Consider the following 103237-nt stretch of genomic DNA (forward strand, 5'->3'; position numbering starts at 1 on the left):
AGTATTGACTATAGAGTGAAATGTGTCACCCCACACTCAGATGTTGAAACCTAACCCCAGTAGGATGGCGTTAGGAGGGGCCTCTGGGAGTGATGAGGTTATGGGGGTGGGGCCCTCATAAAAGATCCCACAGAGCTCCTCACCCTTTCTCCAGGTGAGGGTACCATCATGATCCAGGAAGGGGCTCTCGTCAGACACCAAGCCTGCCAGCACCTTGATCTCGTACTTCCAGCTTCCAAACTGTGAGAACTCAGGGGTGGTTGTTTAAGGCCCCAAGTCTGTGGTATTGTTTGTTACAGCATCCTGAACAAACTAAGACAAAGACAGTATTATATGTACTTGATTTAAAGAGAAAATTACCAGACCCTCTTCTATGCTCACCCCCAAGTTCGGCAGCCACTTTATTTTTTAACTTATTTTGGCTGCACTGGGTCTTCAGTGCTGGGCGCGGGCTTTCTCTAGTTGTGGCGAGCAGGGGCCACTCTTGGTCCTGGTGTGCAGGCTTCTTATTTTGGTGGCTTCTCTTGTTGCGGAGCACAGGCCTAGTTGCCCCGTGGTGGGACCTTCCCAGGCCAGGGATGGAAGGGAAACTGTGTCCCCTGCACTGGACTGCCAGGGGAGTCCAAAGGCAGCCACTCTGACATCTGTTATTTTCCTCCCTGTTACTCTTCTTCTCTAATTAATGGGCTGTTTCGGCTGCACTGGGTCTTCACTGCTGCATGTTCTCTAGTTGCGTCTGGCGAGGGCCGCTCTCTAGTTGGCGGCGCACAGGCTTCTCGTTGCAGTGGCATCTCTTGCGAAGCACGGGCCCTAGAGTGCCAGCTCAGTAGTTGAGGCACATGGGCTTAGTTGCCCCGTGGCACGTGGGATCTTCTTGGACCAGCAATTGAACACGCATCCCCTGCATTGACAGACAGATTCTCAACCACAGGGAAGCCCCTTCCTCCATGTTTCTAAACACCCTACTTGTTTCCCTCTTTCTTTTTCTTCTTCCTTTATTATCATTTTCGATGGTATCTTTTGATTGTCACCAAGCAGAAATGAGGAATTGTTTTCTATCCCCACCACAATCCATCCTCCCCAATACAGGTAATGTTCTCAGTGTTATGATCGTGTGAACCATGCACAGTTGAACACATGGGTATAAGTGCCTGACTGTGCATTTGTGTAGTGGGGAACCTGGAACAAACAAGCCCCCTGAAAGAGGGCTGGGCATAGACCTCAGGCTGACACCATCAGCCCCTGCTCTTCTGAACAGTCAGCCTTCAAGCATGTAGAAGATAAGCTCATCACAGGACCTCTATTTCTGGGGCTTTTTGTAAACTAGATGTGGGTTAATGCCTGTTCTGCCATAGTGGGAGTGATAAACCAAAGGACAGAAGCTTTTACAGATGGTCACGTGTTCTGATTTGCTCCATTAAAATGTGTTTCATGGAGATGTGGTAGGTGCCTTGACATCTCAGGGAGTCAGCCTGAAGTGTCAGTTGCAGGACAAGAACAGAGCCTGGAGCTTTTCTCACAGTCTTCCTCAGACTTCCTGTCTTATTTCAAAGCATTTTTTTGATGTAAAATATGTAACATAAAATTTGCCTTCTTAACCTTTTCCTTTTAAAAAAAAAATTTGGTTGCGCTGGGTCTTGGTTGCAACATGTGGGATCTAGTTCCCTGACCAGGGATTGAACCCAAGTCCCCTGCCTTGAGAGCACAGAGTCTTACCCCTGGACCCACCAGGAAAGTCCTTAACCATTTTCAAGTGTGCAGTTCAGTGGCAGTAAGTGTACTGACATCCATGTGCAGTCATCCCCAGGTCCATCTCCAGAACTTTTTCCTCTTCCCAAACTGAGACTCTATGCTCAATAAACACTGGATGTGAATCTCCTCCTCCAGCCCCTGGCAGCTACTCTTTTACTCTCTGTGTCTGAATTTGTCTGCACCAGGGACCCATGTAAGTGGAATCCTGTGTCTGGCTTATTTCACTGCGCATAATGTCCTCAAGGTTCATCCATGTTGTAGCAGATGCCAGAATTTCCCTGCTTTTTAAGGCTGAGTAATATTCCATTGTATGGATGGACCACATGTTGCTTATCCACTCATCTGTTGTGGGTATTTGTGTTGCTTCCAACCCTTGGCTGTTGGCGAGTAACACTGCTGTGAACGTGGGTGTCCACTGTCTCTTATTAAAGTTCCTCTTATTTGGTTCTTTGGGGTACACACCCAGAGGTAGAGTTTCTGAGTCATGCGGCAGTTCCGTGTTTAATTTTCTGAGGAACCTCCAGTTTTTTTCCACGCTGCTGCACCATGTTACCTCCCCACCAAAGTCCCCAGCTTCCATTTCCTGTGTCCTCACTGACACTTTTTCTTTTCCTTCCTTTTTTGCTCAGACTCCCTAACGGCCGTGAGGTAAAGTCGTGTCTCCTTGTGGTTTTGATGTGCTTTCCCAGATTTCCTTTCATTTGCAGTGATTTCTCAGTGTTGCTAAGAGAGCGCATGGTATGGCGTTGCTCAAACATTAGTGTGAGTACCAGTCACCCAGGGAGCGTGTTGAAATGCTGATTCTGAGTCAGGAGGTCTGGAAGACTGCCTGTGTAGCCAGTGTCCCGGGTGTTGAGGGCAGAAGCTTGCTGGTCGAGGGCCACACCATGAGTAACAAAGAGCCCAGGACACACAGGGGCTCTGCAGTCAGACCAGCCCGGTGTGTACATAACTTTCCAAGCCACAGAGAAGTGTTTCCACAGCAGAGCAATGCTCCCTCCAGGGGCTTAATGGACAGGAGGTGACTTGAAAAGATGATGTGTCGAGTTTTCTTTATTGCCCTTTCATTTTCATCAGTCCACCCTGGAGACCCTCAGCAGCGAGGCTTTTTTTGGAATCTGGGGGTGAAACACCACAGAGCGTGGCAGTGAGAGAAAGGGAGGGAGTCTTCTGGGAGATTACTGTGGGGGCGGGGGTCGTCTGACACTTCCAGAAGAAGTGGTGCGAAGGTGCAGGCAGATTCCACCCTGCGGTAACACCGGTGGTGCCCACAGCATGGGCTGCGGCGAGTGTGTGAGAGGAGTCGGCAGTGGGGGCTGAGGTGGCCGGGGCACCAAGGCGTGACACAAGCGGGGCGGTGTGCCAGCGGAAGGTGGGAGGGACGTTCTGGCAGCGGAGGCAGCGGGGAGCGGACTGAACAGGAGTGCGCCATCCCTCCAGGAGGAAGTCCATCTCTTCCTCAGGCTGAGCCGGGAGCCAGCAGGCAGCCAAACCCTCCTGTGCACTGGTTGGGAGCGCCTGTTCAGAGTGAGAAGGGCCCAGAGCCCCAGACTTCACCCCCACCTCATTTCTTGTTGTCCTTCTCATCATCTCCTGAACTCCTCAGGACTTAGTGTCTTGCCCTTGGAGATTAAGGCCTTGAACTTGGTGATCTCTAAAGACCCAGGCCTTGTACTCTGCGCCTGCACAGCAGGCAGGTCTCCATGGGTTGTGACAGAGACACGGAGGCATGACACTCATAGACTATTTTCTGGCCACAAAATCTTTTGATTTTTTGGTACTTCTTTTTTTTAACAGAATTTTTTGAAATTTCCATTGTAATCATTTTTAAGTGTACAGTTCAGAGGCTTTAGGAGCATTCACGTTGTGGTATGGCCATCACTTCCGTCTGCTTCCAGAACTCCCTCACCTTCTCAAGCTGAGACTCTCTTCCCACTAAGCCCCTCCCTCCCCCCCCTCCTTCCCCAGCCCCCCACAGCCGCCATCTACTTGCTGTCTCTGTGACTGTGACTCCTTTAGGTCCCTGTGTCAGTGGAACCGCACAGCACATGCCTTTTTGTGTCTGGTTTATGTCGCTGAGCATCACGTCCTCAGGGGACACCCCCGTGTGGTGTGTGTCACGATTTCCTCCCTTTTTATTGCTAAGGGGTGTCCCTTTGTACGGATGGGCCATGCTTTATTCATCCGCCTGCTGACCACTGTGAATAATGCTGCTGTGTCTTCTGCTTTTTTTGGGCACATCCATCCTCAGCTCATGGGCTGTCCAGAAGTTGGTGGGAAGGGCTGGGTTTGGCTTCTGGGCCATGGTTCACTGACCCTGCTTGCAAACATAATCGTCCCCAGTCATGTTCTGTGCTCAGCTTTGAGTCTTTCTGTGAGTCCTGGGGGACATTCCCATCCAGAGGAAAGGCTCTGGGTGGAGCGGCCCAGAGCCAAGGGCTGACAGGGTCTACCGGGAGCCCCCGCTGTGCGCACGGTACTGCGGGCCGCTTCCCTGCATCCCCTTTAGCCCCATGCCCGCTGTGAGCATACCACAGTCACCTGCCTCAGGATCTTTTCAAGCTCTTCTATGGACCCATCACCCTCTGTAATTACAAAGTGTTCCTGTGGGTTAGGACTTCCCTGTAGCTCACACGGTAAAGAATCTGCCTGCGATGCAGGAAACCAGGGTTGGATCCCTGGATCAGGAAAAGCCTCTGGAGAAGAGAATGGCCATCCACTCCGGTGTTCTTGCCTGGAATATTCCATGGACAGAGAAGCCTAGTGGGCTATAGTTCATGGGGCTGAAAAGAGTCAGATACGACTGAGCGACTAACACACACACACACACACACACACACACACACACACACAGGGACCCATCACTCCGACCTCCCTCTCCTCTTTTTCCTCGGCCTCTCTGTCTTGTTTCCCAAACTCTGGTCAGCTCTGAGTGGCTTCCTTCCGGCCTGCTTCCATCTGCAAGCCCTTCCTCCTCCCCCGGCCAGGCATGAGGGTCCCTTCCCACTTGGCTTCCAGAGCTCCCCTCCCTGAACATCCGCCCAGCCCCTTCTGACCATCTCACCCCATGCCGTGGCCCTGGGTTAAAAACAGTGTCTGCCACTCTGATCTAGTGCCTTATTTCTGATTTCCAAGTAAAAAGAAATTCAAAATTGCTTACTGGGCAGCGGTGTGGTTTAGGAGCCAGGACCCTGGAGCGGGAAATCCCAGCTCTGCCACAGGCCCACTGTGGGACTCCGGGCAAGCTGCTTCAGGTTCTCTGTGCCAGCATCCTCCCTTACAGGGGACAAAAACACAAGAGAGGTCACGTCAGTGCCCTGCCCCGTGCATCTGCAGTAACTGCCGGTCACTCTTCGTCCCCAAAGGAGCTCTCATGTAAGTGCAGTCGCACTTCAGAAAACCTGTTCATTTGGTTAAATCATGAGTAAGTTACATGGAGTCCATCGCTTCCAGCTCTCCCAAGCAAGAGCTCCAGACATGGCATCACGTACTGTATGCACAAGGTGGGGAGGCCTGGCCAGCCGGGACAGGCAGTGGCGTCTGCCCACACTCCCGCCTCCCCGCCTGAGCCACTGACTGTGGAAACTATTGCCCTCATCAAGGGACACATGCGCCCAGCTCACCTGCTTGCAGACACCTGCACGTGTGGTCCAGCACCCCAGCCGCCCCTGTAAATAGATCTGGGGCTTGATTCCTGTGGCCTGGATAACCCAGGAGACTGCTTTGCAGGCCTCCTGGGGCTAATGATGGTTATTCCATTTGTGCTAAAGAGAGCAGACCCCTCTCCAAGGCTGGGAAAAGCCCCAATAGCTGGATTAAAAGGGGAGGAGAGTCTGGTTACGTCGAGGTCGCCTTGTTCCGTTTATTCCCTCCTCTTGATGGTTGTCAGGTGTCTGTCCAGGATCTGGTAGAGGTCAGGCATGGATATACAGGCTGCCACCCTGCAGCGGAGGTCATGGGGGAGAATGGCTTCATATGTGCTGCCGAGGATGTCGGGCTTGAACTCAAGGCTGCAGGACAGACAACCTGTCTGAGGTTGGAGCAGCGCTGGGTGAGCGGGTGGTGGAGCTGCACCAGCATGCAGGGTGAAGGCGGGATGGAAGATGGACCTGGGGTTCGGGAAGATTCTTCCGCTGTCAGCCTGAGAAATTGCGAGAATGTGGACTGTGGTGAAGGCTATGAGGGTCGAGGTGAAGATGCTGGTCTGAGAAAGGCTTGGGAGGTGGAACTGGGTGACTGTGGGGTCAGGAAGGTGAATACAGGGGTGAGGAAGTCACATGGCCTCAGAGTTGTTCCCAGAGTCAGTGATTAAAGCAGAAAGCATCTAGGCAGAGTCACCCCCATGTGACCAGCCAATGTCTCCCCTGGAACGATGGGCCCACTGCCCAGCTCCTCCCCGGGCTGCCCACTTGCTGCTCCAGCCCCGAGAGCTCACGTTCACATGCCAGGATCACACAAGGGACAGGGGTTCCCACGCTGTGCGTCTCAGGGACTCTCACACCCTCACAGACGATTGAGGACCCCAAAGAATGAGTATGGAGGGGGGGCTCCCATTTATTTTTACCTGCTTCAGAAGTTAAATGTGCTAAGTTTCTTAAAGATTTTGTTCATTAAGTTCATTAAAAATAATCATAATAAACCCATCACACCTTAACATTTTGTGAACAATAGCTATTTTCTGAGACAAAGCTGTAGTGAGGAGAGTGGCGGTGTTTGGCGTTTTTGCACGTCTTCGCATTTGGCCCCATGAACATCCTCCTTGTAACACTTTGCCTGATGGGTGGGCTGCACTGTAACCGCTTTTAGACAACACAGCTCTGGTTGGAAAGGACGAGACTTCCTCTGGGTGCACTCTGATCCTGGCGCTGGGCAGTGAGCTCGCCGTGCTCTGCTGGTCTGTCTGCTGCTTTGTCTTTGGCGCAGGCAGGGCTTTGTGGCATCTACACTGCTCATTTGGAAAACACTGCTTCACTGACTAAGCAGAGCTTCCAAATGCCGACGAGCTTCACTTTATAGCGTCAAAAGCTCTCATCCGAAAAGTCTTTAAACTTGGGAAACTGCCAAGCTTTTAGGGAAGACAGCCGTTTCCAAAATTGCCATTTTTTTCTCGAAAGCACAAATGCTTGTCACTGGCAAGTGTAGTTCTTCACTCAGAAGCTCAGAGGGACCAGGACTTGGGGACAGAAGATGTCCTGAAGCTGATGTGCTTTGTGTGGGTAGGTGCTGGTGAACTGTGGTGCCCTGGTGTGTGTGGAGCCTCTGGCAGTGTGGCCCCCCAGTTTCTGCACTGTCCACGGGGATGGTGACTGTAACCAGCCTCCCTCAGTGCAGCCCCTGGTCTGCTGACCACCTGAAGAACTGCTGGTGTAGGAGTGTGGGTTAGGTTCTGCAAGAGAAGGAGGTAGATGACCCCTGAGGTGACCAGAGCTGAGCGGCCGGCTGGCTGGCCGTGCCTCCCCAATGCCCAGCAGGGTCACCTGACCGTCCTCAGTCTCGGGCTCTTTCTGACTGGTCCCAAGCCACTACATCTCAGAGGCTGCCCTGCAGCGCTCACAGAAGAGCCCCTGGGCTCCGTGACCCGCCTTCCCGCAGCCTCCCATTTCTGAAGCGCAGGTGTGACTGTGTTCTGGGCCCCAGGCCTGTTCCCAAGGGGAGGACAGGGGGCAGGTGTTTGAGCTGCAAGCAACAACTGAAGTGATTCTGCATCTTCCTGAGCACCAGTTCCAGGCCATCCTTATGGGGAACAGAAGAGCTGCCCTGAGGGGCGGAGGCATGGGAGGGGTCAGCCTGGGGAGAGCAGGCTGTGAAACGCAGTCGGAGGCTCTGACTGACCCACGGGAGGACCGTTGTCTATTCTACATTGTACCCAAGGATGGACCCTGGTGGGCGCCCCCTCCACTCTTGCCCTCTGCCCTCCTGTCCTCCAGCTCTGCCCAGCGCTCTGTGGGCACCTAGGGATGGAGGCTTGGGCAGCTGCCAGACCATCTCTCCAGCGGCTCAGTGGGCCGGGCGGAGGCAGCTGGGAGGAGAGGTGCACTGGAGCTGAAACTTGGTGGCCAAGAATGGACACAGCATCTGGGAGAGGTTAAGGGTGGAGGGTCTCCCTAGAATGACCAATTGTGTTGCATTTTCGGCGTCTCGTGTCTCCTTGGCTGCCATGTCTCCCTGGCCCCTCCTGAGTTCTGCAGCAGAGGCTCCCCTACTTTCTCACAGACACTGAGGCGTCGCAGTAGAGTGAAGCCCAGCAGAGCCCCGAGGCTGGAGCCAGCACGCCTCACTGCTCACCTGGGCAAGGAGTCTGCATTTGCCGGCAGAGGCCCACAGACCCCCGACTCAGGGAGGGGGTGCCGCCCGCCACGCCCAGGTCCCAGCCTCTCCCTAGCCCCTCTCGGTCTTGGCTGCGGTGGTGCTCTCCCTGGAATGCTCCACCATCTGCAAGGTGATGGAGGCTGGAAACTTTTGTTCCACTGAACTTTGCCAGGGAGCTATACTTAGCCACCAAGTGGAAGCCAGGAGTGGGCTCTCTGAGTATAGATAGTAACCAGTGGGCTATTTTCAAACTTCCAGAGAACCCCCGGAATATTCTGGGCCAACCCAATATTTATGGAAGCCTCTGGGCTCCCTAGTGCATCTGCAGATTCAGGAGAGAGGTCTTAACAGGGAATGGGGGGCAGCTGGGCCCCCAGGAGGCCGGGCATCCCTCCCACACCTGTCCTGGGACCTGAGCCATGAGCCAGGCACTAGCGTCCCAGTTAGAAGGCAGCCCCAGGGGTTTTTTGTCTGCCACCCCTCACACGCCTCCCGAGAGCACTTTTCATACGGTGCAGATGCCGCCCCCTACCCCAATTCTCTTGTCCAGAATCCTGCAGATTTCTTAGGCTCCTGCTTTTGCCCAGACTTAGCCCACTGCCTCCAAAACACCTGCTTCCTATTCCTCAGGTCCTTGGGCTCCTGTCCCCCGACCCAGTCTCACGCCCTGGAGAGAGGCACTGACAGCATGCGTGGAGCAGTGTGATCAAAAGGCCTTCCGAAGGGAGAAAAGAGAAAGTGTGATACATAAAAGTCTGGGTAGAGAAAAGAAGGCCTATAGGTGGGGAGCAGGAGACCCAGATAGCAGTGCCCCACCTCACGTGGGGTCAAGTGTGAGTGAGGGTTGGACCCCTTCCTGATCCCCACCCGTGGGTATTGGGAGTGGGCCCCAGAAACCCGAACACTAAGCGAGTGTCCTAGGTCAGTGCTGCTGCTGACCAGGCAGAACCACGAGGAACAGAGCGGTGGGAAGCTGTGAGGCCTGAGTGGCCAGAGGGGATGTGGCCCCGTGGCAGGGACGCGGTGTGCTGACTGCAGCCGCCCTGCTCGGAGGGGAACGTCTCCCCCATTCATTCCGCGTTGGCTCCCTGGCAGGTGCCCGGGCCTGTCTTCACCCTGCCTGCCAACCCACCCTCTGCCAGCCCAGATATAAATATAAGAGCATTTTCCACGGGCCAGCACAGAAGGGCAAACATGGGACTTTATTTTAGGCTTGTGAAATTCCCTTCCTCCATCCCCAACAGGTGCATCGGCTTCATTTAGATATTGGTGCTCAGAAATAGAACACAATTTACAATATAGCTTCCTTCAGGCATCTGGATGCCATTTTAAAAAAAGCCGTCCAGTGCGGTGGTCGGACACAAACACCAGTGCAGTTGGAGCTCAGCCTTTGCCAGGAACCAGCAGAGGCTCTCGAGCCCTGGGCTGCCCACCCCGCCACCCCTCCCCCCCACCCAGCAGCGGCCCGGGCACTTCAGGAGACGGTGCGGGGTGGTGGGGGGCATCCCTGTAGGCCAGAGGCCCCTTCTCACCCGCAGTGGGGCCCTGACCAGGACAGTGGAGAGGAGGTGGGGTCAGGCACCAGCAAACTCCAGAGGGGGCCGCAGGGGTGGGCTCATGCCACTTTTGGTGGGGTGTTTCTAGCAAGTTGGCTGTGAGATGGCTGCCGCCTCGACCCTTTGTGCCTGAGGGGAACAGGGACCCACCAGGCATCTCTGGGCAAATGGGTGTTGTCGTCAGCTGTTACAGGGTGAACAGTGCCCCCCATTCATACGCTGAGGTCCTGACCCCAAGGAACCTCAGAATGCGGCCTCATTTGGAAACCGGGTCTTTGCGGATGTTGTCAAGAGGAGGTCATCAGCGTGGGTCCTCGCCCAGTCTGTTGGGTGTCCTTATAAAAAGGGGAGATCTGGATACAGAGACAGACACACACACGTGGGAAGACGGAGGCAGAGGTGGGGGTGATGCTTCCATGAGCCACAGAATGTCAGAGGAGCCAGCAAAACAGGAGCTAAGAGAGGCCTGGGGCCCCAGAAGGGACCAGCCTGGCTGGCACCTCAGCCTCAGACTTCCGGCCTCCAGGCCTGTGGGGGAGTCATTCTCTGTGGTCTGAGGGCCCCGCTCTGTGGGTTTGTAACAGCCACCCCAGCAAAGGACATGTTTCCTTCAAGGGAAACATCCGATTCCTGCCATCTGCCCCTCGAGGGAGGCTGATTCCTGTGAGGGGAGCAGCGGGCCTGGGAGCATGAGTGTGGCTTCCTCCTCAGGGCCTGTATTTTGTCGGCGGACGCAGTCTGGCTCAGGCTGGAGCAGGGGGCTCTCCTGGGTGGTTAGCTTCGTCAGGGTCACCCTTGGTCCAAAGAAGCCCAAGGTCCAGTTTCCTCTGGCATGTCCCCAGGTCCCTTCTGATGGCCGTCATCAAACCAGCCACCCAGGGCCTGTTCGCCCCCTGACGTGTCCCTCGGGGTCTGTGTTTGCAGAGCCGGGGGCGGTGCGGTCCTGTCACACAGGACACAGGAAGGGGCTCAGCAGGTCCGGTGGCTCAAGGCTGAGAGCGGAAGCCTCTGCCACTTGCCGTGTGACTTCACTCTGGGAGCAGGACTGAGGTGCCTAACTCTGTCCCTTGGCCGGGACCAGCCCTCTTGCAGAGAGGAACAGGCGTCCCCTCCTGGTGTCAAGGACTCAACCCATCTCCACCAGACTCAGGCTTCCTTCCCGGTTCCTGAACGCCACCCTGCAGGGTCCGACGCAGACGACTCAGACACACTGCCAAGAAGCCGGGCCAGCCCAGCAGGTGACTGCCCATGACAAGGAAATGGGGTCTCAGCGTCTGAGTCAGTTTGGGAAGCTGTGTGTCTGGGTGGGATCAAAGATGGGCTGTTCGCTGGTTTGAGGGTGCTGCAGCCTCAGGAGGGCGCGTGCAGGAAGGAGGCTGGACACTGAGTGACGGGCTTGGGCCGCGGGCAGGGGGCTACAGTGAAGCTGTGTCTGTGGTGGTCAGTAGAGACGCTGCAGGCACAGCATGGACTGTCCTCTGAGTTAGGCTTTGAGGAGATAAACGCCCACCGCAGACAGGCGGCCTCGGGTGCTCTCTCACACCCTCACCCCGTCCTTCGTCTGCGCTGAACTGTCCCCACGTCCTTCCAAGGGAAGGCGTCCTGCTCACCTGGGGCTGCCAGCCCAGAAGTACCACACAGCTCTAGGCCCTTGCCCCTCAGTTTCCCCTACTCTGGCCAGAAGCCCGGCTCATCCAGCTGCAGCAGCTTGTCAGAGTTCAGCCTCCTCCGCGGACCTGGGGGACTGGGCGAGCCTCAGAGGCCGGCGCATCGGGAGTGCAGGCTCTTTATTGCCCCGAATCCACCCACCTCAGGGCCTCCTGCTGCTCCCTCCTCAGGACAGCCTAGTGAGGAGGAGGCAGGGGGATGCGTGTCGTGAGTGTGCACCTGTGCACACGTGACATGAGACAGCTTGGCCCAGCCCCAGGCAGGTGGAGGTGAGCCTCGAGGTAGCTCTGCCGGCAGGCGGCCCCCAGGGATGTGCTTGGCCCAGGTCAACCTGTCAGTCAGGAGCGGAGCGCACCCAGGGCAGCCCCGGCCTTGTCAGCCTCGCTTGGGGGTCGCCTGTGCTGGCTGAGCACGGAGGTTCTCGTCAGGATGAGCGTCTTCCCTGGAGAGAAGCCCCTCACCTGGGCAGGGGAGGGCACCGGGCTCCTTGAGGACACCCCTCCCCTCTCAGGGGGTGCAGCAGCCAGCCTCCTCATGCCGCGCCAGGAGCGCCATGCGGGAGAAGGTCTTGGCGCAGCGTTTACACCGATACTTCTTGGTGTCCGAGTGTGTCTGTAGGTGGGCCCGCAGGTTGGAGCGGTCGGCGAAGGCCCTGCTGCAGTGAGGGCAGGTGTAGGGCTTCTCACCTAGGGGAACGAAGAGGACACCGGTGAGGGACCCACTTGCAGCAGTCAGAACACTGAGGGGGCAGCCCCCACCTTGTGAGTGAATAACCTGTGCCCCGTCCAGAGGCTCGCTCAGCCCCACTACAGGGACTCCAACGCCTTCCTCCCCGTCGCCCCCTCCCTCTGGATAACTGATGGCGGGTCCTCTCCACGCCTGCCCTCGGCCGAGGGGTCACGTGCCCAGTAAAGATCTCAGCAGCTAAAACACAGACTTTGGCAAGATGGCTGTTCTGCTGGAGCTCCCCGGGGCCCCTGCCACCAGCCCTGGACGGGAGAGGTGCTGCAAGCCTTCTGGCAGCTGTGCCCACCCCCACCACCCACCAAGCCGTGAGGGTGGCTGTGCGCGGGCGGCTCGCAGGCCCTGGAGCGCGCCCATGTCCTCCAGGCCGCCTCCAGTCAGGGCGAGCGGGGATTTGGACAGAGTCCTGCTGGGACCTTCTGTTAGGCTGACCCAACAGGTGTAAAAGGAAGGTCAGTGAGAGTCCTCTGTTCAGCTCTGCCTGTGTGGAGAGTCCGCGGGGCCCAGAGCATCATGTTCCCGCTGCCCGGCCCTTGTGTTCCCAGATCAGGGCGCTGACCCCTGATGGTATGATGGGGAGCCCCGAGGGGGACATCCTCAGTGAGTGGTCGGGGAAAACCAGATGGATTTCCAGCATGACAAAAGGCTCCTATGAAACCCTCCTTCCCGTCCCTCACTCAGTACGACTCACAGGGCTGTGACCGAGGGTAAGGGAGGGTCCAGTTATGGAAAGTGTGTGTTGTAAGGCCCGGAGCTGCCTCTCCGTGCCTGTCTCTCAATCACCGAGTGCTTCACAAAGCCCAGGACTCGAGATGACGAGTCCCCGGGGGCAGGGCAAGGCCGGGCCCTTGCACTGTTTGTGGGCTGTTTAGTTTATAATTGACAGAGTGAAGCCGCGGCTCCATGCCCCACGTTCCCCTCCCATCTGCCCCTCTTCTGCAGCACTTGGCACTCTGCGGCCACCCTCTCACCCAACGATGGGTTTGCTCCAGAGTAACTCCCAGCCCCCGTCTCTGTCCCTCAGACAGACTGTGTGACCCCCTGGGGTCCTCCCGCCCAAGCCAGGCCCTTCTGGCTCCTCTCCTTTCCTTCTCCTCCAGAATCTGGAAAGTTCATGGAATGTGAGAAGTCAGGCCCTGCAGACACCCTGTGCATCCCACCAGGTGTGTGAGTTGATACTGGAGACAGGAATGCCCCCTAAATGATGCCTGTGTGTCCTAAACCCGGTGCCTGTGAGTCCGGGGGTGTGGGCCTTAGCACCACAGCCTCAGGACACCAGGAAGTAGAAGCACTGTGTGCGCATCTGCTCTTGCTCATGAAACCACCCCTCTCCCCCGCACCTCCCGCTTTGAGAGCCAGGCCTCACCCCGCCCCCACTGGTTCCTTGGGGGCCCGCGTCTACCTGTGTGGGTCCGGAGGTGGCCCTGGAGCAGCCAGGGCCTGGAGAAGGCCTTGCCGCAGACGGCGCAGAGGCAGGGCAGCGTGTGCGTGCGGATGTGCATCTTGAGGGCGCCCAGGCTGCCGTACTCCTTGTCACAGAACTTGCAGGTAAAGCAGCGCTGGGCCTGCAGGTGGCAGTGCAGCTGCTGATGCCCAGCCAGGGCGGCCGGCGCGTGGAAGGGCTTGTGGCAGGGGAAGCCCCCCAGGGTGCAGGGGGCCCGCTCGGCCCGAGGCAGGCAGCAGCCCGGAGCCTGGGCCCCATCTGCGTTCAGGATCGAGGGCCAGTGCGTGGGCAGAGCCAGCAGCGGAGGAAGGTTGAGGTGGTTCACACTGTCTCTGAGAGGTGTGCTGGGGGCCCGGCCAGCCCGAGGGTCCTCCAGGCTGACTTCCAGGGGGCCTGGCCCCGAGGCCCTGCCAGCTTCCTCATTACACAGGAACGTGGGGAGGGGCAGGGAGACATGGGCAACGACGGAGGTGAAGTCCCAGGGCTGGGGAGAGTCGCCAGATGTGGACGGGGCCACCTTGTCTGGGAGGATGAAGGGCACCACCAGCCCTCCACAGGCTGAACAGGCACCACTGGTATCTAGAAGCAGGGCGGGGAGACAGGGCACGGTGAAGTCTGAGTCCCAGTGCTTAGAGTTCTACCCGCCTTCCTGGCCCAATCCCACAACCAGGCCTTCGGGAGCCCTGTGCAAAGGAGGTCCTCACCAGACAGAAGTGTGGGCCACTGGGTCAGAGCAGGAATCTCAGTGCCTCTTTAAAAACAAGGACAGAGAAACATCTCACAGGGTCCCAGAGCAGCCCTCAGGGGCCAATGGAAGCCCCCTGGACAGGACAGACCCTGCCTCTGAGCCTTTACCCCAGCTCAGGGCCAGCTTGGAGCTCCGTCCTGTGGGCTCCCACACAGCATCAATTCACAGCACTTGGCAGCAGGCTGACGTGTGTAAAATAGCTAATTGGCCTCCAGTCACCTCTGACCCCCCCCTTGCCCATCGCAACACTGGTGCACACAGCCTCCTGCAGATGCTCCCGGGTCAAAACAGGTTGTTCCAGCTGGTGTCCACTGCCTCCTGGGTCGGCCTGTCCTCAGGCTGTGGGCCAGTGTGCCTCATGCTTGACCCAGGGGCAGAAGCCCCCAGAGTAAACAAGTAGGCAAGTAAGAGTTCAGTTCTGCAGTTCCCCAACGATCAAAGCTCCAAACAGCTCTCAGTCTATTTCTTATTTCATGTGTCGAGATAAATCTCTGGCCCCATTTCTGCGTCCGCACTATTGCTCTGGGTTGAGAAAGACAGACCATAGAATGGGGAAAATATTTGCAAATCAGATTTCTGATAAGGAATTAGAGTTGAGAATATATAGGGAAACTGCACTCAACAGTGAAACAATGAATAATCCAATTTTTAAATGGGTAAAGAATGTGAATAGACATTTCTCCAAGGAAGACATACACGTGGCCAGTAAGCACCGGAAAAGATGCTCAGTATCCTTAGCCTGCAGGGAGGTGCAGGGTAAAGCCATAGTGAGGTGCCACACCATACCCGCTAGGATGGCTAGAATTAGAAATAGGCAACTAGACGTGTTGACAAGGATGCGGAGAAATGGATAAGTGAGGGAAGTTTGCCCCCCGCCACTCTCTCCTGACTTCACCATTTTCCACTGCAGTCCTCCCAGTGATAACATCAACACACCAGTCTCCTGTCCTTCCAGAAATGGAGGCTGGACAGTGACCAGCTAAGAGATGAAGTCCAAGGAATTTCTGGAGACAGCACTGGGGTGCCCGGAGAGTCTAAGGGCCCTTGCATAGGAAAAGAGTCACCTTAAGTCTCTGAGGCTCAGCCACTGCCCAGGCCCCAGGTGCCACCATGAAGCCAAACCCTATCTGGGGGCCAGTGTCGGCCCTAGTGGGAGGGCAGGGGAGAGGCAGCCATCTGCTGGGTGCTTGTGACTGCATGCTTCTGTGAATACTTTTCTTTTTAGTTAATTAATTACTTTGGCTGTGCTGGGTCTTAGTTGCGGCATGTGGGATCCAGTTCCCTGACCAGGGGTTGAATCCAGGCCCCATGCATTGGGAGCAGAGAGTCTTGCCCACTGGACCACAGAGGGGTACCTCTGCTAACACTTTAAATGTATCCCCATCCGTCCTGGGTTAGCTAGATTGTTTCATTCATCCTGTAGCTCAGATTCCTGGGAGAATAGACTTTTAAATTCCCTTCAGGCTTCAGGGGTTCCCTGCTGCTGCTGCTGCTAAGTTGCTTCAGTCGTGTCCAACTCTGTGTGACCCCACAGACGGCAGCCCTCCCTGGGGAGGCCTAAAAGGGCACTTATTGAAAAGTGAAGAATGGGGGACCCCAAATCCAGGACCCCATAACCTAGCAGGTCTATGCTAGGTTAACTGCCTGACAGAAAGAGGGTCACCACAGCCACTTGGCCTCAGGAAGCTGGTGCTCAAGGATGAGGGAGAGGGGGAGGGAGCAGAACACTGGTGGCCCCGAGGCTGCTCCCTGGCCGTCAGTCACTGGGCCTTGGGCGGCTGCAGGGCTGCACAGATGTAAAGTGGGGCGCCCGTGACGCTGGACTCTAGACAGCGGTCTTTCAGCCTTTAAAGCCATGACCTATGTGGACTATGTATTCCGTCACGCATGTGTTTCCAAAAGAAGCTTCCTTTACCGTCTGCATTGCACTCTGATGGTTTCTGTTCTTTTTTATTTTATAAAATTGCTGGTGGTGACTCCACTGGATTTCTAAATGTGAAGTTGAGCCTCCCAGTCCTAGACTCTGCCCACTGGTGGCAGCACCCGCCCCCCACCCTCGAGCCTGGACTGTCTCCCTGCTGCCAGTCCTGAGTGGGCACTGACTGTGTGCTCTAGTCTCCACAATGTCCCTCCTCCCCCCTCAGACAGCAGTACCCCAGAGAGGTCAACCCAAGCAGCTGTGGAGCTGGAGGCAGCTCTAACCACTCTAGAGAGGCCTTTGCCCTGGGACCTCCACGTGTCCTGACCCTAAAGGGAGTGGGGATGAGTACACAGGCCTGGTTGCTGGACACCCGTTTCCCTAGCTGGGTGAGGACTGTCCTCCCTTAGTCCAACCTACCCTGGGCAACCTTCTCTAGGGTGAGGTGGGGTGGGAAGGAAGGAGACCCCAAGGAGGGGTGAGAAGGCATTGGGGGAGCCCAGCAGACTACTGGGTGAGCTGGGCCTTGGCACCACGGGCCCCCTGGGTCACTCTTCCCATTCTCTCTGCTCACCACCCAAGCCAGGATGCTCTGGGGGCCCTTGGAGAGCAGCCTGGGGTCACATCATCTCTCTCCGCAATATCTGTGGGGCTGTCTCAAATATCCTGTCCAAGGAAGATGGCCCTGGGGTCCCTTTGCTAGGATGAACATGCCAGGCCATAGCAAAGAGCCTGAGTGACTAGGGGCCTGGAAACTTATCTAACTGGACAGAGAATCCTCACCCACTCTGCCTGACGTGAGGCCGAGGTCCCTGAAGTGCACAAGGCGCCCGCGGGACACCTTCCTACCTTCAGCCCTGTGGTCCCCCCTCCCACCTGGGACAGGTGTCCCGGCTCCCGGGGGGCGCGGGGGGTGGGGGTGGCGGAGGCGTTTCCCCTCTTGCCCCGCGGGAGTCGAGCCCTGGGCTGGGCAGGGAAACGCGCAGCCCCTACCTCTCTGCGTCTCCAGCTGCCCGTAGTTGGGGACTCTGTGGCTGGAGTGCGTCTTCACGAGGAAGGAGCGCGGCATGGTGCCCTCGCGCGGGTGCCGCCGAGCGTCCGCCGGTGCCCGCGGGCTGCGCGGCCCGCAGGTGCCTGGAGGGTCAGGTTATTAGCATAGCGCGCCGCCTCGGCCAACCAGCGCGCGGCGCGGCAGGGCCGGGGCGGAGGCGCGGGGCGGGGCCGCGGGCCACGCCCAGGACAGGTGCGCGGGCCGCGGGGGAGGGAGCGCGTGGCTGCGTGTCCAGCCCACGGGACTTCCCTGGCGCGCGCCATGAGTCATGCCGACCCCGAGACCTGGCGCGCCCACTCGCCGTGGACTGAAGGGCGGAGGTCAGGGCTGGGCAAAAGCCGAGCTGGGCTCAGTCCACCCTGTGGTTCGAGCTTAAACAGAGTCCAGCTTCAGAGAACCTGCTCCAGCCAGTTACAAGCCCGCTCCACCTCCTGCGCAAACCCGCAAAGGTAGGTTTGATGAGCGCCAGCCCTGAACTCCAGAGCTGACCCTGCTGACCCGCTAGAATGGTGACCAGGGGCTCGACCGGCCTCGGGGAGAGCGGCCCTCTCCCACTGGGAGGGGACCCAAAAGAGACAGTACTTTGGCAGTTGGCTCCAGAAAGCTCATTTGGTGGGAGAAAGGACACCACCTGACATTCCGGAGTTCCGAGGGTTCAGACAGGCAGTTGTGGGAAGTGGAGTGAGAGGGCAGTGCCTGCACCCGCTTCCGCAGCCTAGTCTGTGAGACCCAGACAGCCTCAACTTCTGTGTCTTTTGGAGTTTTCAGTGCCACCAAAAGACGGCCATGCCTGCATGTCTGGTACCTTCTGATGTGGACATTTTATGAGTTCAAGTGTCCCTCTCTGGCGGGGGTGGAGGAACACACTGCCAGGCCCGTGAGAACCGCTAGGCCCTTCCCTGGCTGTGCAGCAGGCCTGCCTTGAGAGGCGCAGGCACCATGTGCAGCCGGGTGCTTTGCCAGCCGGGAGCCTGGGGGTGAGTGGAGGTGGTGAAGAGCCCACAGAGGAGCCTCAGAGAGACGTGGGGAGGGAGGCCTGAGTCACGCCGGGTCTTATATGCCTTCAGTTTTGCAGAAAAGAAAATGTGCTGAAGTAGGCGGCAGGGGGACCGGGACCGGGCTGGCACTTCCAGCCTCATTCAGGGTGTCTGTTGCTTGGTTGAACAGACAGGTGGGGCACAGATGGGAGAAGATGCCTGTCTCTCCCATCACCTGGCTTACCACTGGTTGCCACTCACATGCATTTCGGAGAACATGTGGCTGCCTTCTGCTTGTGTGTTTCTCCTGTGGCCTCAAGCTTTCCCTGTGTACCTTCCCTTCCTTTCCGTCTTCCCAGACGTAGATAACACTTGCAGATCCCCAAGCCAGCCCTGCACTCACACTGTCCTTCCTTGCCCAGTAAACTACTGTGTGGCTGCCCCAGGTTGACCTTGGTCCCCAGAGGGACTGGCGCACGCCCATGGAGAACCAGCTGATCTCACCCAGGAAACACCCCAGGGATTTTGAGGACCCTAGATCACCTCTGGGGTGGGGTGCTCCTTTCCGAGGGCTGCCATGAGCAGTGACCCAAAGGGAAGTTTGAGGTCCCTGCTTACTGCTCAGAACTGCCCTCCTGTGGTCACACAGACTCCCTGTTCGGCTGTGACTCACAGGGTTGTGTCTGGGCCAGGCTGGAGTAGGACTCACAGAGGAAAACCCACGTGTCCGCCCCGCTCACAACCATGCAGCCCTGGGAGGTCGGTGGCAGTGCCCCCTCACCCTGCTCTGTGTCGTCTGTCTTCAGTATGACTACCTTGCCTTGCAGCTAGGCCCCATGCTGCGCTGTCGGAAGCCCACTCCCCCTAGCCTCCTGGAATGGTGCTTCCCGTCAGAGCAGGACCTGCAGGAACCCCAGGGTCTGCCCTTGACGCTTGGTGATGTCTGCTTGTGGCCACACACCTGCTTACCTCTATCAGACACTGAGCCAGCAGAGCCCAGGTAAGATTGTTACAATTCCTCCTACATTGGTGTTCTCTTTCTTTTACAGGTATGTTTTGTTCTTTTCTGTGCTTTACAATGTGGTTCTGGGCTTGTGCACCTGTATTCTGTTAAGCTGGATTTTCTACTAACTGGGGTTCCTGGCCCAATGTTTAAAGCCCATCCCTGTTAGACGCAGCCAAGGGCTGGAGAGGTGGGACGCTCTCGCCCTCCCCCACAGCGCCTGGGCGAGGTTGGGTCTGTGGTTGGGGGTTAGCAGTACCTGTCAGATTAGATGGAAAAGTGTCAGGTGTGGTCCAGGCATGCCCGTCCCCGGGGACACTGGGGTGAAGGGACCTGGCCCCGAAGTGGGCCTGGCTCTGGGGCTCAGAATGGCACTCAGAACCTGGCCTTGCAGCTGGGGCTCGGCTATCCCAGGACTCGGGGCACTTGCCCTGGTGGCGTGGCCCCTGTGTCGGTGTGTGGTGTCTTTGTCATGAGGGCGTGGCTGTGACAGCCTGCCTTGGAGCATCCTTGTGGCTGGCCAAAGTCACGGACCCAGTGCTCTGGCTCAGGCTGGTGGCCAGTGTGTGTGTGGTCACCCCCAGAAGGGGCTCACAGCTGCTGACAGCTGCAGGACCCCTCTAGAGGGCTGGTTCTTAAGTGGGGGGAGGGGCTCACATGCTGTGTGACACGGGGTTTCTGGGAGGGGAACCTGGCCTTCACCCACAGCTGTGACCCCCAGCGGGTGTGTCACCAGGCACTGAGCCTCGCAGGTGATGCGGGGCTGAGGAGGGCTGCACACGTGTGCATGCAGTGCTCAGGTGTGTGCAGGCCTGCACTCTGGCGTGCACACGAGTGATGCTACAGGAGCTGTGCCGGGTGTCACTGCGGTCAGGCTTCTGCAGGTGGGCCGGGGTTTGCAGGGGAGTGTCTGCTGGTGCACAGCCGAATTCCCAACTCTGGGCCCCACGGCACCCTCTCAGAGCCCCTTCCCTGTCTGGGCCCTCGTTCCCGGCAGCTTGTGGTAGAGGCCTGAGGGCCACGGGGCGCGGCTCTCTTCTCTGTGATTGTGAGGGCTGCTCCTCCTGGTGGGATCCCAGCCCTGGCAGCTGGCTGGGCCAGAGAACAGGGCTCAGCATGGGTTCTGGGCGCCAAAGGTTGCTGCCGGCTGGTGCTGATCACACGCTGCTGGGGATGTGTTCTCAGGCCCACCGTGTGGAGGTGTCTTTGGGCCTGTCAGTCTGCGCTGCTTTATCGAGAGGGAGTTCAAGGCTCCTTCCAGGGAGTATGTTTCGTGGGCAGACGCGCGGTGCTCGGGTATGTCAGAGAGTCTAGAAGGAGGCGCTGCAGCCTGGGCGTCACCCCTGGGGACTGCCAGCCTGCGGTGGCCGGGAGCCCTTGGTCATGTGCTGACATGGTGGGTGCTGAGGCCTCTACAGGGCGAGACTCGGGGACAGACACCCGGGTGTTGCCTCCTCGAGGGCACTGTGAGGTCAGGACCTGTGGCTGACCAGCCTGGCTGTGTCCAGGAGGGGAGAACGTAGTTGCTGCCAGCCCTGCTCCCAGGGCTGGAGGCTGAACTGGGGCTGGGACATGGGCCCAATGACCCCAGAACCACACATGTCCTGGATACGACGTGCTGGCAGCTCTGGGGTGGTGGGGGGGAGGAAGCGAAGGCCCTAGATGGGGGCAGGGTGGCCAGCCCCGGAGGGGTCAGGATTGACGACTGCCGGGGGCAGGGGAGGGTCGTGGCGGAGTGAGGCGCTGGGCTGGTGCGGGGAGGACACGGGGCAGCGTCTGCACCTGGCTTCTGGAGCCGGGTGGTCCTCGAGCTGCCCCCGCTGGCTCCAGGCCCCGGGGGACTGGCCAGGGCCACCCTGAGGCTCCCCTACTGCGCACGGGGGCCTGAATCCCAGCCCCTCAGTCTCCTGTAGGAGGGGCACTTCAGCCACACGCTTCCTTTCCCGCCAGCCCTGGGGAAGCTGAGGCTGGGCCTGGGTGGCCCCGGGATCACGTCACGGCCTCATCTGGAAGGCAGCAGGAAGGACAGGCTGGCAGGTGGCGTCTGTGGCCAGTGGGGTCAGAGGGTGGTCGGTGGGGGGCGGGGTGCTGGTGGCTCCTGAGGAAGGCTTTCTATAGGCTGGCTGTGCCCCAGGCAGGACGCTCCTCTCATGGAGGCCTCTGCTTGTCTGCCCTGCCACGGTCAGCGGGAGCCTCACCTTCTCCTGAGGGGCAGGGTCCAGGGCACAGCTAGGGGAGGCAGGCAGGGACAGCTCGGCAGCGCACCAGGACCCTGACCACACGGGGTGCTCACGGTGTTTTAAAGGCCCGTGGTGACTTGGAAACAGCAGGGGGGTCCTGGTATTCATGTTGGCCTGAGACCACTGTCCCTGGATGGATGTCTGAGAGGAGGGCTGGCTCCTGGGCTGCAGTGAGGGCGCATGCTGAGGGCACAGCCTGGCAGGCTGCCTGGGGAGGCTGTGGGAGTCTCAGAGGTGGAACTCCTTGGGGAAGGACACACGACCACAGGCCTGCAGCAGAGGACGGCCTCCTGACCCCACTCCAGCCCTCTGCTGTTAATATTTGCTGAAAGAAATGCACTGGTCAGGCCACTTGAGATGCTTTGAAACGTTTTATTTAAATTTTTTTTTTTTTTAAGACAGCAATAATTTACGCTAGGAACCAAACGAAGGTGCCAGTGAGCCATTTTCTGGCCTGACCAGCCACTGCCCCGGCCCCTGCCTTCTGCCACCCTTGGGGGTGGCCCTGCCTGGGTCAGGAGGCTGTCAGCTTCAGAACAGTGACAGCGGGGCTGAGGCCAGGACCCAGGCGGGAGGCCAGGAGCAGACCCGGCTGCCTCCACAAGTGGCCAGACATTGGGATTTCTTCCGGCTGATCACAGGGGGCCTGGGGAAAGGCGAGGTGGCCTGGGGATGTGGTCACCTTGGTCCCCACACACAGCCATTGTCCCGTCTCTCCCTTCCTTCCCCCACCTATCCCACAACCGTTCATTTTTGATTGTTTTTTTTTAAAAATATAATTTTGTAAATGTTCCATAAAAATACTATTGTTCCTAGTCAAACACAGATATTGCAATATGAAGGGTAACTGCTTTGTCTTTGCTCTAGAAAACGTGAAAAGGTCATCACACCGGATAATATAGAAAAGTGCGGAACCTCTAGGTATCACAAAAGCCAGTACCGAGCGCGCGAGGGGGAAGCGTTGCTAGGTGCTGGGCCGGGCCCCTGCGCATCCCTGCTGGGTGGCGGGGCCTGAAGGGTCCTCTCTGCAGGGAGGACAGCATGGCTTTGAGACACGGACAGGGGCCGCACTCGCCACCCCGCGAGGCCACGTGCTCAGCCCGAGCACCGAGGAGCCAGCGGCGCTCAGCAGGAGCGCAGGTGGTGGGGACGCGTCCTCTCCTCTGGCAGCGATGAGGTTCTGCCCAGCCCTCGAGGCGCCTTCCCAGGCGGGTCTGGGCGCAGGAGCTGGCGGGCTCTGTCCTTGGAGGCGGGAAGGCTCAGCCGGTGGTGGCACCGTCAGTTCTCGGAGAGAGACAGGGCCAGGGCGGCCTGGAAGGCAGCCTCCTCGTCAATGCTGTAGTCCTGGAAGACGGGGCGGAGCTGGGCGGGGCGCCGTGGCCTCTCAGGGCCACCCCTGCTCGGCCACCCCAGCAGACCCGCATGCAGCCCCCTGCCCTGCCGCCGTTCAGCCTCACAGTCATGGGTCCTGGGCACCTCGTGGCAACTAGTGGGGGATGGTCTGGCTGCCCTGAGGACACCGCGCCCAGTGACGGAGGGCTGGACAGACTGTGTGCGGTGGATGCGAGGAATAAGAGCTGTCCTTCCCCCCCCAGATTCAAGGACGGCGGAGTGGGGGAAGCCAGCACTCCTGTGTTTCTACCATCAGGACCAGGTGCGGGCGGAGCGGAGGCGGGAGCCTACAAGGCCGGGTGCCTGCAGGCTGGCAGGGGACGGAACGAGCAGGCCTGGGGGCGCACCAGGAGGCGAGCGTCTGCAGGCGGGATGTGGCTCTTTCCCAGTGGGCACTGGAGGGGCCCGTCCCCAAGGAAGGTCTGTCCCCAGGCCTCAGTGCAAAACCGGGGAGACGGTACCCCTGGGATGGCACCTCCCCCAGAGGCGCCCCGAGTGAGGAGAGCTGGTTGGCCTGTGGGTGAGGGGCCCACTGCACAGCCCAGACCCCCCGGGCCTCTGGTGGCCTGCAAACCCGCCCACCACCAGCACCGGCGGCGGGGCAGGGCCAGGCGGGTCACCCACCACGAAAGTGTCGTAGGAGAACTTGTGCCTGTGGAGCAGGTGCTGCAGGAAGTTGGCGCTCTTGTAGCTGGGGTCGCCCCAGGGCATGGCCGAGCAGATGGGGCATACCTGGGACAGAGCAGGGGGGGTGAGCCCACGGGGCCTGGGAGGCCGTGCGCGTGGGGAGCAGGGTCCCGGGGGTGGGCAGGCTTACCACGCGGTTGGGGTCGCTGCGGTGGTTGTCCACGCAGTGCTTCACCAGCTCCTGCTGGTCCAGGTTGCGGGCGCCACAGTAAGGGCAAGCGAAGGTGGACCTGTTGGGGACGGCGCTGGGGCGGGGGCGGGGGGTGAGTGGCGCTGCCCCCCTTCCTATGGCCCAGCCGGCTCGCCCTCCCCCGCACTGTGGGCCCTGCTGTCGTGGAGCCTCTGCCCTCTGCACGTTCCACCAGGACCTCCCAGTCTCTCCTTCCTCGACGTGGCTGCCCGCCCAGAGTGGTGTCTGTCTGGCCCCAGCCTAAGGACTGCGTTCCCACTGGGGGGTGACAGGTGGGCCGCGCCGGGCCCTCCTGGGTCCCCACCTGCAGGGGTTGAGGCCCTTCACAGCTCCTCAGGGTGGAGCCACACTGCCCACCCTGTGACGTAGGCCAGAAACTGCCCCAGAGGATGACCTGCATGGGGCCTACCTGGGGATGGGCTGGGACGTGGGCACCACAGGGACAAACTTGGGACAATTGGCCATCTGCTCCTGGACCTTCACGCAGGAGGACACGTGCACTCTCATCTTGGCCAGCGTCACCTGGGAAGACAGAGGGCAGGGTCAGGGGGCGGGGGCTGAGCCCCTGGCTCCTGACACCCCGGCCAGCACCCTGGCTGGAGAAGGAGGCCGATGCACCCAGGGCTGCAGAGCCACACCCAGAAGCAGGCGCTCACAGCTCACACTGTGGTCATGCAGGGGGCAGGGGGCCTCCGGGGGGGCCCTGACGGGGCCCCTGGGGAGCTGGGGGACATGGGAGGGTTGTTTGTTTAACTGATTGATTGATTTGGCTGCTCTGGGTCTTAGTTGCCCCACTTGGGATCTTTAGCTGAGCCTTGTCAGATCTAGTTTCCTGACCAGGGGCCGAACCCGGGCCCCCTGCGTTGGGAGCGTGGAGTCTTAGCCACTGGACCACCAGGGAAGTCCCAGGGGAGGGTGTTTGTGAAAAGTCACCCCTCTTAATGGGAGCCAGCAGACAAAATTCTAGGCAGTCAGATGTGCTGAGAACTCGTTACTAAGAAACAGAAAAACTAACGTGACACAGCCTTCGTGATTACCAGGTTGCCCGCTCCGGCCAGAGGCAGAACCAGCTCAACAGGGCAGGGCAGGAGCGCACTGGCTGCCCGGGGCAGGCAGGAATGAGCGGAAGAAAGAGGCCCGGGCAGCCCTCCCAGGTGGCACAAACAAGAACCTCCAGGAGCGCCCACCCAGAGCCTGGGGTACAGGGGGTGGGCCTCCTGACACCAGCCTGGCCCTCCTCTGCCCAGGGCTGGGGACACTGCGTGAGGCCTGCTGCTCTGATCCTGCCTGCGTGGAAAGAACCATGACACAGACCGAGCGTAGGGCACCTCACGCTGCTCTTGGGCTGGGAGGGAGGGGCACGCGAGCCTGAAAGAGGCCCCTGGACATTCAGACCTTTGACCCTGGGGACAGAGCAACCAGGGCCACTTCCTACTGTGATAACTCAGGAGAGTTAACCTGTTAACCTGAGCAATGGCAGAATCTGAAAACCTCACTGCACATTCTGCTTCCAGGCTGGGTCCCTTGAGAGGTGGTGTGCCTGCCTGCAGGAACAGCAGGTGTCGGGCGGGCTGGGGGGCTCAGGTGCTGGAGGGACAGTGGGCCTGGGCCTGCCTCAGTCACCACCTGCACGCGAGGGTCACTGGAGTGTTAGGCTGTGTCTAGGGTGGGCTCAGCTCAGCCCCAGTCCCTGCATCGGCCACAGCCCAGAGACTGGGCCACGCTCGGGAAGTGAGCGGAATGGCAGGTTGCTCAACAGGACTGGGGGGTGGCCTGTGCCTGGTTCCCCGATGCACCCTCCTGGAGCCCAGCCAGTACCTTCTTACTGCAGCCTCGGCAGGGCGCCTTGTAGGACGCGAGCTGCTTCTCCACGTGGGCAGCCTTGTCCACCTTCTTGGGGTCAAAGGGCAGGCGGCACAGCGGGCACAGAGGGGACGGCACCTGCAGGCAGGGCTGGAGGCACTCCCCACAGAACCTGCAGGGGGGACACGGGCCTGAGGGCTGTGAGCCCCTATGTCAGCAGGTGCTTCTGTGCGGGGCCTGCGGGCGGGGTGGGCACTGTCTGGCTGAAAGATGACCCTGTCCCTGCCCCATCATGGGCTCCTGAGCTGCAGCCGTGACCCCGTCCTGTGCTGGCCCCTAGACTTGGTCCCAGCAAGAGCGCTGGCTGCGGGAGGGCCAGGGCCTACCCTGCCCATCTCACTGCCACGGGTGACGACAACACCTCGGGGGCTCCAGGACAGCATGGGAGACCCAGGAGGCCCTCCACCCACTAAGTCTGAGGGTAAAATCACTAACCCCCAGTGCTGAGAGGAAACCACAGGGCCCCAGGGCCCAGCACTCACTAGACGGAGCAGGGCCAAGGCTGGCCAGGGAACGTCACCAGTCTTGGGACATGCCCTGTCCCTAGGCAAGCAGGCCTTGGGCCCGGCCTGAGCAGAGGCAGGGTGGCAGAGGGGCTGTGCCCAGGTGCTCAGGCTCCTCTCAGCTCTGAGCTCTTATCCATGTCTCTGGAGGTGCTGTGTCCTGCACCCTCAGGTGCTTGGCCACAGCAGTTCGTGTTCACAACCAGCTCTGTGCTGCAGAAGAGCACACACCGCAGGTCACACATTCTCAGCTGGGGCACAAGAGGGACCGAGAGCCTGATCTCAGGACCAGCTTGGTCTGGCCTTGTAGGAAGTGCCAAGGGGTCTGCTCAGCAGAGACTGGAGCCTCGTCCACAGCCCACAGGCTCAGCCCTGCGAGAAAGAGGGCTGCGGGCATTTCTGGGGGCACAGATGGCCCAGCAGAGTGCAGGGTCCCCATCCTTCCGCCTCAGACTTTCACCTCTTCTCAGGAAGAGGCACCTGAGGTGATCCAGGGGCCCTTCTCCTGCATGCTGGCTCCCATGCAGCCACCTGTGTGATTTCAGTGAGGGATGTGTCCCCTGAGCCACAAGGAGATGGAGGAAGCTTGCAGAGTGCCAGGCTGAGGGTGTACTCAGGACAAACCGGCCTTGGGTCAGGAGAGGGGCGCCTGGTGGGGAGGGGAGGCAGGGAAGCTGCGGTTCCAGAAGGAGGACGAGCCCTGCCTGACCCGCCCACTGCACTGCCAGCTCCTGTCTTACTCCCTAAGGAGCCGGGGGCAGAACGAGGTGCAGCATGGCCCCTGCCCTCGCAGGTGCACGGAGGCCTGGTTAGGGGGTGGGGGGTGGCCCGTCAGCTGGCCAGAGCCTCTTCTGCGTGGACCCATCACTCCAGTGCTGTCCCCACTGGTCACCCCCTGCACAGACCAGGGGAGCTGCCTGGGACCCAAGCCTCTCAGGCCACTGAGCCTGTGGACAGAGGCCTTGCGAACTCAGCAGAGAAGCCCGCTCCAGGCTGGTAAATGCTCGGCAGTTCCGGGTGTCTGCAGGCACTGGCCCATGGGTGCTGGGGGCTGTGGCCGCAGGAGGGGCCTCAGTGACAGGGGTGAGAGGCCGGCTTGGCCCAGAAGCCTGAGCTCCAGCCTCAGCTTTGCTGAACACCTGGGGATTGCCCTCGGCTGCCCCAATCTCCTTTTCCTTGTGCTGGAAGAGTAACAGCACCTCTCTCCCAGGCCTCTGCAAGCAGGGAGGACTCAGAAAATGTCTGTTACCAACATTCCCTCCGCATCTCCTTATGCACGAGTGTGCCAGTGTTTCTACAACTTCTGTTCGTTAACAGACTGCACGTGGGGACACTTAGGCGGGAGACAGTGTGATGGCACTGACCAGAGAGGGCGGATGGACAGAAGAGGCACAGTGGCTGGGGGCAGCCCAAGCAGAACTCGGCCCAAATACACGGCACTAGGGGAGGCCTCGTCAGAGCGTCAGGAGCAGCCAGGTGGTTTCTGGTTCCAGGTGCAGCTTACTGCCCAGGGCATCCCCTGAGCGTGGCAGATGACTGGCTTCCTCTGGGGACTTCCTGGGAGTGCTTCCACCGTCTCCACCGAGGAGCCCCCTTGCCTCTGGGCTCCTGCTGGAAAGCCCTCCCTGTGACCTGTCCCCTTCTGTCGGGTGCTGGAGCAGGAGTCCAGGCCCAGGCAGGGCTGCTGTCACCTCCAGAAAACCTATTTTGTGAAGGAAACTGCTTAGTCAGGTAGCTATGGAGTGAGGCAGATAACCAGACCACCAGCAGACTTTTTAAAAGGAAAGGGGTGTCTTTAAATCTTTCGTGTTCGTTTGTGCTGTGGCTAAGTCGCTTCAGTCGTGTCCGACTCTGTGTGACCCCATAGACGGCAGCCCACCAGGCTCCTCCGTCCATGGGATTTTCCAGGCCAGAACACTGGAGTGGGTTGCCATTTCCTTCTCCAATGCATGAAAGTGAAGTCGCTCAGCCGTGTCCAACTCTTCGAGACCCCATGGACTGCAGCCCACCAGGCTCCTCCGTCCATGGGATTTTCCAGGCCAGAGTACTGGAGTGGGGTGCCATTGCCTTCTCCTGTTTGTTTGCACACACGCCTTCAAAACATCGGAAAAGAAAACTTATAGAAAGTAGGCAGCAGAGATAACCAGCCAGGAGATTTACATCAGCAGTAGGGTCAGGAAGAAAATATCTCCAAGGCAGAAGCTGAAGAAGAGGCTGCTGCAGGACCAGCCTCAGGAACAGGAGCAGAGGGGTCTGATTCTGCCAAGAAAAGTGTGGGGAGAGGTTATGAAAGAATATGCTATCACAGCAGTTTGTGTAGTTCTGTATTCTAAAAAGATTTATTTGGGGAAAAAGGCTTGTGTCTAGGGCTGGGTGAGTGTTGATAGAAATCCTAAGCCCAGGAAAGGCTTTCTAAAATTGGGCCCCAAGACAGGCTCTGCAGCTCTCTCAATGATTGGCTGGAAGAAGCTGAACACACTGTGACAACACCCACTGGTGCGTGTTGACGAGAGAGGTGCTGTTCAAAGGCTGCCCCTGCCAAAATGTCACAAACAGCATGAAAAAGTGAGGCCAGCGCCTTCAGGACTAGTCAGCAGCGCTTTCCCAGGGTGCGCAGGTGGGTGTCTGTGCTGCCTGCACTGTGTGTGCCTGAAGGCGCTCCGACTCCTGACACTCCCGCAGCCTGAGGATACACAGCATACACACCTAGCAGTTCCAGTTCCCTCTTTGCGTCAAGAACCTCCTAGGCCAGCTGCCTTTGTTTGCAAAATGTTCTGGGGCCTCCTACTATCCTGGGTGCACCTCGGCCCCACCTCCTCAGCAACTCTGTGGGCAGCTAAGCCCTCCTGTCCCCTCTCCCACCCTGCTAATTTCACTCAAGAGCTGTGTTATTCAGCCTTCTGGAGAGTTGGAGACCATACACTCTGATCTCAGCCCCTCCCAACCAGGCTGACAGCTCCCAGAAGACATGAGTGCAGCTCTCTGCTGGGAGAAGAGCCACATCCTCAGGTTTGTGTTCCTGAAACAACTGGCCCAGGAGCAGCTTGAAACCCTAGCAAGGTGTGTGGCATCTGGTCCACCGAGGGCCAGCCTGCCTGGCTGCTCAGTGACCCATGGTGACCCAAGTTCTCCATCAAAACAAAACAGCACCAGACTCCAAGAAAGCCTTTGTCCAAACTTTAGGGAACTCCTCTCCTCTGCAGTCACGACAAGCTGACAGCGGATCCAAAAAATAGTTGACAGCAAAAGCCACAAAGCATTTATTTACAATTGCCCACCCCAGTCTCCACTAGACCAGATGGAAGGCGACCGGCACAGAGGTCGCGCCCGCTGCCCTTTGAGTTCCCAGGGAGGCCCGCCGAGGCCGTCAGCGGCTCCTGGCACACGAGACCGGGCAGAGCTGCAGGTCGGCCCTGTCTGCCGACGGGGTGATCGGGGTCGAGCGCCCGGGGTGATCGGGGTCGAGCGCCCGGGGCGAGGGGGCAGGACGCTGGGCTGAGGCGGATGGACGTACCCAGGGGGCAGAAACGGCGCTGCGGGTGGAGCCCCTCGCCCCCCAAATCCTCGTGTGCTGGGACTGCGCTGGGGTGGCCTCAGAGCTCCCCGGGGCGGCGCCCGACCCCGCGGCCTCCCGGAGGCCAGCGCACTCACGTGTGGCCGCAGCTGCCGATGGCCACGGGCCGGTGGTAGACTTCCAGGCAGATGGGGCAGCTGTACTGCGCCTCCAGGGCGCTGTCCCCGCCAGCGGGCCCGCCCGGCGGCTGTCGCTGCTGAGCCGAGCCCACCAGGCTGCGGAACATCGCCATCCCGGGGCCCGGCCCGCCGCCGCCGCCGCTGCCGCCGCCGCCGCCGCCGCCGCCCCTGTCCCGGCCCGGCCTGCGCGTCACGGCCGCGCCGGCGCCAAGTTGACGTCACAAGGAGTGCCCGCCCCCGGTTCGAGCGTCACGGCTGCGCCGGCGTCGTGTTGACGTCATAGGGAGCGGCCGCCCCTCGCGCCGGCGCGTAGGTGACGTATCAGAATGCGCCCCGCCTCTGCTGTCGAAGCTGTCTGCTAAGCGACACGGCGCAGCCATGTGCGAGATGTCTGAGGAGTACCGGGAGTCCGCCCCCAAGGGGTCACCGCCGCCACGGCTTGGGTAAAAGTTGGGCAGCTGCACCCGCCGCTTCCTTTCCGATCCTCCAGCAGGGGGCGAGCCCTGCCCCGAGGGCCAGCCCGTACGCGCTTTGCGCTCAGTCTCGGGGGCCACGTTCCGGGAAGCCCGCAGACTGCCCAGGGCGGGTCCTGGGAGTCCAGGAATCTCTGGTGTGGGGTGGACCTCGCTCCTCAGCATCCGGGGAGTGCCTGGCAAGCCCGTGGTGAACACTTGGCGCGCTCGCACCTCTAATTTTTGTAGCCAGTGGAATTGTTCCGCCTCTGACCAAGCTGTCCTTACTTGGCGAGGAAAGTCGACCTGCCGGCCGCTTCTGCACTCTGGTTCCAGTTCTCCCCTCCAGCGCCTCCCAGAACTAGCTGTCTCTCTTCTCGTGCCAGTCCTGAGACAGAGCTAACTGAGCTGGCTTTGAAAAACTGAAATCCCCTTAGGGCTCTGGTATTTCCTCAGAGGGGTAGTCTGGAGAAGATACAAGGTCCGGTCTGTGAGGTGCAGGCTCCTTCCTCCCCCTCCCCAGCCCCACCATGGCCTCTCTGGTACAACAGCTTTGGATGAGAAACCGGCTGCCGCCTCCCCGAAGCCCCTGAGCGCATGTAATCAGTGTCCTGGTCTCTGTTCTCCCAATGCCCCAGAACCCGGGATCAGAAGTGTGTGAAGTGCAAGGAAGGCCTGCCTGTGGTGGTGATCCGGGCTGGAGACGCCTTCTGCAGGTGAGGCCTGGAGGTGGGAGGTGACCCGGCACACACAGTCTCAGTAACCAGGACTGCCTCCATTTCTGCGGCTTCATTTCTTTCTTTTGAAGCACTTTACTCCTAATGTCCAGGGGTGGGTGAGTGTGTGTGTATGGCTATGGGTGTCGGTTCTTGTGTGAGTGCCGTTCTCCCATCATCCAGGCATGCATTAGGTGGCAGGAAGGTCCGGGTGGCACTTACAGAGAGAGTTGGGAGCGAAGGTGAAGAGGAGTGTGGTGCAGGCGAGAAGAGCTCCTCAGGGCAGCTGGAACGTATTCAGGGGCAGCTTGCCTGAACTAAGACCTGATGGAGCCAAATAAACAAAAAAATCTCCAAAGATGCCCCCACAGCTGGGAGGTCAGAACCCCCCCTTTCATCCCTCTCTCTCCGAGCTGTGGGGGCATCTTTGGAGATTTTTTGTTTTATTTATTTGGCTCCATCAGGTCTTAGTTGAGGCATGTGGGATCTAGTTTCTTGACCAGGGATGGACCCCAGGCCCCTGCACTGGGAGCACAGACTCTTAGCCACTGGACCACCAGGGGCAATCTGCGGGGGGACCTCTGGACAGGAGCAGGGGCTGCCCCCAGTGAGGCCTAGCATGCTCCGTCTGATCTGAAGCTGTCTGTGGCCCTGTCACATGGCCGTGAGTCATAACTTTCAGTGTCTGGTCATGTTCACAGGGTCCATAGTTCCATAGGGGTCAGGCTCGTCACCTGCTTTATGAAATTCAGGTGACGTGATGTGCATGGCAAACACGCTGAATTATTTGACCAGCTCACATTTTTAAATTGGTCTCCCGGAGTATCAGACTCTACTTAATAAGTTTCTGAAAAAGAAGCCAAAGGGATGGAATAAGTTGTTTTCTCCCAAACTTTCTCACAGTTGCCCATTTTTGCAGGGCCGAGTAGATTTTCTGTGTGCTGTCAGGAAATATGTTTTAGATATGAAAGTCACTGCTTTAACCACATAAGAGCCTCTTGGAGATGCTGCTTGGAGAACTCTCCGATGAGGAGGAGAGAGGCCACAGCAACTCCTTTTGGGCCCAGGGCTCCCCTCCCCTGCTTGCTTAGTCTGGAAAGAGGTGATAGGCTGATCTTCCAGGTTGCAGATTTTGGCAGTCTGGGTTTTGATCAAGTTCCTCATTGGTAGAGAAGGTCAGCATGTAGGAAGCCCTTGCCTCGCCTAACCAGAGGGAGAGCATGGTTTCCGGGGCCTCATGGTGCTTCAGGGGGCACGGCTGTGGCAGCTGCAGGGTCCTCTCTGCCACTGTGAGCATCCGTGTCTTCCCAAGGAACCTCCCGGGCCCTGACCTTCCAGGAGCCACCCCGTGGCGGATCCCCTGGGGTCCCTGGAGCCTCAGGTGTTCTGCTGTTGAGTTACTGTCCACAAAGCCTCCACAGGGTGTTTGCTCAGCTCTTCATAAGCAGGGCCTGTTCTGTGTTGGGGACCGTTGTGACACTAGATCATCTGACCAGCAAGAAGGAAATGCTGCGGGGGCACAGCCCCAGGCTTGGCCGCTGTTTGGGGCAGCGCTGCTCCCCTCCTCTCAGATCCCTCTGCTCGGGCCCCTCTGCTCCACCTGCCTGCCTACTGGGTTGCTGGGGAGGGAGCTTGCTTTCTCTCTGCTTGTCTCTCTTCTTTCTTCTCTTTCCTCCCTTCTTTCCTCTTCCTTTCTGTGTCTTTCTCTTCCTTTTTCCTTTCTTTTCTTCCTTTTTTTTCGTTTCTACCCTCACCCATCTTTGGGTGCAGCTTTTAATGTCAAGACATTGCTTTAAGGGTGGAAGTTGCTAAAAGAAAATGTAACCTGGTGGACCCTCAGGCTGTCAGCCTGTGAAGTGTTGGTGGGTGGCCTGGGCTGTGTTTCTGCAGCTCCTAGTGTCTGTGTTGCAGGGACTGTTTCAAGGCATTGTACGTCCACAAGTTCAGGGCCATGCTGGGGAAGAACAGGCTGATCTTCCCAGGAGAGAAGGTAGGGTGTGGCACCCCCCTTGCAGGCGGCCTGTCCCAGCCGCATCGTGCCAGCCCCTCCCATGGGTGCACACCCAGACTCCTGGGGGACTCACATCCGGAGACATCCGTGGGTGGAGGGTGGGCCTTGTTGGAGGTGCAGTGCCTCCAGTGATGTTCCTTCTTCCGCAGGTGCTCTTGGCATGGTCTGGGGGGCCTTCGTCCAGCTCCATGGTCTGGCAGGTCCTTGAGGTATGTCTCCACACCATCCTCCTGCCACGCCTAGCCAGGATCCAGTGTGGGGGGGCTAGCACCAAGGGACTCTTGCTTGGGGCTGGAGAGAAAGGTCTCCTTCCCAGCCAGGATGCTCGGGGCTCTTAGATGTGGGCACGTGGACGCTGGCCCTGGAGTGGTGTGAGGAGTGCCCAGCCATGTCCGGGTTTAGTGCCCTGTCCCTTTGCTCGAATGCAGACATGTGTTGCTGGACAGCACCAGGCACCAGGGTGGCACCAGGGCAAAGCGTCCCTCGAGGCGTCCAGGGGCATTCCCCTGGTCCAGGGAGGGTGTCTGGAACAAGACAGTAAAAAAGCAAGAGCAGGTGCCCCAGGGACCTAAGGGCTTGGGGGGTCAGGGTGGCTTCCTTGAGCAGTTTAAGAGGGGGGTCGGAGGTCTCGGGGGTTGTCAGTGGAGAGACAAGGGGCACGGGGGCTGTGCTTTGGCCCATCCACAGGCCCACTTTGGGCACTGGAGGCAGTGGGACTCCTGGTAGCCCTGGGGTGCTTGGGAGGCCTTGACCCGCGTGGCACATACCTGTACTGCTGCACGCACTCTAAGGGGTGGTGGTGTGGCCTGTGCTGGGGCTTCCCGGAGGCGGCTTTTCTACGCTTGGTTTTCTGCCCTTGCCTCCCAGTGCCCTCAACCTGGCCAGAGGGTGTGAGACCACCCCCCTCCCCTCCCTCGCCCGGCGGTGCTCTTCCCCGTGACTAGAGACGCCTTGCTGTCATGGTCTTTTCTTGCTCTGAGTGGTCTGAAGGGCTTGGCAGGGGCTTCTCAGGTGTTGCCAGGAGGCACAGACAGGCTTTGAGAGCGGGTTTTGCTTGGAGGGGGACAGAGTTACCCCAGGGAGTGCCGCTTTGAAGCGCGTTGGGCTGTGCCTCCTCCCCGTGGGCCTGCGTGGAGTCCAGCACAGCACAGGGGCACTGCTGCCCTTTCCTGGGGGCCTTCGGTCTGGAAGGAGCAGAGTCTCTGCAGCAAAGTGCCCGGTGGCTTCTGGCCTTGGAGCTGAGGCCGTATCACGTCCCCCCAGGGCCTGAGTCGAGATTCTGCCAAGAGGCTGCGTTTCGTGCCAGGGGTTATCTACGTTGATGGTACGTCTCCTCCTGGGCCCTGGTGTTCAGGTGGGCCTGCTGACTGCTGGCACTGTGCCCACAGGAAGTCCTCCTAGGGGCGTTTCTCTGGAGACAGTGAGCGTGTTCGGCAGACAGCACTGCTGCCATCCTAAGTCTCAGACCGTCCAGGGTTGGGCAGAAACATCTGCTGAGTGTCCACCACGGGGTCCAGGGCACTGAGTGAGAAGGGCGAGTTCATTGCCTTAGGGGACCTGCTCTTCCGGCCTCCACCCCATGCCCAGAGAACTCACCAGCCACTCTGAAAATGCCCCCTGAGGAGACAGGTCAGCATTCAGAGACTGCTGCCCCCAGGACACAGGGCTGTTGGTCCTGACCACTGTCCTCATCTCTTTAAGCCTGACTCTCTTTTTCTGTCTGTGGGTCTCAGAGGGAGCCACCTGCGGCCAGAGCTCTGAGGACAGAGCGAAAACTCTGGCAGAGGTGAAGCTGGTCCTGCAGACCACTGGCTTCCCGTGGCACATTGTGGCCTTGGAAGAGGTGGGCAGGCCGTCCCTGTTCGAGGGCTTGGGGGTGAGGACTGGGTGCCTGAGGGGCACGGGTCTGCTTCCCCAACCTGGGGCGGGCCTCACGGCTCTGCCCTCCCGCAGGTGTTCAGCCTGCCACCCTCCGTGCTGCGCTGCTCTGCCCAGGAGCCAGTGGGGACGGAGAGCGCCTACAAGGCGGCCGTGGACAGCTTTCTGCAGCAGCAGCACGCACTGGGCGCCGATGGGGTGGAGCGGCAGAGCCAGCACTGCGCCCAGGACCCCCACAGCCCCGCTGGGCCACCCACAACTGCCCAGACCCAGGCGCTGTCCAGGTTGTTTGACTCAGTGAAGACGCTCACGGCCAAGGAGGAGCTTCTGCAGACCCTGCGGTGAGTCCGCCTTGCCCTGCCCCCCGAGTTGTGGGCCTGCCTCCCTGGGCTCCTGAGACCTCCCGCCTCGATCCACAGGACCCACTTGATTCTCCATGTGGCCCGGAACCACGGCTACTCCAAGGTCATGACGGGGGACAGCTGCACCCGCCTGGCCATCAAGCTCATGACCAGCCTGGCGCTGGGGAGAGGGGCCTTCCTTGCCTGGGACACGGTGCGCCTGCAAGCTGCCCAGGGGCCACCCAGGAGGCGGGGAGAGCTTGGGACCCCCCAGCGGGCAGTAATAGCCGAGTACAGTGAGGAACACTATCCCCCCTCACCGGCCCCAGGGCTTCTCAGACGAGCGACATGGCGACGTGGTGGTGGTACGGCCCATGCGCGAGCACACGCTGAAGGAGGTCGCCTTCTACAACCGCCTGTTTGCTGTGCCCTCCATCTGCACACCGGCCCTGGACACCAAGGTGGGCAGCGTGCACGCTCCTTGCCATAGTGGAGCCCGGGTGGGGCATCCCTGCACCCCCGGAGTGGGGTTTGTGGGGGTGGGGTGAGGGGCAGGGTGGGCTCTGTCAGGGTGTCTGATTGAACAGTGGGGGCGCTCTAGAAGTGGGGCGCCTGGTTTGCTCCACAGCAGACTCTCAGGGCTAATGCTGTGAAGCCCAGGGTCCACACTTCTCTGAGGTGGGGCCCCTCCCACAGCTGCCCCCTTGTCTCATTGCTCCTAGGCACCCGAGAAGGCCAGCATCCACCGGCTGATGGAGGCCTTCATCCTCAGACTGCAGGCCCAGTTCCCCTCCACAGTTAGCACCGTGTACAGGTGGGTGCGTGTAGGTACTGGGGGTGGGGGGCACTGGCGGGGTAGAGCATCCGGCCAGCAGTGTCTTAGAGCCCTGTCCCCACCCCTAGGACAAGCGAGAAGCTGGTCAAGGCCCCCAGGGACGGCTGTGTCGCCGGCCCCCGCTGCCTGCTCTGCATGTGCACACTGGACGTCGACACCGCTGGTCTGTCCTCACCCTGCGCGGTGCTGGGGCGGGGCACCCGTGAGTGCTCTTGGGGTTTTGTGGGCCTGGAGGTCCCCTCAGCTCCTCTTTGTTTGCAGACAGCGCCACGGCTTTTGGGGCTCAGACCTCACATCTCCCCCAGATGCAGCCCCCTGTCACACAGGCCGGGGTGGCTGCCGGGCCCTGCTGCTGTGCTGGAATGGGTGGGGGCCCCGGCTACTACAGGGGGTGAGTCCCTGCCTCGTCCTGTCGTGCCCCCCACCCCGCTCTGGTCGGCACCTTGGGGTTGCACAGTGTGGGTGCACCCTAGGGTCCTCACTGAGGGCCAGGCCAGGTGCTCAGTCCAGCGTGCTCTGCAGGGAGGACCCCCAGGCCCAGGTTATGGAGCAGCTGTGCTACGGCTGCCGAGTGAACATGAAGGACTTGGTGAGTGGCCATCTCTCTCCCGGGTGAGGGACAGGTGGGCACTGGCCAGCCTTGTGCTATGCAGCCCCTCGCCCGTGCTGACTCTCTGTTGTAGCCCTCCTTGGAGCTCTTGCCACCCTACATCCTGTCCGAGGCCCAGATCCGCAGCCAGAGGTACTGCCTGTTCTGCTGGGGGCGGGAGCATAGGAGGGGTCCTTCTGGGTGTCGGTTCCTACCATGTGGTTCCCCAGGGCCACAGCCAAGCAGGAGGCCCTGCTGGGGGACAGCGAAGACGAGGCCAGGACTGGCAAGAGCTGAGCTCGCGGACCAGCGCCGGGGACAGGAGACCCCCGGGAGCAGGAAGGCAGGCAAGGCTGAGCAGGCAGCATGTGATTGCCCCTTTGTATAAATAAAAACGTTTTAATTAGAAAACTACAGTACGCGTAGGGGTGGGGGACAACGGGAAGGGCCAGCAGTCCTGTGCCGGGGGGCCACGGCTTCCTGTGGCAGCAGCATCAGCCTGGGGCCTCGGCTCCGCCCGTGGCGGCTCTATTCCTTGTCGCGCGTCCACTTGATCATGGTCTCGGGCGAGCGGTACAGGAAGATGAGCTTGGCGTAGAGCTCCTCCTCCAGCTCCAGCTCCCGCGTCTCCCGCACCAGGAAGATATCCTGGCATAGCTTGAGGATGCGGTCCACGCACGGCAGCTCCTCAAACATGATGGAGTGCGAGATCTCGCTGAAGAAGCCGCGCACGAACTTGCCGATGACCAGCACGATGGACACATACAGCCCCATGATGCTGGGGGCAGGTGGGTGGGCAAGTGAGCCTCGGCTGCCGCTGGCCTGCACCCCACCCCAACCTGCCCCCTGGCCCCGCCACACTCACCCGTAGCCGGCCAGGAAGCCCAGGCTGGGTGGGCTGACCTTGTCACTGAAGATGACCATGGGCAGTAGGTTGCAGTTGGCCTGGCAGTCCTGCAGCTCAATGACCCACCACTCGAGGAAGCCAGCTGCCCCTGTGCCCACACGCTCCCTGCGCAGCTGGATACGCACGCCGAGGTAGTCAGCCTCCTCGTCTAGGCGGGAACCAGGAGGTGTCAGGGCCCCCAGCTGTCCAGGGCCGTGGCCGCAGCCAGCACCCCCACCCAGAACCCCTGCCCCACTCACTGGGCTGCAGCTGCTTCACAGGGTTGGCTTCAGGCCCGTTGGGGGCACGGATGTACTTGGGGAAGAGGTGGGGTATGACCCTGTGGGGAGAAGTGGTAAGTCAGGCCTGGTCCAGCCCTCCTGTGGCCTCCACACCCGGCCCCCCAACCCACTCACACGGACTGGTCCGAGGTGCCTTCCAGCAGGCTGGCCAGCTGCCGCCGGGCGGTGCTGTTGGGGGCCAGGTCTAGGGTGTGCTTCTCGTTGGTGTACTCCACGCTGCCGCCCTTGGCCAGGTCCCTACAGCAGGGGCACAGTGTGACCCGGTGGGGTGTGTGACCCCTTGAGGTTGTCCCCCGCCCAGGATGCCTCTGGAAGTTCCAGGTGAAGCACAGGGTGGGGTGCCCCCCCCCGCCCCCAGAACACACCTCTGGAAGTTCCAGGTGAAGCGCAGGGTGATGTCGGCCGTGCCGTTATACAGCTCCCGCTTCATCTGCTCCCGGCTCGGCGGGCTGATGCGCCACAGTGCCCCGGAGCTGCCCTCGATGTGCACCGTGACGATATCCTCGGGGCTGTACTGGCTGATGAACTGCATGGCCAGCTGGGTGCAGGGCAGGATCTCAGTGGGGAGCAGCCGGAACCCCCTCCCACCACAGGCAGACACACAGGGGGCCACTCACCGGGTGGGGGTCAAACTGCTTGGACAGCTCCTCATAGGCGTGGTGCGTGAAGGGCACAATGGATGGCTGCTGGGCGCTCATGGTGAACAGGGGCTGGCAGTGGGGACACGGTGACCTGGCGCCCAGAGAGGGCCCCCAGCCCCGGCACCAGCAGCCACGTGAAGCCAGGCCCCCGTGTGATGCTCACCTCATAGCCGCCCAGCTTGAGGGTAACGGTGACGTCGATGGGCTGGTTGACGACACCGACCACAGAGCGCACCAGGGACATGAAGAGCAGGGGGAACCAGATGATGGCCACGAGGAACAGGATGATGAGGCCGCCCATGCCGTACTTGACGATCTTTTTCTTTTTCTGCCCCTTGGGCTGCGGGTATTTCTGGAGGTGGGGGGTAAACACAGGTCACCCACCTGGCCCCGTGCCAGGTCCTGGCAGCAGGCATTGTGGTCTCAGGCTCCCCTGTGACCCCCACAAAGTCAAGCCTTGACCATACTTTGAAACTGAAGCCATAGCGGTGAAGATAGCTGACCAGGGAGTAGAGCCCAAAGCCAGAACCAGACCCCCACCTTGAGGCCGTGGGGAAGGAAAGCCTTTGCCACAGAGGGCGCTGGTCACCCACATCCTTGACAAAGATGAACTCATGGGAGACCTAAAGCAGTAGATGCTTTCAGGGCAGATCTACCTGATAAGGGTCTAACTTCCAGAATGCATAAGGAGCCCTCACAATGAAAAACACCACCCAAGTAAGAACCAGAGAGAAACCTGGACGGACTGTCTCTCCAAAGACAATGATACACAGGTGACCAACAAGCACGGGGAAAGATGCTTGATGGGAAACAGGTCACCAGGTGAGACAGGAGAAGCACAGTGAGACACCTCCCTCCCTGCCAGGGCGTGGGGCAAGCAGGCTGGCGTCCCTGCCACGCCACAGCCACAGGGCTCGGAAGGGGGCCCCCAGAGACACAGGGTTCCTTCCTAAGTGCACACCCAGGAGATATGAAAGGCTGTGGAGGCTTTTTTTTCAGGACATACACAAGTCTTAACCACAGTGGACTACTACTTAGCCATGAGAAGAAACTGGTACAGCTGCATGGATAAGCTTGGACCACACTGCGCTGTGAGAAGCCAGTCGTAGAAGGCCCTGTGTTGTGGGTCCGTGCAGCTGGCATGACAGGAACAGGCACACCCATGTGGCGGGTGGATGGGGCTGGGGTTTCTGTTTGGATGATGAGTGTGGTGTTACCTGTGCTGATGCTTATGGAGATTTGAATATACTAGAAACCATCTACCTGGTGATGTGTGAATTTTATCAATAAAACTGATGAGAAAGCACAAAAGCCCAGTTAAGAGGTCAGTGCTCACACCGTGACCCACGACAATGAGCCAGGGCCCAGATGCCAGGCCCCTCCTGCCCAGTGTCGGCTCCGGCGCCTCTGTGGTTGGGCCGTCCCTGAGGCAGCCTCAATCACCGTCCCCTGGGAGAAGCCCTTTCTGGCCACCAGGAGAATTTTAGGACAGTGCTCTCTGGACTCCTGCTGCGTGGGCGGTGAACCCCAGGTGGGACCCCAGTAGGGGTGAGTGGCCAGTGCCCCCCGGGGCCCCGGCACCTTCTCAGTCTCTCGGCTGCACTTGATGATGAAGATATTGGCGTAGATGTCCTCCACGCACATCCAGTTGGAGAGAGACAGCGTGGTGTCCGTCCACACCCAGTCCATCACCGCCCGCAGCTCCACCAGGAATGGCACCAGCCGGAACCTGCCCGAGACCAGGGCACTGTCAGGAGGGCTGGAGGGATGACAGCCCCTGCCTCCGCCCTGCGCCCCAGGCTGGCCACACTCACCCCTGGAAGAGGAAGAGGTTGAGGTGGTTGTACTTCTTGGTGAGGAAGTTGCCGAGGATGCGGGTGGGGTAGCCGCAGCGGATCTGGTAGGCGGACAGAGCGAAGTAGATGCATTTCACAAAGTACCACAGCTGGGCCACCGCGTTCTGGCTGAACATCCTGGACAGGACCGGGAGGCCAGGTCAGGTCAGGGTACCCACCCCCCCCAACCCTGCCTCCACCAGGCACCACAAAGCCTGTGTCCGGACGGGGCCTGCACCCTGGCACGCACCGCTCAGTGACGGCGGGCAGGATGAAGAACATCCAGAGGTGGACAGCCAGCACCAGGACGACCTGGAAGGCCAGCTTGCCCAGCACGGTCTTGCGCAGGTAGAGGGCGCGGTCGATGACCATGGTGCTGAACTGGATCAGCAGCATGACCAGGAAGGCCTCGGGCACCTGGTCGTCTGACAGGGAGGATGTGATGTCCGTGGCTGCCGAGTGCTTCTGTGGCCAGGAGAGCAGAGGTCAGAGGTGCTGGGGAGGCTGCGGAGCCTGGACTCACCAGGGCCGAGACCCAGCTCACCCCAAAGGCCCAGAATCCGAAGATGATGATGATGAAGTCAATGACGTCGGCCAGGAACATGAGTGCGTAGACGTCGGTGGCAGCCCGGTACTTCGTGTGCAGGATGTCCTGGAAGAAGCGCCGCACGGGCCAGTACACGCTCCGGGCCCTGCGGGCGGGCAGGCTCAGTCGAGGCCCTGCTCCTCCCTCCCCTCACCTGGGCACTCCCAGCTGGGCACTCACAGGGACAGGCAGAAGCTCTGCAGCCGGACCCCCAGCACCCTCACTCTTTCCTGGGGACGACTCCGCCTCTTCTCTCTCCGCAAGGTCTCTGCCCCCGCTGCCACCACCGCCACTGCTGCTGCCTCCTCTTCCTCGCCTTCTGTGGGGAGCAGCCGCCACTGATGGTGGAGCCCGCACGGCACCGGCTGGCCCAGCTCAGACTCCTGACCATCCCGAGAAACCCCAAAGGGGCTGCCAGTGCAGCCAGCCCACTTTGTACAGACCAAACCGAGTGCAGGGACCTCCCCAGGGTCACCAGCAGAGGGTGTGAGGGCCGTGGGGTGTGAGTGGCTCCACTGGGTGGGCCCTCGTACCAATGGCCTGTCCTCTGGTTTCCGTGCTCTCCTTCCTCCTCCTCCTGAAACGGAGGCTGATGCGTCTCTTGCCGCCGGGCTCTAGGGGCCCACCCTTCGCTTCTGCCTGGACGTGGTCCTCAGCAGGGGGCCTGGCCACCCCTCCTGGCTCCTCTTGGGGTGCAGGCAGGGCTGGCTCCTCTTCAGCCCCCTTCTCCTTTGCACTGCCCCTGTCGTGCTCCTTGGACAATGGGGGGTCTTCGTGGTCCCAGAGGCCGTAGCACTGTGGAGTGAGGCAGGCTGGTGAGGCTGGTGCAGCCACGCTGGGCTGGGTGAGATGGCCAGGCCCACCTTGGACCCCACTATGTCCTGCCTGCTTCCTGAAACAAACTGGCTGTGTGTGTGCGTTCCCATGTGTCCATCTACGTGTGCAGGTGTGTCTGTGAGCACTCACCAGCAGCTGTGCGCGGTGGAAGAAGAGCGCCATGAGCTGCAGCAGGTCATACTTGACATAGCTGTCGCTCTTCTCCAGGCCCAGGATGCGCGGCGGGAAGTAGGGCTTGTTTTCATAGCGCCGCAGCACAGCGTGGCTGTTCCAGGGGAAGAAGCCAAACTGGAACAGGTACTTGGCGACCACCGTGACCTGCAGGGGAGAGAGGTCAGCGTGGCGCCCGCACCCCACCCCCACCTCCACCCCTCCAGCGACTCCCACCTCGGTGAAGACGATGGCCGTCATCCAGAAGCGTTTGCTGGGCCTCGGGATGGAGAGCATGGCCCACAGGAAGACCAGCACGGGCAGCACGAGGGAGGTGGCTGAGGCAGTGACCATGTGGTTGAGGACGATGACGAAGTAGCACAGCAGCTCGGAGTGGGCAGCCACGCACTGGTATAGGGCCTCCAGCAGCCGAAGCGCCCGGCCCCGCCCCGCCGCGAACTGCTCCGCCTCCTCCAGCTCCGGAATGTGCATGCGCCTGCGGGGGACCAGGCTCAGGCCTGGCGCAGAGGCCTGGACGGCACCAGCACCGGCACCGGCTCGGAGCCTCGGGGACCACCCGCTGTGCACCCCTCCCTGCTCACCTGTCCACCAGCAGCTCACTGGCCGTGCGCATTCGGCCGCGGCCGCCGGTGGGAAGCTCCCCAGAGCCGCGCAGAGAAGCCCTGGGCTCGGCGACCACCTCTTCGCTGCTGCTGCGGGTGTTGTAGCCGGTGCTCAGGGGGCTGCTGGTGTCCTCGGTCATGCTGCTCAGTGGCTCCTCCACCCCCAGCCCGCTGCGGGAGAGGGCAGCTCACAAGGCGGCCTGCACTCTGCTCGGGCTCTGGGGGCAATCCTGGAGGGCCTCTGGGTCTCTGGTGGACAAGGGTCCAGCCGGCTACCGCCCCCTGTGCAGCAGCTCAGGCGCTGGGGCTGGACAGGCTGCGTGAGGTGGGTCCCCACTGTACTGAGCCGCCCGCCCCCGCTCCTACCTCGATGCTGTGCTCAGCGCATCACGGGCCGCCTCGGCTTCGCTGGTGTACAGCTGGTCCAGCACGTCCCGGCGCACCTCTCCGCCCTGCAGGGCAGCCAGGGGCTCAGGTCAACCAATTTGGGCAAAAGGAGGGGTGTGGCAGGGGTCTGTGCAAGGGCGGGGCATGTGGTAGTGGGCGGGGCGTAGGCATAGGGGGCGGACCCGGGGCGTGGCCCGGCGTGGCACTGCGGGGCCGCGGCAGCCCGCTCACCCGGAGCAGCTCCTGCGTGAGCAGGTAGCGCTCTGCGCGCAGTACGTCGCTCATGGCGCGGTGGTGTCGCGTGAAGTCGTGCAGCCAGCGCGTCAGCCCGTCCACCAGTGCCTGGCCCAGAACCCACAGGAACTGCACGGCGCTCAGCACTCGCTGCATCACATGGCTGCGGCCTGCGGCGAGGTTTGGGCAGGAGGGCGTAAAGGAGCGGTCAGCGGGTGACCCCCGCTCCCTGACCGCAGCCCTTGGCGCCAACTCACCGGTTACCTCGTCCTCCAAGCCCTCTGCCAGCCCTGCCTCCTGGCTTGGGTCGCCTCCTAGGCACAGGGGATCTGATCAGCGCTTTGCCTCCCCACCACCCCACAACCTGCCCACAGCCAGACTCACCTGTGCGCTGCTGCTCGGCCTGCTGCTGCCGCTGCTGCCGAAGCACCGTCTGCGCGTTGGTCACCCACGCCTGGTACGCCATCTGCAGGCAGGGCCCTGGGTTAGCACCCTGCCACCCCTGCCATGGGATCCCATTTACCCACCTCTGCCTCCATCCAGGAGCAGCCTGGGGTCAGGAGGCCAGAGTGGGGGCCATCAGATCCCTGGGGGGCTGTGGTGGGAAGACGGGGGTGGTGCATGAGCCACTCAGCACATCCTGGCTGCCACTCAGCGCCAGTCCCCATGCTGAGAACAGGAGCCCAAAGGTGGACAGGAAGGTTGTGTCTAGCAAACAGTGAGCCTTCTCAAGAGACCAGGGTGGTCAGTCAGGGCCCGGGGAGGTGGGCAGAGGGGCACACAGCTGCCCATGACCTGTACCCCTAGATACTGCCTTCCCCACGTATGTGAGTGCAGGAGGTTGGAATGGGCTGGGTAGGTGCTCCAGGCCTAGGGAGTGTCAGGCCTACATGCTCACCTGGAAGGCGCTCTGTGATGATGGCCTGGGGTCCTCAGGCTGGGCCTCCTCCTCCTCCTCACTGTCTGACTCGAACAGGAAGTAGTCCCCAGAGTGGATAACTGCAGGCAAGGGGGCCACTGAGAGCCAGCCACCCTCCCTCCTCCCCCCAGACCCTCAAGTTCATCTCCTTGGTTTGGAATGGATCCAGTAACAGTCTGGCTATTCTGGCCAGCTTGGGACCCTCAGCAGCCCGTGACCCTGGGGCAAAGGCCCGCATGCCACCCTCCCCAAAGGGATGGCCATGGGCAAGAACCAGGCAGTGGCAGGCCGGGAGACAGCGGCACATGCACAGGACACAGCAAGAGCAGCGGGACGAGACCAGACTGGACGAGAAGAACACGAGCGGGCAGGGCTGGGAAGGAGGGGCACTGCCAGCCAGCAGCCAAGATTCAGACGTCTGAGTCCAAGAGTTAGAAAGCAGAAGACACACAGAGCCTGTTGTGGGGACGTGGCCCCTGATGACCCAGAGGCTCAGTGTAAAGCCTGAGAGCAGGGCTCCCGGGGGGTGCTGGCCAGGTCAGGGCAGGGCAAGAGGGAGGCCTGCCTAGCGCACAGCGGCTCTGAAGGGTGGTCAGGGAAGGCCAGGTGGGGGCAGTACCTGTGGCGTGGTCCAGCCAGGGCCGCCACCACTGTTGGCGTGGCGGGGAGGAGCCCCCTGGACTACCGGGCCCTGTGGAGGGGCAGGGTGCGCATGAGCCAGTGGGAAGGGGTACAGGCGGCCCCTCAGCAGACACAGACTCGGAGCCCCTGGGCAATGAAGGGGCTATATGAAGTGCCATGGCGGGTGGAGGACAGCCCACAAGTGCAGATGGATAGTCACGGTCGGGCCACATGGCCTGCAGGGACAGGGTGACCACACAGCACAGGGCAGATGGGCCAGAAGCCCTGTGGGACGTCACACAGCACGGACATGGCTCCAGCGGGCATGGACACACGGGATGTGGGTGCCGAGGCTCTGTCCACACTCACCTGGCTCTTGGCCAGGGTCCGGGGAGCCCTGAAGGCGGCCTCGGTTGGCCCGGCCCTGCCTGTGCTTCTCTTGCTTGGCCCGGATCCGCTCCATCCTGCAGAAGGGGAGGTGGCTCAGCATTGGGCAAATTGGGAAAGCCCTGGCCTTGCCCACATGGCACCTACTGTCTTTTCAGCTGGGCCAGCGACTTCTCCTCCGCCCTGCGGTGGAGCTCGATGGTCTTGAGATTGGCAGCATTGTAGAGGGCAAAGCCCCTGTAGGACAGCAAGGCTGCGCATTAGCTATGGCCTGGCCCAGGGGGCTCAGGTCCTACCCACCCACACCCCTCCTTGTCCTGCTGTGGGGAGAGGGAGACCCTCCTAGAACCTCCAGTATCACAGGGTAGGAGAGAGGGAACAGGAGCAGCCAAAGCGCAGGGCTGGGGAGGAAGGCCTTCCAGTGGGGACGTGACCTCAGTCCAGCCAGCAACCAAGAAGGGGGCGAGACCGCGCATCACCAAGGTCCTGAGAAGGTCCCAGGGGGTCTGTCTCCTTGGTTCTCCCTCTAGGTGACAAGTCAAGTCACAGAGGGGCAGCACACCTGGAGGCCTGCAGGGCGGTGGCACGGAGCTCGGCCTGAACATGCAGGAAGTAGTAGCTGAGGAACACCCTGCGCTGCAGCAGCAGAAACAGGAAGCAGACGCTGTCCCACAGGACGCCTGCCTCCTCCACGGGCAGCAGGCAGTCCTGGTCTCGGCCCAGCATCTCCTTGGCTGCGGACGGACATGGTCCAGGTCAGGGTCCTGTAAACCGGGTGTCCCGGAGCACCCCTGGGGCCCCGGCCACCCGCTTCACCCACTCACGGTCGTAGTAGCCCTTAACGGTGCATACGAGGCTGAAGAGCTGGATGACCCAGCAGAAGCTGCTCTGCATCTGCTCCACGAAGACACAGGACAGGAGCTGCAGGCGGAGAAGTGTCAGTCTGGGTGGCAGGGTGGGGCGGAGCCAGGGAGGTGGGGCGGAGCCAGGGAGGTGGGGCGGGGTCAGGTGAGATGGGGCGGGGCCAGGCTCACAGACAGCATGTTCTTGGAGACGATGACAGTGACGTTGTAAAGGATGAGGCAGTCCCACAGCACGAGGCGGGCACGCGTGTCCTTCTGCTGCAGGCTGGTGCCGAAGAGCAGCAGGTAGAAGCAGGCCAGTAGGTAGCCCAGCCCAAAGATGCTGATGCGCGTGGCCCCCGTGATGAACACTACCACCAACACCAGCCAGAAGAGGTAGCGGAAGACAGCCACCTTCAGCATGTCGAGGTAGGACCTGCCGGGTGGATGTCACCATGGACTCAGGTCACCACCACCTCCCCGGCAGCCTGGGACCACGGCCCCAGGAGTCCCACAGCCTCTAAGACCCCCACCTGCAGTGGATGAAGTTGGGCACGGGGTTGGGCTCCCCCCGCAGCGGCTCCAGGCAGTCAGTATTGACGCCAGCCATGTGCCGCCACTCCTCCGTGCGCTCGGCCGAGAACACCTGCCACTGCTGTGAGGCGCAGAGCAGCAGGAGGAAGTCACCTGTGGGCAAATGGGAGGCCACTGTCATGCCCGGGAAGTGCAGTCCACTTCCTGCCAGCTCGGCCCTTATCCTGGGGTGATGGGGTGTGTGGGCAGCTGGGCAGAAACGTCCGTGCGTATTTATGCCAGCATCTACACACTGTGTGGACGTGCACGTGGGTGTCAGAGAGCACACCTGTGTGCATTTTCCGTGTGTACATGTAGATCTGCATACACAAACCACGCGCATCAGGAAACGAGGCCAGCACGAGCCTGACTGTGTGCCATGCGGCCTCAGTCTCCACACCCGTGTCCGCCCATGTCTGAACCACACGCATCAGGAAACGAGGCCAGCGCGAGCCTGACTGTGTGCCATGCGGCCTCAGTCTCCACACCCGTGTCCGCCCATGTCTGAACCACACGCATCAGGAAACGAGGCCAGCGTGAGCCTGACTGTGTGCCATGCGGCCTCAGTCTCCACACCCGTGTCCGCCCATGTCTGCTCCTGCATGCACACCTGTACCCACACCAGTGAGCAGACGTGTGTGTGTGGTGGAGTGTGTACATGTGAGATGGGCCTGTGGGATGGGGTACATTCATGGAACACAGACCCCACAGGGAATGGCAGGACTGGACTGCCTGGTGAGGCCTGGACGATGGGCCCCTTGCTGGCTGGAGAGGATGGTCGGTGCCCACTCGCTGACCATCCCATGGGCATCTGCACGGTCTCAGCAAGGCTGGCAGTGGCGTGTGTGCGTGAGGGGCTGGGGACTTACTGATGAGGTTGGTGGCATTGGGGGCGCTGAAGAAATCAGGCAGGTACAGCCACTTGATGAGCGCAGAGTTCATGGGGACGGCCCGGCTCCAGCGCCATGGGTAGTCTGTAGGCAGAGGGTGTGGTCACCCACTGTCCCAACCCACCTCCAACCCCAGTAACCCCAGGAGTCACTCATACACACCCTCTTGCACACAGACCCAGGGAGCCCAGTTGTCACAGACATTCGCTCCAGACACCCTGAGTGGGCGGGGGGATGTGGGTGGGGCACAGGGGTTGAGGGGGGTGGGGCCGGAGCCTTGTGTGTGGGCCACAGCCCAGGTAGACCCAAATGAGGCTTCACTGCGCACCTGTCAGAATGGCTAAAAGGAAACAGTGTGGATGCCCAGTACCAGAGCAGAGGGGAACTGGAAGATCACCCGATCACCCCAGAGAAACAGAAACCATGGCCCCACAGATACCTGCACACTGGTGAACAAGCAAACCTCTAGCACCTCATCCCCAACATCTCAGACCTGGAGACCACCCGATGCCATCCAAGGGTGAAAGGTCAAGCCCACTCTGGCGCATCCAAAGCACAGAAAACTGCCTACTAGGGGTCGCAAGCCCACAGCCCAGCGGATCTTGACCCTAAACAGTGTCTCATGAGAGAAGCCACAGCCTGAGGTTAAACTATCCTACTCACGTGCTGTTCTGCAGCCAGGGACAGAGACCACAGTGGTTCCTGGAAGCAGGGTGGGGGGACTGATGGCAAAAGGAGGTGGGGGGCGGGAACCTGGGGGGCACACAGAGCTCCTGCCCTGGTCAGCACCAAAGACTGAATTTTACTACATTACACAGTGCTGGAGGAGCCCAGGACGGAGCGGAGACTGACAAGGGGTCTAACCTGACAAGGTGCGCATGACACACCTTCGGGTGTGCGGGAGGGTGCAGAACGGAGCCACCCTGAGTAACTTCAGAAGAGGTGTCTTAACTAAAGACACTGTCCAGCGAGAGGGTGTTGGAGCAGCGACACTCGTAGCAACAACACGGCCGGAACCTGTTCTTGGTTTCTGAGTTTCACTCTCCAGTGAAAGAAATCAGGCTCCGTGGGGCAGGGGCCACTTTCCTGGGGCCGGGGAGCAGGGGGTCTCTTAAGGAGGCAGCACCTCATGGAATCAAGTGAGGACATGTCCCAGAGCCGCGCAGGGACTGTGTGAACTCAAAGCCCCAGTGACAGGCGGAAGCAGAAGCCCAGGAATGAAGGCCCAGAATCTGTATGGACAGGGAAACAGCTAGACAGACCAGTGGGGTGAGGGGACAGCTCCCTTACAGAAGATGCCACTGGGCACCATAGGGGACAAAGTTACCACCAGAAAACCAGACACTCCTGTGGATGGATCCCCTGAGTGGGTGAGGGTTTACATGGGAATGAGACCCTCACCATGTCCCAAGGTCTCTTCCACAACCACACATGTGACAGTGACAAGCAGTGCCAGGCCTGCTGGTGGAAGGCCATCACCTGCGATGGGATACACCGGCCGCAATGTGACACCCTGAGACAGAATATTCGCAGCTGCACATTTCTTGACAAAGACGCATAAACTGGTCTAATGAAATCCATGACAGTGCTGTGTGGAGAGTTTCTAGAGATAACTGCTTTGTGCTCCGGAAGCCCCAAGATGACAAGAGATAGAGGAGCCCATGAAGACTGTAGGGCCAGCGCAAGGGATCTGCTCAGGGGCCTCGGACAGAGAGCTGGGGGGCAGGGCCACCAGGGCTGTCCACGGCGGCCTGTGGTTCTGCCCAGCATCGGGCCCCGGCACCTGTTCCGGTTCTTAACTTGGGTCACTGTGCCAGGTCAAGTCAGAGGCGGGCACTTCACAACTAAGTGAAGCATGTTTGCAAACTCTGTTCTGCTTCTGCTGCTGTCAAAACTCACAGACTGTCAACCAAAGGAGGCATTTCACGGGCCAGGGATCTGCCTTCCACAGACACTGAGGGAGGAAGGGCCTGCCTGGGGGTTCCATGGGCACCGCTGAGATGCTTCGAATGTGAAAGGGAGCACAGGACATTACAAGGCATCCAGAGAAACCCCTGTACCTGCAGACCACAGGAAACAGCAGGAGGGGGAGAAACCCAAGCTCCTCTCACAGGACGACTAACAAGTGTGCCAGGAGTAACCGAGGTCGGAACCGATGTCCATCGCATGCAGGCCTGCCTGCAGCAAGGAGAGTCTGCAGGTGTGGATGTGCACACACAAGACTGAGCCCCAGCCCCTCAGCATGCAGGGCTGACGGCCGCTCACTGCCCCCGTTGTGGGCTGTTCCTGCCCACGTGTTCACCAGCCTCTAAGCCTGGGGCATAGCCCACAATTCCAAGATCAGGGCTTTCTGCCAGCCTGTGGCCTGACTCTGGAAAGGTCATAACAGAAAGGCGACGGAAGGAGATGGCCAAGCGCTCCTGTCAGGTCCTGCTCAGAACCAGCACCCACCAGGGACACGGCCTTGAAGATGCGGCTGCTGAGCTTGGATGGTGCACCAGACCAAGGTGTCGTCCAGGGATGGGCAGCCAAGCATGGTCACCGCCCTGCACACAGAGGCCTCCACCCTGGGCATACTGGACGTGGACTCCAGATAGCCCCCACTAGCCAAGAGGGGCACACGTCTGCTCCCTGGACTATTTTTCAAACTCTCAACCTCTTTGATCATTTGAAACTTTTCAAAATAAAATTTTTGGCAAAGAAAACAACGGATTCAGGGAGACCAGTGAACGAGGGGCCAGCACTGCCCCCTAGAGCTGGCACGGCTGCGGCCCACAGAGCCCACGGAGGGGGAGGGGGTGCAGGTGGGAGGGGCCTGATGCCACACCAGGGGCCAGGGCACCCAGCGTGTGCCCAGCCGGCGACCCACTCACCAATGCACAGGGCGGGGGGGACGCCCAGGCACAGCAGGTACTGGTACAGCAGGAAGAGTGCCAGGAATAGGCAGTAATTGGGCCAGAGGTGGGCGATGGCCTCCCGGCGTCGGCGCGTAAGGATGGCCACCAGCCAGCAGCCGTGCAGGATGACCATGAAGTTCATGCGCTGCCCGATCACGTTCACGGCCGCCAGGAAGCAGACCTGGGGTGGCAGAGAGGAAGGGGGTGGCCAGGGTGAGGACAGTGAGCCAGCGGCGGGGGTGGGGGTGTCCTCCTGGCTCTGCCTCTTGGTGGCCTTGGCGGGCAGAAGGTGTTGTGCCCAGGATGGGGGCAGTGGACCAGGCCACTCTCCTGGAGGAGCAGAGAGGCTAAACACGTCTCCATGCTGGGGGAATCAAGGTGGGGGCCCCACGACAGAGCTGAGCCCCTGGCCTCCTTGGTCTGCACCACCCCCCATACCCTCTAGCCCTTGCTCAGCAAAGGCCCCACAGAGGGTGGCAAGGACCCCTGCGGCTGAGCCCAACCCCATGGAAGGGGCAAGGGTTGACCCCCACCTCACCTCCAGCCCGAATTTGTAGAAGAAGAAGTTCACATAGTACTTGAGGCAGCTGGGCAGGTCGCGGTCCAGCTGCTGGCGGGTGCCCTCAGCACAGACGGCCTGGGCGGGCAGCGGGGCCAGCTGGTGCCGGCGGCGGTGGTAGTCCTGGCTCCGGTACACCATGGCCTCAAACACCAGCAGCAGCAGGATCTGCAGGTGGTTCTGAGGGGCAAGGACAGTCAGGCCCCACCCGCCCCGCAGCGCCCCCTACCTGGCCCACCTGCCTGCTGCACTCACCTGGATGTAGCCCAGGTTGGGGAAGCCCTTCCGCACCCCAAACCAGTTGGCGGGGTCAACAGGCCCGCGATACAGCAAGGACTGGCGGATCTCCGTCTTCTGCAGGTTCGTTCTGTTGGGGAAGGGCTGGGAGAGGAGCGGCGGGCACTGCATGCTGACCTCAGGGATGGACCCCCACCCAGGCCCTCTGCGCCCGCCCTTCCACTGTGACGCGTACCTCTGTGCAGTTGCTGGCATACTCGTGGGGGTTGACCACCTTGAGCTGGTACAGCATCTTGCACACGATGATGATGCAGGTCCACACGGTGGCCAGGCACGAGGCCATGGGCCGGAAGCGTGGGTAGGGCAGGGCGAAGGCCCAGAGCACGACCAGCAGGAAGTTCAGCACCGACACCTATGGGTGGTGGGGAGTCAGCACCCCCCCCACAGGTCCCTTGCCCCTGCCACAGCGCCCGGGGGCCCACGCGGGTGTGCGAGCATGTCCACACTCACCTCCTTCAGGGCCACCCACACGGTGTACAGGGCCACCAGCTTGAAGATGTGCAGCTCCAGCAGGCGCCGCACCAGCACCTGCACGCGGGTGATGATGTCCGAGAAGCCAGTGGCCAGGTCCAGCAGCCGCTCAGCCACCAGGCCCCACTTGCTGGCTGGGGGAGTGGTTGGGGAGACAGTGAAGAGGAGGGGCCTGGGCCGTCCTGTCCTGTGCAGATGGGGCTCCGGGGCTCAAGTCTGGGCACCCTGAACTTACCCTCTGGGACCTGCATGGCTTGGTGGGGGCTGGCCATGCCCAGCCCCTCGTCCCTGGGCACCTCCTCCTCTTCCTCCTGCTGCAGCAGGGGGGTCCGGCTCACCGCGTCCTGCCTAGGACAGGGCCCCGGAGTGTCCTTCCCACCTGCGCTCCAGGGGTGGCCCTGCAGCCCCTTCCTCTCCTGTCTCCCCCACCCCAGCTCTGGGACCCTGGCTGTGGGTGCTGCAGCCACCAGGTGGGAGCATGGGGCCTGCTGACCTCCTGACCCCTGTGACCCCAGTGGGGCACCTGAAGGTGACAGCTGAGGCCCTACCCCCATTTCAGGTCTCCTGCCCGACACCACCAGCCTCTGCAGACCCCCAGCTCCAGAGGGCAGGCCTACCCGGGCACCCAGCGTGGGGTGCAGGCGCCAGGCAGGGGCCGGTGCTCGGGGTCAGTGAGCTGCATGAAGGGCCGGTGGAAGTAGTGCAGCTGCAGGATGCAGGCGAGCAGGAAGAAGCCAGGGACCAGGATGCTGGAGAAGAGCTCGGACACGCTGAACTGCTCCAGGCCCAAGTCCCCCAGCCTGGGCGGGGAGGCGGGCTAGGGGTCAGCATGGCTGCACGGCCCCCATGGCGGCATCCCGCCCTCCCCCCCACAGCCCTGCCCCAGACTCACTGCTCATCAGTGAGGCCCGTCAGGTTGCGCCAGTAGGCCGGGAAGTCCTGGAACTGGAAGGTGTAGACGGCCACCAGCACCAGCATGGTATAGGCCACCACCAGCCACCAGAATGCCTTGAGCAGCTTCCGCCACAGGCTGTAGTAGACCTGCCAGCCAACGGGCGCGGTGAGGCCGGCTGTGAGGCCCAACCCCCCTGACTCCGTGGCCCTCTGTGCCCCTGCCCCCACCACTCTGCACCCCGCGCCCCGCACCTGGAAGAGGATGAGACAGAGCAGGAAGAGCAACATGTAGACGATCTTGTAGACCACCAGGCGGCCAGCGAAGCTGACCACGATGAACATGCCTGCGCACACGTAGATCCAGTACTTGGCGTAGATGCCCCTGACCAGCTCCCCCAGGCTCCGCAGCAGCATCTGCGTCCGCGTGGGCTCTGCAGTGGGTGTGCACGGCATCAGGACCAGGCAGCTGGGGAAGGAGCTGCCCCCCAGTCACCCAGCCCTCCTGCCTGCTCACCTGTGGCGGCCACGGTGACCTCCGTCAGCGCCACGGGGGCTCGCGCCCTCTTCAGCAGCTTCTCCTTCACAAACTGGCGCAGCAGGAGCCAGAAGGTCAGGGTGCACAGCAGCTGAGGAGAGGGGGACAGCATCACTGAGGGGCCCAGGCAGGGGAGCCGGAGGCGAGACTGCCCCAGGAAGGTGTCCCCCCACCTGCTATCCTCTTCACAGGCATGAGTTCACACACAAACGGGCACACACTCCCATACAGTGGCTCCTCCTCACACACGATCTTGTGTGCACACAGACCCACAGGTGAGCATGGGCTCACGTGTTTGCACGCTTGCATGCTCACGGACTCACATGGTGAGGTGTAACCCACAGCCCCCTACGTGGCCCACGGTGGCATGGACGCCCAGGTGCAGTGGCCTGTCTCACAAGGGGACACCATGGGGGCACAGAAACTCACTGGGACCCGGGACCACATGCAGTGCTCACAGAGCCCATCTCAGGCAGACAGGACGGTGCCCCCAGCAACGTGAGGTTGTCACACATTCACTTGACAAACACCAATTGAGCAACTATGCTGGCCTTGGCCAGGGGGTCCTGGTGACACCCAGATGCGGGCCCTGGGCTGCAGCATGCCCACCACACTGGGAGCCGGGTGAGGGCCGGGCGGGCTCACCATGGCGCCCAGGTCCAGGCAGGGGTAGCGGGTGTGTTCCAGCCCCAGCTGGCGCAGGCTGACGGGGCCCAGGGCAGTGGGCAGCTCGGGCTGCAGGTCCATGGCCCACACGTAACGCAGGCAGCAGAGCGCCAGCCCATAGAGCAGGATGAAGGGCGAGCAGAGCATGGCCAGCTGGTGGCGGCTGCGCACCGTCCAGATAAGGCAGGCCCAGAGCAGCAGCACGAAGGTCAGCCAGCTGTGGTAGGTGATGCTCCACACCTGCGGGCCGGGCGGGGCAGGGCTACACGCATGCTCCCCAGGCTGATGTTGTGGGGCCCCCAACAGGAAAGCAAACCTGCCCTGCTGGCCCACCCACCCACCCACCTCACAAACATGCGCACACACAACCACATGGCTGGTGGCTGGCCTGGACGGCTTGTGGCCCAGCAGGCAGGCCGCAGTCCCATCCACCTCTGGCGACAAGGCACCAGGCCACAATCCTCTCCCGTAACGCCGTGAGAGCCCATGGGAAGGCCCAGCCCTTGGCTGGTCCCGCTGGTGCCCTTACCATCATGGCGATGAGGGCACACACGTAGCTCTGGTCCATGATGAGGTGGCCCAGGCCGTGCAGCGGAGACGTCGCCTTCGGCTCAGCCAGCCGGGGGCATGCTAGGGTGAGGGTAGGGGTCACAGGTGAAGCAGGACCCCCACTGGGGAGGCTCCAACATCAATAGGGCAGAGCCCCTCACCCATACCTGACTCAGCCCCCAAGTGCAGACAGTGCCGGAGCCGTGCTCAGCACAGTCTCATAGGGGCTCTGGGGGCAGAAAAGGGCCCAGGCTCCACTCTGACCCTATTCCCAATGCGTCGTGGGACCCTGGCCCATTCTCGCCCCCCTCCCAGCCTTGGTTTCCAATACTCTAGACAGACAGTGTGGACGAGATGGCCTCAGTCCCTCCAGCTCTGTGAGTACCCACATCCCCCAAGGCCAGCAGCTTCATCCCTTGCTTTGTAAGATGGAAATCGAGGCTTAGGGCAAAAGAAAAGAAAGAAAAGGCACCCAAGAAAAACACCCAGACCTGCCCTGGGGACACAGAGCCACCCCAAGACAGAGGAGTGAATAACTCTTGGACTGAGAGGCAGGCAGACAGGCAAGGGAGATCCCTGCAGGGTCTTGGGTCTGTGAGTGAGTGAGTGAGTGAAAGTCGCTCAGTTGTGTCCGACTCTTTTCGACCCCATGGACTGTAGTCCGTGGAATTCTCCAGGCCAGAATACTGGAGTGGGTAGCCTTTCCCTTCTCCAGGGGATCTTCCCACCCCAGGGATCAAACCCAGGTCTCCCGCATTGCAGGAGGATTCTTTACCAGCCAAGCCATGAAGGTCTGTGGGCAGCCCCAAAGAGGGGTGCAGCTAGAGAGGCCAACATGGCAAGGCCGCCAGGGGGCAGCACTGCATGGCTATATATACTTACAGGTCCGCTGCTGGGCGGCGCTGTGGCCAGTGAGGTCGTGTATGATGCAGTTGTCCTCGGGGTCTGGTGTTGTGGGAGTAGGCATTGTGTGCTGTAGACAAGCCAAGCCCATGAGCCAAGCCCATGAGCCAAGCCCGTGGGCAGGGGCATGCCGGCCCCACCTCTCAGTCCTGACTCCTCACCTGGGCAGCCCCTTCCTCCTTGATGGCCACAACCCTGGCCTGACCCTGGGGCCACTGGTCCACCTCGGTCAACTCCACCTCCCGTGTGTCATCGTCCCCGGCCGCCTCCTTTCTCTGTGGAGACCAGAGGTGAGGCTCAGCCCCCTAGCCCCGGCCCGAGGGGGTGGGGGACGCAGGGCGCTGGCCTGGGTGCTCACCTGGTCCACAGGCTGGTGGGCGCGGAGCTTCAGGAGCGAGGTCACCGTGTAGCAGAGCAGCAGCAGGATGCCGGGGCTCACGTACACGGGCCAGTCGTGGTCGGCATTGACGACCAGCACGTTGGGGCTGGAGCAGTTGGTGGGGACCATAAAGTCCTTGAGACCAAACACCCTGCCCAGAGAAGGCATGTTGGTGATACTGTGGTGAGGGGGTCACGGGTGCCGGGTGGGCAGGGCTGGGGCGAGGGCAGGGTGGTGCCTGGGGCGAGCCCTCACCTGGCCCAGATGCTGGCAGGTGGGAGAGTGGCCTGGGCGAGAGGTGTCTGGTAGCAATAGAGGCAGATGAGATGGCCGGTGCCAAAGCAGCCCACCATGACGCAGAGTGTGTTGAAGCCCAACGGGCTGATGGGAAAATGACAGGCCCACCAGGTGCCAATGGCCAGGAAGAGCAGGAAGTAGACACTGGAGAAGGCTGAGGGGTGGGCAATGCCTGCGGGCCAGGCAGGGGCACACAGGGTCACTCCTGGCTGGGGTGGTGTGACCACCGTCTCGCTGGTCAGTGGGGAGCTTGGCTGCTGAGACCCCTCCCAGTGTGATGGTCAGAGGTGGGGGTCCCAGCCCCCTGCCCAGTGGGTACCTGCCAGTGCGAGCAGCATGATGGCCAGAGTCCGCCCAGCTGCCACAAGCAGCCAGTGCACTGTGATCCGGAACCGGGCAGCCAGCCGAGATCTCCGTGTGGGGGACAGTTCAGGGGCTTCCCGCAGCTCCCCCAGGGAGCCGGCGTCAGCTTCCTCACTGTCATCGTCCTGCCAAGGTCATGGGAAGAGCAGAGGTCGGGCACGTGGTGGGAGAGGGGGAGGAGGGAGGAGGGAGTAGAGAGTGGGAGGGAGGAAGAAGGAAGCGGGGGGAGGAGGAAGTGGGGAGGGAGAGGGAGGAGGGAAAGAGGGAAGGGAGGAGGAAGGAGCCCACCCCTGTGGCCATCTCCCTGGCCTCCCTTCACACCCACTGCTGGCCCTCTGAGGTCACAGGGCTGCTAGCCTATGTGCACCAGTGGTGCCCTCCATGCCTGGTCTGCCCACCACCTTCCCATGGCCTCGCAGCCCTGGAGGCCTTCCTGGAGGTGGCCCACTGCAGCAGTGACACCTTCCTGCCAAGGCCTGGTGCTCAGATGACCCAGGTACCCCTCAGCTGCGTCTTCTTTATCTCCCACCTGCTCCAGGGGCCCCGAGGACAGAGCAGCCCACAGGCTCGTGCATCTGTGCCCCAGGCCCCTGGCCTAAGAGCGCCCCAGTAGGCGTCCCCAGTGGACGCATGGCAGGGCCACAGGTGCTCCTCACTCTACAGTCGCAGAGCAGCTCCACACCCTACTCCTGGCCCACAGCACCTTCCTTATAAGAACGGCAATGGAGGTTTGGGGGTGGGAGCACTTGGGTCACACTGCCAGGGGAGACCACACCAGGGGACAGCCTGCTCTCATTCTGCTGCCCATGGGGCAGCTGGAGAGTGAGGTGGGCCTCCTGGGTGTCCCTGGTCAGCCCTACTGGCCTCACCTGTCCACGGGCACGGAGACACACCACGGTCTGTCTCCTTGGCCCTGCCTCAAGGTTTCCCAGAACAGACTGTTTCCTGGAATTGGGGAGCCGGAGGGAGGCAGAAAGAACAGCCTCTGTGTCAGAAGCCCAGGCCCTGGGTCTCCACCTGAGACGTGGGTGCTGGTCTGTGCGTCACCCGTCCTGGCCAAGGCAGCCCTCGGAGTCCAGGCTGAGAGCGTGGGGGAGCCAGGAGACCTGGTCACACCCCAGCTCCACATCTCCCAGCAGGCAGCCTCGGCACACCCCCTAACCTCTCTGAATCTGTCTTCTGCTTGTCAAACGTAGGTGGGGAGCTGGGCAGGCCCCAGGGAGTGCTGCTGGGCCATACCTGTTAGTGTGGAGGGGACAGGGCAGGGCAGGAGGCCCAGCCTTGGAATCAGAGTGGTACCCAGGGTCCCCCTGTTATGTCCTGGAATGGGGGTGGGGGCTCAGCCCTAGAAGGCACAGCAGCCAGGCCTGAACTCACTCCGCCCACAGCCTGGCCCCAACTCTGGGAAAGCTGCTGTGGAAAATGAGCGCTTCTGGGTGTGGGAAGAACAGAAGCAGCTGCTGGGCGAAAGGACAGGTGCTGGGGGCCGCTAGCAGCGTCCAGCCTGCCTTGGCCAGCCCCCCAGACCACACCCCTCACTGCAGCCCGTCTGAAATGCAGGGCAGGCATGGATACATGTGTGCCAAGTTGGGATGGGCGCATGTTCACGGACGCATGTGCTATGGCCCTGCCAGGTGGGGTCGTCCACAAGGGGTGCTGTGCCTGCTTCTGGCTCAGACCTTAAATGCTGGGTGCCTGTGATGCCTTGCTCTGAGGTCCGAGAGGTGATGGGCAGCATGGAGTGGGGGGCTGGCCCCCTCCCTCTGACCCAGGCATGGGGAACCAGCTAGCTCCTTCCCGTCAGAGCCGTTCCTGGAAGCCCTGGCTCTGCTAACGAGGAAACCAGAGGCTGCTCTGGCCCCTGTGCCTGCCAGTGCCACACGCCATAGGGATTGAGGGAGCCAGCCAGTCAGGGGGCTGCCCCAGCCCCCACTCGACCCCCACAAGTAAATGGAAGAGCCCCTTGACCTCCAGGCCCCATGTCTTCTGTGAAATAGGGGTGCCAGCCTTGCCCCCCAGGACTTGGGGGATGGGCAGTCAGTTGCAGGCTGAGCCCCACCCCAGCCCGCGACAGGAAGTACCCCCTCTCTGGGGACTGAGGCTCTCATTTCCACAAGCATCAGCAGCCTGACCAAAGGACACTGGGGCTAAGGGTGTGAGCCTGTGTCCCCCACCGCCTACCAGGCAGGGACCCTGGATATCACAGACCTGACCCAGCCCTGGAAACCAGGTCCTACTGGACAGAGGCTGAGGCCGAGTGTGGGACCCAAATGAGGCTCAAGACTACAGCCCTTGTGCAGGGAGAGGAGAGCTGAGCCTTCAACCAGAGGACACGGAGGGAAGACCCAGGGCGGGACCCTAAGGACTCTGATGCAGGGCCCTGCTCTAGGCCTCCAGCCTACACAGCCTCTGCCTTGTCCACAAACCCACTGATGCCCTAGCTGTGGGTGGTGCTCCTCAAACATCCGTCTGTCTGTCCATCCATCAGTCCCCAGGTGCTACTTGATGGCCAGCACACACGGCCTCCTAGCACCACTGATTCCCTGTGGCCTGCAGCCCTGAAGACACTCCTCAGGAACAGCTCTTGGGGCAGATGCTGCCTGCAGCCCCCGCACGTGCTGGGACCACGCGCTGCAATGCCAGTGCCCCGCGGGACACACACTTGACCTCTCCACTGCTGTCACATCTCTCCACAGTGGGCACATACAGGCTTTTACAACTAAAATGTCCACATTTGTTTAAGAAAAGAAAAGAAAGAAAGAAAGAGGATATACAACAGTCCTCAAATGGCTGGGACCTGGGGTGCCCCATAGTCCTCACCGGCTCCTGGATGTGCTGGCTGCACCGGGCTGTCCTCGTGAGGCGCCTGCAGACCCCAAGGCACAGGGAGGAGACCACGAGGATGCCCAGGTCAGGGGCCACCAGGCGGATGGCATTGGGAATGTCCTTCAGGTCCAGCCTGTAGAGGGCAGGGAGAGACCATGGTGGACTTAGTGGGGCTGGGGCCAGTGGGGGCACCCCAGGAGCTGGAGGCCCCCACCTCAGGCCCAGGAAATCCCCGAGGGAGACTGAGGACTCTCACCTCGTGACCCCAATGTGCCGGAAGATGGTGTCCCAGGTGATGGTGTCCCAGGTGCTGCCTGCAGAGAGAGGTGGGGGAACCAGGTCAGGCAGGTGGGTGCCAAGAAACCCCCTCGTTGCCAAGAGGCCCTCAGAAGCCCTCAAGCCACAGGTCCCCAGGTGTCCAGGGATGCTCAAGAATGCTGCTTATGCTGGTGGGGAAACAGGCCCACCCAGGGAAAGTCTGGTGGGTCAGAGGCCCATTAGTCTGCCTGGCGGAATGGGACTCACAGCCCAGCTGGGCACTGTGTGGCTGTGGCAGGGCTCTCAGGTCTGTTGCCCAAGGCCGACCGCTCCTTGGGAGCTGGAGGGGGCACACATGGGAAGCCTGGTCTCAGAGCCAGGACCAGAGGGCCCTCGAGGCACCTGACTTCCAGTCTCTAAGCTGCAGGAGACACGCGATCTTCACAGAATGAAAATGGGAAGCCGGGTGGGACATCCTGCCTGCCACGATCCAGGTGGGACATGGAAGTGGGAAACCCCTCCTCCAAGCAGTGGGGATGGGAGCCCAGGGCTCCGTCATCTGCACACTGGGGTGCTGGAGTCAGTGGAGGTGGAAGGGCTGGGTGCCAGCTGGAGATTCTGTCCAGAGGTAAAAGGGTGCAGGATGGTGGGCGGGCAGCTCACCTGGTCTGCTGGCACCCCTGTCCCCTCAGCCTAGCCTCTATGCCTCCAAAGGCTCAGGAGGAAGATGTGAGCAGGTGGGGCCTGAGAAGACCAGGGCTGTCCAGTGAGCCAGACGCCAGGCTCAGTTTGGTGTTGCCCATGTTCAGCCCAGCCCCATGGCCACCTGTTACTGGGGCAGTTAACCTGGGCCCATTTGCACTGGATATAAATAGTGGATAGACACTCAGAGGTAGACAAAGCCTGGGTGAGGCAGGGTGGCCCCTGAGGCTGGCTGGGCTTGCTGAAGAGTGTGAGGCTCCCCAACGCTGCCCAGGCCCTCTGGTTGCTCAGGGAGACCATTGGCTCTCCCCCAGGCCTGCTGCCCTCAAGCATCCCCCCAGGCCCCCTAGGGACTCACAGCTTGGCCCCAGAAGCTGGTCCAGGCGCGGCACAGTATGCAGGCATATCTGGAAGGTGAGGTGGGCTGCCAAGAAGAGGAGGCTGAAGCCCAGCAGGGCTCGGAGGAGGCGGCCAGTGTGACCTGCAGGCAGAGTGGGCAGGGGTAAGGCAAGCATGCAGCTGAGCCTGTGGGAGTATGGGGAGGGGGAGACCAGTGAAGGCCAGTCAGCCCTGGCTGTCAGCCCTGAGCGAGGCTGTGTCCACCAGCCTAGCATGGACCCAGGGTCTGTCAGCAGAGAACTCAGGCAGCACACCCCTCCTACACCGTCCCACTGATCACTCACAGCTGCCCCATGGTCCTGAACTATTGTGACCTCACTTTACAAAGAAATGGGCAAAGAGAGGTGAAGTCACTTGTCCGGAGTCATACAACAAGGAATCAGTGGAATACAGCACACCCAGCCTGCCAGTGCTTGAGTCTCGCCCCCTACTTGGGGTGTGGGGCATGGGGGGCAGAGCCAGCACCAGAAGGAAAGGCCCCCTTAGGCTGGAGGCCACCTTCAGGTCTGGTCACGTATCCAGCAGACATCTGTGTTGCTACTTGGCCCTGGCAGCATGATACTGCCTCACCCCCAAGATGGGCTGAAAGCATGCACCATGCAGGGAAGACCCTGTCCGACACTCAACCACACGACTTATCAAACCTGCCCACAGAACAAAGCCTCAGATTCCCAGAGGCAACTGTACCCCAGGAATTCACATGATGGATGGGGGACAGATGGTGCGACAGATGGAGGGATGGATGATGGCCGGATGGACAGGAGGATACACTGGATGGATGAGAGGATGTATCGTGGGAATGGATGGGAGATGGATAGATGGATGAATGAATAGATTAGAGAAGGGATGGATGGCAGAAGGTCGATGAGAAGACAGAGGATGGGAACTTGGATAAATGGATGGGCAGCTGTGATTATGGACAGATGAATGGATTGGATGTATGAGAAGATGGATAGATGGGTAAATGAGGAATTGATGGGAGGATGGAGAGATGGATGAATGGGAAGAGGGATGGTGGGAAAGATGGATGGATAGATAGGAGGACAGAGAGATTAATGGATGGGGACGGATGGATGGATGGATGAAGAGGTGGGTGAATGGATGGAAGGATGGATCAACAGGTGGAAGATGGATATACAAGTGAATGGGTGGGTGGGAGGATGAGTGGATAAATGGAATGGATGGAGGATGAGAGGGTAGCAGGATGGCTGACAGTAGTGTTGGGTGAGGCCAGGGGGCAGCTCTAACTTCAGAGGGTGGAGGGCAGTCAGGCTGGTGTGGGGATCCTGAGAGGGTGGGGCGGTGTGTGTGGGTCCTGGGCCACCCACTGCAGTTGCTGGAAGCCCTGCCTGCCTCTCCCCTCAATCTGGGGTCACTCGTTTGGTCATGTGAGGCCTGCAGGGCACAGGGAGCGTGGTGGAAGGATGGCGCCCTGCCTCGGTGGGCAGGCGACCCCCACCTCTGTTGTGCAGGGGAGGGGTCACACAGAAGTGTTTCCTCCTGAAGGAGCCAGGGCGCCGCTCAGGCCAGAATCTCTGGAGAAGCAGGAAATGGGGCTGGGAGGCTGGGGCTTCAGGCATGGAGGAGAGGGAGCTTGTGAGGGGGTGCAGAGAGCATTTGACCAGAGTGGGCACTGGGGCTCAAGCTCCAAACCTCCCTGGTCTGACTGCTCAGTACACAAACACTCCAGGACAGCCCCAGTCCTATGACCCTGTTCTGGGACAGCCTGGGACCCCTGTGGGTGTGGTGCCCACCCAGGCCCAGCTCTGGCACCACGGTGAGTTGCTGGTCGACCTCACCCTCCCAACATGAACTGGGTGAAGGGTGCTGAGGAAAGGGAACTCCCCTACTCGTCTGAGGCCCTGTCTCAGGGAGGATGGTCCTGAGGTGGGGGGCAGGGAGGGACAGTGCCAGAGGAGGTCAGAGCCTGAGCTCGAGGCCCTGGGAATCTGCTCTGCCACGCCTGGCACGTTGTCCACCCACAGGCAGGAGGGCACAGGTCTTGGGAGGACAACAGAGCCTCTCATCCCCTCGTCCAAAGAGTACAGGGTCCTCCTGGGGCGCAGTTCTGTGACGTGAACAAGGCCTGCCCACCAGGCCCTCCTGTCCATGGCCCTCAAGTCAGAGCAGAGCCCAGGGCTCCAGGCCAGTCACCCTTTCCAGACAGCAGTTGCAGGACCTGGCTCCTCAAGTCCCTGTTAATCAGGTCACAAGAGCTGACCCTCGGGTCTCCCTGAAGCTTCTGCTGCGGCTGTGCCCTGCTGGGGCACGTAGCCCACGGTGCCGGCAAAGTGACTGAGGAAGAGCTGGAAGGTTCCTGAGGACGCACTGAAGTGGACACCTCTCTGCCCAGCACAGGGAGCTGGGGTCAAGCTGACGCCCACATGAGAATAGAGCCAGGAATCAGCACCCACAGGGGACCCGGGCAGCTTCAGACCTTCCACCCAGAGCTGGCGCCAAGGCCCAGCTGCAACACGACCGTGACCCTGTGGCCAGGCACTCAGGCACGGACAGGCCTCACATTTTCCTCTCTTCCACCCGGAAAAACCCAGCAGCCTCTCTGACCCTGAAGGGCCTCTGAGGCTGGACAGATGGACAGAGGGAGGTTAGGCAGGCGAGTCTTCCCAGTGCCCTGACCCTTCCCCACCCTGGACTCCTGCCCTGGCTGAGAGCCTGTGCTTCTCCCAGCGCCAATTAGAAGAAAGTGTTCCCCATCACGGCAGGGCATGAAATATGATGGAACAAACAGCTCAGAGCTGAGACCCTGGGAACGGGGTCCATGGACAGGAGGGGAGGGCCTGGACTGCCCACAGTCTCTCCAGGTTGGCCCGAGCTGTGGACTGGGGAAGGGCTGGGACAGCCAGCTGTGCAGGGGTGTGGCCTGGGGTCCCCCGTGGCTCCCAGCCCTACACCTGTGTGGGGCCCCTCCCTGAATTCTCCCTGCACTCCAAGATCAGGGCCCCCCATACCAGTGCCCACAGGAGCAGAGAGCCTGACCAGACACCACAGGCCGGGGAGGGGGACCTGTGACCCTGTGGGAGGCAGGTTGACACCCTTCCAGGAGGACCCATGCTCCAATCCCGGGACCCTGTGAACATTTCCTGATGCAGCAAAGGGGAACCAGGAGTGCCAAGCAGCTAACCTTAAACAAGGGCTGCTCCTGGCCACCCCCACCCAGGGCAGACCCAGTTTCACTCCAGGGTCCCAACCATGGAGACGGGGCAGGAGGGCCCAATCAGAGTGACTGGGGGTGATGTTCAACTGGCTGTTGCCAACCTGTATGATGGGGAAGGGGCGCCGAGCTGAGAAGCTGGAAACAGGAACCAGATTCTCCCCAGATCCCCCAGGAGGGACCAGCCCGGTGACACATGGGTTTTCACCCCAGAAGCCCATGCTGGACTCTGACCCCAGACTGTGAGCAGGGACCTGCTGGTGGCTGCTGGGTGTGAGGTGGTCTCTGCAGCCACAGGACACAACTGAGGCCCCAGGTGGCCAGCACCTTCCAGGGGCAATAGGCATGGGCCTGGCTCCCTGCGGTGGTTTTGGTGATCCCTGCCAGGCTATTCTTTCATGACCTCTGTCCAGAATGGGGTGGGGGCCACACCACTGACAACCTGCTCCCTGGGAACTCTATTTTAAGCCTGGGCATCTCTCTTCACCCTGGGAAACCTAAGGGCCTCCCTGCCCATGGGGCACAGAGCCATCCTCAGCACATTTCCTTACTGAAAAGCCAGGACAAAAACTGACCTGGAAGCACCCCGAGAGTGGCTGGTGGGACCCCGGCCTGAAGGGGCTCCTCAACCACACGCCCTGTGCTGTCGGCCTGCAGGTCTGCGTCCCCCTTCACAGGGACCTGTCTGTGCTCCACAGGACAGGGGGCAGGGCACCCTCCTACTCAGGGATCCTCTCTGCTCTCAGCTCCTCTCAGACAAGCCAGTTCTCTGGGCCCCACAGTGCAGAGTGCCCTGGGGACAAAGGCACCCTGACAGGCTTTCCCACCCATCTTGTCCATCTGGTGGACTCAGAGGCCACCTTCTAGGAGCTCAGAACTAGGTAAGGACCGCCGGGCACCCAGCTACCCTGACAACAAGGTGGTCAGAGGAAAGCCATCGCCCCACAGAGCACCGAGCACACACGGATGGAGCCTGAGTCCACAGTGGGGCAGGGGCGCTGGTGAGGTGGCTGGACTTAAGGGTTGGCCAGAGTTGCTCAGGGCCAAAGGGCTGCAGCTGGGACTGGGTGGGGGTCAGGGGAGGGACCTGGCAGGAAGGTGGCCCAGCCCATGGCCGGAGGAACACGGCATCAGCCCTGCAACATGAGGTCAGAACAGAGATCTGAAACAGCCAAGGGTCCACCATGAAAAATGAACCTAGGACCACTCATCCTTCACCAGTAGCTCTTCAACCACAGAAGAGCCCTGCCCGGTTCAGCCACGGCCTCAACTCTCCCCTGCCCCGGGCATCTGGAGAAAGAGCTCTGAGACCCTTGAATCCACACCCCTACCCCCACCGAGCCCCACCCACCCTTACCTCGGATGCTGTGCCGTGAGGGGCCCGGGAACCAGGGCAACAGCAGCAGAAACAGCAGGTAGACCAGAGAGAGCGCATTGACCCGGAACAGGCAGGCTGCAGAGGAGATGGGGCAGTCATCAGGGCCGCTTGGAAAGGGAGGACAGCCAGCCCCACGCCCCAGCCGCTCCCCCGAGCCTCTCCACCACAGGTACGGTGCTTGTCACCCCAGGAGGCTGCCCACCTCCTTCCACGCGTGAGCGACCACATTCTGCAGGACGGGTCACCTGCCCTGGGAGCCCTGTGTCTGACCTAGGACAGGCTCTGTTTACACTGATCAGGGGGCCCTCGTGCTGCACGTGTCTCAGGACTCGCTCTGCAGAGCTGCCGCCCCCCCCCCCCCAGGGCCAACACAGAGGTCATGACAATCTCCCCACTTGTTTTCTCTCCTTTGTAAGACTTTACATCCCCAGTCAACACAGCATGGCTGACTTTGGGGTCTACCTCTCTAAATCTCCTCCCTCCTGCCTGACTTCCACGTTCTGGACACCCTTGTGCACCCACTGGGGCCATGGCCATGCCCCCCCATCACGTCTCCCAGGGGAACCACGGCACGACCCCTTCAAGCCATGCATGCATCCACAACTCACTCCTGGAAGCCTCCCCAATGCCATCCTGACAGAGTGCAGCAGATGCCTGGATTGGGGAGGCTGGGGAAATGCCAAGTGTCCCAGCTTGGGGATCATCACTCAGAAACCAGCCCTCTCAGCCTTTCCCAGGGGCCTGAGAGGGAGCTGGGCCAGGAAAGCCAGGCTAGCAGCCCAGAGGGTACTGGTACCCTTGAAAGCGGCCCCTGGCCTGGAGCCACCTCTGCCCATTCTGCTCCTCAATCTAAGGCCAGCAAGTGGCCCCAGTGACCTGGCCCTGCCCGGCCCAGCCCAGGACAGAGTGGACGGCTGTGGGTGCCAGCACCCATCACAGACCCAACCTCACCCCTAGATGGTCCAATGTCCTGGCCCTGTCATTGAGACTGAACAGAGTGGCACAAGGGTAAACCCTCACCCTCAGCCTGGCCTCCCGGGGAGGGTGCTATCCCACTTCCACTCCCATCCCCTCAGGCTCCCAGGTGGGGGCCGTGAGCCCAGCAACAGCTGGACCTCTGCTTAACAGCCCTCTGGACGTCCTGGGCCAAGACAAGCTGACCTGAACCTGGCCACACCATCTCCCCAGAGCAGTCAGCAGGGCCAAGTGGGGTGTTCAGCCCCCAAGCCCTCCAACTACCCCAGCAACAGGTAACCTGGAGAACCATATGGGAAGAGCTGCGGCCCTGAACTCTGATCAGCAGTCTTCCTTTCTGGACACCACCACACTCTCCTGCCCCATGGAGCGCCCTGACATGAAGCTGCCTCCTTCCATGAGGTACACTAGCCATAGCGACCGGCTCAGTCAAAGTCTAAAGCTGCTCACAATCACACATTTGCATAAAAAACAAACAAAAAATCAATCTGATTTGGCCCGAGAAGACCAGGGAAGAGCATTTATGGCAAAGGCTTCTAACGTTCCGTTCTGTTTTCCAGGGCCGCACTTTTACCCTCTGGGCTCTGCCCCCTGCACCCACAGCACCAGTCAGGTGATGTCTACCCATCTGGTCAGGTAAATTTCCCCCTAAGGGTGCATCCTGCTGGTCTCTGTACTGAGGTGTTCCTGTTCTGATCCACCAGGGACAACAGTGCTGGACAAGCACTCGAGCCCCTTTGACAGTGTGCACAGGCCAGTGATAGGGAGGTTAACTCAGTGCAGCCCTGGGGATCTCCTGGCTCTGACGCCAACCCTGAGCTGGAGGGATGGTGTGGGGAGAGACAGAGTCAGCATTTCATGATGTGGGGTGCAGCCTGGAAGACGCAAGGTTCTGGAGGTGGTGGTGCCAGCTGCACAATGCTGAGAATGTAATTAATGTCATCGAACCATCCACTTGAAAATGGTTAAGGAGGGGACTTCCCCGGGGGGGCCAGTGGTCAAGACTCTGCACTCCCAATGCAGGGCACAGGGGTTCCATCCCTGCTTGGGGAACTAAGACCCTGCATGCTGCGTGGTGCGGTCAAGTAACTAAATCAGTTAAATGGTTAGGATGGTGAATTTCATTTTATGTGTATTTTACCAAAATAAAAGAATAAATAGTCCCAGAAATCAGTGAAGGATCTCAGACCAGAACCAGAAGGGCAGGGGCCTCCCGAGCCCCCTCCTCTGCCACCAGTGGGGCCACAAGGCATGTGGGGCTGGGCCTCTGCCCCTTCTGCAGCCCAAGCAGAAGGAAAAGAATCTAGAAGCTCCTTCTGCCAAAAGCAGGAAATCAGAGATGAAGGGTCAGAAGGGAGGGCGTGGGAAGACAGGATGGACATGGTCACCCCATGTGGGTGCTGCCAGGCACTGCCCCACCCTGAGATGGTTGCCAGGCACCAGAGTCCACACAGGGCCTGCCCTGGATTGGGGGGACAAGGACCCCTCAGTCATTCATTCATTAGATGCAGAGCTGTTGGCCCAGCGGGAGTCCTGTCTCCACGGGGATATGGCAGAGAGCTAGAGAAAGAGAGTGTCCCAGGTGGTACCAGTGGTGAAGAACCCTCCTGCCAATGCAGGAGACGTAAGAGATGCGGGTTCCATCCCTGATCAGAAAGATCCCCTGGAGGAGGGCATGGCAACCCACTCCAGTACTCTTGCCTGGAGAATCCCACGGACAGAGGTGCCTGGCCAGTTCTTAGGGTCGCAAAGAGCCAGACACAACTGAAGTGACTTAACATGCATGCATGCGCTGCCAACACAGATGAGGAAACAGAGACCCTGGGGTGTCCAGGAGTACAGCCCGGCTGCTGGCCCCGCAGACAGGCTGAGAGATGGTCCCCCCACCAGGAAACTGGCACCACAGGCAGCTGGTGCCCGGACAAGCCCTGGACTTGACCCAGGGGACATGAGCTGGGAACATAGCCCAGGGGTTGTGGGCCCACTGGCCTCCAGCCCCAGCAGGGCAGCCCTGGGCCAGGATGAGAGAGGCTGAGGTCACATTCCCAGACCACCTCCCCTTCCCATTATCAGGGCCTGGGACGAGAGGCTAGCAGAGCAAGAGTGACAGAGGGCCGGCCTGGACACAGGGACTAGAGGCAAACTGGCCTCCTGGGGGAAGCCAAGCTGGCTCTCGCATGCTCCCTTGTTCAAAGGAAGAATCAGGTGCCTGGGGGGAAGGGCGTTCGGATTGGAGACGGGGACTTGGGTTCAGACTCCTAGCTGCATATCCGCCCTTGGAGTCACTGGTCTAAATGCCAAGGACATGGTCTCACTGTGACTCTGCAGGACCAGGAGACTCAGGGCATCTGAGCAGGCTGCCTGGAGGAGGAGGTACTGCTTTTGGTCTTGAAGGCCAACTAAGACTCGGGAGGTTTGGGTCTGCCCCAGCTCCCACAGAGAAGGAAGATGCTCAGCTGGGGAGGTGGTGGGGACATTTTGAGAAGGGGGAAAGGCTGCTCTGCCTAGGCAGCTCCCACCTCCCCATGAGAGCAGCTGGTGGCTGGTGACCTCATGGGGGAGATATGCTTTTTCCTGAGTAGGAACAATGGGGTGGGGGAGGGCTGTGCCCGCAGGGCTGTGCCGGCAGGAAAGGCCCCTGCAACCCCTCCCCGCATGCTTAACCCTTCAGAGACCCCAGCACAGCCGCCCCTGTCCTGCAGGTGAGGCAAGTGAGGCCTGGGGGGAGAGACGGAGTCCTGGTCTTGCTGGTGCCTGGCCAGGAAGGGAGGTGGCGTGGAGGGCACAGATGCCTGGACACTGCGTGCAGAGCTGGACCCCACAGCCTGGCCTGCAGGGAGATGGGGTCCCTTGCTGGGGGCTGGACTCTAGAGACCCCAGGCGTGCACGCGGTGCCATGACACAGCCCTGCGTCTGGCCTGCATGCGCCCCCACCAGGTGGGAGACGTGGACAGTGAGGCCCCATCCTCTGCTCCCACCCCCAGCCCTGATTTCCTGCCTGTGAAGTGGGTGGGGGCTGTAGCTCTGCACATGCCCTTGAGGTCCTCATTTTACCCTCCGAGGGGTCTTTCAGCCCATCTACAGGGGGCCCCAGGATGAATATGAGGCCTGAGCACCATACCACCCGGCTGGTGGGACCCGCACACAGGGTGGCACGGGGGGGTGACCCCAGGGGCCAGCAGGGATGGCAGGAGGAGGCTCAGAGGTCATGTCAGACCTTCATCAGCATCCAAGCTGGAAGGACGGAGGAAGTGGGAGAGACTCCAGGAGAGCGCGGAGGCCAGGAGTGGGGGATGCACCGCGGCCACCACCACGACTGTCCTGGCACCTCCTCTTTGCAGATAGACAAAGCGAGCCCCAGGCACAGGGGCTGATAACACTCCCCGCCAGGGAAATGGTGTGGGTCTAGGTGGCCCAGGGCGTAGAAGCAGGTGGGTGAGGGTCAGGTCAGGCATTAGGACCTGCTGAACCAGCTCTGGAGGACAGCTGGCAGTGGACAGATGGGGCAGGAGGGCTGGACCAGGACTGGCAGACCTGTGGGGTCAGCTGCAGACAGGGGATCCAGCCAGAAGGCCTGACGTGGGAAACCAGGGCCCAGGAAGAGCTGCCATACCCTCCACCAGGCTGGGGACACCAGGCCCCTTCCAGGGCGGCCAGCACCGTGGCGCCCGGAGAGACAGGGAGGATGACGTGCGGGCGCGGGGCCCAGAGTCCAGGGCAGCTGCAGCCCCCTGGCCCTTCCTACCCTCCCCACTGGGCCTGCTCGAGGTCAAGGGGAGAAGAGCTATGGGCCTCTGCTTGGGGATCACTTCTGGTGTGAGGCAGCTCAGGAGCCCAGAACCTGGACCCCAGACCATGAAATTCTTCCTTGAGAAACGACTGGAGGAGACCCAGTCCTGCAGGAGACAGGCCGCTCCAGGCCACCGTCTCCCCAGCCGCTGGGTGGGGTTGGAGGGTTCATAACCACCCCAAAGGGCTGCTGCCGTGGGGACAATGCCAGACGGGCAGCAGAGAGAACTAGCCAATCCCCAAGGCACCGTGCAGGACAGAGGCTGCAGCTGGCAGCCACACCCACCACCACTCCTTGTGTAAAACTTAAGTGAGAACAGACACATGCATGTGTAAATGTCACAACTGCCCAGAAGAGCCACGCCAGCGGAGCCAGAGTTTACCTGCACAGGAGGGACCTTGCTTGCCCAGGAGTCTCCTCCTCGGGGGGTGTGTTGCTAGGCTTGTTGGCAGTGTGACCAAGAGGGTGAGACTGGGGGACACACCACAGAGCAGTGGGTCCCCAGGCCCAGGCTTCCCGGTCACAGACGGCGCGGGAGGCTGGGGAGGATGTGCGTCACTGGAGTCCCCAGGCGGTGGCAGGACTAGGCCTGGGGTCTCCTGACCCGACAATGGGCACCCTTGGGCCACCTCTCCTCCAGCTCTTCCGGGCAGGACCGGGCGGGGCCCAGAAGCTCAGAGTCCCCAGGGGCCCGCTGCCAGGCCACAGCAGCAGCCAGGGCGGGGGTCCCGTCCGAGCCTGCCCTCCCCCAGCCTGCTGCATCTCCCGCCAGCTTGTTCACCCTGCCTTATTTGGCTTGGAGGAGAAACCCGTAAACACTTCCCTGCTCGCTTCGGCCAGGGGCCTGTGGGTGGGGTGAGGGAGGAAGAGGAAGACAGAAGAGGAGAGATGGACACAGCAGCACATGCCACCACTCCCACCCCCCACCAACCAGGCCCTGAGCCAGAGAAGACCAAGACTCAGATCATACCCAGCTTTCTGAAGAAGAGGGCGAGGAGACTGGCTGAGGGCCCCCAGTGCCCTCTACCTAGGGGACAGGAGCCCGGGGCCAGCACAGGCAGTGTGGGCAGCACCTCAGGGCCCCTCAGAGGGTGTGCAGGCGGCTGGGGCAGAGGGGAGAGAAGGCCCTGCTGCCCAGACCCGCCTGCAGCCAAGACACCTGGCTCTTTAGCTGCACTTCCTCCACTGCCTGCTGCTTGCCCCTATGCTCCACCCAGCACATGCCCGCCTGAGACCCCATCCCACTGGGGTACCACCTCCACCAGAGCCCACCCACCTGAGGGTCGCACACAGGTGTCCAGAGGCTCCCTCCATGGCCAGCCTTGGGGTGGCGGGGGCACACTGTATGGCAGGAGAGACGAGGGCAGTGCAGGGTAGCCTCCTCCAGCTCGGGGACCAAGGAGGATGGGCCCACAATGCCCTGGAGCCTCAGTGACCTTCCCAGGAGTCCCCTTCCCTCCACAGTAGAAGCTGAGGCCCCAGGCAAAAGGAGGCCACAGACACGGCCACAGGCTCGTAGGGGTGCAGGACAGAGTCAGGGGACAGGAGAGGCCAAGGGACACAGCTACCCACTTGGAGCCCTGCCAGCAGCCTGGGCGCCCAGGGCAGGCAGAGGGTTTAACTACCACCGTGTCCAGGTTTAATGAGCTCGGTGTCCAGGAAACCAGGTTTCACGACTTGCCTGAGTGCACAGGTGGCCACCCCCTCCCCACAGCACGGGCTCCGGGAAGCATGGTGACCAAACTTTCAACCAGCGTGGCCCAGGCCAGGGACACGGCAGGGGCCAGGGGTGCTGAGAGAGCTGCTCCTGGGGTCAGGCATGGGCCTCGCTGGCTGTTCACAGGCCTCCTAATTCCAAGGAGAGCCGCCCGCAGCACATGCTCTGCCAGGGAGACATGGGGGAGGGGAACTTCGGCACCTGTCCTCCACAAGGCTGCTCAGACCCCTTCCCCCAGAGCTCAGCCTTCCCTGAAGACCCTCAGGCACTGCTTGGAATGAGCCGGCCTCCCTAGACCAGGGCCACACTGCTGCCCCAAAAAACAGCTGCGCTCCAAGCCTGTGTCTGGAGCTTCAGGTATTTGCTGTGGCCCGGAAGGGTCAGGGCTCCCACCCCACCTAGCCCTCCACAATGGAGAGGCTGGATTCCAGGCCAGGGGTGGGAACCACATTCCACAGAGAGGGACAGAGAACCCCTGCCGGGCCCCCAGCCTCCCCGGGGCAGGAGGAGACCGCACTTATCTCAGTCTCTGCAGTTGGGACTAAGGGAGGACAGGCACGCCCCTCCCACCCCTCCCATCCCACGGCTTGACCATGCGGCCCTCCCCAGAGCCTGGAGCCCAAGGCCTGGCAGACACATGGGTCACCACTGGGGCTTCACCGAGGGCCACAGTGAGCAGGTGACGGTCAGCCACGGCCCCGGGGCCAGCACCCAGCAGGAGGAACCCACCCGCCACGAAGGCAGACGGGGTCCCGGCCTCTCCACGTGGGTAGGCTCTGGGCATGGCTCCTGCCCTCCTGGACTCCCCAGGGACAGGCAGGGCCCTCTCCAGCCCCAAGGAAAGGGGCTTCCAGCTGAGCTGCACCCCTAGACTGAGGGGAGTACACCCCACTGCACTCCGGTGCGCACTCCCACCCCCAGCTCCAGGCTCTGCACCAGCAAGGGGCTCCTGCTGGCCATTAGTCAGGAGCGGAAGCTGAGGCCCGGCAGGGTCCACATGAAGACCTCAGGGCCTCCCACAGCCCGCTGCTCTTCCTGTGAGCAAGTTCTGACCACCTCCTCCAGGCACCAGCCCCACTCAGCCAGGTCCCATCTGCTCTCTCTCAGACCCTGTCCCTGGCCCCCCAGGAGCACCCCAATCCCCATGTGCCAGCTCACAGGGGATGGACAGGCAGCCCCCAACAACCAGAGTGCCCATGTGCCCCCTGCAACAAGGTGCCTGCCTGGCGGATGCAGACAGAAGCGGCTGTGGTGACAGACAGCAGCCCAGGTGCTCAGCTGGGCATTAAGAAGGATGCTGGCGACCAGGGCACTCCCACCCTACCCTGAACCCCAACCCATCTGATATGATGGGGTTCCTACGGGGGTGGCCCCAGCATGGGGTCCCCTTGAGATGCCCTGTCCACAGTGCCAGGAGCGGGGTGAGGAGGGGCAGTGCCATATAGGGGACCCTCCTGAGCCAGCACTGAGGCCTGAGGTAGCCTCAGCCACCAGCATACTTCCCACAGCCTCAGCCAGGGCCTCCCATCCCTGAGCAATATGAACAGGTCACAAGGTCATGGAGAATGCGGGGAGAACGGGGAGGAGACATGAAGCCATGGGAGGTGCTGCTCACACGAGTCTGGACAGAGCCTCCCCTCCGGGGTGGGCAGGCCCTGGACCTGGGCCTCCTGCACAGACAGGGCTCCCAGGGCTTCCCAGCCAAGCGGCCCACATCCTCCCCAAGGTTCTTCACTGTGACCAGACGTGGCAGAACCCGTCCTACAGAGCTGCGGTCCTCCCAGTGGGTTCCCAGGCCACCCCATCGCGTCCCCTGTGGATCTGGCAGCGAGGTCCGGCTTGCCCAGCCCTGCATGTTGTGACACGGCCCTGTGGGACTTGCCTGCAGACAGAAGGTTACCCAAACATGGAAAGAAGCAGGTGTGTGGTTCTCCCAACAAAACAGTTACTTGTGGGACCCCCTGCTACAGCCTAGCCTGACCCGCGGCATCTTGGCAAACAGTGCCCCCCAAGTTCCTCCAAGAGAACAACAAGCTGCCTCCCTGAGTCCTGCATCTCCCGCAAGTGGAGGCGACGTCCACTGTGAGGCTCGCCTCAGCAGCCGGGGCTGAGGCCATGGGGCCTCTGAAGGCTGAGGCACTGACTCAGAGCGCCCGCCCTGTGATTCAGCACCTCAGTCCCTCAGCCTCTCCGGTCTGGCTAGTGCAAACAGCCCCAGAGCCTGGTCACAGTCCCCCCACTCTCCAGGGCCCTTCCTGGCATCTAGTGAGGAATGTCACCCAGCCACCTCAGCTGGCAGGTGGGGGCGGGCTCACTGGCTGAGGGAGGCAGGCTGGCCAGCAAGAGAGGGTCCACAAGTGCCTTCAGAGCCCTGCCCTCCCCATGAGGTGGGACCTGGGGGAGAAGGGTGTCCTTGCCTGGGCATTTATTTATTTTCAATCAGTTTATATTTTAAATTGGGATAAAGCTGCTTTACGATGTGTTGGTTTCTACTGTACAACCACGTGAATCAGCTATACATATACATAATCAAACACCGTCTTCCAACAACACAAGAGACAACTCCACACATGGAAACCACCAGACGGTCAGTACTGGAATCATATTGATTATATTCTTTGCAGTCAAAGATGGAGAAGCTCTTATACAGTTGGACAAAATAAGACCTGGAGCTGACTCATATCATGAGCTCCTTATTGCAAAATTCAGCCTTACACTGAAGAAAGCAGGGAAAACCACTAGGCCATTCAGGTTTGACCTAAATCAAATTGCTTATGATTATACAGTGGAAGTGATGAATAGACTTAAGGGATTAGATCTGATATGGTGCCTGAAGAACTATGGATGGAGATTGGTAACACTGTACAGGAGGCAGTGACCAAAACCATCCCAAAGAAAAAGAAATGAAGAAGGCAAAATGGTTGTCTGAGGAGGCCTTACAAATGGCTGAGAAAAGAAGAGAAGTGAAAGGCAAAGGAGAAAAGGAAAGATATACCCAACTGAATGCAGAGTTCCAAAGAATAGCAAGAAGAGATAAAGAAAGCCTTCTTAAGTGAACAATGCAAAGAAACAGAGGAAAACAATAGAATGGGAAAGACTAGAGGTCTCTTCAAGAAAACTGGAGATACCAAAGGAACATTTCATGTAAAGATAGGCACAATAAAGGACAGAAATAGTAAAAAGCTAACAGAAGCAGAAGAGATTAAGAACAAGGGGCAAGAATACACAGAACAACTGTACAAAAAAGGTCTTAATGACCCGGATAACCACAATGGTGTGGTCGCTCACCTAGAGCCAGACAGCCTGGAGTGTGAAGTCAAGTGGGCCTTAGGAAACATTCCTACAAACAAAACTAGTGGAGGTGATGGAATTCCAGCTGAGCTATTTAAAATCCTAAAACATGATGCTGTTAAAAGTGCTACACTCAATATGCCAGCAAATTTGGAAAACTCAGCAGTGGCCACAGGACTGGAAAACATCCATTTTCATTCCAATCCTAAAGAAGGACAATGCCAAAGAATGTTCAGACTACCATATGATTGCACTCATTTCACTTGCCAGTAAGGTAATGTTCAAAATCCTTCAAGCTAGGCTTCAACAGTATGTGAACTGAGAACTTTCAGATGCACAAGCTGGATTTAGAAAAGGCAGAGGAACCAGAGATCAAATTGCCAACATCCACTGGATCATAGAAAAATCAAGAGAGTTCCAGGAAAACATCAACTTCTGCCTCATCGACTATGCTGAAGTCTTTGACTGTGTCAGTTCAGTTCAGTCGCTCAATCGTGTCTGACTCTGTACCCCCATGGACTGCAACTCCTCAGGCCTCCCTGTCCATCACCAACTACCGGAGCTTGCTCAAACTCATGTCCATCGAGTCGGTGATGCCATCCAACCATCTCATCCCTCTATAGTCCCCTTCTCCTCCTGTTTTCAATCTTTCCCAGCATTAGGGTCTTTTCTAATGAGTCAGTTCTTCGCATTAGGTGGCCAAAGTATTGGAGCTTCGGTTTTAACATCAGTTCTTCCAATGAATATTCAGGATTGATTGACTGGTTTGATCTCCTTGCAGTCCAAGAGACTTTCAAGAATCTTCTCCAATGCCACAGTTCAAATGCATCAATTCTTCAATGCTCAGCTTTCATTATGGTCTAACTTTCACATCCATAAGTGACTACTGGAAAAACCATACTATATAGACCTTTGTCGGCAAAGTAATGTCTCTGCTTTTTAATATGCTCTCTAGGTTGGTCATAGTTTTTCTTCCAAGGAGCAAGCGTCTTTTAATTTCATGGCTGCAGTCACCATCTGCAGTGATTTTGAAGCCCAAGAAAATAGTCTCTCACTGTTTCCATTTTTTCCCCATCTATTTGCATGAAGTGATGGGACTGGAAGCCATGATCTTGTTTTTCTGAATGTTGAGTTTTAAGCCAACTTTTTCACTCTTCTCTTTCACTTTCATCAGGAGGGTCTTTAGTTCCTCTTTGCTTCCTGTCATAAGGGTGGTGTCATCTGCATATCTGAAGTTACTGATATTTCTCCCAACAATCTTGAATCCAGCTTGTGCTTCATCCAGCCCGGCATTTTGCATGATGTACTCTGCATATAAGTACTCTTGCCTGGAAAATCCCATGGGCGGAGGACCTGGTGGGCTGCCGTCTATGGGGTTGCACAGAGTCGGACACGACTGAAGCGACTTCGCAGCAGCAGCAGCACTTTGCATATAAGTTAAATAAGCAGGAGTGGATCACAACAAAATGTGGAAAATTCTTAAAGAGATGGGAATACCAAACCACCTTACTGGCCTCCTGGGAAATCTGTATGCAGGTCAAGAAGCAACAGTTAGAATCAGACACGGGAAAACAGACTGGTTCCAAATTGGGAAAGGAGTACGTCAAGGCTATATGTTGTCACCCTTCTCATTTAACTTTACGCAGAGTACATCATGCGAAATCCTGGGCTGGGTGAGTCACAAGCTGGAATCAAGATTTCCAGGAGAAATTTCAGTAACCTCAGGTATGCAGATGATTACCATCCTAATGGCAGAAAGTGAAGAGGAACTAAAGAGCCTCCTGATGAAGGTAAAAGAGTAAAAAAGCTGGCTTAAAACTCAACATTCAGAAAACTCAGATAAATGGCAACCAGTCCCATCACTTCATGGCAAATAGATGGGGAAACAATGGAAACAGTGGCAGATTTTATCTTCTTGGGCTCCAAAATCACTGCAGATGGTGACTGCAGCCATGAAACTAAAAGACATTTGCTCCTTGGAAGAAAAACGGTGACAAACCTAGATAGCATATTAAAAAGCAAAGACATCACTTGCCAACAAAGGTCCATATAGTCGAAGCTATGGTTTTTCCAATAGTCATATATGGATGTGAGAGTTGGACCATAAAGAAGGCTGAGTGCTGAAGAACTGACACTTTCAAATTGTGGTGCTGGATAAAATTCTTGAGAGTTCCTTGGACTGAAAGATCAAACTAGTCAATCTTAAAAGAAATCAACCTTAAATATTCACTAGAAGGACTGATGCTGAAGCACCAATACTTTGGCCACTTTATATGAAGAGCCGACTCATTGGAAAAGACCCTGATTCTGGAAAAGGCTGAAGGCAGGAGGAGAAGGGGGTGACAGAGGATGAGATGGTTGGATGGCCTCACTGACTCAAAGGACGTGAGTTTGAGCAAATTCTGGGAGATGGTGAAGGACAGGGAAGCCTGGCATTCTGCAGTCCTTGGGGTCACAAAGAGTCAGAAATGACTTAGCAACTGAACAACAACAATACATAATCCTGTTCCTCATGGGCCTTCCTCCCACCCCACCCCCCATCCCACCCCTCTAGGTCACCACAGAGCACCAAGCTGAGCTTCCTGGGCTACACAGCAGCTTCCCACTAGCTTTCTATTTTACACATGGGAGCGTATATATGGCAATGCTACTCTCCCAATTCAGCCCACCTGCCCCTTCCCTGCTGCATCTACAGGTCCATTCTCTACATCTGCGTCTCTATTCCTGTGTTGCAAACAGGTTCATCAGTACCATTTTTCGAGATTACACATTATGCATTAATGTACATTTGTCTTTCTCTGACCCACTTTGCTTCGTATGACAGATTCTAGGTCATCCACATCTCTGTAAATGACCCAATTCCATTCCTTTTTATGGATGAGTAGTACACCCCACTCCAGTACTCTTGCCTAGAAAATCTCATGGACGGAGGAGCTTGGTAGGTGCAGTCCATGGGGTCGCTCCTAGCTGGACATGACTGAGCGACTTCACTTTCACTTTTCACCTTCATGCATTGGAGAAGGAAATGGCAACCCACTCCAGTGTTCTTGCCTGGAGAATCCCAGGGACGGTGGAGCCTGATGGGCTGCCGTCTGTGGGGTCACACACAACTGAAGCGACTTAGCAGCAGCAGCAGCAGCAGCAGTACTCCCTTGTATATATACACACTGCATCTTCTTCATCCATCATCTGTCATTGGACATTTAGGTCGTCTCTGCGGTCTGACAATTGTAAATAGGGCTGCTGTCAACACTGGGGCATGCCTGGGCATTTAGGGAGGAGGCCCTGTTCATGTGTGTGTGAGAGAGAGATCAGGAGATGAAAGGGGACATTCATGGCCTTCTGCCCCACGACCATTCTGCTTCCAAGGAGATGCCTGCCCCAGCACGGTGCTGACCCCAGAAGGTACCCCACAAGTGTGTGACTGAGTGGGTGCCAACAGCAGGGAGCAGCTGGAGAACCTGGCCACCCTCTTCACTTGGGTGAGGGTGCTGAGGTCAGGGGATGGCCCAAGAGCCTGGAGGTGTGACTACAGACATCACATGCCAACCAGCTCACGCAGACTATTTTTCCTAGAGAGGCAGACTGGCTGAGAGCTTCTGCACCAGGCCTCAGGCCTGTGGGGTGCTTCATCCCACGTCCATCAGCAGCTGGAGGACAGCGGATACTTCCTCATAGCAAAGCCTGAGACCCCCAGGGAAGAAGGAATTCTCCAGCCCCTTCAGAGTCTGGACGCCAGACTGCAACACCAAGGCTTGTTCGAATTTCCAGCCTGCTGGGCTCCCTGCAAATTTCAGACTTGTCTCACAATTGTGCAAGCCACTTCTTTAACACAAATCCCTCTCTCCCTCATGAGTGTATGTATACGCCTCTTCTGTAAGACACCACACCGCTCTATCCCTCTCTCACTGGCTCTGTTTCTCTGGAGAACCCTGACTGATCCACCAGCTCTCAGGATTCTACACTGTGAGCCGCTGGCTGACCTGCCTGTCTCTGAGGTCTGGGCCCAGGTGGCTGCAGGGCTGGGGCAGACAGGGTGTCAGGGCCCCACTCGGGCTCTGGGAATGCAACAAGCTCAGAGTCACTGAGGGAGAAACCAATACCGTCTAGTCCTAACAACCAGCCTGGGCAGGGTGGCTCAGCCTGGCTTCTCCCCAGGACACCAACCCCCGGGGCAAACACAGCCCTCGCTGCTCTGTGCACCCACCCCCAAGGGCAGGGTGGCCGGGGGCAGGGCCTCCCCAGGCCTGAACTCTGGCTCTGTCAGAGCAGGAGTGGGCAACCTATTCCCCTGGGCAGGAAAGGGTGCTGACCAGCTCACAGAACATTCACTTTCCTTTCCTTCCTTTTCAGAAGTTTTTAGATGCGGAGAAGCACAGAAATAACAAACAAGTGAGTTCCTCTCCTCCCGCTCCTGCGGTCGGGCTGTCACACGGTCCTCCTGCCAGAGCACGTCCCTCCAGGTCACACGTCACCTTCGGTCCTCACCCTCACCCCAAGTGTCCTTTGCTCATCTCCCCAGGCCTCCTCTCCCCTCCCTGAGAGAGAAACACGCATGAATTTCAGGATATCCTTCCAGGAAAGAGGCATTTCTGGGCTCTGGAATTCTATCTGGGGTGGTTTCCAAGGGGGTATCTGGGCCTACAGCTGCTGTGTGTTGATCCAGAAAGAAGAAAAGAGCCCTGGGCATGCAGGGCCCCCTGGGCCAAGCCCCAGGCCCACCACGGAGGGTGGGCCAGCCACCCTCACCCAGGCTCCCAGGGGCCTGTCTCAGCCCCTCCCCTCCTGTCACCCAGAAGACCAGAACCCAGAGGACCCTGCAAGCCTGCCTGACAAAGGCTAAGCCTGTCTGGGGCTTTCTCCCCTTTTAAATCTGCGCTGAAACTTCCTGAGGCATGAATTCTGAGCCTGTGGAGAAGGGAAGGGAGGGGGTCGGGGGCAGTGGTTGGCTTTGCTGGAAACCCCTGCCCCTCGGCTCTGTGTTCTCAGGTTCTGCAAGTGCAGTGCCATCAGTGCTCACCAGGGCGCCAAGACAAGCCCACTGTTGTCTGCTCATGGAGGGGGGAGGCCCTGTGAGTCACAAGCGACCACGGTTGCTGGGCCAGTGAGTGACCAAGCCAGGCCTTTCACTGCATATGGGGCAGCCTCTCCACAGCGGGAAGCAGCAGCCCTCTCGCGGAGGTCCTCTTGGGAAGAGGTCTACTCCACAATTTCCTCTGTGTGGCTCCTGTTACCTACAGACAAGTCCACACTCCCTACTGTGTCCCCAGCACCCCCCAAGCTGTGCCCACAGCTCCACCACCCCTGGGCTCTTCCCTGAACTAGCCATGAGACTCACACCCTTCCCCACACACAGAGGGCCCGCCCAACCCCTGGCTGAACTCTTCACCACCTCTTGTGGACAGTGGACCCTCCAGACTGAGGCTGAATCCCCCAAGGGTCTGTGCTGTCAGGCGACCTCCAGACTGAGGCTGAATCCCCCAAGGGTCTGTGCTGTCAGGCGAGAGGCCGAGCCCAGGCCATCTCCCCCTGTCCAGCATCACAGACCCAGACCTCCAGAGTGGCTGAGAGGTGTCCCCCTCCAACTTGCCCGGCTCTCGGACCACATGGTGGGAGTGTCCCTGCCGGCTCCTGATGATGGAGTCAGCTCCCCAGACAGAGAAGCAGCAACCACTTAAGAGCAGAGAGCGCTGTCCCCGCACCCCGGGGGGAGGCGGCGGGTGGGGACAGGGCAGTCCTGGCCAAAGCCATACATTCAGTTCCTGGAAAAAGAGGCGTGACAAAAAAGATCGAACACTGCCTCTCACCCACCACATCCTGTTTTTATGGAAAACTAATCTAATTCCTGACAGCAAAGCAAGCAGCAGACATCCGCGGGGGTCCCCAGGGACCTGATGGATAGGCCCCCAGAAGGCGTGAGGTGGAGCCGGTGCCCACCCCCAGCCCCGACCAGCCCCACCCCCAGGGTCAGAGCACCCATCCCAGCACCCCTGGCTCCCCAGGGAGGCCGGGATCGACAGACTTTCTCTAGCAGTGAGGGGCAGGCCAGCTCCTGTCTACTTCCCCCTAGTCTCAGCTGGCCCTGCTCCAGAGGGCCTTGGCTGGTCAGCACACAGACAATGGTCACCACAGGGCTGCCACCCACGATGGATGGGTCACGAAAGACGAGGACGCCCTGAGCTGTAAGAACAAGCTCCCAGGCGGGGCGGCCTCGTGGCCACAGGACTCTGGCTCAGGAGTCCAGTAGCCTGGGCTGGGGGGCTGTGAGGCAGGGACACCAAGACCATCCATCCCAGAGGCTGGCTCATGGGTGGTTATCAGCTGGTGATTCTCTAGCAGCAAGGAGAGAGCTCGCTGATGCCCACTGGAAGCCTGGCCTGTGCTCGCCCACCTGCCCAGAGCCCAGGGGCCCTGGGCCCAGAACCCAGCCTCAGGTCACCTCCCACCACTGCCACCTGACCCTGGACTCCCTCCCAGGCTCACCTGCTCCTAAGGGTCAGGGCCAAGCCTTAGGAACATACAGGTTCCAGGCATCACAGGGAGGAGGCACCTCCAGACCTGGCTGCCGTTGGGTCCCCGTGGGGCACCCGCTACACAGGGACAGGCCGCAAGGTCCATGTCCCATCCAGCTGCTGCAGCCAGTGGCGGGAGGCCGGGAAGGCCAGGAAACTGGAGGAGGCCCACAGAAACCCGCTCCCAATGCCCCCCAGAGTGTCTTTCTACCCAGACGGGCTCCCGAGGCCTGAGAGGTCCCCCATACTGACATGCCCACCAGCGGGGAGACTTCTCACTCCCTTTGCCAGCTGAGCATGCAATTCCATCCTCGCACCCTCATCAGACGAATCCCTTGGAAGCCTGGGCAGGAACCTGACGCCAGGACTTCCCGTCCCTGTGCACCCTGATGCCAACCGCACACCCACCCCGCTAGATGGGTCACAGCCCCGCTGACTTCTGGTTCTAAGGATCCAGTTTGGGACTGGGAACCAGCTCAGCTTCTCTGGGCTGCAAGACTCTCTGCCACTCCCTCAGAGGTCAGGCTGAGGCAGACAGACTCTTGTCGGAGGGGGGCACCAGGAAACATGGCCAGCTGCCACACCCCCAGGAACCCCTGGCACCCCCACCAAGGCCTGGGCTCCAGGCAACATCCTCCATTCCCTTCTGGCCTCCGCCAGCAACCAGGGCCGGCCACGTGTTGTCCGAGCTTCTGTCCCAGGGGAGTGCCTGGCCACTGTGACTTATTCAGACCCAGCTGGTTCCACTGCGCTTGCCTGAAGAGGTGTCCTCACCCCACCACCCCCGCCTCAGCCAGGATGTCACCAGCAACTCTGCCCTAGATTCCCCCCTGGTGAGACTGCCACATGTCCCGAGGCTCAGGGCACCTTGATTAAAGCGCTGGGCGACCAGGCTTCCTGAGAGGCGCCTGGGGGTGTGGGCGCGGCAGCATGGCAGCCTCGCACTCAGCGACTCAACTGAATATTTCCACCCACGTCACCTGGCAGGTCACCCCGAGGGCTGCAGGGCCAAGCAGGGTAGGTGCTAGTCTCACAGCTAGAGGTTGCGACAAGCAGGCACAGAGACGTGGGAGCCTGGTGCAGAGAAGGCTCCGTACCCTGGCTCTGCTCTGAACAGCCTCCCCGCAACACAGTGTGTCCTGCTTCTAAAGGTGAGGAGTGCAAGGCTCAGAGAGGCTAAGTCACTTTCCCCAGGGGCCCCAGCAGCAGAGCCAGGGCTTGGCCCAGCTGGAGACTGGGAGCGGAAAGGTGACAAAAGCTTGTCCCGGGAGCCTTTCCACCCCACTCCTCTGCACTGAAGGTACCCCCAACCAGCAGGCAGAGGGAGGAACGTGCGGCCTCAAAGGACGGGTGCTGAAGTCCCGCCCGGCAGGTGCTGGGCACACTGTGGCCACACACACTGGGGCCTGAGTCCCAGCCCAGCGGCAGCCTATGACGGCGCTCAGGACCAGGGGAGGACCGCCTGAGGTCCCACGACAGCCCTGGCGGGCCCCCACACTCCACACACAGAACAGGACCAGGCAGGGCACCGATGCGCAGGAGTGACACAGAGGTGACGACATCCAAACACCCGTGCATAAACACCCCTGAAGCCCCGGGACCACCCGGCAGGAGTTTGGATCCCAAGCAGAGTGCTGGCATGACCATCGCTACCTCTGGATCCAGCATCTTGTGTCTCTAGACCTGACAATCCACATCTATGATCAGAACGAGGAAGAAGCAACGTGACTCCAGAACCCCATGCTAGGCGGCAAGTGAGGAAGCCGACGATATGCCCTTTCCCACACGGAGAGCCCAGTGGACTGTGATGGCCTGGCCATCTCAGGAGCCACCAGAGAGAGTGCAGGCAGAGAGGAAAGCAGCTTCAGGTTACAAGGAGCCAGCAGACGGGTGCTGGATGCCTAATTCCCGGCAGCCTCGCTCACAGCGCGAGGCCCCTCGCCGGCAGACAGGAGAAACAGGACAGCCTCCGCTCAGTCCCCCTCCATGGCTCCAGGGCCTGCCGCCTCCTCGCCTGAGGGGTGGCGCTGGTGGCCCCGCCCGGGGCCTCAGGTCACCCCTGAGAGGGCGCACCTGCTCCCAGCCCGCCCCTCTGCAGCAGCACCATCCCTGGGGCCCCTTCATCTCCCAAGTCCCAGAGCCCCGGCCCACGGCCCAGACCCTGTAGGCACCCTTCACTTCCTGAAGACATGAGTGGGCTCCCCCTGCCCCGCCTCCACACACCCCCCAAACGCCTGGAAGTGTCTCAGGCTCTGGAATGTGACACAGCCTGTCCAGCCCAGCAGCTTCCGGGAGCTGCCTCTGGAGGCAGCCATTCCATCTCTGTCTGCCTCGTGTGCCTTCCAGGCCCCTGAGGGTCAGAGGGCTCCTCCGTTCAGCATGGGCACCCTCCTCCCCAACAACTCTTGGCCTCCTGCCTTTCATGCCTCACTCTCACGAGGAAGGGAGCAGATGGGGTGGGGTGGGCACTGCCCTCTTGGTGTGGTCACCCTTCCAGTCTTCATGGTGTGAGGGAGGCGATGGTGAGGGCAAAGGGGCCCTGTGGGGGTGAGGTGGGAGGTGCACCCCCTGGGGAGTGGAGCACAGGCTTCTCCCTCCCTGGGTGGCCCAGGTTTTGTTCATTCAGCTAAAGCCTGGACAGAGGACCCCCCAGCTAGAGACTCCACCTGCAACCCTGGGATAGAAGCCACTCCCTCGGAGGCCCCCAGCTCCTAAGGACCAGAGTCTGATGGGGCAGCTGCTGACGGCCCCATAGAACTGGGGTGCAGCCCCCAAGGGAGCAGGGGACACCGGGACAGAGGATCCAGGGCCCAGGCCCTCCCCCCACCCCAGAGCTGCCTCCAGGTCAGAAGATGCCCCAGCACTTTGCTTTCAGAGCTACTCCTGCTTCCTGAGGTCACATTATCTGCCCGTTTGTCAAGACGAGGTTTCAGAGGCGAGAGAGGCCCTTGCTGGGGTCACCTGTGATGCTGCCCACCCCAGGGCCCCCTCTGGGACCACTCAGGGGCCCCCACAGGGTGTCAAGCCCCTGTCTCTGGGTCACCCACACCCCTGCCAGTGGCCCCCCACCCCTGACCTCCAGAGATTAGGGCCTGACAGGCCAATTCTCCCCGGCGGGGAAGGTCTGCACCACTGATAAGCAGCAGGACGCTCAAGGAGCAGGCAGGGCTCAGAGCCTGCAGGGCCTCTGCCTCAACCACTTCCCACTCGCAGGGCTAGGCACAGGCCCACCCTGGCCGGGCCACAGCAACAGTGACAAGGAAACAAGCACCCAGGGACAAATGGGCACCACCCCGACAGCAAGGATGGAGATGAACCATGAGGGTGCCTCCGCATAGGGCAGAGAGGCAGGCTGAGCGTGTGCCAAGCTGGGCAGGGCCCAGAGGAGACAGGAGCGGGCAGGAGGCAGGATGCCGGCCACCCTGGACGTGGACAGGCCCCCAGGACCAATCACCTCCCCGAGGGTCACATGAGACTCACACCCCAAAGTGTGCATCCAACAGCAAGGCTGTCCTGTCCTCGGACTTGGGGGTCCGACTCTGGGGGGGTGTTATCCTGGGGGGTGGGGAACAGTCAGGAGGGAAAGCCAATGAACAAGAGCTGGTCACCGTGTCCATGGGGACCACAAGAATGGAGGTCAGGAGGCCAAGATCATCTCTGCAGACTTGAAATGGACCCACTTCATGCAGCCAGCGGCTGTGGGAGGTCACACGTCCTGACAGGCAGAGTGCGGCTCCCAGCGGCAGCAGTGACACCAGGACAAGAGCCTGCCGTGCGTGGCAGGACAGAGGCCCTGGAGGAGGTCTGAGAGCTAGCAGAGCCCTGGGTGGGCAGCAGAGGGGGTTGGGGTGGGAGGGCGAGCGGAGGGTGCAGAAAGGGCAAGGGCAGGGTGCGGGGGAAGCGGGAAGGCCCAGCCCAGTGAGTGGAGCGGCCCACCCACCAGGAAGTACTCAGAGACCCCGCCACCAGCTCGGGGGAGCAGGAGAGGATGTCCCGGCCAGTAAAATCTGAGTTCACAGGACTTTGAGCTAAAAACACTTGCCCTTAACCGGACACCATAAAGATGATGATTAGCTCTCAACCGGACACCATAAAGATGACAATTGGGATTGTGAGCCACAGGCAGGGAAAACCACATGCAGTACAAAAGGGTGATAAGGAGCTTACCATCTCACGTCCACAAAGAACCCCCGAGTCAGAAATAAAAAGATAAACAATCCAGTTTTTTTTTTAATGGGTGAAAGATTCTTAGAGACACATGCCAGAGAAGATACCAAGGTGATTAGCATCATTGGCATCAAAGTAGCGCAGCCTGAAGTCTCAGGAGACGCCACCTCACACCCACGGACCAGCTGGAATCAGAGGCCAACACCATGTGTGGGGTGCCCTGCAACATCCCCAAATGCCAACCAGAGGACAGATCGGAGCCTACTTGCAGGGGACAGTCGAGGCCTGTGACCCGGCAACCCGATGCCCAGGAGTGAATGAAACACATGGGTGCGTCCGTAGAGATGCGCCGGCTCGCAAGCCTACACCTACTCGCCAGGTGGGAGGGGTAACAGGACAAGCAAATGTGGCAGTGCTTTCAGGGGACAAGCCAGCACCAGAAGGGACCACCGCCAGGCGGTCACTGACAATCACACAAACTTAGTACTGAGGGGACAGCAGACATGGCAGTACACGCCCCCAGGGGTCCCTCAAGCATGGACCCCCAGAGCAGGCAAAACCAAGTTGAGGGCAGGGCGGGGGGGCAGCGCAAGAGGCAGAAACGTTTTCCAAGTCTTGGGGAAGGGGGTACATGGCTGCACTCGACTGTCAACCCAGCCTCAACTGTGAGGCCTGCCCTCCACCCCGAGCTCCAGCTGTCCCCGTGCAGAGCTTGATGTGTGAGCGGTGCCGTCCTCCCCTGGGGGCTCTGTGGGGACCCCAGAGTCTCCTAAATCTGGGCCAAGCGAGTGTTGGGGGGGCCAGAGGAGTGGCCGTGGGAGGTGGTGGCAGGGGGACAGCTGGCAAGTTCCAGGGTGAGGACAGGTTCAGGGAGTTGGGGGGCCAGATGGAAGTTCTGCAGGGAAAGAGGTGCAGCTGGAGGCAGGGACCAAGGAGCCCCCCCGTGTGCTGACAGGTGCCGGAGTGGGCGGCTCCCAGGAGGCAGGGGCGCCACGACCAGAGCTCTCGCCCTGGGTGCCCATCCGTGACACGGGGCCACTACTGCCCACCCTCAGGCACAGGAAAGCGAGTGGAGACTCATCCTGAGGGGAGACTAGAAACCTGGGGGGCCCCGTGCCAGGTGAATGCACTGGAGAGGGCATGGTGGGCAGCAGGCAGCTCTCAAATGACTGGGAAGGCCACCTTGCCATGGGACGCATCTGGGAGCAGAGCTGGGAGCCTGGAGCCCCCGAATCTGTCCAAGCAGAGGCTGTGATGCCAGTGGACGTGGATGGAGGCTGCAGGGTTGGAGTGGGGGGGGGCGGTGAGTGGACCCTGAGGCAAAGACATGATGCAGAGCTGTGTGCCCACATGAACGGAGGAGATGATCAGTGCCGGCTGCCCACACAGGCACATGGCAGTTAGGGGCCTGGGGACCTGCCCTGTGACATCACAAAGGCAACTTGTGCAAACCTGTCCCAGGTGCCCCTGGGCCCATGGGAGCCCACTGGGGTCTCTGCCATGAGGCTGACTCATTCCCCCATGAAGCGACCCAGGGACACTCTCCCAGCAGGGGAGCCAGGTACATGCTGCACAGCCTCTGAGGGCTCCTGGGAGAGCCCCATGGTCACTATGACCCCTGGCTATTGACAGGGAGGGGCAAAAGGGGAGGATGAAGCAGCTGAGAGCGGGAGTGGAATAGGAGAGCGTGCTTCCCTTTGAAAAGCACCCATTAATGCTGTGTAATGATGTGTTGTTTCAGTGTTTTAACCGTAAATATGAATTAAGTGAATGAGAGGACAGAATTGGGAGGGCGGTGAATGAAGGGGAGGGATGCGGGTGAATGAGGGGGAGGGATGCGGGTGAATGAGGGGGAGGGAAGGGGGTGAATGAGGGGGAGGGACTCGGGGGAGTGGGAATGGAGGCAGAACAGGAGCCTGGGCCCCAGGGGGAGGCTGGGGTGTGACAGGGCCCAGCCCACAGGTCACAGGCCTGGTGGCTCCCGGACGTGAGAGAGACCGGGACTCAGGCCTGAGGCTGGTAAGGCTTCTGCTCCGAGGCCCCTGCCCGGGCACCCAGGCCGTGTGCTTTCTCGGTTGGTCCCTCCAGACTGGGCCGCGATCCTAGCCGCAATCACAGGCCTCTGGCTGCTCATGCGGGCCCAAGGAATCTGTGCACATAGCAGTTCTGTTCTTTTGTTTTCCCTCTGAGGATCCACCAGGGGCCACTGAAGGGCAGGGGAGGTGGGGAGAGCCAGGGAACGGGCCACCTGCACACCTGGGCACCGCCACGGTCACAGCCGAGCCTGGACAAGGCCCAAGAGGCGCGTCCCTCACGGCCCACCGCGTGGTCAGCAGTTCCGGACTCGGGACAGACCCCCATCTGCTCTCGAGGACAGAAGCCCCCAGGCCCCTCCCGCTCTGCGGAAGCTACGGGGCCCGGTTCAGCCGCCTGTTCGCTGGCAAAGGAAACCACAGGAGGCGGCTGAGGTGGCCACGGTCCCGCTTTAGCCTGACCCCAGGGAAGGAGAGGAGGCCCAGCTATATATACTCTGGGAGACAAACAGCGCAGGTCGGAGCCTGGTAAACAGCCGGCCGTTACAGGGAACTAAAAATACTCCCTATAATTATGTGATTAAAACACACCAGAAAAATCGACCCACCCCACTCGGCAAAGGCCCGAGACAGTGCACGGAAGGGGGAGGCCACGCACATCGGCCTGAGGTGCCCGGGGCGGCTGGTCTGGGCCAGCACTGCCCATCGCACGCTGGTGGCTTTCCAGGGCTGCCCGAGTGCCGGGCCTCAGCCTCGCAGCGTCCTCCCCAGGGCAGAGGCTGGTGACCCCGGGCACCCGCAGAACCCCAGCCACAGGGCACTGCCACGGCTCCAAACGCTGGAGCCACCTAACCTCACGAGTGGGGGCACAGCAACCTCAGGCCCTCACCACCGACAAGAGCCTTGCTTTGGATGAAAGGGAGAAGAAAGGATGAGAGAAGAAACTTACTCTCTTCTGATTTAACTCTGGGCTATTTTATGACAAGTATTCATACATTACTTTTGTAGTGAACAGTTAATACAGATCAAAACGTGGGCGGGGATCAAGTCCCTCCTGCCTGACTGTCCACTGGGCGCTGCTCCTCCCTCTCCACCCCACCTCAACCCTCCGACTGGCCACCCAGGGGACTGGAGTCCCCATTTGCAGGCCACTCAGTGACCACCTTCCACAGATGGCCTGACCCTGGGTGCACTGCTCTGGCACCTTGGATCTGCCTTTCTGCCCCCTGTCCAGTGTGGCAGACAACCTCTCTCCCTCTGGCAGACTGGTCTTGCCCGGTGCCCCCCGCCAGCGCCCCGCAGCCCGGACCTCGAGCTGTATGGCATCCATTAGGGGACGCCCCCGGGGATGGCATCACTGACGGCACCATGTTTCTCTCCCATCTGGACTCAGCACAGTGTGAACAAACACGGCAAAGGCCCTTACAGGACCAAGGTGCCGGAAGCTAGGGGGATCCACACCTCCCTTTACACCCAAGGAAACCTCGGCCCAGTTACAGAGGAGAGCAGGTCCAGCTCCTCCCATCCCACCGCCACTGGCCCTGAACCAGAGCCTAGGAGCCTGCCCGGAGCTCCATCTCAAGAGACCTGGTGAGATGATGCTTGAATGAACTTGGGAACAGGTTCCACGTGAGCACAGGAATCTGGGCAGGCAGGTGTCAGGCCAGGTAGCCAGGCTGGCCCTGGACACCACACCTCCCGCCCTGGAAACCACCTGTGGCCAGTGGGCAGCCCTGTGTGTCGTGGACCCATTCGCTCCCCCCAACCCCCAGCACTGTGCAAGGGAGGGCTGCCCTGCCCTGCCCCGTCCAGAGGCCAAGAGATCAGAGACCTGGTATTGGCCTTCAAGCTTTTATTGTCTCTTTTACAGGTGAGGAAACTGAGGCCCAGAGAGAGGGGTGAGAGCCTGGCAAGTCAAAGCAAGGCAGAGGCTGGCACAGCCTCGAGCTTGTCCTGCAAAGCCAGCCCCTAGCCTCCCTGGGGCTGCCCACCCTGGGCTCTTCCACAGGTAACACCTGACAACAGGTACGCAACTCACTTGCCCTGGGAAGGAAAACCTGCTTGTATTCTCATCCCCCAAGCCCCCCGATCCTCATCCAGAGAGCAGGCTCAACTCAGAGGGGTTCAAAGGTCAAGAGTGGGAGGAGCTCCCACAGAGGGCACTGACCCACCTCCTGGCGGCACTCAGGGCAGCCTTCTCACCTGCCTCTGTAACACCTGGAGCCTGTACCCCAAGGAGGAAGGAAAACTGCTTTGGTAACCAGAAGGGAGAAGTCTGCATAAAAAATGTCTAGGAGATGGAAATGGCACCCCACTCCAGCACTCTTGCCTGGAGAATCCCTTGGACAGAGGAGATGGGCAGGCTGCAGTCCACGCAGTCGCACAGTCGGACATGACTGAGCTGCTGACATGCACACAAAGCTGAGGAGATGCTTGGTGGCACAGGCGTACACTTTATCTATTCTCCCATCTCCTGCAGGAAGCAGGAGGGGCAGGCAGCACCAGGGGGCAGGACAGCTCACCCCACCCCCCACCCCTTCAGTAAGTCCTGAGGCCTCAGTGCCTGCAACAGCTGGCCTTGGGCAAATAAAAGACTAAGTGGTTTTTTTTTTAAGTCTATATATTTCTAAAAACAGAAAACACAGAAAAGACCAATACTTCATCGGACCAGGGTGGTCAAGAGTGGCTTCCTATAAGAGACAGCTCACACTGGGCCCTAAAGATAAGGGGCAGGCCCAGGGGCTATCCTCAACCCTTGCAGTGGCCCCGCCACAGAAGGCAGTCCCCTGCGGCTGCACACAGAGCAGAGGGCCCCTTTCCCTCTCCATCTCTGAGCACTGAAAGTGTTAGAGGAGAGACACCGCCCAGGAAGCAGCCTCACAGCCAGGACCCAAGACGATCCCCACCGCTCCATCAGCACTTCCTCTGCAGGACCCTTCCCACTGGTACAGATGCTGGTGGGGTGGCTGTCCTCAGATCCTGGGCTGACCCCGGCCCCTCCCTGATCACACTGACTCCTTGGGGCCCATCAGCCAGACACCTGAGTCCTGCAACATAATCAGTCCTGGGAGCGGGCAGGAGCTGCGAGTCTCCTCCCTAAGGCGGCAGAGGAGAGCAAGACCCAGCCCCAGCTCTGAGGGGGTCTCTGAACAGGACAGCCTGGGCTTGCTGCTGGCTCCAAGAGCCTGGGAGCCCGGGAGCTGAGGTGGACTCTCGGGGCTGCATTCCTACCAGGGGCCCCTGTCCTAGGACTGCCTTCCCACTGCCTTCCTGCCTGGCTCATAGCAGTGCTGAGACAGTGATGGTGAATCCCCTACGTAGAGGAGGAAGCGTCCCCATTCTAAACGGTGACACAGCAGTGACAGGCTGGCAGGTGACGTGGCATGCGGTGGGCGTGCCCGAGAGGCCGGAGCCCCATCCCACGGGAGGAAGCCATGTTGCCGCCCTGCACGTGTCTGCCGATCAGTGATACAGTTCCCACCTTCTCACCACCTGCCTCGCTGCTACAGTGCGACCTTCAGGCTGCCCCTGCCCCGTTGGTCAAGAGTTGGGGGTGGGGCCGTTCCCGGGGAAATCACAAAGTGTTCGTCCTGACGTCTCTCTAGAAGCTTTCGGTTCTGGGTCCTGACCCCCTCAGGGCTGCAGGGACAACAGGTAAAATGATGAAGGCTGTCACCCTTCCTGGGACGGGAGACTGGGGGTCTCTGACATACTAAAGAAGTGGAAGTGGGATTTTGGGAGGCGAGGGGTGCCCTAGGATAACCCAAACCCTCAGATGGCCCATCCAGCACCCACCACTCACTTTGAAAACACTGCCGAACTAACCATTTCTACCGAAGCTCGTCACAGAGCGAGGGGTGCTCAGAAGGCGGCAGGGCAACCATCCCGCCTCCAGCCAGGAGCACAGCAAGATCCCTCGGGAGCCACCCGGCCCTGAGAGCTGGCATCCAGCCTCCACCTCTCAGGTGTCACTTGGCAGGGCTCTCGGCCAGCTCTACACCACCCTCCCCTGAAGCTCAAGAAAAAAACATGGAAGTCCAAGTCCTACACCCAGACACAGAATCCGTGTGGGGTATGACCTGGGTATCCGGGTTTTAATTAATAGACTTTATTTTGGGGGACAGTTTCAGGTTTGCAGAAAAACTGAGCCAAGCACACAAAAAATTAGTCATCAGGATGTGAAAAGCTCCCAGGAGACTCCAATACAGCCCAGGTGGGAACCCTGAGTAGCTCCACCTCGCATCCAGAAACTAGAGACCTACCCTCCCCCCAACTCCATCACCCACTTGAGTTGCAGCCAAGGGCCCAATGAACACAGATTAATTCTCGGGGTCAACAAACTCCAGCTCTCAGTCTGAGCCTGGCTCCACCACTTGTTTTGCTGCAGCCCACAAGCTAGGAGTGGTGTTTACATTTTTTAATGGCTGGAAAAAATATCAGAAGAGTTGATAATGTGAAAATATTTACTATCCAGCTCATCAGAGAAAAGTCTGCTGACCCTGAACAAGGAGACTGCACCGTGGGGGGAGGCATGCCCTTCAGGAGGGAGGCCCCTCCCGCACAGGCCAACCTGATTCTCCTCATGTCTTCGGAGGCTAAGGAGGCAGCAGGTGTGCTGCGGGCCGTCAGAGGCGAGCCTGCAGTGAGGTTACCGGCTTCTGAGCCCGGCCTCCAGCTGGGTCTCTTTTCCTGGCCTGTTGACGTGTGTTTTCCCAAGGCTAGAGGAGAAAGACAAGCCGGCTGACCCTGTGCTCTTCCCAGTACATCCTGGGCTGTTCTGTCCACACAAGGCTGACTCAGACCCTCCTCCCTGACCTCAATGGTTTTCATTGATTCCTGTCCTGAAATTTTCCCAAGTTTCACCACCTTTCTCTGCTACAAATCAAAACACAGTCTGTGTGGGAGTTGGTGCCGGCCGCTCCGGGCCCCCACATTCCTGGCCCACTGGAGCCCACGCCCACCTATGACAGACACGGGCAGAGTCCACCTGGAGAGATTTAAGAGGCTCTGCAAAGGCTTTCAGAGTAAAACCACCAACACCCACCATGGTCTGACGGATTTCCACCCAACAGGCAGACTCACAGTGCAAACCATTCCCTGTTTCTCTGAATTAATCAGACCACTTTTCAGCTCACACCCAGTAGAGGCAGCCCCAGAAAAGGGAGCTGGGGACCAAGGGCTGGCGTGTGAAGGGTGAAATGAGGCTCCGGCACTCTGCCCTGGGCACAGGGAGGCCGGGGGGGTGCATAGGGGAGGGGCCTTGAACAACAAGAACCACAGCTAGAGCTTTCCGGAAGGGGCGCAGATGACAGCATAAGCTGGGGACACTGATGCCAGGGTGGGGACCTCAGCTCTGGCACCAAGACCAGAGTCTTCTGGGGGCACCCTCTCCCCCAGCCCAGATCAGAGCCACCCCCGGCCCCTCCCACAGCTCTAGAGCCCAGCGGAGGAGCCAGGGCACCGGGAAGACAGGGAGGAACCCGAACTATTTTTTCCAGAGTAGGGCAGGCCCTAGTTCGGCCGGGGGTGGGGACGGGAAGGGGAAGAGTGAGGGGGGCCGAGCCCAGGGCACAACGACGTTAGTTCTGCTCCAGAGGCTCCAGATTAAACAGCTCCAGGCAGGAAGCCCGCCTTCTCCCAGATTGGTCAGGAAGTCGTGATGCAAGTTTGCGCTTTCTTTTTTTTTTTTTAACGACAGAGAAAAAGAGATTCGTGCCCCACTCACCGACGCCCCGGCCCCTCCCATGGGGGGCCGACATTCCTCCCCTGTCCCCGTCTCCCTACCCCCAGCGCCGCGGGCCGAGGCATCCTCCACCCTCTCCGGGGGGCGCTCGCCGCTGGCCTTCGTGGGCGCCAGGGTGCCATCTGCCCGCCACCCCGCCGCCGCCCTCCCAGCCTGGCGCTCGGACGGGGCCCCGGCCTTCCCGGCGGGCCCGGCGCTCTCATGCTTCTGGAATGCGGGCGCCCAGGGCCGGGCGTCCCGGGGAATCTCCGCGTCCGCCCGCGCACCATCCTCTGCTCGACCATTCTCGCCGGGTGGCCTGGCCGGAATGCTGGGAGCGGGGACGCAGACCCTGTCCCAGTCCAGAGCCCTCCGCGCACGCCCCCACTCACCGGCCAGAAGCGCGAAGGGCAGCAGCAGCCAGTATAGGACGGCGCCGAGCACGTGCGGCTCCATGCCCGAGGGGCCCCGGGGCCGGCCAGGGTCGCTCGGCCGGCGCGGCGCTAAGGGGCGGTGCGGGGGAGCCCCGGCCGGCGCATGGCGCACAGGGCGGGTCGCCGCACGTGCCGCGTGCCGCGGCCAGGACCCCGGCTGGTCAGCAGGGACCTGAGCGCCTCCGCTTCCTCCTGCTCCTCCTCTCAGGGCCAGGGTCCGCAGCGCCCCGCCGGTGCCGACGGCCGGGGTCCGCGCTCGCTCCGGTGTCAGCCCTGCGCCGCGGCGGAGCGCCGCGCGCGGCTCGCGACTCTCTCGGCTGCTCGCGGAGGCCGAGCAGGGCGGGACGCGGCTCGGCGGCTCCCTCCTCCCTCGGCCAGCCCGTGGGCCTTTATAAGCTCGGCCCCCGCCCTCCCGGCGTGCCCGCCCCCGCGCCTCCCCGACGGCCCGGCGCGCCCCGGCACCCACTCTGCTGCTCCACGCGGCTCGTGCCCGGCACTGGCCCTCACGGTACGGGATGTCCAGTGGGGGCCGGAGAACCCCGCTCGGCGCACTTCCCTATAAGACCCCCCACCCTCAACAGCCTTGGCGGGGCCTTTCGGAGTCCGTGGGTGCGGGCGGGGCAGCTTCCTCCCCAGCCGTCGCAGCCCGGAGCGCTCGGTAAAAGTGCCCTAGCCCCGGGCTTCTCGGACAGCACCCCACTCGCAAGTGCGCCCCGCGTGGCAGGAGCAGCTGAAACCTTGCTCCCTGGCCCGCAGCGCCCCCTGGGACCTTGGAGTGGCTCGGAGGGTTCCACCAGCGTCTCCGCCTACCACCACCACCAACACGGACCCTGCTGTAGGAAGGAAATGAGAACTGTCCTTGGGTCAACAGGCCAGGGTCTGAATCCAGGCTGCACTGGGCACTTCACTTGGCCACCCCAGTTTGGCCTTCTCCACTTTGAGTTGGGCTGGGAAAGGAGAAAAAAAAGAGCCGCCCAGTGTGCAAAGGAGGAGGTGGCAGGACTCAGGGCCCAAGGACACCTGAGGAAGCTGGCGCTGCAGCTCCAACACAGGCCCAGAGCTTCCCACTCTTCAAGTCAGAAACTTTCAGTGGACTTTCATGAAAGCTAGGATTTCAGTGCTGATTGCGTTTCTCCCTGCCTCTCTGCTTGCTCCTTCCTGGAGTCATGTCTGACCCCGGACTTTTTCTGGACCTCTTGAGACTTTAGCCTCAGGGTTCCTCCTCAGGTCAGAACCCAAAGGAGTTTGGGGACATGGGCCTGAGCTAACTGAGAGTCCCAGGACTGCCCGTAAATGCTACCTATTCCCAGCCTCTAGAGATGGCTGGAACCTGGCCACCGGAGCCGTCCCTTGGCAAGGATGTGGCCAGCATCTCTGAGCAGCACCAGCATCAGCAGAGAAAACTGCAGGACAGCCCACAGCAGCTCCCCTGGGTGCCAGCCTTCTGCCCAGGAGGCCACCCGCCTCTCCAAGCCTCAGGGGACGTCCATGAGATGGGGTGGGGGCTCAGCTGCAAAACTGTGAAGACTTCTGACAAAGCCATGTAAAAATGATGTGAAGTGACACACCCGCTTGAGGGGTCACCATCAGCCCCTAGGTGACCCTCCATCATCCTTCTTTCCTGGGGTATGGGCTGGAGAGAGGGGGGCAGAGGGAGCAGGGCTCACCCAGAGAAACGGGCAGAACAGACTCAGCATCAGGGTCAGGGCTCCCCACGCCCTGCCCTCTGCCTGGCCTGCCCTCGGCATGACCGGGGCAGCCGAGGGCCCTTCTCGGGACATGGGACACAGGGCCTTGTCTGCATAAAGGGTTTAAATGCGAAAACCAAAAAGCTTAAAAATCACTTCCTTAAGCTGAGTCCGTCTAAGGCCTGGGGTACAAGGTTCTAGACTCTGTCCCAAGAGCAAAGCCTAAGAGAGAAGCAGGAGGACTCAGAAAATGAAGATAAGGGGAGGGGAGCCCCGGGCGAGCAAGCCCCTAGACCCACCACGGCTTCAGGGACCTGGCTCACAGCGCTTCCCACCTTCCAGTCTGGCTCCAGAACAGAGCAAGAACTCTCCCTGCAAAGGAGCACAAGGTATGCTTCGAAGAATTGTGAGCAGCAAGATTGGAAAAAACGGAACTGTTCTGGCCAAGTTAGGAGCCCCTAAAGAAATCACAGTGTATCCTGCAGTGGAGGCTTCAAAGCAGTTAGAGACCCAAGCAACACTCTGTGTATCAATATGGAGCAATCCCTAAGATACAGTGTTACAACTGGGGAAAGCAGCGGCCTTCATCCCAGCCTACCGCAGATACTCCACTCTCCGGAGGCACACAAGCCTTAACCAAGCTTGGGGGGTTGCTATCAGATAGGAGGAACAAAGGTCGCTGAAATGCCTTTTTGTGTTTTGGGGTTTTTATTTTTTTTTTTTTGATGCACACATGTATCATCTATTCACATAATAAATTCTATATGAGCACAGTGGGGACAGATTCTCAGCAGAAGAACTTCCCCACCTGCCAACTTGCCAAGTATCAGGTGGAGGGAATCCTGGCTGTCCAGTAACACAAGTTCTAATCCTTTGCAGAGGAGGACACAGGGGCCTGATGGGGGGACGTCAGCTGCCAAAGGACAGGCCAGGCCTTGAGGGTTCCTGATTCCAAGTCTAAAGCCATTTCTGCCCCACCACCCCATGGCTTGGGGTCCTGCCACATTTGTTAATTAAAACAAATTTAACCACTATGGAGAACAGTATTAAGGTTCCTTAAAATCTAAAAATAGAGCTACCATATGATCTAGCTATCTCACTCTTGGGCGTATGTCCAGAGAAAACCACAATTCAAAAAGATACAGGCACCCCAAAGTTCACTGCAGCACTATTCACAATAGCCAAGACATGGAAGCAGCCTAAGTGTCCATCAACAGAGAAATGGAGAAAGATGTGATCCATATATACAGTGGAGTACTACTCAGCCATAAAATAGGGAAACAATGCCATTTGCAGCAACATGCATGGACCTAGAGATGATCACACTAAGACAAATATCATATGGTATCACTTAAGAAATACAAGGAACTTATTTAAATAAGTTACAACTTATTTACAAAGACTATTTGAAGAAACAGACTCACAGACTTTGAAAACAAACTCTCGGTTACCAAAGGGGAAACATAATACGGAGGATAAATTTGAGGAGTTTGGGATTAACATATACACACTGCTGTATGTAAAACAGATAAACAACAGGGACCGAGTGTATAGGAGAGGGAACTCTACTCACAATTCTGTAATAACCTATGTGGGAAAAGAACATGGAAAAGAATGGGTATATGTATGTACAACTGACAACTGTATACCTGAAACTAACACAGCATTGTAAATCAACTACATAAAATAAAAAAAAATTAAAATTAGATTTAAAAAATAGTACTTTAGTCGTGGAAGAGCAGGAACTGGCAGGTCCCCCAACGGAGAGAGGAAGGGCCAGGGCAAGAGTGTCATCAGAGGGGATTTCATCATTCAGGCCTAACTTTTCCCCAAGGAGATCACAGTTATCCTTACCTGTCTCTATACTTACAAATTATTTCTGAAAGAACCCAGATACTCATGAACAGATGAATGAGTAAACCAAATGTGATCCCTCCACACAATGAAACACTATGTGGCCATAAAAAGGAAAGTCCTATTGCTACTACAACCTGGATAAACTCTGGGAACATTATGCTCAGTGAAAGAAGTCAGATACAAATGGACAAGTATTACACAGTCCCACTTAGATCTAAAATAGACAAATTCATAAAAGCAGAAGCTAGATTAAGGGTTCCTGGGGCTGAGGGGAGGAGGGAATGGGGAGTTATTACTTAACAGGTATGGTCCTTCCTTTTGGGATGATGAGGAAGTTCAGGAAGTAGTGGTGGTGATTACACAACAATGTGAATGTACTTAATGCCACTCAACTGCATGCTTAAAAATGGCTAAAATAATACATCTTGTATTATGGATTTTTCCCACTTTAAACAATTAATGTGGCGGATTTGCATGTAGCTAAGGTTTCTGTGTAGCCTACACTGAGACTTCCTCCACCAGGAGCCTCCCTAGAGGCTACCAAGTTGTCTGTTTCTTCTGGATGCTGTTTTCCTGATTCTTGCCCAGAGACTTGGAGGGATTGGGGATTATTTTTTAATTTCCCCGAGTACATTCCTGCTGAGTCTCCCCAGACCCCTTTTCTTGGAAACAAGACCAGGAATCGATCCAGCAGAAAATAAGCCCAGGTCGTGCTCCTGTCAGTGGATCCCAGGCCAGGCTCCTTCTTCAGGATATGTCCCCCTAGAGCCCCCTCCCATCCACCTGCCCACCTGGAACCGGTCAAAACCTTGTTTCCCTGCTCCCCAAAGGCCTAGCCCTCGGCCCTGTCCCTGATCAGGACGTGACTGGACCAGAGTCAGCACTGGTGCTTGATTCTGCACTCAGTGCTCCCAGTTGGTCTGGAATCTGCCCGCTGACCGCATGGGCCAGCTGAGTCCAGAGGCTGGAAATCGGCGCCTACAACACAGAAACGTGCTTCTGGGGCCTGTGGCCGCAAGCTCTTCACGAGCCACCATGAGGAACGGCGTGGGCACTAAACCCACACTGTGGGAAAGCTGGCCTGGTGAGTAACTGCGTTTTCCATGTGAAGCCAACTTTCAGAAGTTGGTTAGTGGTTTCCCTACCCCCATCTCAGCAGCCAAACAGGACTCCAGCTGGACAGGATGATAGAGGGACTGGGCCAGAATGGCCTGGTGGTGCTGATGGCCCTGCCCCAGGAGGCAGATACTGCCCAGCTGCAGCAACAAACCGGGCCAGCGCCCAGCATCCTGTGGCTGACAGGCCAACAGGGACAGTAGGCTGAGGGGCCTCACAGAGGTGACAGGCATGGCTGAGACTCAAGGCTCTGCCTGGGAGGGCGGTGGAGGGGGACTATGCCGACAGTAGAGGGCACTGGCAAAGGAGAGGGGGCAGCCAGGGGCGGAGGCGAGGCTGAAGCACAGCCCTCCACGTGAACTGGGGTCATTTCCACCATCCCTGTGAACTGGGGTCATTTCCACCATCAGATAGTTCTTGGGATTATGAGGGTAGGGATGCTGTGAAAAATGTCCAGCATCAAACTTGCACAAAGCAGGTGAGTGAGGGAACAGAGGAGGCAGGTGACTGTGGGGCAAGAGTGAGATGGCCTGTCACCCCTTCATCGATTAGCACCTGGGGGCCTGGGGTCAACGTTGCACCCATGGTTCTAAAGAAAACTGGGGACTCCCTGGTGGTCCAGTGGCTGAGTCCACGCTCCCAAAGCAGGAGGCCCGTGTTCAACCCTGGTCTGGGAACTAGATCCCACATGTCCCAGCTAAAGATTCCACAGGTCACAACTAAGACCTGGCAGAGCTGAACAAATAAATGAATCTTTAAAAAAAAAAATCAGTAACACAAGTGTTTCTAACACCTGAAGAAACTGAGCTCAGAGAAGGGGTTGCCGGGCCCAAGGACAATCCAAACTGACCTGCCCCCCTCTGCCAGGTCCCAGATGCAGCAGAGGCTTGGGCTGGCTTTGAGGACTCCAGGGTCTCTCTGAGCAGAGGACCCCTGCCCCCTCAGGTCCCACTCAGGCTGAGGCAAGTAAGGCATGACAAGCAGAAGACAGTGTCTCTCACCACTTCTGCATCTTCTTCACTCTGGTTGTTGGGGAGACAGTGGTGTTCTGAGCTCCCATTGCCCCAGCAACATGCTGAAGGAACTCAGGGCAGACCACCAGGCTGTGCCAGGGCAGCTCCCCCCACCCCTGGGCAGAGCAGCAGGCAGATGCTGCCCAAGACATGGCAGCCTCAGCGACCAGGTACTCCAACCCGAGCCTGGCAGGTCAAGGTGGGCATCACCAGGTGAGCAGGTCAGCTGGCGGTTCTGCTGGGTCATGCTCACCCCTCCTCCCTTCCCATGCTGTCCGATCTCAGTAGCCAGGCTGCCGCAGCCTCCTCCAGGCCTCTAGCCCCACAACGTCCTCTGCACGTATGGATCTGCCTGCCGCTTTCTCCCCACCAGCCTTGGAGAAAGTTCAAATTTGATCACAGTATTCTGCTTTCTCTGTAGGCTGGTGATCACACTTGCCCTGGCCACATTGTCCGTCCTGCCTTCAACTCCCGAAGTCGTGGGCCAGGCCCTCCTCATCCAGTCCTTGGATGTGCCAATTTTGTCCCGTGCTGGTGACCAATCAGTTCTCGCACCCGAGCACCGCCCTAGAGGCAGCACCCTGCATGCTGGCCCTGCGGACACATAGGATGCCCACCTGGGCAGTGTGCTCACCCGACCGAGGGCACACAGCATCCCGTGGGAGAGTCGGCCTGTGGCCTGATCGCGGGCCTGCCCACTCCTCTAATCCCAAAGCCAGGGGCTTGTGCCCAGGTGCCTGCAGCAACCCCTGCCTGTTGTCAGTCCACCCAGGCTTCCTGCCCAGCCAGGACAGTGTCTGAAAATCCTGCCAGCACGTGGTTTCCACTGCCCTCAGGAGAGACCAGATGCCCTCTGAGGCCAAGCCTGCCCCCTCCCGCCAGCACATGCCCTCACTGCCTGAGCTCCGGGGGCCCCCAGCTCAGTCAGAGCCCACAGCGGCGGCCCCCCTGGGTGTCACTGCACCCAGTCCACCTCGGCTGGGTCCAGCCCTCCCAGGGGCCCCTTTATACACTTGTTCAAGGTATGTTTCTGCACTGGTGGCTCCCCGAGGTCCCCAGGGCTTGGAACCCCGAGCACAGTTGGCGCTCGGCGAATGCTGGACGGACGGCGGCCTCACTCCAGCCCCAGTTGTCAGCACCCGCTCACCTTCCACTTGGCCGGACTTGAGCCCTCAGAGGCCGGACAACCCCTGCTCACGGGCGGCAGACCCTCAAGGCGTCAGAGAAGGGACGTTTACAGCGCCTCGGGGGTAGTCCACGGGCCGCGGCTACCTCAGGAGGGGTGCCCACCGCCACCCTCCGGGAGAATCCCGCTGGGCAGACGCTGGGGTCATCTGGCTTCCGGACACAAGCCCCTCGGTCTCAGGAACGTCTCTGTTGTCTCAGGTTGTTCATGCAGGTTTAGGACGTCTCGCCAAGTGGGGCCACCCTGTGGGCAAACGGTGCGCCGGGAGGGCAGCAGGTGACCGCACTCGGGTGTCACAGGCAAGCCGGAGCGTGACAGGACCCTGGGGCTGTGGTGACCAGGTAGCCCGGCGCCCCCTGGCGGCCGACACCGCGACTGAGGTACTCTGTCAGGCGGCAACTCGGAAGCTCCAGGAACTCTGCCGCTTTGGCGCGCGGCCCCGCCCCTGGAGACAGCCACGCCCCCGCGGGCTCGCCCCGCCCATCACGTGGTGTCCCCACCGCCTGGGTGGGCAACGCCACGTGACGGACAACCAGGCCCCGCCCCTAGCCTAGCCCCCACGAGTCCCGCGCCTGCGAGATTGGCAGCTCCAGGGCGCATCGCTCTCATGCCCCGGGTGGTGCGCGTCCACTCGCGGGCTGCACCCGGGACTGGCCCTCACCTCTGGCCGCCTCTTCTTGCGTCGCAGGGCCTTCGCACCGTCTCTTCTTTGTGTCTGGTCCCTGGTCGTCCACACCGCTCCTGCCTGCTCCTGGCTCCACAGGCCGGTGCGCAGTGGGGGGCCTCTGGCTGCTCTTGCATTTGCCTTTAACTAATTTTAACACTTATTGCCCTTATTGGAAAATTTTAAGTCTACTTAGAATAACTTGGGCACGTGATTCCACTCTTCCAGTTTCATGATTTCAAAATAAAGATCGAGTATTTCCATGATAATTTAGCATTCCCAAATTGAGATGTGCTGTCAGTGTGAAATACAGGCTTCACTTCATATGATTGGTACTAGTGATTAGTACTTCGTGATGATGATGATGATGATGATGGTAATAGTAAATTTTATATGGACTTGTTGAAATAACATCTTGGAAATATGGGTAATTTATCTCACAACTGTCACCTTATCCTTTATACTTTTTAAATGCAGCTACTAAAAAATTTAAACTACACTTATGGCTCCAGCTACATTTCTTTTGGACCTGAACTGTGGTAGACACTGACATTGGAGCAAGACAGTGCCCCACCCCCACCCGACCTGCTCTGAAACTAAGAGTGCTGGGGACAGTATCTGTCATCATCACGTGAGAGTCTCAGGCTCAGTTCCCTTTTCCTTGATTCTCACAGTAGCCTGCTGACACCAAGTTCCCTTTAGGTCTCCCTGGTATGGACGAGGAGACTCAGGCCTGGGGAGGGGAGAAGGGGAGACTTCCTGGGTCACTCACCCTGGAACCAGTGGCTTCCACTTTGTCCCGTCCTGTTATGGAGCCCAAGGTTGCCTGGTGGACAGTGAGTGAAGTGCAGATGGATCCTGGCTGAGATCCAAATGTCTTCACTGAAGGTGAAAAACTGCCTCCATTCTTGGCCACGGGCCTCGTGTGACAAGCCAAGACCACTAAAAGCACCCTGGTGGCTACCAGTGGGGGCTTTCGGCCAGGTCCCTGGGAGTCCCCAGAAGCCTGAATTCTACCACAAGTCTCTGACTGCAGAAGAAAGAGCAGCAGGCTGAGAGGCAGAGGTAGGGATACAGACACAGCTCCCCAGTGCACCGGCTCTGTGTGCCAGGAAAGTCAGTTTCTTCACCCAAAATGGGATAGCACTTGTAGGGTGAAACAGATAAGGCACTCCAGTCCTGGGGACCAGGGCCTGCACACAGCACACCTCAGCAGAGGCCAGCTAGTTTTGTTTTCTTTTTTTTTTTTTTTTTTAGTTTTGTTTTCTGAAACTGTGTAAAATCCGTAAGTGGCTACACACCCTGGGTAGTTGTTGTGACGTGTAAATGGTGCCAAGATACAGCACTGGGGATCAGAGACCCAGGTACTAAGGTGGCAAGACTGGCAGGAGCAGCAGTGGGGCTGGGTGGATCCTAGGGAAGTCAGACATGGCTGTGGTCCAAACTCGGTACCTACTGCAACTCTTCGTATTTTGCAGTGTGGCTAAAGTGATGGTGGTGATGGTGATGATGGCAAGCCCCATCTGCTTGAACTGGCTGTGGTCCGAGCACTGTGCTGAGCACTTCACCCACACTAATCCTCATGGGCCAAGTAGTATTACCATCCCTTGTTACAGATGAGAAGACTGAGGCTTGGGTGGTGCAGCCATCTGTGTGGAGTTACATAGCCAGATTCCACTTGGGCTGTTTGACTGCAGATCCTTCACCTATTCAGACCCCAGCTGTACACCCCTAAAAATTACTGTCGATGTGGGTTATAGCTATCAATATTTGCCATATTAAAAATTAAAACAGAGGCTTTAAAAGCCTATGTATTAAATCATTAAAAATAACACTGATGGACCCACACTTTAAAAAAATGAAAATGAGTTGTACTTCCCAAGACAAAAAATGTTAGTGGAAGAGTGGCATTCTTTTGCTTTTTGTCAGTCACTTTAAAGTCTGGTAGAATAGGAGGTGGCTGGATTCTTACAGCTGTTCCACATCCAATTTGCTGTGATGAGCTGTTTGGGTCAAAGCATATGAAGAAAATCCAGCCTCACACTGGGGATGCTGTCTGGGAACAGAGCGCAGTGGTGGAGGGAGTGACAGCACCAGATTGCCCGAGTCTGTAAACTTCAGCTTGTGGCCTGATGAGACCAAACCCTGGGCTGAGGAATTCTGCAGGAAAAGCAAACTGGAAACCATGACAGTCCCCCTGGCCAACCTCCAGGTTGAAAGTTTAGGTCAGCCCACAATTAGCGATATTCCTGTA

The 103237-nt window shown here is 59.7% G+C and overlaps 4 protein-coding genes across 6 annotated transcripts; 1 reads left to right on the forward strand and 3 right to left on the reverse strand.

Annotated features, from left to right (window-relative positions):
- Window positions 1–11792: 11792 nt before the first annotated feature.
- On the reverse strand, window positions 11793–17208 carry SNAI3 (snail family transcriptional repressor 3). Its single transcript, XM_068993401.1, has 3 exons — window positions 17133–17208; window positions 13432–14052; window positions 11793–11971 (listed from the first exon to the last, which is right to left on the reverse strand). Exons 1-3 carry the CDS (start codon window positions 17206–17208, stop codon window positions 11793–11795), a joined length of 876 nt encoding a protein of 291 aa, XP_068849502.1.
- Window positions 17209–21839: 4631 nt separating this feature from the next.
- RNF166 (ring finger protein 166) lies at window positions 21840–29851 on the reverse strand. Of its 3 annotated transcripts, none has more exons than XM_068992732.1 (6): window positions 29697–29851; window positions 25498–25654; window positions 24089–24201; window positions 23620–23734; window positions 23427–23534; window positions 21840–22754 (listed from the first exon to the last, which is right to left on the reverse strand). In XM_068992732.1, exons 1-6 carry the CDS (start codon window positions 29849–29851, stop codon window positions 22689–22691), a joined length of 714 nt encoding a protein of 237 aa, XP_068848833.1. In that variant the 3' UTR covers window positions 21840–22688. The 3 variants fall into 3 exon arrangements, with proteins under 3 accessions (XP_068848833.1, XP_068848835.1, XP_068848834.1); XM_068992734.1 differs by lacking the exon at window positions 29697–29851 and adding an exon at window positions 27410–27466; XM_068992733.1 differs by lacking the exon at window positions 25498–25654 and having other exon boundaries at window positions 24089–24156; window positions 29738–29851.
- A 236-nt stretch (window positions 29852–30087) lies between these two features.
- CTU2 (cytosolic thiouridylase subunit 2) lies at window positions 30088–36923 on the forward strand. The gene is made up of 15 exons (XM_068992327.1): window positions 30088–30181; window positions 30829–30906; window positions 32818–32896; window positions 33067–33126; window positions 34181–34241; window positions 34651–34760; window positions 34871–35136; window positions 35215–35350; window positions 35466–35597; window positions 35859–35950; window positions 36040–36134; window positions 36233–36362; window positions 36494–36560; window positions 36655–36713; window positions 36791–36923. The coding sequence occupies exons 1-15, from the start codon at window positions 30117–30119 to the stop codon at window positions 36855–36857; spliced, it is 1497 nt and encodes a 498-aa protein (XP_068848428.1). The 5' UTR covers window positions 30088–30116; the 3' UTR covers window positions 36858–36923.
- A 68-nt stretch (window positions 36924–36991) lies between these two features.
- On the reverse strand, window positions 36992–93487 carry PIEZO1 (piezo type mechanosensitive ion channel component 1 (Er blood group)). Its single transcript, XM_068991733.1, has 51 exons — window positions 93418–93487; window positions 64798–64893; window positions 60228–60350; window positions 59166–59223; window positions 58904–59042; window positions 56040–56208; window positions 55679–55892; window positions 55403–55574; window positions 55239–55319; window positions 55024–55114; window positions 54122–54222; window positions 53572–53832; window positions 52906–53017; window positions 52644–52822; window positions 52390–52538; window positions 52115–52297; window positions 51722–51845; window positions 51477–51623; window positions 51202–51378; window positions 50985–51110; window positions 50709–50909; window positions 50147–50351; window positions 47253–47357; window positions 46344–46497; window positions 46003–46246; window positions 45793–45889; window positions 45531–45702; window positions 45116–45205; window positions 44951–45045; window positions 44580–44651; window positions 43940–44040; window positions 43426–43507; window positions 43299–43355; window positions 43039–43211; window positions 42787–42872; window positions 42400–42591; window positions 42035–42293; window positions 41777–41965; window positions 41344–41605; window positions 40991–41129; window positions 40769–40916; window positions 40475–40689; window positions 40204–40362; window positions 39971–40118; window positions 38553–38741; window positions 38366–38458; window positions 38114–38286; window positions 37863–37985; window positions 37707–37786; window positions 37426–37615; window positions 36992–37338 (listed from the first exon to the last, which is right to left on the reverse strand). The coding sequence occupies exons 1-51, from the start codon at window positions 93479–93481 to the stop codon at window positions 37089–37091; spliced, it is 7509 nt and encodes a 2502-aa protein (XP_068847834.1). The 5' UTR covers window positions 93482–93487; the 3' UTR covers window positions 36992–37088.
- Between the last annotated feature and the right edge of the window lie 9750 nt (window positions 93488–103237).

Source organism: Capricornis sumatraensis, chromosome 20 (genome assembly GCF_032405125.1).
Source record: "Capricornis sumatraensis isolate serow.1 chromosome 20, serow.2, whole genome shotgun sequence".
Classification (NCBI taxonomy): domain Eukaryota; kingdom Metazoa; phylum Chordata; class Mammalia; order Artiodactyla; family Bovidae; genus Capricornis; species Capricornis sumatraensis.

Bases quoted from the DNA above. Each gene is read 5' to 3' on its own strand.
- CTU2 (XM_068992327.1), top strand. From the start codon at position 30,117: ATGTGCGAGATGTCTGAGGAGTACCGGGAGTCCGCCCCCAAGGGGTCA. The intron at 30,182-30,828 runs GTAAAAGTTGGG...CCAATGCCCCAG, and splicing joins TCACCGCCGCCACGGCTTGG to AACCCGGGATCAGAAGTGTG. The intron at 36,363-36,493 runs GTGAGTCCCTGC...CGTGCTCTGCAG, and splicing joins GGCCCCGGCTACTACAGGGG to GGAGGACCCCCAGGCCCAGG.
- RNF166 (XM_068992732.1), bottom strand. From the start codon at position 29,851: ATGGCGATGTTCCGCAGCCTGGTGGGCTCGGCTCAGCAGCGACAGCCG. The intron at 24,202-25,497 runs GTACTGGCTGGG...CTGTCTTCCCAG, and splicing joins GCCGAGGCTGCAGTAAGAAG to GTGACGCTGGCCAAGATGAG. The intron at 23,535-23,619 runs GTAAGCCTGCCC...GCTCTGTCCCAG, and splicing joins GCAGCGACCCCAACCGCGTG to GTATGCCCCATCTGCTCGGC.
- SNAI3 (XM_068993401.1), bottom strand. From the start codon at position 17,208: ATGCCGCGCTCCTTCCTCGTGAAGACGCACTCCAGCCACAGAGTCCCC. The intron at 14,053-17,132 runs GTAGGGGCTGCG...CCCTGCTTCTAG, and splicing joins GCAGCTGGAGACGCAGAGAG to ATACCAGTGGTGCCTGTTCA. The intron at 11,972-13,431 runs GTAGACGCGGGC...TCGTTCCCCTAG, and splicing joins CCACCTCCGGACCCACACAG to GTGAGAAGCCCTACACCTGC.
- PIEZO1 (XM_068991733.1), bottom strand. From the start codon at position 93,481: ATGGAGCCGCACGTGCTCGGCGCCGTCCTATACTGGCTGCTGCTGCCC. The intron at 42,873-43,038 runs GTGAGCGGGCTG...GCTGCCCTGCAG, and splicing joins TCACGCAGGAGCTGCTCCGG to GGCGGAGAGGTGCGCCGGGA. The intron at 42,592-42,786 runs GTAGGAGCGGGG...CCTCTCCCGCAG, and splicing joins GCGCTGAGCACAGCATCGAG to CGGGCTGGGGGTGGAGGAGC.